This window comes from Pagrus major, chromosome 4 (assembly GCF_040436345.1).
Source record: "Pagrus major chromosome 4, Pma_NU_1.0".
Taxonomy (NCBI): Eukaryota; Metazoa; Chordata; class Actinopteri; order Spariformes; family Sparidae; genus Pagrus; species Pagrus major.
Genome location: NC_133218.1, coordinates 29,366,497 through 29,510,675, shown reverse-complemented (window position 1 = coordinate 29,510,675; position 144,179 = coordinate 29,366,497). Strand labels below are relative to the sequence as shown.

Below are 144,179 nucleotides of genomic sequence, written 5' to 3'. Positions count from 1 at the left end.
CTCTGTTTTGCAATTTTGCTGTTGCACTCTTCCTTATAAACTCACTGCTGCTCTTTCTTGCTGTCTTTCTCTCTGTGTGCTTGTCTTTGCTTTTCTTTCATCTGCACTGCCCTGTCTGCCCTCAGCAGCAAACCTCTGCTTATTAGAGAAAGAGAGAGAAACAGAGACTGATGGAGAGCAACGGCGAAAAGATAGAAAGAGGGAGAATGGAAAGAAATAGAAAGCAAATTTTGCTTGTCAGGGTTTCTGTGTGTGTGTGTGTGTGTGTGTGTGTGTGTGTGTGTGTGTGTGTGTGTGTGTGTGTGTGTGAGAGTGAGTTAGAGAGAGAGAGAGGGGGAGACAGAGGAAGAGAGAGAGATTTTTGCTTATCGGACAGGAAGTGGATCTCTTACAATAGCATTCTGACGTTTCCCTTCTCTAATGTGGAAAACTGTTAAGATTTCTATTCCAGATACCATGCACACACACACACACACACACACACACACACACACACACACACACACACACACACACACACACGTCACAGCGGTGCAGATAAGATGCAGCTGCTGTGTTGTAGACAGAATCACTGAGTCAGCCATATGTATTCACAGACTTAAGACAATCGCTAATTCACACTAACACAAAAGCGCACAAAGACACACAAACATACACAATTCTACATGAGGCTTACATACCTCACATACATATTTGCTATTCAGTTGGTACTCCAAATACATTTATACACACACAAAACACAGGAAGAGGGAATAAACAGACAGGTTTAGAGAAAGACATTTCGTTTGTATGGAGATGGTAGAAATGATGAGACCGTGAATGAAAGAGAAAAATTCTGGGTTGAAACAGGCAGGGTGGAGCTGAAGAATGAAAATGAATTGAGATAGGCACCGAGGGAAAGGAAATCAAAAACAGACACATGAGTAATATTGTATTAATAGGACTGTCTGTATGACGTCCATAGAGAAAGTAAGAAAGTTTTTCTACTTTATTTACAACAAAAATGATTGAACAGTGATTAAACTTGTTTATTTCAGCTAAACTTCAGCATGTAATCTATAGGCTGCCTTTCTATAAAAAAAAAATGTCTGCTATGCAGGAAGTGATGCATAATCTGCTTGATGCGTGATGTTTAATAAGTAGGAAAAATCAGTAGTAATGCATGTCATATACGGCAGACATGTCATATAAGCATAATTCTCAAATACATGTTACTTAGAAACATGAGATGCTTTGTTGTTGAATTTGTGAATAAAACACGGCACCATATGTGCTGCATTAATCCAAATTTGACTCTGAATCTAAACGTAAACAGATTAAACGGCAGTTTCTATTCTTTTTTTTTCTCAGTGGTGTAATCTTTAGCTTCCGCCTGACATTGGCAGCAAACATTGCAGAATAATAAGCTTGGTACTTGGATATTTCTTACCGAAATGCAACTTGGGAGTCATAGTCAACTTTTAATTTGTTTTTGTATTTATTCTTTACTTTTATTTACAGAGGCTTATACCTTCGAAGATATTCAAAGAACCAGACATTTTTATTCATCTGGACTTACTATTCTAACCAGAGGAGCTGTATGCCCATTAAAGCCTTGAAGTGCTTGAACTAAGTCAACTAACTTCCACTTCTCAAATCTATAGAATTGAGGTTCCATTCATTCACTGTGTCTCCACTACCTTACTTCAGTGAAAAGCTAATAACTAACTTTGTTTGATTTGTTCTTAGAGTATGTTATTATAATGCAGTTACATTTTTAAATGACAGCAAAGATTTTTACCTTTATGCATGATTCATCCATCTATAAAGTTGAATCCAAAGCAACACACATTGTTTTTTAGATGGTGTTATGGTTATTTTTTCAGCAAAACTAACTACAGTATTTTTTCTGTGTTTTGCTTTAACATTTGGTTACCTAATTACCTGCTGGTGTACAAGGCATAGTCTGTTGTGCTTACACAATAGGACTTTTTAATTTTTCAATGCAAGTTCATTTCAAATTCAATATTAATTTTTTTTCCCACCTTCACATGATCAAGACTAACAGCCGCATAATTAAATTAGAACTCAGGGACATGATTATGACTGCTGAGTGCTTTCATAGATGTGGAACAGCAGCCTTTTTTTCTTAAACTTTAAAATCATAAGCATTTGACTGAACTGCGTCTAAAAAGTCTAACAATTTCCAGAATAAATTGGCAAAAAGACTAGAATTTGCTTCTCGGAGGCTTCTGTATAATGGGAATAATAATAAAGAATATCAAATAAGGATTGACAGGGAGTGAGATATCCAGATGGTGCAACAGAAAGATAGAGCTATGATGCAAGAGTAAAGTTGTGTCAGAGAAAAGGAGGAAAGGTGAGACAGAAAGGCTGACAGCTTGACAGTAAGACAGGGAGGTAGACAGGGAGAATACCCAGGGAAGTGTTGCTCTGACTCACATTTTCCATCTCAGTAAACCGGAATGATCCCTCTCTAGTCCAGAGCTGTTAAAGTGTTTGCCTTGTGTGTTTGTGTGTGTCTTTGTGTGTGTGAGAGAGAGAGAAGCAGAGAAAGAGTAAAACAGGTTGAAATGAAGATGATTAACGGGGTTGGTCTGCGTGTGTGTCTGTGTGCGTGTCTGTCTGTCTGCCTGTGGCTGGCAGACCCATCCAGGCGTGAGTAAGAGATGGTTATTTGGTGTACAGGGCAGTTTCCACAAATGCTTGTTTTCTTGTCACCAAAAACACTTGAAATGTCTAATGGGGAAAGCAGACACTCTGCGATGTTGCACTGATTTTAATGGGAAAAGCGGATTTTGTGTATCCGTGTGTGTACTGAGGCTGATGCAGAGTTCATCTTCAGGGAGGATAAGATGTATAAGAACATTTAAAATTAATAATGCGTAAATTGAACTGAAAAGTACATGTATCGATTGGTCAATTGGCAGAAAGTCAATCTGCAACAATTTTGGTAATCTTTTAGTCATCATTTTTAACCAAACCAGCAGGATAGCTCTATGGCTGCATGCATCATTTTAACATCAATATCACGGTATTGTTTTGCTACAAAAATGGAGGACAATACAGAGCAGAGCCGTCCTGAGCAGATAGTAACGACACCAAATCATCTGAGAAGCAGCTTGTGGAAGAATTTTTCAAATTAATCTGAAGAAATTGTGTATCATTTCAAATTCGTCAAAACTTAATTTTTGGAAAAAGTGACAGACCTAATTCAAACATGTCCTGCTACAACTTTTTAAAGTTTTCTTGGACATGTTGCATGTGAGTGGCATTTGAATCAATAGCAGAAAAAAAAAGATGTCAGCTTTTTATCAGTCAGCAATCACAATGCAATTTCTTAAGAAAGTATCTCTAAATCTCCTTAGCTTTCCAAACATTTTTATACATTAATGTCATTCTTTAACAGCTTTTAGACGGAAACAGATTTTTTGTTGTTGACTGTAAAACAAACCCCCACAAATTATTGTTTTTTATAAATATTACTTTAAAATACAATAAACTTAAAGTAGTTTAAATTCTATATCCTTTTGAAATACTAATACAAGAGAGCTGAAACACTGAATCAGAGGTCTGAATCAACAAGAGGAATTTACCTCAAAGAGCCCAGAAAAGCTTGAATTCAGTGGTGTTTCCCTTTACCCATGATGAAAGAGAGATCAGATTTTTATATGTACCACAGTGGGGTCGACTATTGTCTGACTGATGAACAAACAGTTGGGCCATCCCCTAATCCCAGTAGGAGTTTACACACACACACACACACACACACACATACACACACACACAGCAAAATCCCACTGTGTGTGTGAACAAACAGAGGATGAAAGGCAAGACAGCAAGGGGAAGAGCACATATAAAGAGCTGCTGTTTTATTAATGAACCTGGAAACAGGCTTGGGATTCTCAGGATCTGTTTGTGTGTGTGTGTGTGTGTGTGTGTGTGTGTGTGTGTGTGTGTGTGTGTGTGTGTGTGTGTGTGTGTGTGTGTGTGTGCGTGTGAGTGTGTGTGCAGCCACACAGTAGCAGAAACCAGGGTGGGTGCCTGGACCGTACTGAGGCGCACACACACAGACACACACACACACACACACACACACACACACACGGTCTCTAATAAATTCACTCTAATTCATTCTCTCTTTTCTCTGGGGAAGAGCCAGCAGTTTGCCTGATCCAAGGAAGCTTCACGTTACCTTCACTAAATAATTGATGCTCTCTCTCTCTCTGAGTTGCACTCACTTGCTCTCTCTTTCTGCTCTCTGTGTATCTGTCTGTTTCCCCTTTTCTTTCCGTCTGGTTCATTTTTTCTGTCTGTCTTTTTTGTCCATCTCTATTTCTGTTTCTTCTGTCTGTCTTTCCTCCCCTCTCTCTCTCTCTCTCTCTCTCTCTCCTCTCTCTCTCTCTGTCTCTCAATCATTGTGTATTGTCTCTACATTTCCAAGCCGTGAAAATGTTGATAAATTTCAAAAGAATAGCCAGCATTTTGGGAGATGAATGTGTTATTAAAGAGTTTTTTCCCAAGCCAAGCCCTTTGGGTATATGTCTGTGAATGGCACTAGGTATTTGTGTGTTTGTGTCTAAGAGGGAGACTGAGAGGTTTTTAGGGTGAGAGATCTTCTCAGGTCCAAATGTCCCCCTCAAGAATTGAAACCACAGAAAAGTGGCTGCATGTAGATGCACAGTGTGCGTGAAAAAGATTTTGTGTATATGCGTGCTGCTGAATGCATCTGTATTTCTGTCTGTGTGTGTGGGAGTGTGTGTGCATGTGCAGGGCCCTTCTTCCCCCACTACCACAGGGATCTGACCCCACTAACCAGAGGTTAAGTGCTCCTTCTCTCTTTCTCTAACATTCATCTTGTCCTCTCTCTCTCTCTCATTCTGACATGCTATTCCCATTTCTATATTTCCTACCATTGCAATTCTCTGTCTTCCACTGGAATCCTGATGCTTACCACTCAGTGTATCCCTGTGAAATTGTGATTGCAGAAAACATTTTGATTTGGATTTATGAAATCACGACTGTTTGTTTGTTTGTCTCTAAAAAGCTTTATTTTTTGAAGGCATATTGATAGAGCTGAAATGTTGGTAGTAAAGTGTCATACCCTTTCATATATTGACTTCCTAAATCAAATTTGAGTGTATATAGATTTTAACTGTAAATATCTGAGCAGTAGCAATCTTCAAAATTATGCAAGTTGCCATTAGAAAGCGTATTGTCTCCAAGAGTCTGAAAACAATGACCTTTAGGACACAAACACACGTGCTTTTATCAAAGCTTCAAGCCCCTTCCCACTGCATTGCATGGATCACTACTCATTAAGAAAGAGGTCGGAGGGGTGCCATGTACTGTATGTGGTCAGCGCTTATGTTTGTGTTTGACCAACTTGCCCTGTGGGTATTCAAACATCTCCCTACAGGTTATTCATGATTGTATCAAAAGTCATGCAAGCATAGTTGATATATAGAAGAACTTGTAACATGATTTATTAAATTTAGATGTCATTTTCATTTTTATGCTTTCCTTTCTTTATTGTTTCTAGTAACGACAAAAAATGAATTAGACACTAAAGGGACTATAACTCTGAAATGGTCTCCCACTTTAAAATGCAGCATGCAAACAGTCTGGCATAGTACACAAGTATTGAAATATTAAATTGAAATACGAGAGCATGGCATTGTTCTTGTACAACAATATATTTCTTTTTTCTATCTATTGTCACAAAGAAACACATTTTCTGCTTCCAACTCCTCAACAAATCTACTGGATTTCACTGTACATAATATTTTGTGGAGTCAAATATGTGCTGTAGCAAGCACTAAAGTGAAATCTAAAGCAGCACTCTGTACTGTACCATCACTTCTGTTTGTGTGTGTGTGTGCGTGTGTGTGTGTGTGTGTGTGTGTGTGTCTGTGCATGTTTTTGTGCTGGTTGGTTCGTCGCTGAGAGACTGAGAGAGTCAAGAGTCCCTAATCCGTGCCATCAGAGACTTCTCAACACACACATATACGCACAAACACACACACTCATTCACGCACATTCTTATCAGCTTGCCCAGTGAACCATTATGGTGGGTGTGTGTGTGTGTGTGTGTGTGTGTGTGTGTGTGTGTGTGTGTGTGTGTGTGTGTGCTGATGAGGGGATACCAGTCCTCCCATGACAGAGGTAATCCTGTTCAGTGGCAGGTCTGGATATCCCAACTGGTGTGTGTGTGTGTGTGTGTTTGTGTTTGTGTGTATCCCATAGCAGCAGGTCATAAAGCCCAAATCTACTGTCTGCTCGTCTGCCTGCCACTCTGTCTGTTACTCTGTCTGTAAGCCAGCTTGTCTGCTCTACTGTCTGTGACCCATTGTGCCCACTTCTGTCCAACTGTACCACTGAGTCAACTGAAACAGAAACTTGAATCTAGAATAGGGATGAGTAGAGACCCATTAACTGATAATTAATAAATCAATAGTTCATAAATAAGAAGTGAGGGAAAAAAAGGCAAAATTATATGAAATATAAGAGCCACGTTTCATGTCATCCGGTGCTGAATTGACTTAATGAGCTCCTGCACAACGCGTCAGCCCCTGTTGAGGCTGTCTGACACATGCTGGATGGAGAGGCCCTAAGTGAAGAGCACACTAGTCCTGCATAACTTGACTTATATCTGCAATTTGTCTTGTCGCTGTACCATCTCTAGAGAAATGAGCATACTAGACTGCATCTCCCAGTCAGCACTGATGAAGTTACAGGTAGTTGTAAGGTTAACTTTTGTTTGTAAGAGCTGTCCAGCAGTCGCTTGTCAGTGCTAACATTAGCATGTCTGCCCTGGCTATTTTGACTTTTAGCTCATCCTCATTTCACATGTTTGCTCTAAGTAGCTTTCAATTTAACAACACTACTTGGGCTCGAGGTAACGTTACTGAACTAACTCTTTGAATCCAGTGTTTCCCACACATACAGTTTTCTTGCGCTGGCCACCCAAGTATATTTGGTGACCCCTTTAAGCGTTTTATACACTACTTTTTTTTTTTTTTTCAATCCATCCGGGAACAACGTCATCCGTGATCGATGGATCGTGAACAATCAGCTTGCTCTTCCCATCCCATCTACTGTCAATCACACATGCTCTTAAGATGTTCTTGTAAGTGCACCTGGTTGTTTCAGTGTCGTTCGATGCCCGTTGGATTCGATCAGCTACATAACAAGCTTCCTCCTCACGCGGTGCACCTGCTGTTGTGACAATGGAATCGTGGGTCACAAAATCCAAAACAAGAAGTGTGTTTTTTGATCGACTTTATGAAACTTACTGCTGACGAAGAAAGCAGATCACATTGCTGGTGGAGAGAAAACAGAAAGGAGAGAGAAACTGAAAAGCAAGGCAAGCCAGTGTGCATGCATTAAGATGGAAAATTAAAGCAACACTATGTAGGACTAATGTAGGCAAACTCTTAAAGCTATTTTGAAGAAAGTTGATTTTTGAGTCTTATACTCAGGTCATCAAATGCTGTTAATTTATGACCTCCCGTGTGTGTGGTTGGGTGCAGAGGGTAGAGGCTGATTGAACGCATTTTCATGTTATAAAAGCCTGTGTGCTTACTTGCATATTGAGATGGCACTGGGTACGAGCATGTTTAACAGTACTCTCTCTTGTGTTTTGGGAGCATTACAGTGTCTGTTTTCAGGACAACAGCGGGGGGCTAATGGAATAGCTTTGTTGGTTTAAAGGAATTACCAGCATCCTTCGCCAAAATCAACTCATAATCTGCTTTACTGGCACCACTAGGCTCACTGCCACACCAATGACAGTACCTACCATCACAACACACAAACACGCAGTGGTGATCAGCCAAACACCACTACAAGATGCTAACTCTCTTGTGACAACTGGATGAATGAAAAGAGAGAGGGAGAAAAAAAATAGAGAGAGGCAAAATACCAGTAAGACAATAAGAAAAGGAGAGAGGTATGAGGTGAAGAGACAGCAAGAGAGGATGGCAACAATGGAAGGGTGGGGGTGAGACATGGGGAGAGAGAGGGAGAGATGAGATGCTGCAGGGTTATCAGTGATTAACAGTTCCACCCTATAGTACGTTGGGTTGGACTTCAAAGAAAGAGCTGCTTTTTGTTTCCAGGCCTTGAGTGTAACCCTGGTAGGAATGAAGTGTTTATAAACACACACACACACACACACACACACACATGTTTCACAAAGTTTAAGAGTGAGAGACAGAGGGAAGCACGCAAGGGAAGATATGAGAGAGATTCAAACAAGGAGGAGGGTGAGGGTGAGAATCAGGAGAAAATGACAGAGGGTAAGATATGGAGGGAAAGGGAGAGGAAGATGTAAAACATGAGGGTGGAAATGAAATAGAGCAACGCCTTCATAAGAACAAATTTTCTTAGAACTGTGTTTTATTGATGTGTTAATAACAAATGTTAGTGCTCGACATCATCCAACCATCTTTTACAGATTTTAGCTTGTTGTTCATTTAGCTAGTGATTTCGTCTTTCGTCTGGATGTTGAAAACTCGGATGTTGCAAAACATCATACATATTGGAAGACAATTTTAACTTCTTCTCCACAATGTAAAGTTTAATTATGGTTTATGGCTCCTGATCAGATGAGTACTCGACATTCACTATTGTTGGATCTTTTAAAAAATCACGACGCCCAAGTTTTGTTTGGTTACGATAACTGTTCTAGGACTCCCTCTATGTTGTTTTAGTTGTTCTGTCAAGCAAAGAATTTCTCTGAGCTGTTCAAGGGGCAGAGACTGTGTTAATCAAAACTGTCTGCCAAAATAGTGGAGACAGTTGTGCATGTAGTGCAAGAAGGGTGTGTGTGCCAACATGGGTATTATGTATTCTCTGTCAGTAGAGACATATTGATGGACACTGTACATCATCTTTGACATGTCCTACTAATTAGATAAGAGACTCATGTGTACTATGTATACTGCTGTATCAGCTGTACCAGATGTTGCAGAAATTGTATCTCCTTGATCAGCCATTTGAGATCTATATAATTTTGATTACAGTATTGTATTTTTTTTTTACATAGTCTGACCTCATCCTATAGATATGATATATATTCTACAAGTAAAATCTCAATCTTCAAATACACAAACTCTGCACTGACAGAAGGCCTTTTTGAACGGTCTTCAAAGTTATTGTTGAACCCAGCAAGACACATTTTATTTATTTTTCTAAGTCAATCATTGTACACATTTTAAACATACTTTTTGGGATGTTATATGCAAAAAGAAAGATAGGACGCACTTTCTATCCAGTCACTCTACAACCATAGAATAAAATGTAGATCATCAGTGGAGCCTTGGAAAAAACACGACGCCATCACCATGACGTTGAAAAAAATTGGACTTTATTTATCTTTGTTAGAATCCAGTCTTTCACAAGTTGCAACAAGTGGATGGATTTTGCTTATTGTTAAAATGCCCCGCACCTATAAACATAATCATGAAAGTGAACACATTCTCTCAGCTCAACCACTCACATACACAAACACACATTGTCTCATAACGGCCTCCCTATATACACACATACACACACAGGAGGAAAATGCTCCATCAAAGTACAAAAGTGGAGCGAGAGAGGGAGATAGAGAGAGAGAAAGGGAGAGGTCTGAGATCTGAGAGGAGAGGAGACGAGAACAATGGCTTTAAGTCTTGACAAACACTTAGCCGAGGCCTTCAGACTAACACTTTGGAGCAGACATGTCTGCCTGCATACCAATAGCAAACACTGTCACTCCCCATCTAACTCAGAGGCTTTTGATGTTCTATTCACAGAGATAGAGAGAAGGGAGGTGAAGGAGGGGATGGAGGTAGAGTGAGTGCAGTGAAGGGGATAGGGGAGAACATGAAGAAATGAAAAAAGGAAAGAAAAAAGGAGAGAATGAAGAAATGAAGTTGGCTGAATGAGAGAATGAAGAAAGACCTTTAATTTCTTCTGCAAACTGTAGCATTTCTGTCTGACCTTTTTTTCTCTCCTTTTCCCTTTCTAACAATATCTGGATCACAGCACCAAGAATAAGTGACACAGAGAAGGAAGAAGAAGAGGAGGTGGAAAAAGGAAGAGGAGGAAGAGGACACAGAATGGATCCCGGTCCATAACATCACGGTACATGATTTGCAATCTTGAGGTTACTCCTGTCTGTCTGTTTCCCTCTCTCACTTGAAATACTGATGCTGCAGCAGACATAGGAGGTGATGGTATATATTTAACTTGAGGAGTAGTAGAGCGTTTTCCAGTGACAGGTGTCCTAAGGCCAGGCACAGACTACAGGAGTTTTAAATTCTAATTCTACATTTAGATGTGCCTCATTAAATGGAAACAGTGTATTTTTAATCGAGTTTGAAGTTTTCAAACAACAGCAGTAACATACAAACTATCATACGTGCAAACATGTACAAATATATGTATACCATTACCAACCACATCTCTTATCTGCCGAAGTGCACAGGCACTGGCAGGCACAAACAGACACACATACACACACACGCAACCTCCTCTGCAAGTTGATAAGTGTGTTAGGAGGCAGAAAGAAATTATTAATTATCAGGCTAATGGGCACCAGGCTGAGTTCTGCTTCATTAAGCTCTAACTGTTTGTGTGTGAATGTTTGTGTTTGTGTGTTTGTGTATCAGAGGGCGGAGGAGACCTCTGAGTAATACACAAAGATAGGTGCACATAAATTCGCGTACACCCATACGCAGGGGGGTTTGTTTGCCAACTCAACCACACATATTCACTCATGCAAACATACACATGCATGAAAACACTTGAATTTTTTACAGACATAAAGACAGAAATATGAATAGAATATTTGATATCATATATAAAACTTTTTTAAAATAACAAATGGACATTCATTTCTCATGGTCAAATGAGCCTTTTTCAATATTCAGAGAAGGCCTCAAAGTTAAATCTTTAAATTTTGGGAAAGGCTTTGCTCAGTCCCCCTCAGTATCAGCAACCACCCATTGAACACGCAGTACATCAGTGAAGTGTACCGCTTCATGTGTCTATGTACTGTAAGTACGTGAGTTTTGTGTAGTTGTAGTAGTACTGTGTTTTCTCTTGCCCAGTGTTGAATTGTAATGCAGTCTGCTTCCACTCTATCCCTTGCAGGGTTGTGCTGCCTACAGTATGATAAGTAAAACCAGCGTTGACGTTAATCTGTCTCACTCCCACTAGGAAAGACAGATAAGGGGGAGAGAGAGGCAAAGGGAGAGGCAGAGTGAGGGTGAGACAATGGAGGGAGTAAAGCGAAAAAGTTACATTGTTGTAATTATTTGGATTGAGATGTAGCCCTAACATAATTTTTACTTACAATATGGGAAAAACAAATACATCCTTTTACACATTTTAAGAATATTTTTTGGCATTTTGGCTTTGTTGGACAGTTCACAGTTAAGTTAGGAGGAGGGGAACTCCCCAGTCGGATTCAAATCATGGTAAATGCAATTACATGGCATACTTCTTAGACCTTTGGGCCAGAGTGCCTGTTTTGTACATTTGTACAACATTTGAAAGCATTCCATGCAACATACAAGCATATCAACGTAGCTTCTAACATTTGGAGTGTACAATACAGTAAGCAGTCACCCTGTGGCAGTGTGTGTTGAAAATAAGAGCTAAAACAGTATTCAGTAAAGTCTCGAGGTTAACTATCTACTATCAATGTACAGGTGATTGCCTAAATAAAGGAAGTGAGATTACATTTTTGTATAAACAGGTATTCAATATTTAAATTAGAATAGAATATAAAGAATAAAACAACCAATAAAAAAGAACAAATTATCTAAAATTAGCACTAAAAGTTATTTTGCCTGTAGTAATTAAATATGACAGAATACTGTTTTCCATGGTTTGACATGCCAGTTGACAATTATTAAAAAATATATATATTTTCAATGTACCTTCTGATGCTGGGGGTCTCTCTATCAAAACATAACAAAAGACGTTTGTTTGGATTCTGCTCTGATCTGGAGCCGTTTACAGACGGGAAGAGAGCTCAGAGATTACTTTCAAACTTTTGGGATTAAAAGGTAGATTTACCTTAACTACTGTTTATCAACCTGACTGCAGCAGTGATCCAGAGGTGACCTCCATTGCTGGGAGTTTACATACCGTAATGATAATTGCTGACAGAAGCCGGAGGGGAGATGTCTTTACTTCATGAACGTTATAGAGATGTGAGGGAAAAAGAAGAGAGAGAACTGGAGTCTCTGGTGAGTGCTGAATTCACTAAAAGTTGACCTGAATTTAACACACAGACACACACACCCTTGGTGTGTGCTGTTGTTCACTAAAGTTAGCTTCCAGCTAATATACAGTAAAGTAACTTGCTTGCTGTCGCTTTTTAGACATTTTAGTGCAGAATTTCTACATATTATGTATTTAATGTCCTTCCTGCTGCCATAGATTTCCTGAATATTTCTTGAAACGTTTTCGTTTTAGAGTTGAGCTTGATTTTAAAAGCCTGAGTCAAACTGCCTGTAGCAACAGTGTGCGTGACAGCCTACGGCAGTTTGTGATTTTTTTTGTTTGTGTGGACGTGTGTGTCCCTAAAAATAGCACTGATGGTAACATAAGCAGGGGCCCGGGCTCAGTGGTTTTTCCCATTGATTAGCTAGCGGGCTAATGCACAATCATCCCCACCACTCTTGCAAACACACACAAACTACTGCACTGTACTAATGAGAGTTGGTTAAGACCCCCTAGGAACAGCCCACTGCCACTTTACTCCTGAGAGAGACAAGGGGTGTGAAAAACAGTTAAAAAGGAGAGTCAGATAAAGAGAGCATGAGAGAAAAACAAGGAGATAGAAAGATGGAAGGGACAGAGGATGAAAATATAACTAACAGTGGACACGGTCCTTAAATTTTTGTGTGATTGTTGATGTGTGTGTGTGTGTGTGTGTGTGTGTGTGTGTGTGTGTGTGTGTGTGTGTGTGTGTGTGTGTGTGTGTGTGTGCGTGTGTGTGTGTGTGTGTGTGTAGGGATGTGGTTAATATGCCCCTGAGGGGTGTCCTCTTGCTGTCGATGTGTGTATCCCTGTGTCTGGGTGTATGTGCGTGCTAGAATTACCCAGAATGCTTTAGCGATTGACTGGCTGGCTAATGGCGGTCTCTGTTTACCTCTGATGGTCATTGACTAGGCCTTTGCATCAATACCTGTTTTTACAGCTATTCTAGAGCTGTGAGGGTGTGTGTGTGTGTGTGTGTGTGTGTGTGTGTGTGTGTGTGTGTGTGCATGTGTGTTTGTGTGTGTGTGGTTGTGAAAGAAATACTTATGAAAGAAATTACCTCTACTTGGGAACTTAACTTTGCTTTTTCAAATTGCTTATCCTTGATGTATCATGTCAGTTTCAGTTTTTAGAATGTCATCTTTCGACGTTCAGACAGCAATCTGATTTTACTGTGATATTTATATTACTTTGATAAACTGTTTCGAGAGCCATCATTGTGACTTTGTTATTGCATAATTGCAAATTTTAGGTATAAAACAAGGTTTTTGGGTCAGCAGAAGTGATAAGCGTTGCTGATTAACTATTGCAAAGTGAACAGACAATGTCACCGATCAGTCACTCAATTTCTATTTTCCAAATATTTCTATTGATTTTCAGGCATTTTAAGCTGTGACCTAATCATTTCTGACCTAATTCAGACAGATCCTAACACATCTTAACTCATTATCAATGCAGTGACTAAATGACGGTATAAACGTTTGCGTCACTTATTAAAAGTGCAGCGCCTGCTCAGTGATGCACCACTACACGTTTGATAGGCCCAAAACTGCAAACTATAAATGTATAATAAAAGATGAATCTGTAATGTATTAATTTAAATGCTGTGGATAATCCTAAATAAGTGTTTTATGACCTATTAGATTCACTTAGAGGGCATTGTTGGAAAATTGTGTTTGAAGTTGAAATTATGCCAACTTCAAACACAGCTTTGTACAACTTTTCTCTCTTCCAGCCTCTAAACTCTCATCTTCTCCCTCTATGCCTTGCCTTTTTACATTCCTCCACAACTCATTTCAGTTTATTCCTCTCTCCTAATCAACACGGCTCCTCTCCTCTCCTCTCCTCTCCTCTCTTCTCCTCTCTCGTTCTCCTCCTACCATTCTCCCCTCAGCTTGGAAAGGATTTGGTCTCACAGACACTCAGCACGACTATCACCACTCCACCCAGGAGACCACTCATCTCTCCCTTCAACTCTCCCCCCTTGCCTCCATCCTCCTCCCCCCCTCTATCCATCCATCTACCCATCTATCCATCCATCGATTGCCACTATTCCTGGACTCCTGTTATCCCACTCCTGGTCCAGCTCGGGTTTCCCTTCCCTTCCCACCACTCAGCTGTGTGTGTGTGTGTGTGTGTGTGTGTGTGTGTGTGTGTGTGTGTGTGTGTGTGTATGTGCTAACCTCTGTATTTCTCTCTGTCTTTTTGAGTGTCGCATATAATTAATTATCCAATCAGCTCCAGCATGATAATCACATGAAATAAAGATTCATTTTGTTTCACTATTAATGTGAGAACAAGGCATTAATTTCCCAAAATCAATACATGATCACTTAAAATACTTGATTGCAGCACTTGAAACACACACACACACACACACACACACACACACACACACACACACACACACAGATGTACTTTCCACTAAATGTGACTCAATTCCATGCTCATTAGTAGAAACAGTGCTCTTGCTGCCTACTCACCTCTAAATGGCCTAAGTGGCCCAAGTATTGATAATCTATAAGAAATGGTCAATTCTATGAGAAAAGCTGACTTAATCAATAGCCAAATTACTCTGGTAAGAGGTAAGCTCTTTGCTCATTCATTCATCCATCCATTCAGTAACTTAATCATTCATTTCATTAATATAGAGTTTTCAATATACTTTTCAAAATATGTTTTGCAGCATTTTGATACCTTTTATTAGAAAGACATATTAGAGATGATGGAGAAGGGGGAAGAGAGGGGTGGGGGACACAACATGCAACAGTGGTCCCCAGCTGGAATCAAACAAGGGCTTTTGGTGCCAATGATAAGTTTTTTACCCTAGACCACAACTGAAAATTTTAAATGACTTAATATTTTTTAAATCCACATAAAAAGTAGAAAAGTAGGAAGCAACAGCAAAGATTGATACTACCAGTAAACGGTAATGCTGATTATTGTAAGAACAGACAGTTACAAACTCATATAGAGGGAAAGGGTATGTAGTCTATTTGCATGTCCATCCATAGGTACTGTCTCTTCTGCCTCTCTTGCTCTCTTTCTCTTCATATTGGGCTATAAATGAGGAGTTGCCTCCAAATGTTAGAAATCACTGATACATTCTGAATAGAGGTGCATAAATCAGTACACACATTACACTATGTAGTCTGTTTAACTGGCTCTCTTCTCCTCAGTCTAGTCAGAGGAGTGAACAGCAAGCTGTGTGGCATAGGAGAGGTGGATTGTGCTTCTGTGTGTGTGGACACTAACTGTCATTGCAAGGTTTGATGTCGCTGGGTCTAATTGTCTTTCATGTGAACACAAGAGAGGGGTGTTTGGCAAGCACTGGGTAGAGAGAATGAGAGAGAGAGGGGACACAGAGGGAGAAGAGGGTTGATGGGACAGTACAGTGAGGGTGAGGGGAAAAGAGGACGCATTGAAGGGAAAACAGGGAAAAGAATGAGTTGTCAGGTCTTTGTTACCATTTTTAAAATTAGCAGGCAACATGCTGTCAGGGACATTTAGTTTTCTTCCAAATTCACCTCATTCCTCTCTTCTGCCTGTCATCACTCCCTGTCGGGGAAGTGGATTTGATTAGTGTTCAGGGCTTTTTTAAATAATTTTTATCATGGACTAACAGTACACTTTAGGTCTAACCTTAACTTTCACCCTAACCTGTACTTGTTCATTGATAAAGAACCTGAAATAAAACACTTCCCTTAAAAGAAGGGAGGACTAGCCACAATGCCTTTTGATATGCCATAGACAAAGCAGTTCCAGCTCCAATACACTGCTTACCTGGCTCTTTAACACTTGCCGCAACTTATGTCGGTAAGGGGAATTTGTTTAAAAAGCCTGGTAAGTAATGCAGGGCTGAGAATTAAGAGAGAAGCTGCCGCAGGTGATTAATGCGCACAGAATGTGTGTAGCATTTTTTTGACCATGGCGAAAGAGAAAGAGAGACACAAGGAGTAAGAAAAAAGCAATTCCCCTGAGCGTCCCTTTATGTGTGTCTGCATGTGTGTTTTGTGTGCAAACTACCTCACTGTAGCTATTTAAGTAGTTGGCAGCTGTATAGAACACAGATCAAATAGCTGCCTTTTAATACAAAAAACATGCAGGCTCATCACAGACTAAAATTTGATTGCAGATATTTGTTGTTTTGATAAAAATAAGAATGAGAAATTCTGACTGCTTCAGTGCTGTTAGTGGTAGAGGAACAATGCCCTCTTGTTTTATGCCATAAAGCAGTGAACTTGTGTGTAATTCAACCCAGTGGTATGTAAAGCGAAATGCTCTGTAAAATGATTATGTTAATGATTAATTAATGCACATTTAAAGACTGTCTTCTCAATTGCTTATCATAAAGAGGGAATACTGAAGGTGAGTGTGATTTATCTTAAGCCCTTTGTTTCACCACATTATGGGATGAAATGTCATAATTGACATTTCATCCCATAATGTGGTAAATATATAGGACAAACACAAAGCCACCAAGATATAAAAACTAACAAAAAAGCATTAATGTTGTGAATATTCTGTGTCATTGGACCAAGTCCTCTGTGCCTGTATTAGTGTCCATGTCTTTGCTCGAGCAGTAGATTGAATGCACTTCCACATACCTCTATGGAAATGAAGTGACACACACACACACATGCACACGGTGGGACAATCAGGTCATTCCAAGGTAAAAGGACTTAGATATAGTGAAATATTCATACTTTAGATGTATCGTGTGTGTGTGTGTGTGTGTGTGTGTGTGTGTGTGTGTGTGTGTGTGTGTGTGTGTGTGTGCGCGCATAGGTGTGATTGTGTGTGTCAAGCTCATGACTGCTACAAGCAGTTCGCTTTAATTGAGGTCCTGACGCCTCAAGCAAAATGCTTAGGAGAAAGATAAAACCTGCACAGTGGTGGGTAAACACACACACACATACGTATACACACACACACACACACACACACACACACACACACACACACATGCACACATACACACACACAATTTAACACAATACTGTTGACCTTAAAAACTAACTAAATAAAAGTTGGTTATCAGACAGTACAGATACAGTATGATGCCAGTCTCCTGCTGATCATTGCCAATGAATCGAAACATTAGTGTTATTAATTGCATTTCACATGTCTTACCAGGGTGGGGATCATGTAAATTAAGAGTTTTAGGGGTTGCATGTTGTAAAAACCTGTTATAAACTAACTTCCACTTACTCAAAATGCAGCAAAGAAACAGTTACATTTGTATTGACATTGACATCTCAGTTTAAGTAGAAGTAGTTTTTCGTAGTTTGATTAGTATTAGTTTTTCCCCTCAACCATAAAGTATTTTTAAATATGAAAATACATTTAAAATGTATCAACAGGGAGTTAATCAGGTTCTTAATCTTACATTGAACTACAGTAACAGCTCACTATGGTTTTAGGCTTTACATAATCATAATCATTAGGCTAAATGTGCAGTGCACACAGGAATTGCACTTGGTGTTACAGGATAGGAAGTTAAAAGTGTTAAAGAAAGTTACATACAAGAATAATCTACAGTTAGGAATGATTCAAAAAATGCTATGTTATGCTACATACTGTTTGACATCGTGTATATTCAAGTAAAAAATTATAAAATTGCTGCATAAAGCTTAATCCAGCATGGACTGTTTTGCTTTGGAACAGAGAAATTTCACAAGTGTGAAAGTGTAACAAGACATTCCAGCTCTGAAGTTATTCTCAAGTCAAACCCAGTGAATGACCAATTAAATTTGGCATAGCAGTATATTACACCTACTTGACATTTCTGTTGAATTCCTGCTGTAACTGAGACAGTTTAACTGTATTATGTAATGTGACTTGATTAACTGAATCAACAACAGGCCACCATAACTTAAGTCTCAGGAACCAGTCAGGTGCTGCCAGAAAAGTTGCATTTGGCTGTCTGCAAATCCTAACAGAGGTCAAACATTTTATAAAAGACACTGAGTGTGCTATCAGCTGTAATGCATATATCTGTACCTCATTGGTTTAATGTTAATCCTACCTGTTTGTGTGCGTATGTGTGCGCTTGACATACAGTAGATAAGCCCACCGGACTAAAAGCACAAGCCTGGTGGTATTTTCTCTGTATCAGAATTATAGATATTGAATGTTTGACTAAAGATATTATAACACACATTTGTACTTCACACACATGCCCCTATGCCCGTGCTCGCTCTCTGTCTCTCACATACACAGCTCTCTGTGGATAATGGCTGCTAAAAGCCCTGGGAAAAAAACATCTATTCTTCTCTTCAGAGATCAAAATATTGGCCTTCATTAAATGGTTTATTGAAGATAGCTTTCTGCTTATTTAACACTTTGACTGGTTTCACTGATAACAACTGCGTGAGGAAGGGAGAAAGTTGAGGCAAGTCAGTGTGTATGTCTTTGTGTTTGCTTGTTTGCCTTTTACAATAAGCATATGTCTGTGGTCATATGTGCAATACGTATATGTGTGTGTTTGTATCTGTTTTCTGGATATGTGGTGTATGCACTTGTGTGTGTCTAATTAGTTTGTACTATTGCAACCACAAAGTAGATATACTGTAGATAGTGTATCTGTAATTTACAGTGTTTGTGGTTTCCTGTGTTCTCTGCCCTTTAGCAGGTCTGATAACAGGTTCTTACTACAGTCAGGTGTCTGAACCTTATCAAGATTTCTCTCTTGTTCACTTGCTCTCTCTCTGTCTCTCTCAAAAGCTAATGGATTACACAACAACATCTATGAAGGCATGCGCACAAGAAAGTGAGTGTAGTTGCAGTATGCAGATTGAAGCTGAAAATAATTCTTAGCACTTTGCAAACCCAGTATTGTATAAAAAATGTATACTAAATTTACCATACTGTCTTACCGTATCCTGTAAGGCTAAACAATATGCAAAAGAATAAGGAATTATATTGCGATCATTGCAGTATGAGTCACAATTTTAGAAGGGATGGTAACTTTTGCATTTCATGTTCATTTGAAAAAAAATGTAAAAAAGATAATGTAATCTTTGCTTGGGTCTGAGGCAAATGCACTTGTATCTTACATGTGGAGAATATGATTTGTAGGCTGGGACATCTCTGTAGTACCAAAATACTTCATTTATATCATCATGTTGTGACAGATTTTACCTTTCTCAAAAGTTTGCAGCTCCTGCGATTTATATATAGAGCTTTGCAATATTGTGATGTCGATAATAGTTCGATGAATTGTTCTGCCCTAATATCCTGCGTACATCCTTAGACTTAGGAGGCCAAAAGTACAGCACTTACAAGTACTGTACTTTGCTTTTCTTCTTCTTAAACACCTAATCCTTCCTCCAGCCCCTTCTTTCCTTTATTGCTCTTTTTGTTACTTTCTTTCATTCCACCTCTTTTCCTTACAGTATATCATCTCACCCTCTGCCCCCTCTTTTTCTTTCTCTTCATTACCCAACTTGTCCCAGGTCTTATGTAACCAATTTCCCTCTTTACCGCTAACATTCCTATACACATACTTCTTCCACTTGCAGTTGGATTCGCAGCAGTAATGTGTGAGGCCAATTAAGAGGCATTGTACCGTTCTGGTCTTAGCAGCAAAACGAGAGCACCAAGGATGGAGAGAGAGAGAGAGAGAGAGGTGTTCCCCTCCCTCCCTACTTTCCACCCACCTTCTAATCCCTTAAAAGCACTTACGAGATTGGCGCTGCCCGCCTGCCTCTGCCTGCTTGTCTACCCGTTGGTCGCCACAGCAGCTGATTGGAGGAATCGGGGCTCCTAATTGGATCATGAGGGTGTGATGCAGGCGACAGCAGCCACATTATGGGAAGCTGACTTTGTGCAGCGTAACCCTGCCAGGATGACCCCTTCCATGTGTATGCAGGTGTGTGTGTGTTTGTGTGTATGCATGTGTGTGTGTGTGTGTGTGTGTGTGTGGGTTCAGGCTGACCTCAATGTGACTAAGAGCCTCCGCTCATCAAGGCAGGCTGGCTGAGGCTGCAGGAGCGGATAGATTGATGAAGAGAGGATAGGAAAGTAGAAGAGAGGAAAAAGAGGAGAAAATTGAGTAAAAATAAAAGGAAAAGAGAAAGCAGAAGAGAGAAGGGGTGGAGAGGATGGAGGTATTAGCACAGCATTAAGGGCACTGCGCTTGAGTTTTCCTTTTTTACAAATTTTTCCTTCCATTGTGACAGTAGGGGGTAAGGTAGGATTGATGACATGATGCAGTGAATTAATCCCCCTGAACTTTGTGCCTGTGCTCCGTGTGAGTGTGTGTGTTGGTGTCTTTCACTTTGGTGCAAAGTGACTGTGTTGTCCGTTACGGTGTAAATTGATAGCGTCACTGCTCTTTGCCGCATTACGGGGAGCGTGGAGCTGTACATTCAGTTTCCTAACTGCATTCTATATCACACCATCATGCACACCTGATCCCACAGACCTGAATGATACACCGGCAAGAACTATCTCCAGGCATTTTAACTTGAAACCTTGCCGGTAACACACACACACACACACATGCACTCTTCCTGTGGATGTTTAATAAATGTAATTCTATTAAAAAGTACGGTTAACATAAATAATGTTACTGTTACTTTACTGAGTCGTTTTGTGTTTTGATGTCTGCTTTTTAGGTTTGATATCTGTTTTTTTCCTTGTAAAGCCAACCATACTGTACTTTAAATGCCGCTTAAATCTCTTCACCCTTACCATTCTCCATAAACTTTTTACAGCTACAGCTTGGCCAGTTTAAAACGTTGGTCCCATTGAACCCCATGTTTTGTTTTGGTTTTTTTTTTGTTGTTGACTTAGTCATGACTAGGGATGACAGACAGAAAAGTTTATTCCTCAACGTTTTACATATAAAGATAACTGTAACATTTACAAGTTATTAATTACATAATTAGATAATGTCATTATTCTTGTCAGCTTTTTTCTTCAAAACTTTACATGAGACAAATTGAGAGTAGATTTTGTGTAGTTTTTTTGCTCTCTAATGTGAAGGTTAATGGCAATGAGTAGAACCGTAGTCAGAAATAGATTTCAGTTGACAAAATCCTTTCCTTCTATTTTGTATTTTTTTGTAAAAATGTTCCTCCTTTCTCTCTTCTGTCCGTCTGGTAGCTGTGACTTCAAAAATCTGCTCATTTTAGTGCGACAGGGGACATCCCAGTGAATATTTGTGTGCGTTTGTCAGTGTGTGTGGCCATGTATGGATGTGGGTGTGCAAGTGAGTGTGGATTTGTGAGTGTGTCTGACCATGTTGGGAGTATGTGCATATGTGTGCAATCATTTGTGTACGTGTTGGTTTCGAATAGATCGTGCGGGTGTATGTAAGACCGTGTGTATGTGTGTGTGTGTGTGCGCGTGGTGTGTCAGTGAAGTGTGGCAGTACAGCAGGGGCGTCTGATCCCTCCACCTTTTAAGAACATCAGAGGGTGTGAAAAGCACTGATTGCCCTAACCGCTCTCATTGGGACTCAAACCCCCGGCTTAGTTGTGCTTGAGCGAGTTTGGAGAGACAAGAGAGGGAGAGAGAGAGGTGTGTGTGTGTCTGTGTGTGTGAGGGAGAGGGGAACAGGGGAGAGACGGGGGAGACAGGAGAGAGAGGGTGGGAGTGAGTTTGGAGGAGTGATAGAGAAGGAGAGAGGAAATCAGGGTTAGCAAGGGAAAGAGTGAGTAAACAAGCAGATTCGGAGAGGGACATGGTCAGAGAACGAGGCATCGGAGGAGAGGGAGAAGGCTGAAAGAAGATGGGGCAGTAGGAAAGAGAGGAGAGAAATGGTGAGGGAGCATGCAAGTTAGGGAAGTCATGAGTAGGAACTTTTTGACAGACAGAAGTTATGATTGGCTTGTTCATTACCTCTTCTTAAAATCTAACACATCAAGCTGCTTATTAAGATCACCGACATTTAAACTTACTTCATGAATCCATCATGTGATGAGCTTTAAACTGAAAGCAAACCCCTTCTAACAATATTCTGTTTTCATGATGGGAAAAGTGCAGGTATTAAATAAGCGGAGTCAGACAAGACAGCTGCACAATAATTCTGCCTTACAGTTAAATGTGTAGAGGAGCAAACCTTACAAATCTCATTTTGATGACCAAGGTCAAGTCTCGGGTTGGAAAGCCTGGTAAAGTGTCTTCAGGGAAGGCAGTGATTCCCTGCTGGCTTCTGGATTGTTATATTGTGCTTGAACCTTTGCTCTGTTGCTCCTGTTATATCACTTTACTCAGGCTGAATATATGAGTTAAGAGCCACATTTTATGATCAACCTGCTTTAAATAAATAAATTAATGTAATCTTTTTAATGTAAAATCTACAGTGAGTATTCAATGTGAACCAAAGTGAAAAATGATTTTTTTTCTCCACCAGCCAAAAGGCTAGATAATCTTCAAATTTTACCAAAAATAGATTCGAATTTTACAATTTTTGGGCTGGTGAGTGAAGCAAATCTACCAGCCACCTGCATATTTTACCAGCATTTGGCTGGTGGCTAGTGTTTTTTTTTTTGTTTTTTTTGTTTTTTTTACAAGGTCTTGTTTAGCAACTGTGTGACAAAGATCCTTGTTCTCCTGTAGATATTTAGTAGACATGTGGATGAAAGAGACCTTTTATAGTCGCATCTCCTGCAGGTCATGTACACGTTTCAGTTCTCTCTGTCTGTTCTCCTCCATATTAAAGAAGCAACTCTGAAGTTAAGATTTCCTCTGTGTGTATTACACACTAGTGTATGAAAGAGTGCACATACTTGTGTGTGTGTGTGTGTGTGTTGGTGTGCTCAATGTCATCTAGGGGTTAAACGCAGTGTTGACTCTGTAGAGCAGAGTGAAGCACGAGACCCGCCAACTGATATCCACTGACATTCAACACATTAAGTCCTACACACTATCTACACATGGTAAAAGTGCTGTTTATTCTCCGCTGCCAGCTGCATAAAGATACAAGCAACAAGCCTTCACCCTAACTGGAATGTATTTTTCAGTGACCTTCACAAGAAAAGCATGCAGTGAAGGGAACATAGGAAGTAAATATGATACAAAATATAGTAAATGCAGAGGGAATTTATTTTTTTCATTTACACAACAGCCTGTTTCCATTTATTATGGTGATGAGGATTCATGATTATATATTTGTTAACCAATAACATGGCATTTGCTGTTCAATTTGTTGTTCTTATTTAGGATGACCTTAACAATAACTTTGATTTCAGTGAAATAAGGGACAGGGGAGTGCCCAGACAAAACAGGAAGAAGTAGGTAGGGATAAACAGCTGGCGAATTGGGTAGGACTTTAATTTTTATTTCATAATTTGAGGTATGTATGTTTATGAATGCCCATTGCTTTGCCAAACAGAAAGGACAAATAAAAACTTGTAAACACGAGTTGCAAACAGAAAAGGAAGGAACAATAGAGAGAAGAAACACACACACGTTAAGACGAAACCATGTACTTACACAAAGCTCACACACACTAAAACAGACACAGGCCCAGTAGATTTATATGGGGCAATGGGGTCTTGGGGTCAGATATCCAGGGGTAACCAGAGGCCTGACCCCCTGGTTTGTTTGGGAGTTCTAGAGCACACAGAAAACATGTGCACGCACACACACACCCACACACACACACACACACACACAGTGACACACAATTTTACAGACACATATAAGCTGGATAGGAACTCATAACTGTACATGATGTTAGATTTAGGGGATGTCTTGATAAATGAATAAATGTCTGAGATTGGTGATGCAAACCTTTAAAAAAAATCATCAACAATGTTTGGGGTTGGATGGCCTCAAGAAAAATACTAAAATACACAAACACAAATACACACACGCACACACACACACACACACAGATACATCAGGGTGGGGGTCAGGTGTGGGGTTAGGCTGTGAGGGTCTCTAATAGGTTCCCCTGACACATGAGGTGTCAACACTGGAGACAGAGATGTCATCACGCACACACATTGGCACACACACATGAACACACTGAAAAACACAAAACCACACAGCCACACATATCATGTCCCAGTGTCCAGCTCTAATTTAATGCAATATAAAGACACAAAATTGGCACGATCACACAAAAACTGAAATTAAAAAAGGACAGTGCGTGCTCAGACACATGCACACCTTCACCACAATACACACATACACATATAAACAAAAGTCTAATGAGAGTCACCTGCTTTTGTTCAAGTGTTTATATTCTTTAGTTTCTCATATTTTTTCACAGCCCCCCTGGCTGTTTCATCCTCTAAATAATAACAGGACAGCTAATCTCTTACAAACTGCACAGCATGTTTTGTTGTCTGTGTTTGTGCCAGCTTCTCTGTGTGTTCATATGTGATTGATATATATATATATTGTGTGTGTGTGTGTGTCTGTGCATGTGTGTGTATCAGCATTTTTGAATAAGCATGTCCTCAGTGTGTATATGAGTGTGTAAGAGAAAGTGTATGAGAACATATGAATGGATATGTCCAATGTTTATATGTTTTTGCACGTGTGTGTATGTGTGCGCACATGTGCATGTGTCGTTATGGATTGCCACGTTGTGGACTTGACAGGATCATAATTACGAGCAGTGATGAAATCTACCAAGTGTTTTCTCCCTGCATGGCTGCCTGTGTGTGTGTGTGTGTGTGTGTGTGTGTGTGTGTGTGTGTGTGTGTGTGTGTGTGTGTGTGTGTGTAATATTTGTCATCTGTGGCAGCACGCTCCCTGTTAGCACACAGTAACCATGATCGCACCTCCATCTTCCACTAATAGGACCACGACAGACGGACAGAGAGCAAAGGAAGACAGATAGATAGATAGATAGATAGATAGATAGATAGATAGATAGACAGACAGACAGACAGACAGACAGACAGACTCTGCAGGTACATGCAAAAAACATGAAGAAATATTCCCCTCTTTCTAATATAAAAGGTCCCCTTAGGAATTCCCCACAGAGAAGCTCCTTCTCCGTAGTTGGTGTTCCTCTGATAATGTATTGCAGTGAGTGAGTGAGATGTCTTAAGTGTGTGTCAGACACGCACCCCTTCACCACATAAAGGCTTTTTCCATCCCTTCATTGGTTTGTAAACCAACCCTACCTGCCACTGTAGTCAAATCAGAGAGAGAGAGAGAGAGAGAGAGAGAAGAAGAAGAAGAAGAAGAAGATGGGAAGAAAGGGAGGAGGGTCTGGAGGGGTTAGGAGGGGGTGTGGGTGGTGAGGGGCAGGGGGAGAAGAAGATGGAGGAAAGATGAGAGGAGTCAACAGAGAGGGGGTGAGTGAGAGAAGGAGAGAGAGAGAGACGGGAGGCGCTCAATTTGCCATCACGGGTGCAACGGGGCAGAAAGTATCCAAGAAAGAGGATGAGTGTGCGTGTATGTGTGAGTGTGAGTGAGAGAGACGGTGAGTGAATGTTTATGCATTTGTGTGTGTGTGTGTGTGTGTGTGTGTGTGTGTGTGTGTGTGTGCGCGAGTGTGCGTGTGTGTCTAACAAGGGAGAAAAGACAACTCATTTGAATGTCAGATACAGGGAAGCGTGGCGTGCAGGGAGGGAGGGATGAGGCGAGGAGGGATGAGAAGAATGAATATGGATTACTGGGATGAAGATTCTATTATTTTCTGCCCGTTTCTCTGATCTCTTTGTCGCAATGCTATAGCCCTCTGTGTGTGTCAGTGTGTGTGTGTGTGTGTGTGTGTTAAAGTATGATAGAGAAAGTATGGGTCCGTGACAGAGAGAACGTATTGCTTGTGTGATGTCTGTATGTGTTTGTAACTCTGTGTGCATGTGTGTGTGAAAGTGTTTGACAACATGTGCACAGCCAAAATTCATTTGACAAGAATGAAGATGAGAGCGCGCGCGTGCGTGTGTGTGTGTGTGTGTTTTCTTGAGAGAATACTAAGGTTTGGATGGATAATAGACTGGAACCCATGAAGTGTTAGCTTTTTCTAGTTTAGTGATATCATACCATAAGCATTTGCCTATTAACATATATACACATTATGTACTTACCCATAGTTACAAATGTCTGTCTGTATACACTTACCCCCCACACACACTTGGCAGCACTTAACACAGCCAACTATTGATTTTCTAATTATAAAGGGATGTGATGTCAAAATGTAGCATTAGGAAAGTTCTGTAAATCAGCAATAAATGACCAAAAAATTCTCATTCTCATTCTTAAGCTTGAGTTGTTTTGGTGTTTGAAATGAACATACATAGTGTGCAATGGCAAAGTACTGACTTAATACACCAGTTGGATGTATTCACCAAGTTAGATGTGAAAATATAGAGTAGAGAAGACCAGGTTGAGCAGAGATACAGAGTCATTGTTCGGTGTCAGACAGCTGCTGTTCGCCAAGAAATCATTGGAGGAGAGAGGCAGGGCAGAGCTGCTCTGATCCAGAGCTGTTCAAAGGCTGGGGAAAAGTTTAGAATTAATTTTTTTAAACCTCAGTATGAAAAAAGTGGATTGGAGTGACTTTTGTCCATGCTGCCGGTCTCTTCTATTGCTTACTTGTGTGTGCTACCATGTTAATTTACCAAACGGGACTGTCAGTGGCCATCTTAAACTAGCAAAATAAAATGACAAAAATTGGCCAACAAAACAAACAGCATTGGACTGGAATAGCCGATATATTCAACCAATCACCCAACCCTAGCTGACATAAATATACGATCATCTGAACAGTATTCTATTTAAAGCAACATTATGTAACTTTTTTACCTCAAAATAGCTTTAGAATAATTTAGATGGTACAGTGTCTTGTAATAGGGTGAGTGTGAAGTGTCAAAGCCACTCTGCCCCCCCAACACTTGTTTCACACTTCAGTGAGAGGGTGGGATCACAGCATAATCGCACAAAATACCCATTTCTACACAATATTGCTTTAATGAACACTTTTTTTGTCATATGTCCAGTATTTACATGAAACAGAGAGAGACTTTAATAGAATTCACAAATGCTTTAATACAGTAGTTAGACCCCTAAAATCAGTTTCTACTGGGAAGCAGGTGAAAAAAGAAAGTATTGATCTTCATCTTTTGGTCACTGTTTCCCTCTCTTCCTTTTTATGTTTCATAAAACATCCTCCCTCCTCACCGTCTTTCCTCTGATGCATATTGCTCCTCCTCCCCCACTCTCCACACATTATCAATCTCTTTCTCTTTCTTTCTGTCTCTTGCTCACTCTTTCTCTCTCTCTTTCTTTCTATGGTTGAGTGGTGAGCAGACAGAGAGAAAGAGAGAGAGAGAAAAAGAGTGAGAGAGAGAGAGAGATGTGAGTCTCGGCCAATTTGTCCTGACACATAGAAATGCTCAGGTGGGAGAGAGATGTCAAACAACTGAGAGAGAGGGAGCGAGAGACAGGTTTGTTGGAAGGGGGAAAGAGAGGATGAAAGAAAGAAAGAAAAACAGAAAGAGGGAGGACAAGAAGTCAGAGACATGTAGAGAAAAGAACTTATACATAAATTGCAACACTGTGTGAATTGTGAAGCCCAATTCCAGAAACCTCAAAAAAGGAGACCAATTTGGAGACAAGGGACAGTCAGGGGATAGCTATACAAATTTATGAAACGTTAAAATTCAACAAAATAAAAGCAGAGTGAAAAGAGAATGAAGAGGGATGAGAGACTGAGGGAAGGTGGAGAGAAAGAAAGTGATTGTATATGTGACAGGAGAGAGAGGGAGAGGCAGCGATGGCTCCCGGGGCGTCCCCCTGTGATAGTGGCATGTTCCCCTCGTGTCGCAACAAGAGAGAGAGTGGGATCGACAGAGAGAGAGATGTCTAATCTTAGAGGGTAAGGGAGCGTGGACTCCCCAGGGCTTGTCGTGCTCAGCACCTTGTTAACCAGACATCTCTCTTTCCATCTCTATTTCCATCTCTCTTTCCACCTTGCTCATTCTCTCTCTCTCTCTCTCTCTCTCTCTCTCTCTCTCTCTCTCTCTCTCTCTCTCCCTCGTCTCTTTTTGGTTCTCTCTCCCTCTTTTTGTTAGAAAGGCAGGAAGAATCAGGCCTTATCTATCTATCTATCTATCTATCTATCTATCTATCTATCTATCTATCTGGGTCTATTTCTAAAGAGATGTGAGCAGTTAGTGTTGTTTCATTTGCTTGACAGTGTGTGTGTGTGTGTGTGTGCGCGCGCGCGTGCGTGTGCATGCGTGTGTGTGTGGGCCCGCGCACGTGTGTTTTCCTGTTGTCAGTGCATTGTCAGGTTAAGGAAACTCCTGTCTCTGGTTAATGGAACATCAGCCAAGGTTAACACAGACTGGCAGCTAAGTCCGAGCACACACACACACACGCACACAGGCACACACACACACACACATACACACAGTAGCAGGGTAGTTGCCATTCTCAAAATCTCTGGAGCACGTCTTGTTGTCAAGTGTCAACAGCAACCACAATAACAATAGTTCAGGTAAATACAGGAGGGCGCATTGTTGCATTTGCTAGTACGGCAAGCCCCATGGATGACATAGTCCATGCATACAATGACTGATTTATTTTGCAATGTTATAGTTGCAATGAATTTAACATTGCCAAGGCAGGATAACGAGGTGCATACCTACATTTTTTTACACTTAACAATATAAACTGTTGTGTGAGTTCAGGTGTATGGGTCACTGTTTAACTGGAGCTGTCTAACTTAAACACTGTCTGATCTGAGTTTAGAAAAACTAATTTAAGAAAATTTGGGGAAATAACACAAATCCTATGTAAGAACTAGAACGTTTGTTTCTGTGATACATCGACAGCTTCTTTTCAGAGTATTTCAGTCCCATTTCTTCAACATGTTTTACATCTGTTCTCATCTATTGATTATAGGGTTGGTGGTGCAAACACAAGCTCCTCCTGTTCACATATTGAAGCACCCTTTAGCTAGACACTGGACCTTAGTTGCTCCCGATGGTCAGGCCAGTGCCTTGTATGGTAGCTCACTTTGGTTGCAGCTCATTTACTATGTACTATATGCCATGGATCTGTATCTGAATTCATTGTTTGGGTCCTCAGAAGTACACATCCCTAGAAGGTGGGTGCTTCAGAGGACCTGATGGGTCTGTTGTAGGTTGTGTCTCCTCAGACAGTCTAGATTAACAAGGACCAAATCAAATTCTGAATTGAAGTATAATGTTCCAAGACATTTGTCTCTTAAATATCTTTTTTTATGTATAAGCCACCACATAGGAATAATGCATTCTTTAAAAGTTTGATAAATGACGTCCAATGAGTTCCACTAATGAACAATTTGTGACGACAGAGTTCCAGGCTGAGGCATCTGTGTGGGACTACAGGATATTATGCTGCTTAGTGCTGAGCTTTGAGGTTTCAGGATGCTGTAAAACAATGTGAGAAGCACTTTCTACTCGTTCAGACACTGCCGTAATGAGAAAATACTCTTAATCCAGCTCACACATACACACACACCGACACGCGCAGAGGCGTATTTCTGCTGCCGAGTGGTTTCTTGGTGAAAGCATATTGCGAGAGAAGCAGTTTAAGGAGTGGCAATTATAGTTTTGGACAACGTCATTGATTTAAACTCCTGATTAGAGGAAAGGTGACAGAGGTGGTACACACAATGGTGAGTGTAGGGGTGGGGTGAAGATGAGAGAATGGCACACACACAAACACATGCATCTACACACACACACACACACACACACACACAGCCTTACTCTCTCCGTCAGTCATGGGAATGCCTTAGAATGGCAGAGGGTCCCCCCCTCATTCCTGCTTTCATGTTTCTCTCTCTCTCTCTCTCTCTTTTTCTCGACACACCTGACTGAAATATTGATGTCTCCCAAGCGCTGCTGTTCATGCCTAAGTGGTTGTTTTTGTTTCAAAGAACGAGTGACTGTTTCACGCACACACACACATACACACACACACACACACACACACACACACACACACACACACACACACACACACATTATAGGCATAGAAAGAGGCAAGAGAGGAGGCACTTTGCTTTCTTTATTGCATTATGCTTATGTACAGGTTTTTAAATATGGTACAAAATTGGCCTTCTCTTATAAGTCTAGTTAGTTTCAAATGCTATGTTTGTATATGAAAACAAAGTTCAGTATGCACCCTTTGTTTACAAAAAAACATGCTATTTCAAAAGCGTATGTCTTATTATTGAATGTAACAGGATTATTGTTATTAGGTTAATGATTCTCAAAAGGAGATAGAGGGTAATTTCTTAATTTGAAATCCAGATAGAAAAAGTTATAGTTTGGAGAGTTAACTTGAGGATGTTATTCAATTTTTTTGTCATTTCAGCATAGTTTAACTTCTCACAGCTATTTCTCCAAACCACACAGCAAAATAGGTCATTTGACTTTGCCACGGAAACATTTTTTTTGATTTCCCAATTGGCTGGACAACATAGTTTGTCAGTGCTTTCCAAAGTCATTGCAAAATTCTGTTACAAAACTTACTGATATGACTGAGAAGTGGTCACAGGTATCAAAGTTGGACACTTTCTGTACCCAAACATCCACGCTGACCCCTGTAAGAAAGTTTTATTCAAGGCACTTTATTTCTCACTTTTGGACACTTTCTCCCGGATGTTATAGCAATAGGTGACCAAATGATGCATCGTTACCTTGAGTGAGTTGTGAATTGTCGAAAACTAAAACTTATATCTGTATGAACAAACAACCAACACTGTTTTTCTCTGATGAGGATGTTGCTGTTATTGGTTGGCTAGATTGTTTCCATAGGGAGCAGCTTTCCAAAATATTAACATGCATGCTTATTTTGTACCAGAATGTTAACATGGTAAGTTCTATTATTCTTGAATTTTACTTCAGTCCCAGTGGCATTTGTCTCTCTGCACGGCAGGAAAATACATGCATGTGTATATACACACACTCACTCGGAAATGCTGTTCTGTGCTGCCTCTGTGTTACCGTTTAGCATATCCTATTAATATTAGATGAGAATCATTTGTATCTGAGCGCACCATTGACCTTAGTCTGCAGAGCATGTAGACTACATGTGTATGCATGTGTCTGCACACAAGTTCCGTAAGCCCCGGCTCACAGAACTTGTAATAGTGGATGTTACTGTATAAGCAGAAAAGTCCCTTTGATTTTATTACTCCAAATTAAATAAACAGAGGAATTTAACAACATCAGTTCGTACAAACTTTGATCATAAAATCAGTTTTTATAAAGCACGGCATACACCTGTATTAATGGAGCAGTCTAGTAGCAATCTAATGACACCATAAATTAGAGTTACGGTACATAACAACAAAAACAAAAACTTTATTTTGGCTCAAACACTATTAAAGTAAATTACTCAAAGTGGCAATGACAAGTGACAATTTTTTGCCCCCCAGGGTTTCCAAGTGGTATTATTGTTGGTGCAGCTGTTGCAAAGAAGACTGGATTTTTTTCTATTTTCCTCAGAGTCTTTTAGTCTATAATAGAAATGGATCGGCAATTAAGCTTCCTTTTACCGGGTGACCACATGCCCAGTGGCAGACAAAATTGTATAGTGATAGCATGGTTTATAGGGAACCAGTGTAAACACAGATGGTTTCATTATTCTATATCCATTACATTTGTACAATCAACATTACTTCATACTGATACGTTGAAGTAGAACATTTGCCAGTTTAAGTTGTTAAAAACAAAAAAAGATCATACTGTGTGCCTGTATTTGGTTTGGTGGTCAAATGTAAAAAAAAAAACAAAACAAAACAAAAAAACCATTCAGCACATCTCTAATCATCAGCCTGTACAGGCAACCATACATTTGCTGGTGTGGGGCCTCTTAGACGTGTTTAAGCTGGTTTCTTGTGTGGTGGCAAAAAAAAAAAAAAAAAAAGGATTTTAAGCAATTTGTACAATTTATTGTTCCACACACGAGATAAAAATGTCAGCTAAACGCTTGGTAGTAAATGGAATTACCAGGTAACACCAGAATATACACTTTGTGTCTGATACCACTTTCATTGAGAGCCTGATGAAGCCTGTGATATCTGCTGTGTTACGAGATTCATTTAGGCTGTAGTGTGTTAACTGCTTACTGCGTGTGTGTGTGTGTGTGTGTGTGTGTGTGTGTGTGTGTGTGTGTGTGTGTGTGTGTGTGTGTGTGTTCAGCCAATGCTGGGGTCTACAAGCTGATGTCAGATTGTAATTGAGTAACTCTAGTTCGAATGCATCTCCATTAGCGCTCCCTATCAGTGTGAGCTCACTCTGAGCCTGCACAAGAGATACACAGCCTATAATCCACCCAGTGTTGCTGCTTCTCAAGGATTGGCAGGGTGACTCACAAAACCATACTGTAATTCAACTGTGAGACTTTTGCTGCAATGTTGGTGTGCAATATGGGTTTGTCTTTTGTTCCAATGATACAATAATTAGTTCATGGCCTGTAAAATGACAAATTAATAAATGCTGCCTGGCCAATTTGCTCCAGGTTGCTAAACAATGGGAATAATACATATTAATTAAATAACAAAAATGACATACAATAATTATCACCCTACATACACATCAATCCATCCATCCATATTTGTCAAATAATTGGGGCCAGGGTCTTGGTGGCAGCAGGCGAGGTTGATTGTACTCATGAAAAAAATTGCTGTGATATGAAAACATGGCAACATCAGCAAAACAACCCAACCTTTTTTTGTAAACTTCCATCATCCACAGTCTTCCTGTGTAATGAGAAATTATTCCTTTTTCATAAGAGGTGGGTGATCTAGCCAAAAAACTAACTCTGTATCTCTGGATATATTTAATCACAATTATCAATCTTAATTGTATTCTTTTTATCTTAAAAAGTTCCTGTAGACTGTAGTCAGACTTGAAATAGCATATGAATTTCTCAATTCCTGCCATTAAAACATATAATATTGCATTAAAGATAGTACTTGTTGGCTCATGCTCCTCATCCGCCATTCTGCTAGCTACATTTCACCTTGAATTGTTTACAATAGGCAATCCAAGGAAGCACCACTTGAAATAATTTCGTCCAATCAGCATAGCCATCTACAGCCCCATTCCCAAAAAGTTGGGACGCATTCAAATTCAATCAGCACATATTTACAAAAATTAAAAACTTAATGTACTGTTATCCATTAGGTACATGTCGAAAAGGATCAGCAAATGATCACATTCTGTTATATTTATGTTTTACACAGCATCCCAACTTTTTTGTATTCAGGTCTTAGTTGGCTACATCACTCCATTGGTTTGTTAATGTAGTGCAGATCTGCTGATCAATTAGGTAATGTCAAGTTTTGAAACAGAAGTTAGAGGACATTACATGTTATGATCTCTATGATTCACCTGAAAATTAGATTGTCAAGGCCTTCAAAATCGCTAACAATCTACAACCATGAGAATGCCCACCCCTGTTATTTATTAAGGGAATGGTTACTAAAGTTTTACTTCAAAGTAATGTGGTCTACATAATGTGCCTAAGGTGAAGACTTGTTTACAACCTCGATCATCATCTCATCACGTGTTTTTTGCCCTGTAGCACTGTTTTGAGTGCTATCACAACCGATGGCTCTGGCCATTATTTTAATTAGTTATGATTGATTGCAAAAAACATAGTTTTCCTTTATTGATTGGCACCTGTGATCATTTGAATATTTCCATCTAATTCCCAAAATGTGATTAAAGGACCTAATAATCATCTTACATTAGTAGTACCTGAACTTTAAAACAGAAACCCCAGAATGACAGAGGTATATTCAAAGATGAAAGTGGGACTAATATGTTAAGTCCTTTAGTGAAGCTATGATCCATAAGAGTAGGTCTCTATTTAAAGATATTGTATGTGTTTTGCTGCGTGTGTGTGTGTGTGTGTGTGTGTGCGTGCGTGTGTGCGTATGCATGTGTCTGTGTGTGTGCTTTCAGTGTGTCCTCTATGCCCCTGCATTGTTCCCCCCATTGTTTCTCTTCACAAAAAGTCATGGCCTGACAAGGTGCTGCACGCTGTAAAAATTATGCCTTGTTTATACGTATTTATTTCCCCTTGACAGTTTAATTATTTCTGGCCCCATTGGAGGAAACCACATAAAAAACTCCCCGTGTTCATACAGATTCTAATTAGGAATGCTGGGAAATTAAAACAGAGTTGTTTCGAAATGCTGTCATTTTTCCAGGGCCTCGTCTTGGAATTATGTCTCAATCAGCACAAGCGGAAATAATTACTTGTATACCTTCTAACTGCCAACATTTACCAAATGGCAAAGCAATTTACAGCCATCATGGCCCGGGAAGCAATCATTGGGCCAACTATAAATTCACAGGTCGACGGTTTGGAGAGCAACATTGGAAGGAAGGGTTATTGTGGAGAATTAGAGAGAGAGATAAAGGGTAGAGGTCTTTCTTTCTACCTGTTTTTTCTTTCCCTTTCTCCTTTCTTCCACTTTAACCCTCTCTTCCCTTCCTCCTTTCAATCATTCTCACTTTTTTATCTCCCTTTCTTCCTCCAGATGTTTTCACTCACGTCTGAGTCTTTTGGCTTATTTTACAGTGAAAACATACGACCAAGACATGCTCACACATACACACACTTCTCAAATGGATTCAGTGCGACGATTAAGTGATTATTTCCACACACACCATTAAACACACTCATTGCAGGCACAGACATAGACAAAGGCCCAGATAAAAACATACATGAGCACAGACACTTAAACACCCGCTCACATTGGCTTTAAAGTAATTACTCACACACGTCATTAGACACAGACACAGATGAAGTGGAGTGTGTTTATGTTCTGTGTATCTTGCAGTGTAGATTATTGTAGTTCCCTTTTACTCTTTGGATGCAATAACATCATCCATCTCTTATAACAAATTCACTTATTTTATCAGCTTGAAGTTAAAATAAAGCAACTGCGGTTCACAATGGTTCAGCCGAATTTGTAAAATTGTCCCCGGAGATAAGGACTACTGTTATACCTCAAAAAGTGTTGAGAAAACATGGCAATTCATCGGAATGTTAATTTTGTTCCAGTTAGGTAAAACAATCCTTCCAAAATCTTTGTCATGTCAAATTCTTCCTGAACAATATCCACAACAATAACTGTTTCTTCACTTGTGTGCTACTGAAGTGATTTAAACGATTGATTTCACATTTGTGTTTTTATAAGCCTACTTATTTATAATTATGTGTTAAGCTGGCCTATACATACAAACATTTGGTTTTGTTCTTTTCTAATCTACGTCTTATTTACGCTGCCTCTTCTGACCATATTTTTACACTTCACCATGCTGACTTCAGTCCAACAGGTCACAACTTGACCTGACAACTTTTTTTGGCTCTGTGTTTCGGTTATCAATTAAGGATCAAAAGACTGAAATAGGAAGAAAGACATTTTTACTGTTCACCTTCTGTAGGTTTCTGTTATGAGGGGATTTGCCAGTTGGTGAAGATTTGGAGTTTTATGTTAATTGAGCGTTTAACCGAATTTGTTATCATGTTCTTCTTACATCAAGGAAAATATGTGTCCATGTGCTTGTTTGTGATTTTAATAGTTTTGAGGTGTACTTTAGAGTGAGACTGAGGTTTGTCTTTGTGCCTTAATGATTGGATAACTAGGCTTTTGTTGCTGTGGGTTCTCTCACAGAGAAATTCAAATACAAATCTGAAATTTTATAACAGTAACTGTCACCATTTTATTATCGGTCAACTGTGATTATGATTAGTACGCAGACAGCAGGTTTAGACACAACACAAAAATAACCCTTCACTTTGAAATACAACCCAGTTTATCTCTTTAGCTAATGTCTCATTTTAGTCTACTAGCATGGAAACATGGCTTCTTTTACACTTTAGCTGTACATTTGGTGCACTGCTAATTTCAGTTTGCAGACCTGGTAGTTTATTAGCTTGTCAGCAGTAGCACACTGAACAGATTAAAAACTTAGCTGATAGTTTCAAGATTAGTCAGTTTCATCGGAAACACTTTCACTACTACTATATTCCACCTGCTCAAATGCTTGGAGGCTAAATATATATTTCTGATGTATCACCATTGACCTTTGGTTTTCTCCTTACATAAAATAAAATAGCAATGCATTTAGAAATTACTTCACTATTTGAGAAGTGTTTACATGATAGCAATTTTAATATCAAGACCATTGACAACTGGGCAAACCCCATCTGCTGAGGAAGATGTTTGAACAGCTACCAATGGACCATGTGTGGAGATCATTTTTGTAATCCCTAAATTGTTTGTTAAAGAATTGATTTAAGTTTTTTAAAGTGGGACATTTCAAAATCAAACTTTTTCTCTGGTGGACAAACTCGGTCACCTCAAGTATAGTATTTCTGTACTATGTATTTACATATGCTTTATTTTATTTTTTGTCTATTTAACTTTGACCTACTGACTGTTAAATTCATATTTGTAACCTACACATGCAAACACAACTGATACAGATCAAATATCTATGCTCACCAATTTGAAACTGGTAATTGATGTTGAGGTTAGACTTCACATTTTGTTGTCCTTGAAAATCAAATTTTGTCTGTAGGCTTACCTCTCCTCTCAACCCTGTACTCCCCCCTCTTCCCCCTTTGCTGTTTTATCCCTTTTCCCCCTTCATCTCCTCAGTACGCACACTCTCTCTTACCGTCTTTATTAGTAGTGGAATTATTCACTTGGCTTGCACCTCAGTTTGAATAAATTGAGTGTTGAACTATTGGAGAGAGGGGCTTTTTTGGCAGGCATACATTTGTGTCTGAGTATGCGTGTGTGTTATGTGTGTTGCGTTAACAAAGAGACAGCATTGAGAGACGACTAATCCCAGTGGAATAGCCCACTCATGTTCTGTTTGAGAGCGGCGTAATTAAAGGAGCGCACCTCTCCGAAGTCACCTATTTCAATACAAAACACTGCTTTACACAGACACACAGGAAGAGAGACGGATACAAACACACGCACACACACACACACACACACACACACACACAGTGCTTTCGTACCCAGGCAAAACTCACTCTGTATATAATTACATCCTGGTTCTAATTTATCCCTGGGAATATATCAAAACCTGAGGATGAGAGGGAGGGAGGGAAGGAGAAAAAAAAGTAGGTGGTGGTAGCTGTGAGGTTCATAGGGTCAAGAGAATGTAAGAAAATAGTGCTCTGGTGATAAAATTATTAAAAATATGTTTGCGTTTATTGTTAAATACCCAAACATACTATCCATTGTCGTTCTCTCTATAAATCTGTCTGTTGGCCCCCTTCACAACATCTTTATCAATTCAGCCAGTTTTCCACTAGTGTCCAACAACTTCCTGAATTGCAATCTTCAATTTTTTTACCAAAGAAATAACAAATATGCTCAAAAACGGGTGGATTGATGCACACAAGGGTCGGGCGATGCCCAACGAATTGGCATATGACATTGTCCCCAGTGAGACTCTCCCGGCACCACCAACATACATACCCGTACTGGCTTTTAAAAGTCTTTGTCCTGCCCCACAGGTCTGTAACTTCTGCCAACAACTCTTGCCTTACGGCAACTCTGAGGGGACAGACTACTTCTTTGTGCTTTATAGTGGGGGGCCTTTTAAATCCCGATGTTACGATGGTACAGGGCTCAGACGATAATGACTGTCAGGCGATGGACGATGTCGTCGTCTATTGGCCCAACCCTACTACATCTTGTAGACAGTAGAGCTGCAAGGATTAATCACATTAATCACTTAGTCTATGCAAAAACATTGATGTCCAATAATTTAATAATCAAATAATCATATCAGTCATCTCTTCAGCAAAAATGTCATACATTTGCTGGTTCCAGCGTCTTAAATGTAAGAATTTGATACTTTGCTTGATGCTCATTTATGACAGTAAATGAAGAGTCTCTGTGTTTTGGACTGTGGGTTGATCAAAAGAGGCAATTCAAAGACATCACTTTAGGCTCTGGGAAATTGTGATGAGAATTTTTCACAATTCTTTTCACATTTTATAGAATAAATGATTCATTGTGAAAACAATTGCCAGATTAATGGATAATTAAAATAATCATTAGTTGAAGCCCTGCCTCATGTGTCTTTGATGTCTTGGGTGTAGAGCAGAAGTGGGAGTGGAAGTCTCATCCATATGTGTTTCTGTGTGCAGACACAGTATGTGGCCGCAGCACTGAACATGAACATAGACTGAATGGAAATGATGTGCACACACACAGACACACTAACACACATCTTCAGTGTTGACATCTATCATGTCTGCCCTGTCTGTCCACGTTTGATGAGGTTACACCCCAGTCCAGCCCAAAGCCTTCCCCTTTTCCCTGTCCCTGCTTGATGAGGTCACTCCTTTCACTCTTTGATGAGGTGCGGTCCAGCCAACCTTCAATCTGACCACAGACAGGATGGTGACCGTAAGTGACCTAGTGTGTATGATAGAGAGAGGGTGTGTGTATTTCTGTCTGAAAAAAAAATCTGTCCTTTTTGTAATCAATTGAACTTGATGCAGGTTGAACTAAATCTCATTTTTAACTAAAATACTATAGAATATATGCTCGCCTGTAAACATATTTTTTGTAAGAAGGAAGCTTGAGGTGCATATATGTATCGATGCCAATGTGAAGGTCCAAATGCATTTACATGTAACAGTCAAATAGTGAAAGCATGTGAAAGTTTAGTCGAGGTTAATGATCTCTTTTTATAAATGCTAAGGTCACCTTCTCCATGTGACTCTCTTTCTCACCTCCTTTTTGTCACCTTATTATACACACATCTCTCTCCCCCCTCTCTCTCTCTTTCTCTCTCTCTCCCCCTTCCTCTCCCTCTCTCTCTCTGTATAGTATCTGTCTGTATCTCTCTCTGTCACACACACCTCTGTCTTCCTAGCTGTGAATCCTGCCTGACCTTTGAATGGAATAGCAGGGCTGTCACATGTCTCTCTGTTCTAAAGAAATCACAACATACATCCCCTAAGATTATAAGCATGTGTATCTGAGTGCACATGTGTTTGTGTGTGTGTGTGTGTGTGTGTGTGTGTGTGTGTGTGTGTGTGTGTGTGTGGCCATTTGTGGGGTTAAGTAATGTTTAAATGTATTTATCATCTTTGTTTGACTCTCTAAAAATGCATAAAAATGCCACACAAATCTGTTACACTGCAGCGTATGCAGTATGTCTTAGAATGAGACTTAATTGTTGATGTGTGATTGAGTAAGTTTCTGTGTGTTATGCACGTGTGTGTAACTTCCACGCACATTCCTCCAAAGGTTACAGAGTTTTGGTGACAGGCTCAAGAAAGCCCCCTAAACCCAGCAGCTTTTCGCAGCAGCTGGTGTTCTCTCCTTGGCCTTGATCACCATCACTGCCCCTTCTCTCCCTGGAGATGCCTGGATGGGACACACACACACACACACACACTACCCCCCCCCCCCCCCCCACCCCACCCACCCACCCCACTCATACACATGTAAGTGTAGTGTAGTCACCAAAGCCATGACATCTCAAAAGGTAATCTTTATTGATTTATCCACCATTCATGCATTTAACCAGCATGTGATCTATGTAGGTGTGTTGGTGTGAGCCTTGTTTGTTATTTGACCAAAGTGAATGTTTCCATCTGTGCACCTGCTCATTTACCGTCTATGCATCTGTTCTGCAAAGCAATACAACAGCCCCATGCCTTTGTGCATGTGTCACTGTCACTGTGAATCTCAATTCAGATGCAATATAGCTACTTATTGTGTGAGCATATGCATATTTCACATATGCAGTAGTACTCCCAAAGACCTGCAAACACACTTCAAGGTCAAGGTCTTTCAAGGTCGAGACATTTTTAGTTGGTACTTCCTTGGTCATTTCTGAAATGGCAATTTAGTGTTGTTTCTGTTGTGTTTTTATGTTTATTCACTTTCTGCTGCTGTAACAACCAGATTTTCCTCACAAGATCAATTAAGTTTCACCTTTAACAAAATTTGAAAAAATATATCAACAAAAAAAACATAGCACTCACTCACTCACTCACTCACTCACTCACTGAAATTAACTGCTGCTAAAGTGTGGTCTTTATCTAACAACACCTTGCGACTGACAGTTTGGTGACAGAGATGTCTTTTCAAGTCTCACTTTTTCCTTCTTTCCTTCAAGACTCTTGATATGTCTTGCTCGCTCTCTTACACACACACAAACACTGTCTAATTCTCCCTCTCTCTCTTTTTAGCTTTTTTCTCTTTCTGGGTTGTTCAGTGGGTTGCTGGTTGGAGGGCTGGGCAGGGGGTCTGTGGTCAAATTGGCCATTTCCACATTGTGTTCTGCTGTACCTGCTGACAGAGCTATCAGATAACTAAGCTTCATCCCTCCCGTCCCTGCTGGCAATGTAACTGTGTGTGTGTGTGTGTGTGTGTGTGTGTGTGTGTGTGTGTGTGTGTGTGTGTGTGTGTGCGCGCTTGTGTGCATGTGTGTTTAGTGTCCCACCGTGGGTGTGTGTGTGACAGAGAGACAGAGAGGATTTGTGGTTCTTCCATGTAATTGGATGTTATATATGAATTTTTATTATTCGTATGATTTTTTAATTTACGATGATTAAATCTTGCATGCTATATGGATAAACACACACTCATGCACACACACAACTAGTAAGTCTCCGTGCTGCAGTTGGCAGTAAACTGACCAGAGCCCATAGCTCCCTCTGTTGGCTAGTAGAGAACTACAATCTCTCATGCTCTCTGTCTCTCTCCTCTTCTGCTGCCGGCAGCTCTCCTTCCCTTTCCAGGAGTAAAGTTCAGTTTGTTGTGTGTGTTTTGTTTAAAAAACAAAAAAGGCACTTTCACTTTTGTTCCATTTTTGATTTCTAGTTCAGATTATAACAGGTTTGTGCCATTAGTTGTGGTAATTAAATGAATTAGCACTAAATGGCAAATAATACAAAACAAGTGCTTAATTGTCAACACAAAAGTCATATGTTTGCTTATCAGTAGAGGAGCTTTGTTTGCCTCAGGATAGTGATGTGTGTATGACTGCCACGCATGTGTCGATGGGTGGCCTGAGGTCAGCTGCTTAAGTGACCGCCTCTTGAATTTGTTAAAGACTGTTTTGTCCAGCACAGACACTCACACACATATATTCACACACACACACACTGCCCTGAATGAACTTGCTGCGGCCTATCGAGTGGTGTGATTGATATCAGTGAGAGTTGCAATGGATAATTCTCCACAGATGTCAACAGGCCACCACAGGGTCAAAACACACACACGCACACTCACATACGCACACACACACGCACATCACAGACAAAAGACAAGTGCAATAGCAATCACATAGTAACTGAATAAAAACTGTGGCGATGATGCAAACAAGCCCATTCACACACACACACACATACACACATGATTATTAATTATGATTGTATTCTGCATTTTGACTGGGTTGGATGTTATAAATATTATTTACTATGTATTTTATTCACAGTGTTGTAGAAATCATGGGAATGCAAGGGGGCCAACATACACATGAACAGACAGGTATTTCCCCGACAGCCTGTGATTAAGAGGTTTGCGTGGCAGCAGGGTTTGTCCAGCGAGAGAGAGAAGTGGCCTAAAGGGGTCACTGTCAACATACACACTGACTGAGAACCAATCAATAGTTAGGGGGGTGGGGTGAGTGGGGATGGGGGTCAGGGAGGGAGAAGAGAAGCGAGGCCGAAGGCATTAAGGTCGTTTTAGGGTCCAACTAAAATCACGGAAATTCTGTGACAATATCAATAGATTTCAAATAGAATATACAGAAGCTTCAGGAACATATGTGTAACATACGTGTGTTGCAAAATTTTAGCAAACACACTGTTTATGATTCTGTGTGTGTGTGTGCTAAAGACAGTCTCACCATAACAATTTTACCTTATTTACATAATAGACAAACACTTTTTAAAGCATCACTCACTGCACATATGCGGAGGGAAACCTGATTCTTAGATTTCATTCTTATGCTTTTTATATCAAACACAGTGATGTTTGTACTAAAACTAACCATCAGTGTCCACAAACTGCATAAATGCATAAATTACAGAATGTGGAACTGTGCTGAGAAAAGTGTCATTGAATATTTTCTAAAGTAAACTGCAACAAAGAAATGTGCCTCCATGAACACGACCAGTTCATCACAAACGGACTGTTTCATTCATCTTTGCGTGAGTCAAATCTCTGGTTTTTCAAATGTTTCTGTTTGTAGTGCTGCTCAGAGATGTGTGCATTTATATTCACATTTCTTCTGCAGCTCCAGACTTTTTCTCCTCTCATTGTTTCACTTAGACATTCTGATTGCAGTTGTTTGTGCAAAATGAATTTCCCACAAACCGATTTCTTATATTAGTATTTATTTATTAATCTTTCAACGCAGATAAAGAGAGGATATATGTTTATGTTTACGTTTGTACCTATTTGTGTGTGAATGTGTGTGTGTGTGTGTTTCAGAGGCAGAGGTTTTGGTAAAGGATTTGTTTGCCCAGTAGTGACGGCAGCATTGATTCACACTCATCTTTGTCGATGCTTATAAGCCCCTGGATACATCATAACTCTATGTGTGTGTGTGTGTGTGTGTGTGTGTGTGTGTGTGTGTGTGTGAGAGAGAGAGAGTGTGTGTGTGTGTTGCTTGTGTACATGGACCTCATACATCTGTTTATACATGCATTTAAAAACATGGACCTCTGTGGCAATGGCAAATGTACGCATGTGCAAGCAGCATGTGTCAGTGAATGTTTGAAAATCAGACAAAAACCTGATTCTGCCTGAAGCTAAAGCAAGTTTCAGTCATATCCTCACATCCTTATCCACAGTGTAAGGTATGTGTAGCTTTTAGTAGAGCCTTTTCAGTTTCCATGTAGCTCCACACAGATGCTTTATCAGCATACAACTCCAGTCTTCACATCGTCACTTTGTCCTGTGTGCTGAGAGAAAAAGTGTTTCAGTACAGTAAAAAATAGATGTTCTGCTGTCAACCAACAAAGCTGAGGTGTTAGACTCACTGTTTAAACTCTGTGTTTGTGAATGTGTGTGTAAGAGAGAGGTTGTAGTTAGTGATGCCACACACACACACACACACACACAAACACACATGTACATCAAAGCAGAGATTGGTTTCAGGAAATGTTTTATTATCTGTTCTCTTCCAAAGCTGCTAATCACAAGCACTCTCTTTCATCTTTGCATCCCCCCTTTCCACCCCTCTGATTTCTTTCTCTCTATCTCCTTCTCTCCTCCACACTCCTCTCTTACCCCCACCATCCTGTGTGCAGGGGTATGCGAATCTTGGAAAAGTCAGAATGACAACAGGAAAATGTTGGAAAGAAAGAAGGGATGAATGAATGAAAGAAAGAAAGAAAGAGAGAGAGAGAGAGAGTGCATCTTTGTGGCGGAGCAGATCTGAGGCTCCCTGTAGGATTCCCACTTCCCTTTTTAGAGAAAAGAGCCTTCCCTCTCTCCTCATGTTCCCTTTTCTCAGTTTCCTCCTCTCACTGAGACTGAGGAGCGGTGAGCTAATTCTCCAGGAGAATCCCTCTCGCACAGATTCCAAGTTGTTAGATACACTGGAAATACCGGGAATATACAGCCTGCTGGTGCCGAGATGGCAGGGAGCTCAACAAAACAGCAAGCAGCAGGGGAAACCTTGTCCCAATCATTCCCAAATCATTCCACAACAAAGGACAAGGCCTTGGAATTGCCATAATCCTGTATTTTACTGCTGAGCTATGATGGGCTCTGCTGTACTGTGTGTGGGTGTGTGGGTGGGTGTTTGCAGTGTGACACATTATTTAGGCTTAGGGTTTAGGGTCAAGCTTACACTTTTTCCTTTGATCTTGCAATTCTCTGGATTTGATGAGGTCAATTTAGTGTTTTGCAGCTGAGCTGACACAAATCCGTGATTTCGACATGAAATGCGTCAAAACATGGTGTAACTCAGATGTTTTTCACTTTTATTCTAAAAGTGTTTTTAACAAACAAAGAAACAACAAGAACAAAGAAAGACAATGTGTTTTTACATTTTGTCTTTTCTTAACATTGTTGGTTTTTTTTGCTGGAAATGAGAAAAACAGAGAGCAGTGGAGAGAGACTTTTGAGAATGACTTGGTCTGAGAGACAGGAACAGAAAGATTGACTGATAAAGAGACAAAGAATAAAAGAAAGGAGTAGAGCAGGATGTCTTGCTTTAAATCTTTCCCTCACCTGTCTTTTTCTCCTCTCCGCTCCCTCCTTTCCTTCCTCCCTCCCTCTCTCTTCCCCTCTATCGCTCTTTGTCTGATCCCTCCCTCTCCACCTGCTTTTCTCCCTCTCTCTCTCGCTATCCCCTCCTTGTCTCCACCCCTTACTCCGCCCCTGCCCGCAGCCATTGGTCAAGTATCCACCAATCACAGCAGAACCGGGGCCTGAGGGACTGCATATGCAAAATGCTGCTTAATATTCATGAGCTGCTATCGGGGCTTTAAGTCGTTGATTAGGACAGCGGCACAGCTTTCCGTCCCAACTGCCTGGCCGGCTGGCTGTGTGTGTACCTATAGCCCCCTCTCCCTGGCTCTCACATCTACACACAGCGCGCACACACACACGCTCCCTCACATCCACACACGCGCAGAGCCGATCAGTGCAGGCAGCGCAGAGCCTGGTAATTGTATTGCTCCCTCCAAGCGGAAGGAAGGACCGAGAGAGAGGAAGACCGGAGAAAGAAGAGGAGGAGAGAGAGGAGAGATATAAAAACTTTGATTTTTTTGAATTTTCCTGTTTTCTTTTTTTTTCTCTGGAGGAGGTTGACATGACAATGACCCGGTATCGCCGATGGATTCGGTAGGACACCCGTTATCTGAGTGTTTTTTAATGCACTCTGAACAAGAGTAGGTAAATTTTTCCTTTAAATCTTATCCTTTTATTCATCATTCAACTTGTCATTGTCATTCACTGTGTATGGGTATGTGTGTGTAAGTGTTTGTGTAAGTGTTTGTGTGTGTATGTGCTGGTATGCAGCAGAGGTGGCCGGCACCATGTCAAGGTTGTTTCTGCTGTCAGGTAGCACGCGTTCACTGTTTGTGTGTGTGAGTGTGTGTGTGTGTGTGTGGCTGCAGTACCCGGACAGCAGCTCTTACTCAGTGGGTAGAGGAGCGGAATTTCTGTCCCTTCACCTGGGAGCGAGACATCCACACAAACACACTTGCACACACTGCCACAGACACACACACAAAACACACCTGCACACACACACATAGACACACTCGTTAATGACATAGAAACACAGTTTCTCCTTCACTTTCTCAGTTTTTCAGACATTCTTTTACTTTAAGTCAAATTGTTCTCGGGACAAAACAGCAACTCATGTCGACATGTGTGTATGTCTTTGCATGTGTTTATGCCTGTGCACGTATGTTTTCTGTGCGTGTTCGTCCAGGCAGGGAATCAGCAAGGTAACAGGGCATTGAGGTTACAGGAATAACGTGGGGAGACGGGAGGAGAAGGGCCCATAAGAGAGGAGGGAGGAGGAAAGGGGGAGAGCTGCGCTCTTAAATGCCAGAGGAGGTAGAATTTCAGACGGGCAACTCAGCGTGTGGCCCCGCACAGGAATTAGAGACAGTTACACACACACGCACACCCACACACACACATCAGCGAGTGCCGCCGAGCTGTTCCTTTCGCCAACGCATTGCTCTTTTAGGTGTTGAAGACACTGTTCAAAATGCAGATTAACTGATTGCCGGAACGGACAGCAGTGTGTGTTCGTGTGTGTGTGTGTGTTTTTTGTGCGCATACAATACAAGGTGTGTTATATGAAAATGCACATTAGGATAGATGAACTCATAGATTAAAGTGTGGTAAATATACCAGGACACACACAAGTTTTCCTTTTTCAGACATTACAAAGTAAAACCTGGATTTATCTGAAGTGATGAGTGTAATTCTGTGACTAGACTGTACGTAGGTATAAATCCAACAATGGCTCTGATACTGTCAGATTTGCTTTGCCATTGATTAATTCTAGGATTTTATTGTAAATCTGTAAAGAAATAAAAATACATGTGCATATTAATTTTGTTCTAAATAACCATGGCTTTAAAGTAAATAGATAAAAATGAGTTATAGTGGATCACAGCCTCAGTTAAAGTGTCTTTACGGTAGAAAGTCGGAGGTAGAGAACTGAAAGGGGAAAGTCAAAGCTGAAGCCCATGCAGGATGAAACAATGATGTGTTTCCCAAACATGACATTATTGACATTTTTGAAGAAAACTGGCATTTTTTGTGTGCTTTGAAGCTGCCTCACCTTTAAATTAGTATATATCAGTGTGTGTGTGTGTGTGTGTGTGTCTGTGTACGTGCATGCGTGTTTTGCAGACACCCTCTCATCTACACAGTATGTGGAATAGGGAGCAACATTTTAAGTCGCAGCTGGTGAAATAATAACAATTCCTTTATCACTGAACTTGTCTTTCATCATTTTTAGAAACACATTTTTGATAGTTTGTTTCAGTTATTATTCAATGTGCAACAAATAACAAATATTTTCAAATGCTTGAGGGATTCCTTTTTCCACCTTATGCTCATTGAACCATAATGATTTTAAAGTAAACACACGCTTTTGGTGACTTTGAGGGTTTGAAGACTTTAGAACAACCTTTCATATTGAGCATGCTGATTGCCTTTTGTAGATCAAATCACTGAATGTCCAGAGCAAAGTCTGCACTTAGTACATTTGTGATTGTAAGGACTCAACCCTGTACTGTACACTGTATCTGAACAGAGTCTGTGCGTTTTCAACTGCAAAACAGTGTGGTGTATTTTAAGGACCAACCACTAGACTCTGGTTTTTCATGGTGAAGCAGAAAAGAAAAGTGATCACTTCTGGCCAGGTTTTTGTCCAAAATGGGTGAAGAAGTGTACAGCGTTAGAGCTGTGATTAGAAATCAAGCACAAATATACTGACCGTTAGACTTATCAGTAGAATGTTCTGCTTTATCTGCGTGTGTTTCTGCGAGTGCAAGTAAACTGCGTCCGCACTCACATATTTTAGAAAACCCTCTGGTCTTGTATCTGTCCGTCTGTCCGTTCCGATCATCCATCCATCCAGTCATCCATCCATCTATCCACCGTTCTCTTGTCTCTGCTCCGGCTTCGTCTCCTTTGCTCTCAGGCGCTGCTTTCCTAGACTAATTAAAATATTAGGGATAATGATGATCATACCGATAATAATAATAATAACAACAAGTACCGCTTAAGCTGTTAACATAATTGCATTCCCCTCATGCCACCATATACATACCATTTGCATATCATTAAGATATATTTCCTACAGTTACTTTAGTGAATTTGGTGGGTTTTGTCAGTGGGTGTGAAGGAGACGGGTGGTGAGAATTGCACAGCGGCCGTTCAATCAAACGTTTGCAGTGTTAGAGACGAAGAGAAACACAAGTCAGCATAAATGATTGTCTGAATTATCTTAAATTGTGATTTTTGTCTAGATTCAAATTATTTTTTTTGTATGGAAATGTTAAGCAAATAAATTGTTTGTGATTGTGAGTGAAAATCAAAATTTCTGTTAAATCCAATGAAGTCTGAATGAGAAACAGCTTGGTGCACGTTTGAAATTCCACTCCATCAAAGAGTGTCTTTTGTGAACATTTTAAATCTGTCACACTAAATTCATACATGCCAGAAAAATCTAAACAAAATAATTTACTTAAGGTGATAATTATTAGCTATTTGAACAGATTTAATGATTAATCCGGTGCACATGATGTCGCTCAATTTTCCGCCTGCAAGTCCCAGAGTGTTGAATCTTATTTTGCAAAAGCAGCAATGAAGGCAGTTTTAACAGACAAATTCCAGTGTTTCACTTCATTTTTGGAGCAATATCTTGACCTTAAAGATTTCATAATGACAGATTTTTTCAGATTGTCCTTGTGACATAGTGTAATTTAGATAGAATGATTCTTGAATCTTAAAGGGAGAATGTTCTGCTCAAAACTATTTTTTAAGTAAAACCTTAATAATACAGCTTTGTCATAATTTTGTAGTCGTTTTTCAGTCGTGATGATAATGTGCCTCTGCTGTTGTTTAAAACTGTGGTGAAGAAAAGATCAACATCTATAGGATTATTGAGCATGAAAAGAAAAACTTTCTTTTCTTCCCATCTAAATTTAAGAACATTTATCTTATTATTCCCTTCCTTTTTCTTTCGTCAGTCTCTTGTGCTCTCTTTTTCTCAGGCCATGAGAGAGAGAGAGAGAGAGAGAGAGAGAGGGAGGGAGAGAGAGAGAGGGAGAGGTAAAGCAGACTGGAGGGAGGGACGGGGGGGCCATAGAGAGATTGCGTAAATTAAAATCCTTTTAATCTCCTTATAAAATCATTTACTTAATTCATCTGTCAAAGCATGTCAATATGTGCCGCACTGATTTGTTGGCTGTGCGTGTGTGTGTGTGTCTCAGCGTATGTGTGTGTGTGTGTGTGTGTGTGTGTGTGTGTGTGTGTGTGTGTGTTTGTGTGTGTGTGTGTGTGTGTGCATTTGCATCTGTTTGTTGTCATGCATGGGTTTGTGTCTGCCAGCCCCTATTTTGAGTGTGTGTGTGTGCGTGTGTGACCTATTGGTGGCCTGTATGAGGAGGTGTTGTTCTCTTTCTGTGTGTGTTTGCCTGTCCGTCTGTCCCTACGGCATTCGTTGTCTGTCAGTTTTTTCATTGTCTAAGCCTGCACACACAGAAACACACACACACACTCACGCATACACGGCGGCCTCTCTCTCATGTGAAGGGTCCGAGCATTCCAGTGGTAATTTAGTCCCGTAAAGAGAGAGAGATGCAATGAGAGAAACAGACAGAGCGAGAGGTGGGAAGGAAGTGGGGGGGGGGGGGTTGCTTTTGTCTGACACCAGCACTTAGGGGTCCGCTGGACACACGTGTACGCATGAACGCACACATGCACGCACACACACGCCCTCACACACATTTCTTTTGTGCATTTGCAGCTAAAAAGTAACCAAGTTGTGTCAAAAATGCAATTACACATTCGTACACGTACATATGCACACACAAAAAACAGATTTGTGTGTCTTTGATGTGAATTTCTCTGATTTATGCTCAATCCATCAGTGCAGTGTGTGTGTTTATGTGTGTTTATGTGTGTGTGTGTCATGGGTCAGTGCCGGCCTTTATGTGTTGAAAGAGCAGTAAGAGAGACTGTACCAGCTGTGACACACACACACTCACTGCAATTAGCCATTACACCACACTGGCGGTGAAGCTAAACGCATGTGTGTGTGCATGCGTGTGTGTGTGTGAGAGAGAGAGTGTGATTGAATGCCAAAGCGCTGATTGAAAGAAGAGAGAGAGTGATATATAGCGAGAGACAACGCCGCTCATCTCTTCTCATCTCTTTTCCTTCCCCCTCTTCACGCCGCTCATCCGCTCATTCCTCATGTTCTGCCATCCATACATCAAAATGTGCATTCATTTATTATTACTATTATCACAATCTATCAAATCATTTGTGCTTTGACTGAGAATTACTCTTCTCACTGCCACGTCCAGACTTTCCTGTCTCATTCAAGCCTACTTTTATGACGTTTCCACTTTATGGAGCAGTGTAGGTTAGAGGGATGCGGAGGAAGGGGAGTCTTCTTTGCTTCTGGGCAGATTAGAGCTTTCAGATTAGAACGGGCCTTTTCACGAATCTGCGTGTTTGATTTGAAGGAATATTGACTTTTCTTAATTAATGTCTCCTTTATGATTGTTTTTGTCACTGCTGTGGCTTTATTATTTTTAGAGACGGATTCACTAAAATGTGATTTCAGCTGTTCACTGGGTAACCTATTGAGCCGCGCTTTAGAACAGGAGACCGGTGTACGTATATGTGTGTGTGTGTGTGTGTGTTTTGCGTGCGCACCCATCGTGTCGTGCTCAGGGCTTCTGATGCTGCCCCTCACTCCTAATGGGAGGAGACAGCGGAGACTGGACCACAATAGAACAGATTTAGATGGAGAGGTGCCGTGTGTGTGAGTGTGTACGCAGGAGCGTGTGTGCATGAGTTAAAGAGGATCGAGAGAATGATGCAGGTTCAAACGTCTTGTCTGTCTTTTGCACTTTTTCTGTTGTGCTGTTTCTCTCAGTGTCCGTGGGGAGAGCCCTATAGATTGGCTGGTTGGACAGTTCTCCCCCTCTACAAGCCCAGGCCTTGTACAGTATGATTAAATTGTCATTGTACAAAAGACAAAAGGGAAACGATACAGTAGAAAGGGACGTGAATATATACTGAGAGAGAGAGAAAGAAATGAATGACCATGCCGCCTTCCGACTGACAGTGAAATATTCCTCCTCTCATCCTCCCATCATGCTTCATGTGTGTGCCTGATGGGGAGAGAATGACAGGCCAGCCCACCACCCCACCTCTCTCTTTAGTTTTTCTTTTTTTTTTTGCACTCGCTTTTTCTTCTTCCGTCTCTCGTCTTAGCATCTCCTTTGCTTTAATTGACCAACTTTATCAAATGCAAATGACGAATAAACTTCATTATCACACATATGTATCCAACACTACTTATGCATCCTTGCTAAATTTACTCTATATTCATATATGCGGGCGCTTAACAAAAGCAGATCTTTTCTGAATCGTAGAATTATGATTCAGATACACTTGATTTCTTGTGACAAAAGAGAAATTTTAAAAGGATTTATATCCAAAGCTGCTTATTGTCCCCAAACTTTTAACAGATTTTTTTACACAAGTTCTCCTCCGTAATTCAGCAAATATTCAACATGAACGCGCGGTGCAGTATATATTTTATTGAAACATGTAGCGACTGAAAAACATAATTTCTTTCGTTAATGTCATATTGATGATTTTGCTCTTTTTTTCTTTCTCACTCTGTCTCAAGTTGTCACTGATGTTATACAGCAGATAAACAAGCGAAACTTACTCTCTTAATGCAAGTACATTTGTATTTGATATGTGCTTCTGTGTAAAACGAATGTTTTAAAATGTATTTATAGGTTTATTTAATCAGTCACATTCCATAGTGTTTTTGAGGAAAAGGAAAGGTTTATAAAATATTTGCTGAAGATACAGACCAGCCAATTTTCTTTCAATTCAGCTTTGAGACAGAACTGTGCACATTTGTGAGGACATGTTAGTCACATGTTCACGCACATCGTTGTGATCATGTGCAACACTGTCCGTGTGTGACCATTAAAGAAAAAAAGATTCTGTGGTTATTTTTGTGTGTTTTGATTGCGTGTTATAACTAACTGTTTGTGCAGGAGCGGGCTTACATTAGATGTACTTTGTAAAAAAAACAGCCGCACAGTTCATTTTCATATGCTTGAAGTTAAATGAAAAATATATGGCCTTAGAAAATATAAACATAAACAAATTAAATAACACATCTGACGAGATGAAAGCGATCTAGCACTTTTTATATTTAGAAGTGCGGAAATGCCCACAGCTTCTATCACTGTTTTCAAAGCTTTTCAGGTTTCTGTGGCGTTGTTTGAAGTTGACAGCAGCTTTTCCATATTCACAAACAATTATTTTTCATTTTATTTCTATTTCGTATTTGTGTGATTTTAGAAATAGTGCAGTATTAACAAATGATTGATACTTTTGGAAGTTGCAACTTTACACAGAAATGACCAGGTAAAAGGTCAAATATATATATACATGCAAATGTATATATTGCATAAATTAAACATCATAAACACTTCCTGCCCTTAGGAGCTGCGTTCCTCTACGCAGCTGATCGGCACTTTTCTTGACCTCCGCAGATAATTCATTTCCCCTTTATCCCCTTTTTCCTTCACCATTCACCCCCCCCCACCTCACACACACACACACACACACACACACACACACACTCACACACACACACTCCTCCTCTCCCTCCCCACACACTGCTCCCTCGTGGAGCTGTCACCTTTCTGCACCCGCTCAGTCCCTATTAAGGCCGACAGCCCATCTGCCGCCTGCCCCGCTAACAGCTCCCGTCGCTAACGCTAACACGCACACACATCCACATCCACTCAGACACACAAAGGGCTGCGTCGAACCCCACCTGCCCTGATGCACGTACAGAGGAGCGGAGAGAATCATAGTCACACACGTTTGTACATAAACATATTTATGCACTCAGTATTTGTGATTATCTCATGATCATTTTATGGTTTTCCTGACACGCACAGACACACACACACAAATGTTTACATGTCGTTGTCAGACTCATGCAGAGCTTTGATTTACATTTTTAACAATTAAATGACAGTTATCTGGAGTAACAAACAGTGTATATACTGTCTAAAGACCTTTTTCCATCTTTTAGCCTGGTGTTGAAAAAATCAAGAGCCTCAGTTTTATTGTTAAGATGCAAGAAAGTGAACAACATTTATCAGTGTTTGTACGTGTATATCTCACCTGTGATTGTTTTTGAAACTACGTTTAGGCATGTTTGTGGATATTTATTGCATATGTGAGTGGAAGACATCACACTGCCCTGACTACAGGGGTAATTAGGTAGGGCAGTTGCAGCCCTGTGTGTGTATGTGTGTGTTTGCGTGTATGTGTGTGTGTGTGTGTTGTGGCATTTGCTCCCTTCAGGGATAGGTGCGTTTTGCATTAGCAAGAATGGCAACTGTCTCATCAATCACTGCATCACCATGTCACACACACACAGAGACACACACATGCATAGACACACACATACTGTGTCATGGTCATTCTGTTCACAGATGGGCCAGCAACACATGAGCGAGTCACTGAGCATCAGAAAGACACCCACGATCTCCCTACTTTTACACACACAAAAACACATCCACAATGTGAACGTGTGTGTGTGGTGGTGCCGCTTACATGTACTGACAGGAGTGTGAAATAGGTTCGTTAGAAACACACAGGTTAATACTCTTCCCCTTTATTCTCTCCTTTTACTGTGTACGCTTATATAAATATTTATGACCTGAGCTATTTTTTTTGTTTATATGTCCGTACTTCTAAGGGTTCGGATGTTTAATATGACAGGTTCCTTTAAATAATCTATTCAGATAGAGAAAAAATAATTTGTTAAGTGTTAATGTCCGCTTTATTCATATTAAGTATGCTACCAATACCATGTGTGTATAAAACCTGATTTAAATGATTTTCTGCTGATTTTAAGATGCCTTTTAGCTTAAATTTAATCTTCTGGAAAAGATATAGACAGGGAAGAATATCCGATTACCTTACCATAAAGTATAATGTAATAAAACAAAATCTCTCTTTGTAATCCTTAACAGTTTGAGTCGCGAGGTTAATGCAAGTGACAGACTTCGACAGATTTTTGCGAAATTGTCATTCAGCTAAAATATTCTTAACGTGATTTATCTCAGAATTCAGGGTATCTTTCAAGAATTGTGTCTCATGGTTGATAGTTGTGGAGATGTTAAGCTAAATAAGTAGGTTACTTAGCCCTTCAAGTGTCAGCTCAATCTCTTCGTCTTTATTCCTCTCTACAAACGTACTTTATTTGTTACATTGTCCTGTAGAAGGATAAACAGTTTATTTAACGTGACTAGAAATGCAGAGATTTGAACCAACAGCATCACATGTACATGGTACGGCATGTACCTTAGTTCGGTGTGACACCAGGACTCTCTCCAATAAAAAAAAAGCAGTATTAAGTGTTGCCTGTCTATATAGCATTGTGACACCGCAACCAAAGCCAATAAGTGTTTGAAGCAGCAGCAGCAGCAGCGAGATATCGATTCCTCCTATTCACCAGAGTGGAACTAAAACCTACATATTACACAGCCTGGCCCTCCACCTCTCACTGAGCCAACGCAGCTCTGTGGATGGAGGCAGGGATGGCTGTCAGACGAGTGATTGGTCTGTCTACCTGTCTGTCTGCGCGGCCCTCACCTAAACAGGAACCCACAGCGGGACAACATCGCTCATACACGCAGACACGAATGTCTGTGTGGTGTGTGTTTGTGTGGTAAACATGTGTCTATCAGTTTGGGACACATGGCAACATCCTGCTCTGTTTACTGATACACTTCATCTGAGACAACACACACACAGGAATGTGGAAGTACGGGAAAAATCTAACAGAACCATAACAACATACTGAAAAAAAGTAAGATTATTTTATTCCATAGCTATTTAGCCTCATTGCATGGCTTAAAGAGCTCCTAGATGGTTTGGTTTGACATGTTGGATGAGAAAAGATTACTTAGTATCTTTGAAAACCAACATCAAAGAATGACATAACATTTGTCTACCCGCTCCGCCAAGTTTTAACATTGAATATAAATAATTGTTTTCCCCTTTATAGACCTGTTTTAGACTAAGCAAGCATAAGTATTTTAACTCTCTGTCATTATGCAACAAACATACAAATGCTCAAAATACAAAGCACTGGAATGCCTCAAGTGCTGCCAGCAGGCATCTCTTGTGTATTTTACATTAATTTAGAAGGATCACTTTATTACCAGTGTTTTGACATTTGTTCCCCAGTCTGACTTGGTTTCTGTATTTTCAAGATTTTGTCCTCCTTCTCTTCCCAGCAGCCCTGCTGCATTCTCCCCTGGTAGTTGTGTTTAAATGTAGGCCACCCAGCCAGTTTTGTTACGGACCCTGCCTTCTCTCGTGCTCTTTGACGTCAGCTCGAAGAGACAACCCTTTTTTCTATCACCCCGTGTTATTTAATTAATTTATTTTTTGCTATGGGTGATTTTGATTCTGTAGCCCGCTGTGACCTTATCACCTCAGCAACAGCTCCTCCCCTGACGCCAGCGCTGGTTTTGATTGACGGATAGCGGCCCCTCCTCCGGTGCTTTTACTTTTATATTCCCCTCAGTCTGAAAGCCTTCTCCGAGGCTAAAACTGGTAAAAGTCCTCTGACGTTAAACACAGCCGGGGTGTGCTTCAATTAGCAGCCTGACGCCTGCACCAGTGCATGTGCGCACAGACAAACGTATTCGACAGAATTGTGTTAAGACAGGACAAAAGTCTTGTGTACCGGTTAAAAGTCACAACCCGTCCTCTGTGCATCTGTCTGTCCAGCTGACAGCTGTCTGTCTGTCTGCTTGTCGGTGCTCTCAGCATGGCGGCCTGTGCGTCATTCTGTCTCTATGTCTCAAGACCTGACTGTGTTTTTTTCTGACTGTCTCTAGCCACCCTGTGCAGTAGTTGTATACTTAATTGTCTGCATATAGTGTAGCTGTTTGCCACAAGTGTATGTTTGATAAATGTGTGTTTTGTGCATCAACAACATTTGTGACATGACTTTCATCCAATTCATTGCCTCACACTACATTTATTGTTGAAACATTTGTTTTTCTGGAATATTTTGATTCCTTTTTTCTTCATTTTAATATCCCATTTATGTCCTCACTTGTAAAAAAAAAACACATTTAAAAAAAAAGGTTAAATTTGTTTATTTAAAATGTTTTGAATTTTGGCCTTTAATACTGTTCTTTAGAGATGTTAATGTTTTTATTTGCTATGTAATGCTGTAATTTTTATTCTTCAGTTGAAATAGAAAATAAGATTTTTAATATTTCCTGACACTCTTTGTCAAGACCTTTTAGGTTATTTGCACTATTTTAATGTCCCTGAACAATTGATGTCTACACTTGAAAGTCAATGTCTCAGCAGCTTTTTTTCTACCTTGCTGTATTTTCAACCCTCCTTCTCTCTCTATGCCCCTGCCTACAGAATGAACTTATCGAAGGGGCCATTGGTGAACAGCAGCAGTGAAGATAACTCCAAGTCAAGCTACAGTAAATGCGGCGCTGGCGCCTGGAGGATGCACCAGAGCTACGATCCACTAGAGGCCAACCACATGAGAGACGCACATGCCCTCTACAACCCCAGGTAAGATGAAATGACGAAAAGACCAAAGACACAGAGAGAAACGTAAAAGAAAAGGAATCTATGAGTCTGTTTGGTTCAGTTTTACACTGGAGCCACACTTGACCTCTATAAAGTTCAGATGAAAGAAAAAGAAAAGGCAAGCACTTTGAGACATCAAAAGCCAGTGTTTTAGTGGTCAATCTGTGTGTGTGTGTGTGTGTGAGAGAGAGAGAGAGAGAAATAGCACTGAGAGGGGGCAACTTAGCTCTATGATTTATCACAGAATGAGGGTTGTATATTGGTGCTTTTCTTAACTTTCACAGATTTATTTCCTAATTCAGTTTTGTTTTTTTGTTTTTTTTTACATGTTCCATGGCAGCCGGCTATATGTTCAAACTGAAGCATATTTGACATTTTCTGCATACACAATGTGATCATAGATTACATTCAGTGTCACCTATTGGAAAAGGCAAAATTACAACAAGCAATAAACAGATTTACCTCTTTCAAAGTAAAGCCATGATCAATTTTTCTCAATGTTAAAAATCTCTTCTTATTGGTTCCCAGAGTGACCGGTGTGACAGACAGTCAGGCACAGGCATAGATAGGGGGATTGTCTATGCAGAGGCCCGGTCTAAAGTTTAAGTTCGATGTCTATTTGGTTCACATTTCAAGAAATAAAAACAATGAAATGAAGCTGAAAAGAAATAAACATGACAAAGTAGAATTAACTAAGTCAGGAGAAAGGACTGTATTTTCTGCATCTTATTAATAGTTTTTGTATGCATGTGTGTGTTTTCTACTAATTGTTCCTAGTATGTTTTACCCACTGTCCAAAGACAAATATGATATTTTTAAAATAACAATACTTGGATAGCCCTTGTGGCCACTGCTACATACTTTTTACCTGTAGTATCTTTGTTTTGTTACATTTTTACAGTCTCAGAAGGAAGCAGGATTTAACTTCTGGCTCAAGGACTCTTCAGTAGTGCAAATGCGTCGCAGCACAGCGTCTTTATATCATATCATTTGGTTGAAGGACAGTCACTTTTACCATAACAGTAATCCCCCATGCCATCTGCATGTGCAATAAAACATGAAAAGCTTCAACCAAAGTGAAATTTTTACTTTAAAGTTCTCCAGTGGAAACCAGTTCCAGGTGTGTGTTGATTCAGGCAGGTGAAACCGAACGCTGCCATGGTCCATTTTTAGAACATAAACTGTAAATATGTGACTTGTTTCATGTTAAAACACAGCAAACATGTGACGCATAAAACACACACTTTCTCTCTCTTCGTATTCTTCTTCCCTCTCTGCCACTTGTCCTCTTCGTCTTTTAATCATTCTAAGTTTCTCTCGGTAAGAGATAGAGCCACATGCCCAGATTGCGAGACTGTAATTGTAAGTATGTGTTTTATATACAATTAGCATAACACAGGCGTTAAGGAATATTATATGCAAATGACTATGTGACAAGTGTGCTTTCTGCTCTATGTTTAAGTTTTATTATATATTTTCTCACCTGAGCTTGTTGTGACCAAGCACTGAGAGATTTGAACTGACATTATTACAAAAGTGCTCAGATAAAACATAACTTATTGTTCTACGTATACTGATATGAATGAACTGACCTGGCTACCTAAATTAACATAGTTATCATGTATTCTGTTGTTATTGTTTTATTGCAGCCTATTAGAACACTATCGATTAGCGCATTGTTAGGCTTTTGCAAAGCCCTTCAATTTTAAGTGTGTGTGTGTGTGTGCCTGTGTGTGTGTATGCCTGTGTGCACTGTAGACTGGGAAGTCTTAGTCCAATAGGATTTCAGGGTTAGTCTGGGTCAAGCCAATTAGAGGTCTGGCAAGCTATTCTCACGCAGACCCATAGCCAATCACCAACAAGAGTGTTACTAGCACAATGTTAGTGTGTGTGCGTGTGTGTGTGTGTGTGCTGGCAGACAGTGAAGTCTGGTGATGAGAGGTGTAAAGGTTTGCCAGGGGCTAGGGAGTCACGCCATGGCTTGAGGTCACACATTACATCCACACACACAGATAGACACACAGAATTGGGGAACATTATTTCCGCTGCATTGGTTCAAGTTTTGGACCAGGTTTAAACAATTGATACTGTAATTACGAATTCAACTGGCAAAACTATGCCAAGCCTCAGATGTGACACAGCAATATTCCCAGTTGGCAGACGATAATAACAATACAAATATCTGCTGAAGTTTACCACTTAGTAATTTATCTTGAGACAACTATTGAAATACAATGAAACAGCAAAATGGACTTCAGCCATTATTAATGTATTTATTTACACCTGGGCTTGTCCTGCTGTGACATGTCAAAATGTCTTCAATGTAGAAAAATGGAATAAAAGAAAAAATTGTGGACTAAATTGTAAAGAGGACGTCACCTCACCTCAACTCACCCTTTCACACAAATATGAATACATACGTGCACTTTTTTTCTCATACACACAGTGGAAGGAGTGTATTTTACACACATGCCGTATAAAACCTCATGGCCACTCTCTCCAGGATATCTGACCTCCAACTGTGATGGGATTTAGTCACATGATTAACATACACACTCTCACGCCTGCACACACATACACCTGATGCAACTTTGACTTTTGATTGTTATTGAACAGTATTTATATACTATATGTGTGGCCCAAATTTGAAAACAGTTTAAGATGCATTAAACATTTATTTGTTCTAATATTTTAATTTTCTGTTGTTATGACTGACAGTTATATTCGCTTTAAAAATCAGTCAGAAACCTAAATTGTTTTTTATGAAAATAAAAAGAAAAAAGTTAATGTGCTGCCTTTTCTTCACTCATGAAAACTTATTTGAGTTCTGAAGAAATTCCTGGTTTGCTTTTAGAGATCTGCAGTTTTCATTGGACAGCAACAATATTATTCCTATTTTTATTTAGGCCATCAAACCATGGGAATGTGATTAATGTCAGGCAGCCAGCGTGCGCCTGAACACACACGCATACACACACATCGCTGTAAACTGAGCCCAATGTAATCATAATGATAAAGCAGATTGCCTTAACACACAGATGGGCCTCCCAACAGCTCTGTGTGTGTATATATGTGTGTGTGTGTGTGTGTGTGTGTGTGTGTGTGTGTGTAAGTGTGGACAACGCTGATTGGATTGCAGATTTATAGAAGAGGATTACTGCTGGAGCAGAGAGAGGGAGAGAGAAAGAGGGTTTCAGACACTCACCTCTCATTAACTTCCACCCCCTTCACCTCAGCTTGCCTTATTCTCAGTCATGGATAAACACACACACATACACGCACAGTTAAGATGCTGCGTCGATGCAGCCCCGAATTTTTTCCACACAATGTCAAATTGATGCTTATATATTCATTTTACCATTAAAATGCTGAAGCCGTGTTTAAATCCTTGTAATTTGCAGTTATTGTTTAAAGATGATGAGTTTTTCAGAAAGCAAAGTTTAAAACCCTGTGAAAGCAAAACCAGTTCTGCACAGATGAGCAGCAGTGGACTTCATGTCTTTGGATTATACTGTAATACAGTCAAATTTTTAGAAATCTACAATATCACACAATGACAAGATCAGATCAATGTGTTCTAGCATTGTCGTAAGTTTATGCAGTGGTGCTAGTTTTTTGTTTTTAATGGAGAAAGTGAATGGGAATGATTAAAGAGAGGAAAAATAGGAGAAAGATGCTAATGAAATGTCCAAATACACAGATTTGAATTGAGACAGTTCGACATCGACACTGTAGATGAATGAAAGACAATCAAAGACATAAAACAGACAGAAAGAAGCAGGCAGGCCAGAAAGAGACAGAAAGAGAGGCAGAGACAGTGGGCACTCCAGCAAACCTGATTATGACTGGATGTGAATTAGATTCCCTAACAGATGGTCCAGGAGCGAGGCTGTAAGGTGCATCAGCCAGCAGTGAGCGGAGGGAGAGGGGGAGGAAGGAGGACAGGGGGAAAGAGAGGGAAGATCAGGCAGGGAGGCAGAGGGGACGAGTGTCAACAGCAGCTGGTGACAATACAGATCAATTCAGTTCAAAATGTGCAACTGTAAAACGTATTCATGTAGGGTCGGGTTGTGCTTTCAAATGATCCTTTACTTGTTTGGTTAATGTGGGAGGAAATGTTGAGTTTCAAGTTATATTCCATGACATTCCCTTTCCTCTTTTGACCCACAGTAAATCAGTACATCATACAGTAAAATAAATGAATTGGCTGTTCGCTACCCATCATTACATTTGTATATGTGTCTCACTATGATTAAATATGTTTTTCCCGTTCCTCTTAATATGTTATTCATTGAACATTGAATTAAAAGTGAGCAGTGAACTCAGGATTTTGGGACAGATTTTCTCCATTTTTACAGATGCTGTGCATTATTGTACATACTCTAGCTCTGCGTCTCTCTCTCTCCCTGTGATGGATAGGTGTAAATCATCACAATCCTGTAGTGACAGCCCAATTTCCCCAAATCTGATCTGCTTAAAGAATGCCTCTCCTCTCCTCTCCTCTCCTCTCCTCTCCTCTCCTCTCCTCTCCTCTCCTCTCCTCTCCTCTCCTCTCCTCTCCTCTCCTCTTCTTTTATCTTTTTCTCCTTTATTCTTTATTCCACTTTTCTCCCTTCATTCTCTCACCCCTTAAGTTTCACACACACTCTCTTCCTCTCTCCTCTCTTTTACGGCGTTGCACTCTCTTTTCCCATTCCCTCCTTGTCTGTTTCCCTCTTCCTCCCCTCCCCTCCCCTCCCTCTGCTTCCCTCCCGTGTCACATTTGAAAGCCCTGTCATATTTACTAGAGTGGAAATCCTCTTTCACCATCTGCTTAATAAAATGTGTTTTTAATCCGATGGGGGATATTTTGTTTTTTTAAACACTTTTTTTTTATTATACTTCTGCGCAATTTCATTTGATACGGCGCCTTGCCCAGGTCTCTATCTGTCTGAGCATGAGAGAGGGAGAGCTGTATGTCTCGCTGTACGGGAATAGTCGATTGTGTATGTGTGCGTGTATGAATGCATGTGTGTCTGCCACAATGGCAAGTGTCGGTAAGTGTTTGGAAGGGCTGTTGCACCCCTAATGCTCAGCGATAACACTGCTAATCCACACACACACACACACACACACACACACACACAGAAAAGGGAGACGAACACTCACCTTGATCAATGACCTTTCTTTTATAAAGGAAACAGCCTACAATGTATATCCCTTATACCCCTGCTCAACCATTACCTGCCAATATCACGTGAGTTAGCAGAATGAATGTGTTCATCAGATTTATGGTGCGTATCGTGTCGACTAATAAAATATTTATCTATATATTGTTCATTAATTCTTAATTTCAGATTTAGCACATGCGTTGTCTTTTATAAAAGGTTTACCTAAAAAGAGAAAGCATTCAGTAATTTCATTGATTTCCATTCCTCAGCCTTTCCAGTAAAAGGCTGGAGGTCACTACAAGTACATGCTATGCAATTTAGTGTACAATTTAGCCTGCCAATTCCCAAAATAGAGCTGAACTAGACATCTAATTTGCAGCAGTTTATGTATTTGATTATTCAGCAAACAAATACTTGAACCTAGTTGACGTATTAACTGTTAATTGTACTCCTGATGTGCAGGGAGCTGGATGTTTCATAGGTTTGAAGCACTGTTCTTACAGTAGACAACCACCCTCACAACTACAATGACACACAGCAGATAAAGGAGACAGAAAGAGGGGCAAAGAGAGAGAGACAAAGAGAGAGGTAAGGAGGGAGAGAGAGAAAGAGAGAGAGAGACATGGTGACAAAGATAGTGCCTGGCAGCAACACACTTATCAGCCACCGCTCCGCGAGAAAATGACCTAAATCATCAAGATTCCCATCTGACACACACACATACACACACGCAGGTTTAGCGCTACACTGCCTTCACGTTTTTGCCCTGAACAAGCTCAACCTCTTCATATCTTTTCACTTAAATAACTACATCAACGCAGTCAGACTCTCAAATCTAATTCATCCTTCATACAGACCAAGGAAGAAAGGAATTCCCTTTAAAATTCCCTTTAAAATTTGTAATATAAACACCTTTCACGAGAAGAGATCAGACTGGAAAAAGAAAAGAGACAACAGCACTGTGTGATGATTGAAGAGATACATTGATATCACCAGACTCAACATGATATTCCTGAATAGTTTGCAGTCTGCAGTTTGGAGAGCACATAATTCTTAATCAATCGTGTTTGGCTGAGCCTGCCCTGTGTGTGCAGTCTCCCACTGTTTATCCATTCACATCTACAGAGTGTGTGTGTGTGTGTAAACTTTATAAACCCCAGGATGCATCATAACAGCTTTAGCCCCACTAGTGTGCCCCTGTAAGTCTTACCCAATTCATTTCACACCTGCGTATGTGTTTGTGGATACTTGTGCACAGCAAAGGTGTGTGTAGGTCTGTGTTTGTTATATTAAAATACCTAGAAGGAGTCACACACAGTCACAGACACATACACTCAGGAATATAGACACACACACTCACACAATTCCTCTCCTCTGCCGGTCTTTACAGCCCGACAGCCCATTGGGCAGAATGTGTTTTAGCCATTATCACATTGATTGTATGTAATCAGGGGTTTATTCTGCAGCCAATGAAGTGAATTACAGGTTTCCTGCCCGACTAACACTGTAACAATTGATCTGCTCCCTGGTGTGTGTACGTGTGTGTGTGTGTGTGTGTGTGTGGCGTGTAAGGTGGTGTGTGTGACAGGGTGTGGATGCACGAGAACGACAGAGAAGGAATGATAGTGTGTTTGTGTGTGGGAAGTAGAAACAACTAGAGAGACAGAGAGAGAGAGATTGAGACCCAAAGAGAGGGCGAGAGAGAGCTCAGTAGGAGGGAGAGTGGTTTAGATTGACTGTCGCGGCGTGAGTTTTTATTTCTTATTTTATTCATTTCTCTCTCTGAAAACAACTATAATCATCGACACACTGCGAGTCTATGGAGCCAAGCTCAAACACTCACGCCAGCACACACTAACACTACACAGATTGTTTTCTCTGTCCCTAAAACTATGCACACAACCTGAACAACAACACAAATTGAATTACTGCTTACCTAAATTACACACATTTGTATGCATTTTCATGTTTGTTTGTGTGTGTGTGTGTGTGTGTGTGTGTGTGTGTGTGTGTGTGTGTGTGTGTGTGTGTGTGTGTGTGTGTGTGTGTGATTTTTCAGCTACCAGAAAATAAAGACAAATGTCTTCTCTCAATAACTAAGGAATGCCAAGTTATGCATCTTGAAAATATAAATAACTATCATCGTATCAGTGTCATTGGTAATGATAGATTTTTAACCAACAAATTATTGATTACAAGCAAAAAGTCAACAACAAAAATTCCCCATACAATAGAACAATGGTTAGAAATTATAAGAGACTCATACTAAGAAAAATGTGACCTATCTGTCCTCAATCTTTTTGTCAGTAAATGGATGAAATGGATGTTTTATGACGCAGTGGATAATGCTTATGGACTAACTGATATGTAGCTTCAAAGATACTGTATTTGCGTATGTCCTTCGATAAATAACACTCATAACCATGACTGATTTAGCTTTTTTACTATGTTATTTTGTCAGTTTTTGTTCTCTTTTTCTTTATATCTGGTTGTACAAGGTCAATTTAACATACACAATACCTTGTTCAAGTCCACACTAAATAAATATACAGTTTAAGAAAGAAAAGAAAAGAAAATGTCTTCTCACTTTAATTCCTCAATCACAGCAGCGGTAACATTTTCATTTTGATCTAATTTGTGCAGCTAACAAGTCAAGTATACGTGTGTTTATTGTACGTGTGTGTGCACACTCACCAGTGCATGTATCGGACTAACAAGCTGACAAGCAGTTCAACAACCCTCCACAGATAGGAGAGTGCTGAAAAGGGAGTAAAATAGAGAGCGAAATAGAGCAAAGAAATAAAAATAAACAGAGGAGTGTGAGGGCTGAAAAAGCAATTCAGTCTATTGATGAAATCATTCTATTCATTTGACTATGGAAATGTAAATGCATTTTTTGCTACAATTCCCCTCCTTACTCCATTCTTTAATTCAATGTATTTTCTTTTCTGTATTCCACCCTTCCTTCACTTTCCCAAAGCATTGCTGGTATCATCTAGATAGAATTGTGTGGGGTTTTCTCTCTCTCTCACCCCCCTTTTTTTTCTTTTTGCTTATTGGACTGTGTGTTCTTATCAGCATCGAGAGCACAATGCTTGGTGTGATGGAAAGGTATTAGCCAACCCGTGGTAGCTACATTGTCAGCACTTCTTCCTTCTCTGTCTCTATTGCTACCACTTGTCTTTCCTCTCTCGTCTTATCCTTCTCTACTCATTTTTATTGCCTTTTTCTATGGGAATATGTTTTTTATAAAATATCGTCAGGGCAGTGGGATGCTTCATTCCTTTACAGGAACTGAAGTTTGTCAAAGTATGGTCGTGGGTTGTTTTTTTTTCAGTGTAACATATATTTTGTTAGAATCAATTTAAGCTCTAAATGTTTAGGTCCTCGCTGCACATTTTAATGTATTTTACTTCTCTTCACATAATAATTATATACTTTCAGGCAGGTTATGTACAAACTGAACGAACTGTTATCTAAACCTCTGATTTGGTAGTGGTAGGTGAATGTTAAAATAACACCCAGACTGTCCTTTTTAAACCTCCACTCAACTCTCAGCAACTAACAGTGCTCCTCTCCTCTCCTCTCCTCTCCTCTCCCTGGTCAGGACAAAAACAGTTTGGAGTTGTTTGAGGATCAGTTTTTGTTTATGGCCACCATCTAGCGAGGCATTCGCACAAAGATTGTATGTAATAAAAGAGTGCGAGTGCACACAGAAACACAGACTAAAGGAGCACACAGCGAACAGCACAGAGACGCACAGTGAGGCAGAGAGTAGTTGCTCTAATACGATGATTGTATGTTTGTCCCCGCCAGTTGTCAGGGCGCCGCATCAGCCCACCGCTCTAATGACAGCTTGTCATACTAAAGTGGCCCACCTTCCTTCAAAACACACAGAAGAAAAGATTCTTCTTCTTCTTCCTTTCGGTTTTTCTTCCTTTCTTTCTTAGACTTCATTCTATTCTTTCTGTTGCTTTCCCTCCACGTATCCACGTATTTATCTCTCTTTCATGAGTCAGTGTGCCTTCAAAAAGTGTGGAAGATAAAAAAGAAATAGGGACAAAGGAAAGGGAGAAAATGACAGGGATCGAGGTGGAAATGGAGACAAGGGAAGGTGGTAATCTTTTTGGTGTGTGTGTGTGTGTGTGTGTGTGTGTGTGTGTGTGTGTGTGTGTGTGTGTGTGTGTGTGTGTGTGTGTGTGTGTTCTTTGCCTCAGTGATGAACAGGTAAATAGGCCTGCTGAATATTTGATGTCTGCAGGAACTAAGCAGCCACTTTTACCCCTTTGGACATATGTAGTTGATGTCATGAACGCTGTATGTGTGGTCAGTTTTATCATGGACACTAATCCTAATATATAAACATGAAACATGAATTAACTGGTATATATTTCAAAGAGCTGAAAAAACTTTGTGTAACTCCATTAAAATGACATTTGGGATGAAAGTGCCCATCAGTTAGTTGACGTTGTTCTTGTTGGTCATATGAGACTAAAATTAACCTTTAATCTGTCTATTTTGGTAATGAAATAAGTGTGAAATTACACAGAACATCTAACAGTTCAACAAAAGAAATAATCACTTTTCCTCATGATGTCTAGAAAAATAATGGAAAAACCTACATTTTGTTCACATAATGTGAGGTTTTCCGGGACTTTGCGAAAGAAGAAGCTTCGTACTTATTTCACAATTTATTTCAACAAAGCAAAAATCCCTTTTGTGTTACAGTATGGTGCTTTTCCACTGACGCACAAAAATGTACACAATATAGAGAAAATGAAATTCAAAACCCTTTTTCTGTAACAAATTTAACAAAACAACTCATACTCCAATCTGATTACTGCTCTTCTTTATGCTTTATTGTAATCATCTCATAACAATCTGCTCACATCTCATGACCCTTGTGAAAATACTGAAAGAAAAAAGAAAATGCCTTTTTGTATAAATCTCCTTAAACACCTAAAAACATAAAGAATTGATAAAAAAAAAAAATGAGACCAAGCCCCTTCCCTCTCTCTCCCCACACTCATCTGAAGAGCAGACAGGCACAATAAGACTGCTCTTTCAGCACTGAGCCGTCGTTACATAGCGCCATAATTATACTGATAACATACATACATAAATGCATTCAACCTCTCGCTCTGCACAGCGCACTGGCTGTGATTTCTTAATCTTCTTTCCTCTTCTCCTCTCCTCTGCACGCATGTCTTCTTTTTTTATTCTTTTTATTCCTCCCCCTGCCATTATTTTTCATTTATAAGCAGGGTGAGCGAGAGAGAGAACATAGAAAAGATGTAAGAGTGGGAGAAAAAGAGATGATAGAGGTAAAGAGAGAAAGACGGAGCAAAGAGGAGGGATGGAAAGGGAGAAGGAAAGAGAGATAAATGAGAATTTGAGAGAGAGAAGGGGAAAAAAGCGCCTGAGATCTTTTGGCACTTAAACTCTTTCACTTAATGGTACTCAGAGGGATTGACGGTCGAAGGGAGGGGGCACAAAAGAGCATAAAGAGTGAAAAAGGAGAGATTAAATCATCACCATCACATCATCTACTTAAATGGGTCTACTCTCTTTTTCTGTCTCCACTGTGTTTTCTCTCCCACTGCTAGAACATTGGCAACCCTGTGCGATCTTTCATCATACCATCACTGTTTCCCACATTTATATTTATTTCTTCTTGCTTATTCAAGCACCTTATTTGTGTGTCTGTCTCTCTGTCTGTATCTCTGCACTGACTCTATCCCTTTTTACCTGCTTTACTGCTTTAGGACTGCAGCTAACAATTTTTTTTTTTTAATTGTTTAGTCTGTAATATGTAGAAAAAAATGTGAAAAATGCTCATCATAGTTTCCCAGAGCGCAAAGTGATGTCGTCAAACTACTTTGTTTGTCCAACCAAAACCGGAAAACCCAAATACTCATCCGTCACCATAAGTGACAAAGAAAAACAGCAAATCTTCACATTTAAGAAGCTGGAACCAGCAAATGTTCGTTATTTTTGCTTGAAAATTGATTTAGACAATTAAGCCATTATCAAAATAGTTGGCAACTAATTTTCTTCAATCAATCAATCCACTAATCATTGCAGCTATATCCCCTTTCTTGAATTGTGTCTAAACATTTCTCGCTGTCCTCTTCATTGCATTTGAAGGCCTACCTTAACGTCAGATAAATGGATTTACAGATACTGGTGAATACCACAAAGCCACGATTAATAGGGTCACTGAATTAGAAGGACCTGCAGGGAGAGAAGGAAAAAATTGGTGGTGGGACTAAAATATATGATGAAAAGGGGGAGGAGAAAGGGCAAAGTATTACAGTACATTATAAATGTCATGTCACTTTATGAAAGGAAAAATGGACTTAAAATAAGCACTGAATTTCTGTTGAAGGGGTTGGCTTTGTCTAATCTTGCTGCTCATCAAGCTACACATTAAAACCAAACAATTCAGACAGATTTCTCTTTCTGTCCGTCAGTCTGCCTACCTGTTTTCCTGTCTACATAGATTCCCTCCACCTTTCCCTCTCCCAACCGGCCCTCCATTCTCTGTCAGGCGCTGTCTGTGTTTTATGGGTCCCTGTAGAACAGGGATCTTTTACAGGCCGACTGGACTTTAGAAGCCCCTCGTTTAGCAGCATCCTGCCTTAATTAAAAACCCCTTTTGTGCTTTCTGCCTTTAACAATGAAACGAGAGGGAAGGGAGGGGGGGCAGGGTTAGAGGAATAGAGAGTGGTAATGCAAACAGGAAGAGAAAGAGAGTGGAAAGAGATAGAGTAAGAGAGTGAGAGAGAGAGATGGCAGTGAAAAGGAAGTGATAGGGAGACAGGCAGATAGATAGTAAGGTAGACAAAGGGAGGGATAGAGAGATATGGACAGAGAGAAGATAGCTGTTAATTACAACTGCCATTAACAAGACACCAGTCAGTCTCCTCAGGGAGAGGAAGGAGAAGAAGCAGAAGAGGATAGAGGGAGAAAGGGATAGAGGAAGGGAGAGGCGGTAGAGAAGAGCTGAGGAGAGGAATACTGTAGTACTTAGGCACTGATTAGTAGTTTGTTTTGTTTTTTTAACACAGTTTTGTGTTGCTTGGCTTCCCCTAGCTTCTTCAACTATCTGTCAGTATGTGCTTGAAGAAGACCACGTATGAATCTGTGTTTGTATGTGTGTATGTGAGCATCATGTATGTGTGCGGCTGTCTTTGGGATGATTGAACAGCAGAGAGGCTGCTTACTGATTACCTTCATGTAGAACAAGCTGCTATTGACTGGAGAGTGACGGATGACCGTCGGCCCTCAAGCATGTGTATGTGTTTGTGTGACTGTGTGCAGCTATAGATGCTCCTCTGCTACTCTCTTTTAAACGTTTCCCCTAATGAACCACAATCTGCTTATTTACTTTTTTTAAGGTACTACTTACTACCTTTTATTACTTTGTCCCTTGTTTCTCTCTCTATCATTTCTCTCAAGAAAAGAATAACAAATGTGATGGATGGATTGTGTGTGTGTACATGTGTTTGTGTCAGGCTCAGTGAAAAACCATAAATCCATCATAGAAAGTGACAGTGAGGAAATACAACAACGTCAGAACAAATGATTTCTATAATTGGACTTGAACATTGCCTCAATTGTTTGCTTTTTCTTTTTCTTGAGCTCTGACTTTCATCTCTTTTCTTTAACCATATCCAATATTTATCTACACATGACATTTTCTTGTAATACTTTTTTCCTCTTCTTCTTCTTCTTCTATATGTTCCTGTCTTACTCCTGCAGGCTTCTCTGCAGAATGTCCAGTAAGGAGCGTCACCTTGAGTCCAACTGTCCGTCCTCTTATATAAAGACTGAGCCGTCTAGTCCTGCCTCCCTGACTGACAGCCTAAACCATCACTCCCCTGGTGGCTCCAGTGACGCCTCAGGCTCCTATTCGTCTACGATGAACGGTCACCCCAACGGCTTAGACTCCCCGAGCCTTTATGGCTCCAACACAGGGCCCCTGGGGCCTGCAGGTGGCCCTGTATCAAAGCGTTACGAGGACTGTTCGTCAACTATTGGGGAAGATTCACAGATCAAGTGCGAGTACATGTTGAATTCGATGCCCAAGAGGCTGTGTCTGGTGTGCGGGGACATTGCGTCAGGGTACCACTATGGAGTGGCATCCTGTGAGGCCTGCAAGGCCTTCTTCAAACGCACCATTCAAGGTTGGCTCCCATTTTTAATTTCTGTCTATAATTATCTCTCCTTGTATGTCTATCTACATTTTTGTCCTTATGTCTGTCTTGTGCTGTATGTGGTCTGCCGTCACAGGTTTGCTTCACAACCTAACCCTAACCCAGGCACAACCTTCCAGAGAAATATTGTACACATTGCACCTAAAATATAAACTGTTTCGTTTTGTTTTGTTTTTTCTTTTCGTTTTTCATTTTAAATTAAATGCAGACACACATAGCGTGCACTCGGTCACACATGCACATACACCTGAGCCATTATACTAGATCCAGGACATATGATAAAAGCCCCAGGCCAGATGTGAACCCAGATTTTTATATGGTGCATGTATCCTCCTCTGTCTGCTAAGTGAGCCACCAGGACACCCACCGCAGTCTATTTTTTCCTCTGTCCTTCACCATTTCTCTTCCTGTCATGCATACACATACACACACTCACATATAAGCATCCAATCAGGTCCTTGCATACACACCAATTCCGAGACACGCCCCCCTTTCACCCTCAACCTTGACCTCTTCTTCATCAACAGCAAAGAGTAATTTCCAGGTGGTGTTTGCTTTCCCAGATCTAGCTGCTTATGCTTCACAGGAAGAGTGTTTGCTATAAGCCTGTTGTCTAGGAGATAATGTAGTGTCAGAGGGAGGTCGGAGGTTATGTCTGGGGGTCAGGAGTTCAGGTTAGGGGGTAGAGGAGAGAAGGGATATAAGTAATCCACATGATGAGAAGAGTTCCAGGAATTAGGCTCAGTAATCCTTTGCTCGTCTCTTGTTACAGCTAGAAGTAGTCCAGGAAGTGCACAGGTATTTAGGCTGTCCTCTACAGTTTTGTGGGCATTCAATTCATATTCAACGTCTCAGCTTGATCACCATTATGTCCTTCATATAAACAGAGCAAAGGTCAGTCAGTCTTACCGACGGCCAATTGGCCATAAGCAACCCATTAAGTCTGTCATTTGTTCATCAATATACCCTATTCAATGATAACACAAGCATCCTAGTTTCACATAACTTACTTAACAAATATGGCACTTGTTCAAAATCTACAACTTTATTGATAAATTCTTTGGAATTTAGGATGGTTTTAATGTTTCTTTCCAAAGCAAGCAAACCTGAAGCAGATGGGTACTAAACTGTTTGACTCTAAAGCTGGTGATATTATGTACTTTTATGAGTGCAAACAATTCGTCTGACAGGACCAAAACTAACAATGTATAAATCGGTCTCTCAATACTTTTTGACTCCATGTCAGTGGCTCTCAGCCCCAAGTCTATTTATTCCTACTGAAGACATCAATCTTTAAAAACAAGTCAAGAATATAGATACTTTGATTTATGCTTTTATGATACAGTGTATATTATTAATGATTACAGACACTTTTTTGATGCATTAGCAGGATGTTATATGTACTGTAGGGTTGACTCAATGTAAACTACAGTGCCCATGTTAAACATACAAAGGGAATGTGTCAACTAGTTCACTGCAATGTTCTTAATAGTTTTTTGAGGAACAGTGTAGCTCTGTGGCAGTGACATTGGCTTGGCTTTCATAGGATTTGTTGACAATACGAAAAATATGTAATAGCACCTCACCCTTTAACCATAGGTCTTCGAAGCACTTTTAGGTATGGGAAATAAGGGGAAGGTCACTGAATCTGGTATTAGGGCCACAGGGGTGTTTGGACCTAGTCAGACAGTCAGGTAGCAACTGATAAACCTTTGAAGACTTTGTGTTTGAGTAATAATCTTAAATGATTTCTTCAAGTTAAAAGTAACTAATAACTATTAGGCCCCATCAGTCAGCAGGACAGCCCTCTTGTCAGTCAGTATGCCACTGCAAAAACCAGTCAGCCAGCCAGCCTTCATCGATCCTTTGAGTCAGTCAGTCAGTCAGTCATATCAGACAGGATTCATCTATCTGCCTTTCCATCCATCCACCTATCTGTCGCTGCTTTCTTTTGCCTCCGATAAGCAGCTTTCCCAGTAAAGCCCCAGAGAGAGATAGAGAGAAGGGGGGGCAGGGAGATGTGGGGGGGGGTCGAAGTCTTACATCCACTACTGTAGATGGTCACCACTACCTAGAGATGACCTGTATGTGTTTATTATGGGATGAGATCAGGACACAGTGCAATCCTGACAAAGAGATTGGAGCGCACACATGCAGAGATAAAGGCAGAAACACACACAAACACAAACTCATAGAAGCACATTCACACGTGGACACCAACACACATGAATAGACAGTCACACACATGGCTTTGTAATCACTCTGTATATAGGTTTAACTTAATTCATGTCTTATAGTTGACAAACTCCACAAGTCTCATTTCATTTTGGGGGCTTGTCAAAGGTTACATAGGTGAGGATACAGTAGCAGATTAAATAAAAAACATATAGATATGATGCCATGTTGACAATAGAGCCTCTTCAGAGTGTGACCTTGAATAGATTTAAAGCAATTCTTTGTCCACCTCCACCTTTCACTCCCTCATATTCACTCTATTTGTAATCCTCGCTTCTCCTGTAGTTGACATGTTGCAGATCAGGAAGGCTGAAGTTCGAGGTTACAGGTCAGGGCAAAACTAGTTACCAGATTGTCACGAAAAGGTTGACGTGCAATAGGACAGAAGGCCATATTGGAACTGGAGCCACCAGAAGGATAACAAATCATAGCCATTGTTTTGCATTCCTGTTCAAAATAACAGAATTTCCTGGATTTTTAGTAAGAAATTTGCTAATAGTCTAAAAAAAAACTTATAGTACCAATTTCCCAAGCTTGAATGGTCACAACTTGAATATAACAAGAAAATCTGTCAATGTCTGGCCATTTTATGAACAAATTTCATCAATGTCTATGCTACAGTACTACTGTTAATGTTTGTTTGGATGCAGACTGAGCGGTCTTGGATCCACTGGAACAAATGGGTCATGACATTATCTTTGGCTACCATTCGAGCCAAACCCATCCACAGATATTGTGGATGTGTGCATTACCCTGTGTGTCTGTGTGTGGGCTTGTGTTCAGCCATGTAAATGAGTGCAGGTTTGTGTGTATGTCTGTGCACGCGTGTGTTGGTGTGTGTATCTTGGCTGGAAAGCAGGGCCAGCCTCAGATGGGCAGCGGCAGACATATTGGTATGTTTCAACCCATTAGCCAATAAAACCGCAGGTAATCACCAAAAAAACACCTCCAGCTGGACAGGGAGGAGAGCATGGGGTGGGAGAGCGGAGGAGAGGAGGGGAGAAAAGAGGAGAGGAAAAAAGTAGAGGAGGTGTGTATACCAGTTTGAATAAAAAAAGAGCTGAAACAAGGAATGAGAGAAAGAGGGGGAAAAGGGGGTGGGTGAATTGGGCACATGGATGTAGGAAGGAATTAGTGGTGTGTGTGCATGTGTGTGTGCATGTGTGTGTCGCAGCATGGAGGAAGTGGCTCTGGCAGCTGCTGTTTCTGTGGCGTCAGTCCAGCGACACCTGACAACCTGCATCTATCACTCCCTTATTGAGAGAGAGGGATAAAGGGGAGTGAGGAGGAGGGCAAAGTGTGGGAGAGGGAGGGATAAGGCGATGAAATGGGAAGAGGAAGACAGCAAGAGGGACGAAGAAAGGTGGATGAGAGCATGGTAGGGCAAAGGAATGAGTGCAGTGAAAATGGTAGGTGGGGCAAAAGAAAAAACAGCTAAACAAGTTTAAATATGTGCATGTTTTGATGGAGAATGGTATGTGGTGTCTTGGTGAATCACTGAGCTAAGATATGCCATGTTAACTGCAGGGTGTTGGATTCGAATCCGGCCCAGAAACCTTGTCTCTGTCACCTCCCCACCTATATATATTTTTTGTTGCTCTCTAGTTAAAACCATCCATTAAAAAGACAAACAAAATAAATGCGATTGAGAGGTTTAATATCATGAGAGGCAAAAACAAAGACAGCTCAAAGAGTATGGCAGACCAAAAACACACACCATCATTCGTATTACACAGTCTGTACAATGGTGGTCAATTGTCATGCAGCAGGTGGACATACACACACATCTCAAAGGAGATTGCAGGGGATTTGAGCCCCTCATATATCCCCTGCACTCACACCAACACACACGTACAAACTTGCACGTTATACATAGGTGCCTCCAAGAACATCTCTGCTCTAAGCCCACCCCAGTGCACAATAAGACACATAAAGACAGAAATAAAGACACATCCACACACACATGCACAGAGAGCTGTGGCATTCTGATATAAACCCTTCTTTTCTAATTCCTACCCTATAGCCCCTCTCTGAGGTCTGAGCATACAAAGAGTCTACAGTCACATGACACATAGGTTACATGGTCCCATGTCAAACCTTTATATGGGCCTGTGGTGTAAGCCAATAGTATCTACCCTTTTATACAAATATACTAGTATTAATGTCCACTGCGCTTCCAGCTGAGGTAATAATCACTGCTGAGTTGAGGAACTGTAAATTCAACACTTTCTTTTGTGGGTGTCACTTCAGTCAACAAATAAGATTATTATATTATTATAATTACTGCCCATTGCTGCACTCAGCATGTAACACATTTAGCCTTAGTGCTACCAGCCCCATAACTGGCTCTTTACGGCAGTTATCCATTTAGCAGAACTTGCCTGTTTAACACTGAACAAGACCTTTTACTGACCACCCATTAACCCACGCAGATTCAGTGTCATTAGCACATTTAGCCTCACTGCTAGGTAAGTGTCTCTCTTAATTGCTGAGCTAATCTGCTCCTCCTGTATCATCAGCATGTAAAGGTTGGGTGTAAGCTAACTAGTCCCATTAGTCGTGTCCATTAGACTGTAAGGGTTCCCCCAGCATTTAGCACATTTAGCCTTTACTTTGACTAAGAAGGCCGATTAATGAGCATCTTGTTACCCATTAAGAAGTGTTGGTGCATTTAGCCCTTTCCCAAGCTAACTAGCCCCCTTAATCAGTCCAGTAATGAGAAAACATCCTCTCAACAGCAGCAGTCAATAGTAATCACTGTTTACTCTGTTTCAGTGGGAGATGCATTGGCTTGCTGGGGTACTGTAGCTGTCAGGTGGGCAAGGGAGGAAGGGAACAAAGGGTTTTCTGGAAATCTCAACACAGTTCATATTATAGATATATAAACCTTTCTGACGAAATAAGCCCATTTGAGCATTTCTGTGACAGTCCAAGCTATCCTAACAAATCCAAAAAATTCACAAAATGAGAAAACAAAACAACAGAATAAATAGACAAGACAAGATAGATGGTTAGAAAACGGTCTCATTTAGACATATATTCAAATACAGACTTGAAAAATTGCAAAGACAAAGGAAATACAATATTAAAAGAAGAACATGGAGAGGAACAAAAATAGATATTACTAATGACTTCCACAAAAAATAGAAAATAAACTTTTATTCAAGGTAAAAGTGGTACCTACGTACAACACACTTAGGTGTTGTTTGTTGCTGCTGGCAAAGGTTGTGAACTTAATAGACTTACATTGGCTAATAATCTCAGCTTCGGCTCTACCCTGAGCGAACTGCAGCCAGTCACGCAATCTCAGCTTGCTGTGGCCATGACATATGCACATTTATATCCTTGTAAAACACACTCATACATACACAAATACACTACTTTCTTTGCTATTTTTTAAACAAAGTGATCACTTTATGAGATTGCAGCACTCTGTTTTGAGTATCTCCACTATGCCAACAAAGGGCCATCTTAAGTCAAAGGTCAAGACTGAGATTGTGAAGTCAATTGGTTTATTTTATTGTGAACACGTGTCTGTGCTAGAGAGTATCTGTCTTAATGCATCCATGTAAAATAAAAGTCTCCTTTCTATCTTCCTCCAACATGTCTACATTTTGCAGGCAACATTGAGTACAGCTGTCCAGCCACCAACGAGTGTGAGATCACCAAGAGGAGACGCAAGTCGTGCCAGGCCTGCCGCTTCATGAAGTGTCTGACTGTGGGCATGCTGAGGGAGGGTAAGGGAAAAGGTCTCTTCCTTATCTTTCTCTGTTAACTGTGCTACATGTAGCATTTTAAAGCAAGTGATCCACCAGATTGATCCACCTTGATATACTGTTTTAGAGAACAAAACATTAAAAAATGACTGTAGCTTGGTGTCATTGGTTTATGGTAAATATACCAAGATACACCAAAGTATGACAATGATTTATTAATGTTGAACAATGCTACATGTAACACTTATTAAATATTGTCAATTCTCCTTTTATATGCAGTACCGGTGCATTGTGATCTATTTCTACTTGCATCATGTCCCTCTTGTTGCAGTCTCACTTCCATGTCCATCTTACCACTTCTTTTCTACTCCTCTCCCCTCCTCTTTTTATGTCCCTTCTTAGTCTGAAGTCTTATCTCACTGTCTCACTATCTCTTAACATTGATGTATGGTGTATTTTTGCTGTTCACTTCCACAATACAAGAGGTACAATGGTTAACAAAGTTACATACAATTGTTTCTGAGTGCCTGTGCACACATAAAGACCAACATCAATACACTGGCTTCATCCTTGTTTCAGTAAATGAGATAAACATAGATATTACGGGGTAATTGCAACAGTCACACTCAGCAGTTGTTCAGTGGCGGAAAAAGGTTTAAAAAAACCGAGATATTATCTGCCCTCACACCACTTTGATTAAATACACTCACTCTCTCATTTTCACACTCCCTTGTTGCCTCTGCCTCTTCCTCTTCCTCTTTCTCTCCCTCTTGTCTGCCCACCTCTGACCTGTCTACTCCCACTGCACTCCCAACGATGAAAGGAAGGAGAGGAGTGGCAAGGGATGAAGAGGAGGGCTGATAGAGAAGGTGGGGGACATAGTGAGAGGGGGAAGGTGGCAGAAAGCTAAGGGGAAGGAGGGAGGGAGGAAGGGAGGGAGAAGAGATTGATTTATAGGAGCAGAGGAGAGGGACCAGGGGAGGATGAGAGGCAGGGGGAGGATGGTTGAATGAAGCAGAAAGTGTGTGAGAGAGAGAAAGGAGAAGAGAGGAGGGTCAAGGTTGTAATTGATGGGAGACCTGGCCTACGCCCCCTTCCTTACAGTGGTCAGGGAGCGTGCCTCTGCCGACGCCTGCCAGCCCTCCCTCCCTCCATCCATTCCTGTCTTCATCTCTCCCTCCAATTCTCCCACTCAGTATTATTGTGCTGCTTCTGTTGCTTCTCTTATGCCTTTCATCCATCCATTCTCTCCTTCACCGTCTGTTCTCTCCATCCAGTTGGCACCATGACACTCAAACAGTTTGAGGTGAACAGTAGTAGTAAAAAGCAAAAACATTTACATTTTATTAATCTGATTTTGATTTTATTTTTAAATACAACAAAACAGCATGAAATGACAAATTTGTAATTAAAGAAAATTAAACTTAGAGTGCATAAAAATATAACTTTGCAGACAAACACAATGACAGGGCTTTATAAAAAAATATTGACTAAAATTACAGTTAAACTCTCTAATTATTAACCTTATACTAGTTGTACTATACTAACAGAAGCCAGGAATTTACATCAGCAGAATTTTTACTAAGCTGGAGCTTACACACACACTCACAGAAAATTCATAAATATCACTGCCTCCACCAGCTCCAGTTTTACTTCACTGTAAAAGCATGCTCATCTCTCTCTCTCTCTCGTCTGTCTCTCTCTCTTTTTTACACACACACACACTCCCAACAAGCTGCTGTCGTAGCTTTTGTTCTCCCAGTTGATCTGACATAGGCAGAACCTATGTCTCATCTCCTGTTTTGTCTCGCGTATGTGTGTGTGTGGCCACAAGAACACACACACATGTGTAAGTGCATGTATTATTGGCAGCTCCAGCCGTCTCACAGTTCACACAGCTCAGACTGCATCCTCCGTCTGGACACAGAAATAACATCGCCCCTGTCGATAAACTCCAAACAAAACTGTCATTTGCAAAAGAATATTTTTTAGTAATCGTTTTCTTTTAAAGTCCTACTTTAAAATACATTTTTACCAGATTTTAACTCACTTAATTTGGTTTTTCCACTCAGCCAATAACAGACCAGAACTATACCTGCCTTTTGGTGCTGCCGCGTCTCTGCTCCATGCACATACATCATGCACACACACAAACATGCACACACTCCTAGGACTACATATATATACATCAACATGACAGACCAGAGCCACCCCATTTGTTGTGCAGGGTGTGAATTTAATACAAGGGGTCCTGCTCTACATATGAATAAGGGTCATTTGGAAAATTGATACATCCATTTTCTTATATTTTTCTCATTTTCACTCTTTTTGAACTACATGTAAGACATTTGAAAAAGAAAAACTAACAAACAGGAGCTAAATCTATCCCTTCACCAAATATAACCTTAAACATACCCTTAATTTATAATTCCAAAATAAAAACTCCCCAACACAATCGGGAATTTTTTTAACCAATTAGTTACCTTATGAAATATTTATGTTTCATTTTCCAAACCTTATGGAAAATGAACCTTAGGATTATTTTCTTTTGTTTAGAATGCCATTTTTCTACTACCTGATTAAACATTTTATCACTCTCAACCAACAATCCTTTGCCCACAACAACATTTAAGAACATTGTCTGCTGTGTTTCATGCCGCCCTTCTGGGTGGAAGCATCGTTGCAGCAGAATTGCATAGATGATAACGGTAAGTGGCTAGATCAGTTAGCATCAGAGCTAACTCTGGTTGTCAGGGGCTAGCTCACGGGAGAAAGGTGAAGATAAAGTGGTAAGGGTGGAGTGGGAGTGGGGTGGAGGTGCTCTGTGTGTGTTTGTGTATCTCTGTGAGTGTGAGTGTGTGTGTGAGTGTAGATGCTATAGTTTACCCCTTAGGGCAAGATCTGCCTCAAATTAGCTTTGTCGCCCTGGGAGACAGACAGGGTGAGATGAAGAGCAAGTGAGGCAGCAAGGAAGAGTGTGTGTGTGTGTGAGAGAGAGAGAGAGGGAGAGAGAGAGAGAGAGAGAGAGAGAGAGAGAGAGAGAGAGAGAGAGAGAGAGAGAGAGAGAGAGGAGGACAAGAGGCCAGAGGGTCAGTAAACCAACTCAGAGTGGAGCCTTTTCTTTGCATGTTCTCTTTAACACACACCTGATAATGTAAATACACACACACAGCCCTGTCTTTGTGGAATATTGAATGTTTCTCACCCAGAGAGAAAAAGAGGAAAGGAGTAAACGAGCAGGGGGTAAACTGAAGGAATGAATGAACATGGGGCACCCACCCACCAATATGTAGCAGCTAATTTCTGGAGCGAGGCAATTAAACGGCCTGACTATATTATGAGAACTTTCCCTCTGGCAATGGCTGTCTGTCCATTTTTAATGAGGTCATAATGATGCGTCAGCTGAAGACCGAAAGGTCAAAGGGGCGGGGCTTGAATCTGCATAGAGAGAGGGGAGTGAAAGAACAGGGGTATTGTTGCAAGTAAAAGATTTTATGGAAAATAAAGAAACAAGCGAAGGTTTAGAGCATTTTCTAACAAGTGCTAACCAGAGAAAGTACATTTTAATTCAATTGTATTTATGTGTGGCAATGCAAGACAGATGTAATGCATTCAAATTCAGCACTAATGCGTAGAATTGTCATGAACAGAATACAAAACACAGATCAGACATTTGAACATGAAAGGCTTGGCAGAGGCACACAGCCCAGGAGCCAGCAATATTCAGTATGCATGTATATTGTACATATGGTCTTATTGACAGATTTGCTCCCTTACAACATGACAGCTTTGATGATGGCACGTCTGATGAATCATGGTTAAACAGACAGAATGTGTTGAATCCACAAACCAAAGCCTCCATCTCTGTATTGCTGTTAACGGCCAGCTGGATTCAGATGGTAGACTACTAGAGAGACGAGTCCATGGACTGCAAATATAAACCTTGGCACTCTGCCCCATACATGCACACATACACACACACAAACACACACACACTAACAGCTCGTGCCAACTTTGGCCGTGCTCCCGCGGCCTCTAAGACCTAATGAGTGAGATCGGGTGGAAGGCCCCAGTCTGTGTGAGCGTTGATGCTCATGTGTGTGTTTGGTGTGCATATACAGCTGGTAGTGTGCGTCACAACTCTCTTCATAGCTCAACAATCCTGACTGCTGCTATCCAATCTCATTGCTGCACACACATGCAGTCACGCAAAACCCACAAAGACAATTTGTCTTTCATAAAGGAAACATTTCATGAAAGATGTCAGTGATTAAAAAGAGAGATGATGAAATGACCAGGAAAACATCGTTTTTGGGACAAAAGAGGGGATAACAAGAAGAAAGGAGGAAAAAATGAAAGTAGAGGAGGGGAGAGGGACAAGAGGAGAGGACAAGGAAACAGAGGAGGGGAGCGCCAGACAACTGGTGGCGTCTGGTGTTCCCCCCCATGGGAAACTTGTAGCTAAATCTGGCCCTGTAGCGTCTGTCCTGAGCGACTGTGTGTGAGTGTTTGTGTGTGTGAGTGGCATCTGGTTGCATCTCAGCTAAAAAGGAGTGATAATGGGAATACTGTGAGAGATCTGCCTAAGTGGTCCACTCTTTTTCTTGAGAGGACACAAGATGTGGTAGGAAGACTGTTTGAGAATAATAGTGCTGCAACTGACAATGATTTTCATTGTCAATTCATCTGTTTATTATTTTCTTGATTAATCAATTAGTTGTTTGGTCTATAACATGTTAAAAATGTCAATCAGTGTTTCCCAAAGCTCAAGATTACATCCTCAAATGTCTTGTTTTGTCCACATACCAAAGATATTCAGTTCACTGTCATATAGGAGTAAAAATACCAAAATAATTTCACATTTAAGAAGCTGGAATCAGAGAATTTTGACTTACATATGTGTAGTATAAACATAAAGTAATAAGAATATAAAGTGAAGCCTCGAGTGTAAAATAACCTCATCTCAGAAATGTTTTATGTATCGTCGTTGTATAAATGTGTCAGTGTATTTCATAAAAATAAAACAAAAAGGGCCATTAATGTGGAAAAGGCAACATTTATATAGGGACCTCACACGGTCTCACACACGCCCACATTCACACAAATACACACACATATTCACACACCAGTGACAGCCACCTGCCCGCTGCCTCAGGCAGTGCTGTTCTGATCTGTTCTGGTCTAAACAAACGTCACTGCATGACACTACACACACTTTCACTTCTCTTCACCTCCCCTCCACCCCTCTCTCATGCTCTCTTTATTTTTCTTCCCTTCTTTAAGCTCTGTTGTGTGTTTTTTTTAACAAAATAATCAGTATTCTGATATTCAGGTAGCTATATGCACATATATTTCTTTATCTTGTTATTTCTAATTCTTCCTCACATGCAGACACACACACACTAGATTTAAATGGGCCTGTAGTCTCACCCAATCTACTCGCCCATCAGTTCTTAAACCCACATAGGAAAACCTTTTATGTTATTACATCAACACTGTGGTTTAACACACATACTCACAAATACACACACACAGGAACATAAAGTGATAACCTGGTCTGACGTGGAAGAGAGACTTCAACCCTGTTACAACTTCAATTACCATAAAACTCCCTCTCTCGTCTCCTCTCCCTCTTGGTGTTTCCTCGTCTCTGCCTCTTTAAATGCTCTCTTCCTCTTGTGCTCTTTTGTCATCCCTCTTTCTCTTTGCTGTGATCAACTGAAATCAATCATTTTATTTGTCTACCTACTCCTCTCGCCACTCTATCCTTCACTCCCATTCTCGCCCTCTTTCATTCTCTCACTCTCTTATCATATCATTGACCATCTGAAATCAATCCATTTTCTGTCTTTTCTCTCTTTTCTTTTCCCTCTTTTCCTCTCTCTTCTGCCCTTTTCTTCCCATGCTTGCCGCTTCTCTCTTCAAAAGCACTTAGGTGTCAAAGGCATTTCACTCGCAATCCCTCAACTGTTCAAACACACACACATACGCTGACACAGAGTGACGCCAGTGCGGTGTAAAATCTATGCTGATGTGATCAGTGCAGATCGCGCTATTGACAGGCAGCAATATTCCCACGATAGGAATGATTCACCTTCATCACTGTCACTGTGTGTGTACGTGTGTGTGCACTATATGACAAAATTGGTGAACAGGTAAAAAATAAAAGGTATTATTAGTTACATGGTATCAAATACAGTTCACACACACTCTGCTCTGTGTTAGTGAAGCAGTGGACTGAGTAGAGGTGTACTGTTGGTTGACATAATAATTAAAGCATATAATTAAGGCGTGTAACCTCTGTGGACTTCTCTCTGTTCTTTTCTTTCACGGATCTTTCATTTTCTCTCATTATTCTACTCCTATCTCATTTCCTTTTTTTTAGCCCTCACTTCATCCCTCCTTTTCTCTCTCATTTAATTTTTTCCTCATTCTCCTTCCTTCTTTTGTTTACTAGCCCATCCATTACTTACCCCGCCCCTTCTCTTCATATTTCACAACCTATGCTCTGCTCCTCTCGCCTCTGATCTTTTTTTCTCCACTTTCTTTTTTCATAATCTTCCATTCATGCTTTTTTTTATCATTTTTGATCAAAATGTTATTTCTTTCATCCCGACTTTTATTCCATTTCTTACCCATTCCCCGTTCAATTATTCTGTTCTGGGCACCATTTTTAATTTTTCCGATCCTTACATTTCCTCTCCCCTGACCCTCTTCCTCTCCTCTCCCCTCTTCATTCCTTCCCACCTCTCCTCTCTCGCCCATTCTTTATGATTTGAAGGCTCATTTGTTAAGAGGAGGTAGAGCACTCTCACTCTCCCCCCTAGCCTCCTCCTGTCTCTTTTTTGTGGGCTTTGGAAATATAATTTTCAATTTTTAATTTGATTCATTTAGATTTGATCATTAATCAGTGCTGAGAGAGAGTTAATTTGGTGGAAAATAGATGAGGTAGTTAGAGAGGGCTCTTTATAAAGTGAGCTCAGCACAGTGCTGGGTCTTTTAGGTATAAGAAAAAGAGAAAGAGAAAAATTGAGAGTCTGCATGTGAGAGTTTGTGTGTGATAGGAATAGTGTGCATGCAATAGAAAGTAATGTGAGAGAAACTGAGTCCAGATTGACTATGTTCATTTGTGTGTGAATTTAGAGTAATTAAAAATATAGCTGAGCAGGCTGTCAGCATCTACCAATCTCAATGTTGTACTTTGTAAAGACACAATGCTGCCCTAACCAGGTAGACAGTAGCTGTAGATGCTTGCACTGCATCATGTAACTGCTCCCATTGGTAACATTCTGTTTTGATGCCATGCTGCCTTCTTAAATGAGCGGCCAGGTTGTCGAGGCAGCCCGAATATTTGATGGTGCCATGCATGTCTTGCATATTACAGTGACTTAAAGTAGGTATGTGATTGGGTGACTTAGAAGGAGGTGTATCATAAATAGATGATGGACAAGTGAAACCACAGTATGACATCAGATTCAAAGAAGTTTGCTTTTTGACATCAGCATCGACTTTTCATTAATGTCTCATTGAATTGAATTGAACTTGAGAGACATTTAGTCTTTACTCGTCCTCCCCATCCATGCATCCACCTTTTCCCTTCTTTCTGCCATCCTCTACCTTTTTTTTTTTTTTTTTTTATCTCTGATACTTTCTGCTTTTTTCTCCCTCTCCCTTTCCTCTTCTGACCAGCCACTGACCCAGGTAGTGACTGAGCAAGCTGCTTGTCGGGGCTTACCCAAACACAACATGGGGGTGTGGGTTAGAGAAACATAGACATTGTGTGAATGTGTGTGTGTGTGTGTGTGAAAGAAAGCACAGAGTAGGTGTGTGAGTGGTTTTGTACCCCCTGGTGTTAAGAGTTTCTTGACCGTTTGCTGACACTGCCTCCCCCCCACTGTACCTGGACTGTCAGCCCTTCTGTCTACCTATTCCTGTCTACAGTACACACACACACACACACACACACACACACAGATGCATGTCATGTTCAGTTCACTGGCTTGGCTGCTGTCTGGGCTAGTTAGAGGTTTCCAAATGACTACATTTCCATAGAAAAAATGAGTACACTCACATGCTTTGAATAAAAGTGGCCACCAACATGTGTACACACAAATACAACAGGGGAACACATGCACTTACAAATGCCGACCAATGCACAAACATGCTCCCTGACATTTTTTTTTTCTTTTCTGCCAATACAAAGTCTCCAAGTTAAATCTCTAAGGTGTGTTGTCTTGGTTATGGTCAGCACATTTTTCAAAGGATTTAAATCTCTGTGTGTTAGCAAATCTCTCTCTCTTCTGCTCTCTCACTGCTATTCTCTCTCTGTCTATACATTTCAATCAAATCTAGACTGTTTTAAATGCAGTGTGCATCTCAGAAAACCTTTCAAATCAGTGGCACTGTTGGAGTTTAAAGCACTATATAGGCATTGCATTAATATTGTTTTTGGTTTAATTTTATATAAGAACATAATATTTCGAACAGGTTTGAATTGTTGTCAGTAACTGACCTCATTGTCAACAGCATTTCAAAAGTAAGACTTTGTTTTGCAGACTGTTAAAACCAACATCATTGAGATTGCTCTGCAGTTGTCTCACACTTGTTCAGTGACTTCTTGGCCAACCAGAAAATGTGCATCCTTAGTTAAATATTTCCAATCCCAGTAGCTTTAAATCTTCAATAACAACTTTAGTATCTATCTTAGATCACTCACTCACTTGTGTTAAATGGCATTTTTTCCCTACACCATCTGTTTGCAGATGTTGTTCTTGATTTCTGTTGAGTGTTAGTGGCTTTCACTGGTTGTGTGAACGTCCCATTTCTCTTAGACTTTTTACAATGAAACTACTGTTGCTCCTGCCAGAAATATTGAATTAATTCTAATTGCTAGGTGCTTTATTGCTAAGATAGATAACCCTGATTACAATAAATGAGCAATTCAAACAGCTGTAATTTACATGTTATGGTTAACATATGGTAGACCTGAACACCAGTTGACAAAGAGTAGCATTAAATATTATTTCATTTATTGTACAAGAAAATTACTCAAAGATATTAAAGAAGTAATAGAGACACAGCTTGGATCTCTGTCTGCAGCAATTCTGCAAAACCATTTTGCATCCCTTCCACAATCAAAAACTAGTGTTAGTTTGAAACATTTGATCTCCCTTTCAGATTCCTCCTCTCCTTTCCTCTCCTCTCCTCCTCCAGGGCACATGACACCTCTGTCTTCCTTATCCATCTTTAAGTGGTAACCACGGTAACATCCAATCCCCGGAGAGATAGGCCTAATTAAATTAGGACTCCTTTGTGTCAATTAATTAACGAGACAGAGAGAGAGAGAGACAGAGATTGGGCAAGAGACAGGAAAAGAGTGAATCAGAAAGCCAGAGAGACAACATGAGAGAGAGAAAGAGAGAGAGAGAGGCCTTTTACTCAAATGGTGTCTCTATAAATTAATCTTGTTGTAGAATAAAAGAGGCAAGCCAGTTTAGCAAGCTTGACAATAGCATAAAAGTGCCTGTATGCATAACAGACACACTAACATGCACGTACTGCAGAAACAGCACAGTTATCACCACTTCACACCCAGACCTCCACTCTTTTTCACCCCCTCCCTCCCTTCTTTTCTCTCTCTTGCTATATTTCTTGCATACTAGCAGATTTGTTACTTTTCTTGTCTTCTTGTTAAGTAGCCAAAAAAGTCTGTCGTTGTTTTTATCATGAAGCCAGTGTCGTGCACAGTGTATTGATACACTTCCTCTGTCATTTCCTACAGGTGTTCGTCTGGATAGGGTTCGTGGTGGGAGACAGAAGTATAAACGCCGGATAGATGCAGACAACAGTCCATACCTGAACCCACAGTTGGCTCTGCCCCCCAAGAAGCCATGTAAGAACAGACACGCACACAGTCATAAACTCTGACTGGTAACAGTACATGTAACATCCTTGTTCTCTCTGAGGTTGAGCAATGATTGAAGGGCATTTTATGGACAGCTAAAATATACAGAAAAAAATTTAAATCTAGCATATTGTCTCACTAAGTTTAGGCAATGTTCATGTAAAAGGCAGGAGACCAGTACAAGGAACTGCCACTCCATTAGTTTCTATCCTAATGGAGACAGTTGGACAGTAAAACACTGTAACACACAGACAGTCACACAAACACACACACACACACACACAGATGCATAAATAGACACAGGGTAGTGAGAAGCCCATCTGTTTGAGGCCAAGTTTATCTCCCTGTCTCTACTGCTACCAGTTTGGGGTCATAACATTTTATATGTGTAATATTTCACTATAAAGGTTTTCATTTAGCTCCGGCTGGATTGGCTGCGTTTTTTAAAGAACAAAACCAACGCCAAAGCCTGATGATTGAAAAATTAACAAGGGAGGGAGTGAGTGAGAGTGACAGAGAGACAGGTGGAGACAGAGAGAGAGACTGAACCTAACTGAGAGGGTTTCTCAGAGAGAGAGCGAGAGAAAGGAGGGGAGGGAGGGAGAGAGAGGAAGGGAGGGGGCCAGCCAAAACCCTAATCCGGATTAAATCCAATCTGGCAACCACATCAAACTAGAGTTAGCTCTTTAGCTAACCGTCTGCTCGCACACACAACACACACACACATGCAGTGCAGATTGAGCAGTGTTTAGCAGCTTGGTCCCCAAAGCCCATTTTGCTTAAAGCTGGAGCATATTCTGCTTTAGGCCAATATGCTGAATGGCTGCACGGCAGCTTACCAGGACTTCTGCACTACTAATCATTGAAATGATGGGATAATATGACTGTGTGTACAGTGTGTCTGTTTATACACTATAATGCATGTGTTTGCATACACACAGCATGTATGTGTACTCCAGGTAACTGAATATCTTCACTGATGGGCTGTAGACCAATTTTCCCTAAACTGGTAAAGTTTATTGTAGTCTTCAGTCCTGTTATTATTCAGGCTATATTCCATAGTTTTATGATTTATGGTTGTATTTTTTCAATAATTTATGTATGAATAAAAATCTCTGTCTGACCTAAAAACAAACCTTCATTCGAAAAACAAAAAAATATTGTGTTGATATAGACTTCCTAGGTCTCTCTTGTTCTTTTCCTCTCACACACAGTCAATACACACAAAAAAATCTTTCTGTCCCTCTGTCTCTCTCTCAGATACACGCACACAGCCTATCTATCTGTAGCCCAATCCCTAGCCTCAGCGTCCCCATTGATTGTGTGAGAACAGAACAATAGCCCAGGGTTTGGAAATGGGCTTCCATTGATTCTAATTAGGGAAACATTAAATAAGATTTACCCACAGATACTGCAGTGTGACTGGGATTGGTTTGGCTCAAACGACCCCGGAGCTGGAGCGAGAGGGAAGAGGATAGGAAGAATATATATATATATATATATATATATATATATAAGTGTGTGTTTGTATGTGTGTGTAACAGAATTGGGGGCGGAGAGTGTTAAATCAATACACAACTCATCCCCCCCAACTCTGTTTCACTCCCTCTTGCTGTTTATCTCTATCTAGCTGTCGCTCTCTCGACTCTTCCTGTCTGTCTTTTACAATCTGTCCACGGCTCTATTTCTACCTGTCTGTCTTCTCACATTTTTTTTTTCTTTGCTTATTTCTCTCTCTCTCCCTCTTTCACTCAATCCCTCGCTCCTCTCTTGCTCCTCTATCCTCTGTTATTATTCCCATGCTTGATTAGTCAGTGGATTAATTTGGAAGCAGGGTATCAGTCTGTTACTAATGGGCCATAGAGATCTCATCACCACATGTCACCATTACCAGCTGAGCTGTTTGGCTTTCAGTATTATCTTTCCCCTTCTGTATGTATCAGCGAAGCTTCTTAAAGGCTGTGATGCAAAAGACATCGTTTCGGGCAGCCCTGAATCACACACAGCAATCGCCTTTAATCGCACGTTGAAGCATCTCCTGAACTGGAAACGTTTCAAAAAATGTTTGATCTCTTGTCAAGTGCTTTTTCATCTTTAGTCCTGCCAAATTAGTTGAATCAAATCAATTATCCTGCTTGATTGTTGAAAAATTCCACAGGACATGTAGGAATCACAATGTAGTCAAGCACCCTCTTATTTAATTTTGTTCCACCACCTATTGTCATATGAAACAAACTGACTATTTTATCCTACTGTATGTTATATACTGTATAAAGTAATATGACACTGTAAAAACTCACTTTTCCGATAATGTCAAATTCGGCTTTTACACTTGCATACATTACTTTTCATGTTTTTTTGTTTTTTTTTTAAGAAATAGTGTTGTTTGAATTTTAAAGGTTTAATTACATTTTAAGATTATAGGAGTATACTGAAATGTATTGTGTGTTGATATGATAAAACATTTCTTTGGTCATGTCAGCTGCTTCTTTGCTACTTGGGGAAATAACTTTTAGACATATGTGTTATCTATCAAGCCATGTTATGAGGGACTTTGCATATGACCTTTCACATTGTTGCACCGGATTGGTGTGGAACAGCTTGTAGCCTAATACAGCAAAAATTCACCATCTCTCTGTCTCTGTGTCTTTCTCCTTGTCTGGTGGTCATGTCAGTTGCCTTTGGCTGCCTTGCAGATAACAAAATCGTCTCTCACCTGCTGGTGGCCGAGCCAGAGAAGATTTATGCCATGCCTGACCCAACAGTACCAGACAGCGACATCAAGGCCCTGACTACGCTGTGTGACCTGGCGGACAGAGAGCTGGTTGTGAACATCGGCTGGGCCAAACATATCCCAGGTAGGAAAAATATAAAACTGCTGAACTCTGACTTTCACGCTGAACCTAAGATGACTCCATGTTGTGACTCTCACACACACACATATGTACATCCATACATTTTTTTTTTTTTTCAATTCCAGGGTATAGGAGATTTCATACACATACACACACACGTGTGTACAGGACAGACACACATACACACATGCTGTGTGAATTGGCAGAGAGGGTACATGGTCAGAATCAGCTGCTCCAGATGCAGTTCAAGCAGACTTACATACATACAAGTATACCAGGTGCTTAAGTCTGACCTTTCACCCTAATCACCCTAATCCGTGCACTCAGACAATTTGAACTTTTGACTTCTCCAACTGACCAACCAAATGCCCTCATTGGTTCTCTCACCTTCCCACACAAACATACACACAGAAATTATTACGTAAACTATGAACCAAACAGTCCAATCCCTTCACCTTGGACCTGCAGTGCGCCTGCAGTCACTGTACCATATATATGATAAAGTCCTTTGAAACCACAGCTTTACTCTACTGGTGAACAGTGTGTATGGGCATTAACAGTCACAGCCACAAATATAACAAAAAAGAATTTAAAAAAAAGAATAATATGAATTAAAAGCTCTACCTAACCAGGTTCTGTTAGACTTTTTTAGATTTTTTTTCCGTCTCTGGTTTGGTTTGTTTTGGAGGGTTTTGTATACAGTTGAACATGATGTCTGTTTTAGCCTCTAGCGCATCAGTGTCCCTATACAGGTTTATCAGTAAAACGGAGGAATCTAGTCTAATCTGCTTAAACTAACTCGTTTAATCTGTTCAGAATTGGTTTTGGACAACAAGATAAGAAAATTAAAATAATGGCAGACACAGAAATGGGCCGAAAATGAATAAATAAGAAAAAAAACAAAGTGAGGAGGGAGTAAGATTGATAATGAGGAATGAATGCTAAAATGAACATGAAGATGAGGATCGAGACGTAGGAGAGGAAGAGATGAAAGCTATAATCTGGTTTAGTGAGGGAGCCTACTGTGACAGCAGCGAGGAGGGAAGAGCAGTGTCTCAGATTAACACAGATTAGCACAAAGATTAGTCCCATTGTCGACTGGAAATATGGTTATAGAATAGAATAGAATAGAATAGAATAGAATTACCCCCTGCTGCCACTGCTCAAACAGTATAGGCGGTTGTAAGAGTATGGGGGGAAACACCAGATTAGAAGCATAAATACCATTCAGTCACGCTGCATAAATCTATAACAATAAAGTAAATGCCGTTGGATAACAGGGTTTCCAAATGATATATATTATATCTTATCAATACATGTGGAAACAACAGAGAGAAAAACAGAGATGAGGGGAGAGGAGGAGAGATGGGAATATACATTGCTTCTTGTTAGTGTATTGATCTATGTGCTGCTATATGGACAGTAAGCAGACATATATATTGATCCATATACCAAGTATAGCTCTTTTAATATTTATTTTTTCTCTTTGAAAACAACATATAGCCTCAATCCAATACTATCTCCTTTCCTCTAATCTCCCCGTCCCACGTTTTACTCTTTTAATCCATTTATCTCTCTCTGCTACTCTCTCTGTCTCTCTCTCCATACCTCTGGGATGCACCCATACTGTATATAACATACATACACAAAAATAACTCACAGGCATACACAAACATACACACTAACATACACACGATGTATATTTAATGTTTTGTTTTGCACTGGGCCTGCCGTTTTCTCTGCTCACTACTTTTACAAGTGAATGGACTGAGTTAGCCAGGTTATGTCCTGAGCTGAGTATGTGTGTGTGTGTGTGTGTGTGTGTGTGTGTGTGTGTGTGCGTGTGTGCGTGCGAGTGTGTGTGCAGCTTTTTGTGTGAAGGGAGCGAAGCGCAACGATTGCTTGGTGGAGGAGAGAAGATGGCGTGATTAGATGAACGAGAAAGGCAATCCACTGCTCACAGAGAGAGATAGAACTCTTCATCTTCCAAGTGTGTGTGTGCGTGTTTGGTGTGTGTGGCGTGGACACTTTATGAAATCCTCATTGTTTACAACACTGAACACTGATCTAATACTCGCTCTCTCTCTCACACACACACACACACACACTCACACACATACATGTACACACAGAAAGTGATCTACTGTTCACTCAGGGTGCAAAGGATTGTCAAAAAGAAATACGCCTTCTCAACATTCTTTATCAGACTCTTACGCAAACATACACACATGCACAGACACACACACATAAAGGCAAACAAAACAGTTTGAGTCCACAATGACTTAAGTCCTGATTAGAATAGAAAAGAATAGATCTGTTAACCTTTTTGGAGCCTTCTTGTTCCAAATCTTGTCAAGTGTGTGTGTGTGTGTGTGTGTGTGTGTGTGTGTGTGTGTGTGTGTGAGAGAGACTGTGCAGGGTGTACATGTTAACACACACACATGCACACGTCTTTGCTCGCCATGGTACAGTAATTTTTTTAATCAAATTGATGGAGAGAGACAGAGAAACAAAGAGGAAAAAAGACAGAGGTAGAGAGAAGAGAGGTGAAGCCAATTTATGCTTCATGATATGGCTACGCAGCGCTGCATACACACACACACACTCACACACACATACGCACATACACGCACGCACAGGCTGCTAACAGTGGTAACAACGTGTCAAGGCGAGCGCCAGGCAGCTAATTTGAAGTCATTAGATGTCTGCCGTACTGGCAACAATTTGTTACGCTCACACACGCGCAAACACACACACACAAACACATCACATACACACACTGAGTTAAGAGCCGTCTGCGGATAGCGAGGAGGCTAAATTGTAAACTAATTTAAACATCACTCAGTGTTAGAGAGGCTGCCTGCAAGACAGGCCCCCGGATAACAAGGCTAGGGTACGGGTGTGTGTGTCTGTGCCTGTGTGTGTGTGTTTCTCTGTGTGTGTTGCTAGTTGTGTTTGACACACAGACTTGCCCAACCTTAGAGACTTGTGACAACACACACCCGTATCTCTTTGATTGGTTCTTTTATTCTAAAGCTCCATGTGTATGTGTGTGTGCACGCTCATTTCCATACTGATATGGCCTATATGCAAACATTTGATATGTCATTAGGAGAGCAAAATGAGGTTTCAGTCACTGTGTGTGTCTCTAGTTTCCCACAAGGAATGGGACACTATCACGCACGTGCAACTCACACATTCACGTGTGTGTCAAACAGAGATCAAATGCACACACACACATAAAAATAAACAAATATTAGAAGTCTTTTGCTGATTCAAACTGTGGCCATCGCGTAGGCGAGTGGCCCCAGACATACACACAAGTTTGCACACTAAGAGTTTAAATTATACAAGCAGAATACTGTCACACTCAAATTGTGAGTATGTGGAAATATCGTAGGAGTTGTTATTCAAAGGCCATGAAAGGCTTTGGCGTCCAATAATATGGATTAGTGAAGAGAAGATCTCATTTTAATAGCTCTCAAAGAGACAACTCGAGTGGCATATTAGACTGCATGTCATCGTCAAGTGTGTGCGTGTGTGTGTTGAAGGAGGAACGAGGAGCAGTCAGGTAAGAGGAGGAGAACAGCAAATATTTAAACAGAAGCGAATGAGAGAGTGAATTAAAAGAAAGAAAGGCCATTCAAAATGAGCCATTTATCTGTCTGTAGAATTAGTCTTTTCATCCTCTTTTCTGTTCTCTCACTCCCTCATCCTCTCTCTGTCTCTCTCTCTCTCTCTCTCTCTCTCGTACTCTTACTCTCTCTCTCTCTCTATAATAACTAAATGACTACTAGGCAGTCATGCCAGCAGCTCTTATCTAGACTTGCGGACACAAAAGGGAAAGACAGACAGGCGAGCACTTGACTTGACGAAAGAGCAAGGAACGAACAAATGAATGAATCAACGAACGAGAGCCAGAACCTATAACACAGTCTATTTTACCAGAACCAGGGGCCTTGCCATTAGTGGTTTTTTACAACCCCCTCCCCCATTCTTTCTTTATTCAAGAGAGAAATTGCTCTCGGGCCGCCCCCCACTGCCCTTCCACTATTCTCTTGCTTCCCTATCTCCTCTTACTTGCTCTTTCTTTTCTTACAGTCTTTCTCCCTCTCTTCTTTCGTTCCCCTTTCAATTTTGACACTCAGGATAAGCAGTCTATGTGTCTGCAGTATGATTGAGCTGTAAAAATAGGGGAAGGGAGGTGGAGGGGGGTTGCTGTCGGTCTATTCATTTAATCGGCCTTTATGGAGATATGGGAGAAGAGGTTTGGGTGGTGGTGGTGGTGGTGATGGGACAGTAAAAAAAGGACAGAAATCCTATCTTTCTGTCTCATTCAGTCATTTATTGGTCTGTGTCTTTATAATTTCTTTATTCCTCTTACTCCTTGTTTGGATTTAGGGATGAGGATGGGTGTTGAAATACCCCATGGTGTTGCTGAAACATGATTGAGGTCTTGGTCTGGATGATTGGTAGCCTCTGTGTCATGTCAATGAAGGTGAATGTTAGCACAATTCCATAAACTCTGACACATGCTGCCACCAAGACGATGTTGCTTCTCCTCTGCCTTTGTCATGGGATGAAGATGGTAAACATGCTGAAAAAGTGTTTCTACAGTTTTATTCTGGCCTTGCTTTGAACAGCCATCTTCCTCAATTAACTTTAAAGGTCTTTCAAGATGGCCAATTCTCCAAGAGACTCACTGCCTAAGAGTAATCATTGTCTTAAAATTAAAGTCATTATGATGTAGGAAACCTTTATTTTACAATGACTTTGGTTCAGAGAGTATAATAAGACATGCTCAGAGTTCCTCACTAGCCAGCAGGAAACCACAACTAATACAACTGGAAACTTCACTATTATTAAATGTTACCTGTGGTATTCCTCAAGGCTCAATCATCGGTCCCATTCTCTTTTTTTTTTCCTGGATGTTATGGTATAAGTACAGTACATATTGGCACTCAAAAAATCAGAGCTCATTTCACACCCTTTCGCAGTTAGCACCATGAGCTCGCCTTTTTTCATTCTGCACCCAAAAGTAATGCTGTATTTGTAGACTGTATTTCCAAAAATAAAGAAATAAATGTTGTGTTCTTAACAATTTTTTTTTTTTTAACTTTACTATTTTATAGTTATGTTCTACTGTTTTATTTAACATTGACAGTTTTGTTCAAATTATCTCTAATATTATATACAAAAGAAAAACAGCACTCCAATCAAACTGTTTATTCTTGCCACACGTACGTTTCGGGCAAGACGCCCTTCTTCAGCGTGTATTCTGGCAAATTCTCTACTATTATATCCCTTACTCTATGTGTGATGAAACATGTGCGTGGGGAATAGGATGAAGGAGAATGGAAAACTGAAGAGTTTTAAAATCAAACATACAAGGTGGAATGAAGGGAAGGAAAGTGTAAGAGGGAGGAGAATAAAAAGCAGGGAGGTCACATACATTACTGCAGTATAAAGTAGATACTCCCAAAGAGCCTTTAACACAATGCTATTCTGACCCGATGGCTAAATATCCCCCACCTCTTCAACCTCTCTTGTGACCTCTCTTTTTCTCGCTCTCTACTTCTGGCTCTTTCTGGCTCTCCCTCCTTTTCTCCCTCTCTCTGACCTGACCTCCCACCCTCTCTCTCCATGGTATCCTTAACCTCTTCATTATCAAGTCAACCTCATCTCTCAACCCCTTTTTCCCACCCACGCCTCCCACCTCTCCTCTTTTCTCATCACACCAGCCAGCCATCGTTTTTTTCATAGGTTCTGTCTGTTGACATGTCTCTACAGATAAGGCATTAGATCATGAAACAGTATGATCGATTGATCATCGATTCGATCATTGAAATATGTCTTCATTGGGACATTACAGCAAACTCAGTAAAGCACCTAATAAGCAAAGCCCTCCCAAATCTTTACCTCTGCTGTTGTTCTGCTGTGCGCTTTCTCTTTAGGTCACGTTATAAATGGTTTTCACTTAGAGATTTAGTCAGCCAGTCGAGCAGACTGCCAGACAGTCAGTCAGTTAGTTAGCCAATCAGTCAGTCAAGTAACTACACAGCCAGTCAATCAGCCAGAAAGACACCCAGTCAGTCAGCAAATATTGATTAATAGAAGTGTCTTGCTCCTTTTAGCAAATCAAATGTTGAGTCTCAGCAGCCAAGGGGAACCTCTGCACGCATGCGCGCACACACACACACTCATGCACACATATACACATGGATACACACATCCTTGACTTTGAAAGTGGAGCTCTCTAAATTAACACTGACACACATTATAATACTTCACAACGAGCTCAAAGAGATGCAGAACAGCAGTGTGTGCGTGTGTGTGCGTGCGTGTGTGTGTCTGATAGAGGAATGTAAAAGTGTAAAAGCCCAGACTGGTGGTGATGTCACTCTATGGCTCTCCTCATTAAGTCTGGTGCTGTCATCAATCAGCAAAGAGCTTGTTGGGCTTTGGGTCAGAGAGTGGTAAATCAAAGGAGAAACATCTCTCCGCCACCACTCACACAAACACACACATTTTTTTTTCATTTCCAATTGTTAAATCAATGATCTTTATTGGCATGAAACTTCTGAAACAGTACTTCCACTTCATCTTTCAGTCCGTCTCTCCCTCTCAGTGCCATTACCATCTGCAGTAAAACGCATGGTCGAGGTAGACTTGTACACATAAACTCATGAAAAAATACACGGAAATACACATGGACACGAATACAAACACACCAGCAGATTTGCCCCCATTCTGTCGGGTAAGGCTAGCTCACCTTGACAGTCGCAGCATGCTTGGTGCCATCTTAATACACAACACCCAAACATGCAGTGCATTCACCAAGGCACACATTCAGTGCAGTGTATGGGCATGAAAGCATTTAATGTGAATGATTTTTATTTAAAAAATCTTTATAAGCATAATATGCAAAGGTGAACAAGTTTAATTTCATGGCAAAAGATTTAAAGAATTTCCAGGGATATTTGCATCCATTTTCTAAAAAACAATCACATAAAAGTGTGAATTAAAATTGCTGCAGGTTGACTAAATGTAGTTATGTAGCCAGAAGCATATACTGTAGGGCAAGAAGGAAGTAATTAAAGTGAACATTTATGTTTAAGCAACATATTTTGTTCCCATGCTAAAAAATTATAAAACACACAAGGTAGCTTTTGTAAGATAAGAAAGCACTCAGTCTTATTTTGTTCCATTTCTGTTTCCATACCTTTTCCATATTCTAATAAGACTCAACTCATAAAATATGACTTTATTAGGATCTGATTTAGATTTAGAATTAGAATTTGATTTAGTTCATTGCTTTGGTCAATTTTTTCTTTTGTGCTCTCCAAGTACATATTTTTCATGCGTGTGTTTCCAGTGGTTGTTATCTCTGGGCTCTGTTGGGCGTGTTTGATTTCCATTTCTGCTCTTCCCTGAGCTACATAACACATTTAGAGGCTGATTTCTTAGTTTCAATATATGTGTTTGCTTCTGTTTGAGTGAGTGTGTGTGTGTGTGTGTGTGTGTGTGTGTGTGTGTGTGTGTGTGTGTGTGTGCATTTGTCTGTTTCATTGTCCACATTCATGCATAAGAGACATCTTATTTTCCAGCGCACCACCACCACCATGGTTTCCTCTTGCAGCCCATACAAACAAACATACCCCTGTTTGCAGATGAAAACAAATATTGATGAAATCAAATTAGGAGAAGAATATTTGATATCTGAGCTTAATGTTTGGATTAAGTTGGGCTGTCTCTATTGGATTAAGCCTGTGGGCATTGGAAGCATGTCATCAATATGAGAAAACAGAGGAGGGAAAACATTTCTTTTTTCTGTGCATTGCTTTTCTTCTCTCTTATCTACTTTACTTCTTGTGTTCACTCTCTGTCCCTGTGTTTGTGTCAGTCTAGTGCTTTGGGTTTTAATAAGGTGAGACAAATCTATTGGTTTTAATTAGCGATAAAATTAATCTGTTTTTATCTAGGAAACAAGGAGGAATGTTATTAGGATACAAATCAACAAAGTGTTTTCTAAATTTAACCTAGAATTTAGCCCTCAAACACTGCAATATGAGTTTATTTTACAAAAAAGAACCCACATGTTGTTAAACAAAACTAAGAGTGATTCTGTGGATAAGTGCACAGGCATGAGTATAGTATAATATGCTGATGTAGTCACTACAGGTCTCCTATGGGATTGGGTCTTTTGAATATCTGCGGTAAGATTTAGAAAAGAGAGACATAAAGCTATAATATCCATTTCTTTGTGTGTGTTGTGATGCTGGTTTTGTGAAAGAAGTCATCACGCACAAATGCACCTACATATTCAGTCTCTAAGGGCACGTTCAGTCTGTGTTGACTCTCCTGTCTGTCCGATCTCCTGTGTTTGTTTTGTCATCAGCATGTTGACAGTGTTTCCATGACGATGTGCCTGCGATGACACTCAAACACACACGGCTTTAGGTGCCTGCTTTGAAAACACACGTTGTTTAACACACACACGCACACACTCAACACAAATATTCACACACACACACACACTGGTATTACCTCTATCAGGTCACACCTTGGTGGTGACACTCACCTTATGCCTTGAGAGTGGAGCAACCTGACACATCATACGGACACACACAACTTGCTTCACACATCTTGCTTGCTGTTGCTGTCACCCTATATCAGAATAAAAAAAATGTAAAAACAGAAGAGGCAGCAGCCTATGGAAGCGGAGTGGCATGCATAAATAAAATATGATCACGTCAAATTACTTTTACGAATTTCAACGCTGAAACGTGAATGAAATACTTAAAGAATTACACTAATTTAAAAGTGCTGTCTGATGGAAATGTGTTTTTTGTTTCTGACCATCCTCGCATTACAACCTCTCATTAAACTTAATTTTAATAATTTTGATTCTAATTGCTAAAAAAAAAGTAATGAAAGTTGTTCTGTAGATGGATGTAAAAGTGAGAAAAAACACAAATATTGAAGTAGTGAGATTTGTACTCAGCAGCCCATTGCTGTTTTTCTTATTAGTTTGATTACATTAGCAAATCAAATTCATTTGTCTATCAGCCTTTGAGACACAGCCTGCAATCTGAGTACACTGACTAATCTGCATCAAATAATGTCTGTCACACACACACACACAAAACACACACACAAGAGAGAGGCCGCATACATAAGCATGCATACACAAACACATACATCGTAAGTACATGTGATCACACAGAAATACATTTCTAAATACACATACACCCACTTCTAAAGCAGCTCTAATACACAGTGAATGTGCACGAATGCACACACACGCAGACGTGCACAGTTTTATAATACGTGACATCAGATGAGCAGTAACAAATAAATCAGTGCACCATCTGAGCCCATCATCATCTAAGTCATCACTAGCAAACAGTCAGCTTTTACCACTTTCAATTTGCTTTTGTGTGTGTGTGTGTGTGTGTGTGTGTGTGTGTGTGTGTGTGTGTGTGCGCGTCTGAGACAGAGAGAGAGAGATGATGTGATGTGATATGATATGATATGCTGGCGGGGCATAAAGATAGATGATCATAATTACGCACAGGCCAAACTCCATTTCAAATCATCATCATCCTATTCTATCTGTTGGAGCACACATGTACACACACACACACACACACACACACACAGACCAAAAGCAATATAAAGAGTTCACACACACATACAGGGATTCACAGACATCCACACCCACATATCACACACCTATGCATGCAGCAAATCTAGTGGAAGGAGGGACAGGCTTGTCATGGTATCACATTATTTCTGTCGGTTCATGCAAAGTTCACAGACAGGCATGAAATAGTTATTCTCTCTCTCTCTCCACATATTCTCTGTATCTATGTTTCCTCACTGTTTCTGTCTGTATCGTCCTTTTTCTTCCCTTTATCTTTTTCTTTTCTCTTTTTTCTTGTTAACTCTGCCCAGTCTCTGTTTCCTCCCTACCATTGTTTCTTCATTTCTTCAGCTCTCCCTTTCATTGTTCCTCACCTCCTTCTCCTCTCTTCTCTCTCTTCCCGCCTCATACTTCTCCTGTGTTTTTTGTTTATTCCTCACTCCTGCTTTGTTTATCTCTCCCTCTTTCACGTGTCTCTCCTGCCTGATGCTCCTCCTGCCATCCTGTTTCCTCTTCCACCTCCCCCCTTTTTTCTAGCTCCCTCTATTTCTCTGTCTTTCTCTCTCTCTTCCTCTCCCATCCTCCATCCATCGTTCTTAAATAACAGTCCAGAGGATTCATCCTTTCCATCAGGGAATAAGCAGGTGGGAAAATAGGATTGGAGCGTGCCTGTCGCCAGCTGGGGACGACTTATGGTCTGTGCGCACAACACACACATAGAGGCAAATTTTATATATATATTGTAGAGGAAAAAACCCACAAAGACAGACACATCTCAGCACATACAGAGGAAAACGCCTGCTGATAAGCAACAGTTGGGGACTGCCCTTTACCTGTATGTGGTCCAACAGTGTTGAAAGGGAATATAAAATAACTATTTGTTTAATTGTTAAATTAATTGCAACAATCCATTAGCTTGTTGTTCTTTTTGTCTAATTTAAGGTACCTAAATCTCATATACACCTCAAAATGCTGGCAATACATTAATCACGCTGGAGCGCCTCGGTAGCCAAGTGGTTACAACACATGCATCAAAACTGCAATTTTGCCAGTTTGATTCCAGCTGGCGGCTGTTTGTTGCATTTCATGCCTCTCTCTACCCAAATTTCTTGTCTGCCTTCTCCACTATCACTGTCCAATAAAGGCAAAAATGCCAAAAAATTAATCAATTAATTAACCTCTTAGTGCGTACGAGGCAAATTTCAGAGGTAGCATAATAATATATTACTTGGGGTTTTGGTGCACACACACACAGCCTGTCTTGTGGTTGGAGTGTACATTGCTATAGTAGCTACCTACGGCTAAAGTTTGTAAAGAGGGTACACTGGATGAATAATTATCAACTACAAGAGTGCTAGGCATACATTTTCTTTGTGTTCAGTCTGAACACACTTTTAGGGATACTGTTCCTCCAGCACAGAAACTCTAACAAGATGCCATATGATCAGAACTATAACCACCACTCCTCAAGGCAATCAGCCTTTCTTAAAGCAGACATTTTGACAGAATATATTACTGCAGTGTTAGGCCATGCGTCATGCCACACTCTTCATATCCATTTGAAGATATTTCCCTGCTTTTGAGACTGCCTGAGCACTTTTTCAATAATGCACGTTGTATAGCGTGCATGCGTTCATACACAACACTCCATCCTCATACCACTGTGTCACTTCCCACCTGGTATGTGGCAGAGGACCGTGTCTGTGGTCTCAGCGCCTCACTCTGTACACACACACACACACACACACACACAGCAGTAATAATGTGTGTGTTTTTTTGTCTATTTAATCTTGATGGGATGTTTCATCTGCAGGCTGCTATCACAGCTGGCTGCCTTATTGTCTGGGTCAGACTGATGGGTATGTGTGCCACTGTGAGCGTGCGTGTGTGTGTGTGCGTGTGTGTTGGCCTCTGTGTGTGTCCTCACCCATATGCATTTTCAGTTTGTGTTCCAATATTAATCTGTGTGCACATTATATAGCTACAACTGTTTGTTTGCCTGTACGAGAGCAGACACGTTTCACATATATCTAAACACTGCATACCTATATGAACAACATGTACATTATGCGAGTGTGTGTGTTGTGCATGTGTGTGTGCTGTCCATCAAGCCACACACACAGCCGTACCAAACCATTGGCTTGGTTGCTGATGATGACATATGAGTTCCTGGCCTTGGTAATGGCTGTTAAATCTCATAATTACACGCTTCTTTATTGCAATGCATAATGACCCCGCAGCACTATTGGACAATTAATTAAGATTTTCAGCCCAGGCTTTTTCAGGCCCAGATGAGGAGGTGGAATGAGGTCTAATGTTCTTGTCTTCGAGCTAGGACATTAAGGCATGATGCTGTAGGAGAGAAGGCTGTCTCCCTGTGTGCATTCGTTTTCATCTCTGTCTTTCCTTCAGTCTGTGTATGTGTATGTGTGTCTCTCTCTCCTCATTGCTCCATTGTTGAGCCCTTCCTCTCAATGCTTGTCCTGGATGATGATATTGGAGACCATATCTCTAATCTGTGAATGGTAAATTAATCCCTGTGGAGTTACTGCGGTCCTCTCTCTATGGGAAGCTACGGGGGATTAGGAAGATAGAATCAACACGGCCTCATAATCTCATATACAGACACCGGGCCTGGACAGGGACCATTGGGTTTTGTTTTAAAAGCCACAATCAGCAAGTTTGTATTCAAACAGTAATGGTACTATAGCAAAAATGTTACCTCTTTTGAACTTTAGTATTCTTATTTGTCATTTTTATACATTGGTACCCATTTGACAACGAATAATTTTATGTAATCATCTTTGAAAACAGAAAGTGTCTCCTGCCCAGTGGTTTAAACAGCAGCTCAGCCAATTTGCTGATGCTTGGACTATGGATTTTGTCTTTTCAGGAGAAGATGTTATGGCAGGATATTGTTCTGAAAAGTTAATCCACCAAGAGATCAATAGACTGTCACAACCCAGTTAATTGAACAAGCTGGGAAAATGAATTAATTACAGTCTAGATAGATAGATAGATAGATAGATACATAGATACATAGATCAAACTATGCTGATAACATTTTTAAGTGTTGCCAACTAACAAAGCTAAAACTGTGGCTACATACTTGGCAATAACGTATGACTGGATAACGCTGATGGCTTGTGAGGGAGTCACTCTTTGTCTGTCTCATGGAGTCTCTACAGACATGGGGTGACTTTCCCTGGGGTTTGAATTTTGATGTAACGTCCAATCAGTGTCTTAGTGTGTTTCCTAACGACGCTTTCGGGTTAGCGACAAAAGAACGTCATCAAAATAAAACTTAAAACTATAAGTCAGACATACAAAGATTCACATTATGTCCTTTTTATTCTTTAACTCACATTTTTACATTTTTCAGCTCAATGTCTTCTGGTCTGTCAGCTATCTGTCTGTGAGACAGAAAGAGAGACAGAGTTGGTTCATAAGCTTCTCAGTTTTGTGCACACATGGTTAATTCCCCTGACAGATATGTGCACACATGCTCACACACGCACACTCACACACACACACTGTGGTCATTCCTGCCTGCATCAGCATTGTATCAAAGGAGGAACAGACAGGATGCAGAGTTAGAGGAAGAGAGGAAGGGGTTGGATTGAGCAAGAGAAAATGAAAAAATGAAAAAAAGGAAGATATAGAAAAAATTATGTTGGAAAACAGAAATTGTGTAAACAATTCCACAGTGTTTTTTTCACCAAGACAGTGTCGTACAGAGCAGAGTATTGTCACTTGAGTAGTAATCTCGACTATGTAGTCATGAAGATGTGGCCCCAAAGGAGCTCACTGTGGCACATGCCCACACACACACATTCACCCACACGCTCCTTGACACGGCCCTAGTGGAGCTAGAAGTGGGTAATTAAAATGTAAATATTGATATTTTATTATTTGAAATGCCTCCACTGCAATGCTCTTAATGTCACTCCATCTGTCGTCTCCACAGAGACGTGGGGTTGCCCTCTACGACCGGCTGCCCCCACCCAAGCAACCCCCACCAGGGCTACAGCTATTACACTCGACAACCATCTCCTTGTTGCCGCGTCTCCATTTTGAGTCTAATTAAGTGTTAAATATTAGCACCCGCAACCACAGAGGCAGCACGCGCCACACATGTGCACACAGAGAATACAGCACACAACCCTTCTCTCCACCTCTGCCTCTCTCCCTGACTCTTTCTTTCACACACACACATAGACACACGCACAATGCACTCATCTCCACTACAGCAATGGGAAGATTTTAAGTGTTAATCTTGCAGTGCTGCTGATGGTGTCTAATGTATGCAATTAACAGTCAGCCAGGGCTGAGGGTTTGGTAATTAGCTGGCTGTTCACACTGATTAGAGGCTACTGCAACCCTATGACTGCTCTACTCTCCCCGAGGCCGCCCGGAGAAAAAGGGGGAATGTGGGGGAAGGAGAGGGGGAGGGTGTAAGGGGAGAGAAAAGATATTTTAGCCAACAATATGAGAGGGGATGAAGGTGAAGGTGATGATGCGTGTTTGTGTGCAGTACTGCTCTCAAATGCAGACGCTGTACAGTCAACCAGGCAGTTATTTTAACAATAAACTAAGATTAACCAGCACCTAACCCTTATCTTAGTCTGTTCTCAACAAGACTGTTTTAGATTTAAAATTAAACAAACAATAAGTATTGGTCCAGTCCGATACATCGATATTTTCCAACTGATTTCAACCGACAATTACAGCCACCTAATAACAGAGAACATCAAGTCAAATCATTGTACCAACTCTTATTGTGATGGCCCTCTGGCAGATACATGCATAGAGAAGAGACTGGGAAACATAAGGAAACTACTTTTTCAACAGTTCACGTTACATGCGCATTAAAGCCTAAAGTAAAGCCTTTATCGGCTGATACAGATGATGCAGCAATATTATTGTGCATCCCTACAAAAAATTTGTGTCTGGTTTTTAAAACATTCAGTTGAAGTTACATTAAGAGGGTTAGGGTTCTTAGTTCTTTTTGTTGTTTCTTTTCTATTACAGCAAAGTAGTGTGACTTGACTTTTCTTTGCAAACTTGGGTGGGTAATACAAACAACAGGATATTGAGTGATGGAAACACCTCCACAGTCTTCAGAGGCTTACTGGTCAAATCATGAGAATTTGCCCCCAGTTTATTTGGTTTAAAATACAGCAATGGTTACTCGGGATGTCAGGTAACATTACCACGTATTCAGTGGCCTCACACTCTTCAATCTTTATACACCCACTGCAGTTATAAGTGACTGCAGACAAATACACATGTATGTATTTGTCCGTAAATGGGTGTGTGTCCTGTGTGTTAGTGTGTCTTTAAGCCCCTCTAAATTAGCTGGTTCTCTGGGTAGATTTGTTTCCATTTCGTTGCGCATCTCTGTGTAATTGGGTCAGCTGGTGGATGTGTGTGCGTGTGTGTGCATGTGTGTGTGACAGCATTTGCCAACGTGCTTGTCGTGTGCGTATCTCTTGTGTGTGTGTGTTGTTTCAGCTTGGCCAAAGCCATCACAGGGGGTCCGTGTTCATTTGGGCCGGCGTCTGGCCGTATGGTACAAAACAGTTTGAGATGTGCATACACACACACACACACACACACACACACTCAAAAAGCATCACAAGGGAGCACTTGCGTTGCACAGCATGCAACAATGTGCACACTAACACAAATTTAAACACAAACACGTACAGAAAGTGGTTGGAGAGAGCACTGGAGCTGCCTAACACAGTGTGCATACAGAACAAAACACACACACACACACACATGCAGGGCAGCGATGTGCTGGTAACTGTTGGAAACTTCACGTGTCCTAATGCAATCTCTATCTCAGTGGGCCAGTAGACTTAAATCTGTCCCCTGCAGAACACAATACGTGTACATGCTGCACATGGACAATCCACTGTTCTCCTCGCACCTACAATAAACAACAAGATGATCATAAAGCAGTTTACATCACAGTTATCAGTACCTCTTTTAAAACACCTAACAAAGAGATTTGGTAGACTACATCAAAATGGATGGCGTCTATTAATGAAAGATAAGATAAGATAAAATTTAGCCTTTCCTTCATCTATCAACAATGATAGATTGCTGTTTCATCTACAAGTCTGTCAGTTTTTAAAGAAATTGATCTACTTCTCTTTTTCTGACAATTTTAATATGGTGTCTATTAGATGTCTACTACACTGTTACACTGTTGTAACCTTGTTGGTTACCACATCATCTGAAACATTAGCACACCATGAGCAATTGACTTGATTTGCCACACTTAAACTACACGTCCAGCTCCCATAACTGTGCTAAGTGTGAATTCAGTTTTGCTGTATTGTGTTACATTTCTGTGACAATGTGTGAACCTCATTCTTACAGCTTCAAGACCGATAACTCTTGATAAGTGTGTGAACCTTTGCTGTTAAATTGTTGAGACAGACTAAAGTTTCCTGTTAAATGTGTCCTGTGGCCATTATCAAATAGGACAGAGCACAGTGTCAACTGTAACCAAGCAAGCAGGTGCTCCAAGAGTGCAAGACCTGCTACAAGTGTGCAAATGGACCATCCACCATATGTATTCTGTAATATTTGTAAGATGTTTTAATTCAGCTTTACACAAACAGTAAAAGAAAATACATTATAAATATTTTTGATTAAAAGCAAAGATTAAAATTCATGTTTAAATAAATTTAACTGGTGTACAATGAGATAGATACAATGCCAGACAGACTGCCCAAATACTATTTGCCCTTTTTGTCCAAGCTCCAGCCTCACACTGGGGGTTTAGTTGGTCATTGGCTCATTCAGATCAAATGTTGTCCAGCAACACTGAGTTGACCTGCTTCTCTGCTGGCATCACCCTCGCCATGTTCACACACATTCACCAGGAGACACACTCTCAGTTGTGATCAAAACAAAATTATATTGAGCCAATACAACAACAAAAAAATGGTGTTGTTAATGAGAACACCTTTTTGAAATCATTTGTGTGTTTCCAAAAATAGCTTTTAGCTTCAGATACATAACAAGAACCACCGTAGATACCAGGAAATAAAAGACATTGAGGATTTAACATGTTTATATTGAGAAATACATGTTTATATTTTCTTTTTCTTTTTTTGTGATCAATTTTTTTATTTTTTATTTTATTTTATTTCATTACATTTCCATTTATCCAGACCCATTACCCGCACCCTTATCCCAGGGGTAACATTGATTATGGATGGCTACATGAAAAAAAAAAAAGAGAAATGCATGTTTATATTTTCTATGGAGTAAAAGACATGACATGGCCATGTTGAAATCACGATTGTGGCATTGGTAAAACCGAGACATTTAATTTGCAGCACAAAGGTGAGCCCTCACAATGTGACTCCCTAAATCAAATCATTTTAAATTATTAAATTCAGTGAGGCATAACATACGTATCATGTAATTATTACAGATATGATTTACTTCCACTTCATCAATCCTTTTTCTTAAAACAAATTTTCAAGGTTTTCTAAAATAGGATCCCCATATACAGTGTGTCAATAGTCCTGTTTACCACTACAGTGACAGATATAACTGGTTGTGTGTTAATAACTGGGACCAAATCAGTATTTTCACAGCTTTCACATGAATACAAACATAAACAGTAACCTTTTTTGATGCATCAGTTATTGCAGATGTACAGGCACTTTCATACAAATGCACACAGACTCACAGTACACACACAAATAGCTCCACAAATACCACAAAGTGTACACACACAAGCGCACAGGTACTCATAAGCATCTCACTGGTTCCCATTTGCCCTGTAACCACAAGAAAACAAATATAGGCCTCCTGGATATGTGTGTTCGTGTGTGTCTGTGTAGCAACTGGGGCATGAGAGAGGGCTATCCTATGTGTGTGTGTGTATGTCTGTGCCAGACTGTTGTGCGGTCTCGGGTGTAAACGTGCAGTCAGGACTCATTTGGCAGACAAACAGGCCGCAGGGTGGCTGGGGAATCGACGTGTGTTTGTGTGTGTGTTTGTGTTTCTGTGTGTGTGTGTCTGATAGAGCAAAGGGAAGAGAAAAAAGAAAGAGAGCATGAGAGCAAGCAGCAGAGGTTAAGTCTGCATGAGTGCACTGCAGCCTCTTTCTGTCAGACCAATGTATGGCACATGCACACACACACATACCTATACACACTCGCTCGCTCTCTGTACCTTCATAGAAACAATAGAGTGTCCTAATATTTAAGCAGACACACCCAAAATAAAACATGAAAACAAATACATAATTTGGGTCATTACTTTGACCTGATGCATCCCTTGGCTCACCCCACTCCTTATGATCACACGCAAACAAAATTAAAATCCGACCTCTTCACCTAAAAAATAAGGTTATATACATATATTAGTAGATAGTGTAGATGTTGCCCTAATTATTTTCACCGGCAAAGGATCCGGTCCAGGAAGAGCTACATTTTTATGTGGAGAGATGATGAGTGGGCACACAAAATACAAAACTTTGACACAAGATTAGAGTTCAGGTTTGTGTCCTGATTTAACTTCTGTTTTTTATCTAAACATAAATGTTAATCATTAATACTGCTTCAGTTTCCATGGGCGGATATTGTAGGGGGAGAAAAAGGACAACATTGAACTTTTATTTTTTATATGAACATTTTGCTTCTCCGTAGATTTGTTTATTACACTGTTTTCTCCTTACCTAATCAGACGATTAAAATCCACAGCATCATATTCATTTAAGTTGTCTTTGCTGTACCTGGGGAGACATACAGTCACATCATAGAAAAAGGACCACACAGAAGAGGAGAGGCAGCAGAGCCTCTCTCTTAATGCAACTGGCCAGTGTTTGGTTTATTCATTCTGGGCTCCTGTAGAAGCATGGTGGTGCAACATGGCGTACTCTTTCTAAGAGGACCTGCTTCCCCTGTAGATTTTAAAGGCTCAGTCTAAAGTAACCAAAACATGATACTTATTTCCAGGTGATTATACACTAATGAAAACATAAGTCTGAATTTTATATTCCATTTCTACCATTGCTGATGTTTGTGTTAATATATTTAAGCAAAGCTTTGAACTTTCTTTTCATGATACATTACTGTACAGTCAGGTCAGCCCACCATCACCACAGGCTGTACAACATCTACACACACACAAACGCACTCATATTCCCACACATAGTGCGAGATGGCTTATCAACAATGGGCAGAAAGGAAATGTAATTAGAGCCAAATAAGGAACCTTCTTTTGTCAAGTGAAATCACAGGTATGAAAGAAAGGTCTCCACCCCTCCCACCTCCACCACCATCTCCCTTCCAACGCCTCTCCCCCCTTCTACTTTCTTCCCTCCTCCATCCCACTCTTTCTCGTGCTCTCTCTCTCTCCATCAATACCTCTCTCTCTCCATCATCAGCACTAAATTCCCATTGATGTTTCTTTTCTTCTGCTGTATCGATCGCTTCATGAGAAGGAGGGGAGGAAGGGAGGAAGGGAAGAAGGGAGAGATGGCGTTATCTGTTAATTAATTTGTCCTGAAGCTGGCCGCCTATTAATCAGACAGATAAGAGGCATTGGATGGCTGAACAGCGCAGACAGGCTGGTGAGGAGGGAAGGGGAGGGGGTCGGGGAGGCATACACATACACAAACACACAGAAATACACACAGATGGAGACGCACATGCAGAGGCTCGTGGAAACATATGTATGGGAATGTATGCAGACAAACATGCTGATGAAACAACACATGTCAGCACACTCTCAGTGCAGTTACGTGTAGTTGTGTCGTAGTTCAGATGCACCATATAAGTATACACATGAAGCACACAAAATGCTTTCACACACCACACTCACCTACACAGACACACCCTGCACACACGCAAACCACATCCTGATAAAAATCATTGATGTACCTCAATAAGAAAAGCTGCACTTTCAGCTCAATAAATTAATCACACAGGTTTTAATTATTGGTGTTACGTGTGTGTGTGTGTGTGTGTGTGTGTGTGTGTGTGTGTGTGTGTGTGTGTGTGTTTGTGAACATGTGTGCATGTAATTAGGAGGGAGATGGTTGTTGATGAGAGATACGTGCAAACCCCAATCAAACATACAGCTCGTCATGCAAACGTGGATGATGATGTTGACACTTTTTTACCTTGTGTGTATTTGTGGCCACTTCTTGAGCCATGCGTGCCCCCAGATCAAATTCCACTAAAGGGGTGTGTGTGAATTGATTGAACCCTCCACACTGCTCCCCATGCCAGAGCGCTGAAAACACACACACATGCAGGAACAAGTTAAACACACAACCAGTGACACCATTAAATGATATTAACCCCTCACTTATGTATTCTTCTCTTCACTTGACCCCGGGGTTTGAACGGATTCAATAAGTGTGTGTGTTAATTTTAGCAATGCCTGTGCCTATTTCCCCTGCCCACAATGAGTGGTGAAGTCCTGAAGACCCCCTAAAGACATGTGAGATGTGAGATGTGTATGTGTGTGTGTGTGTGTGTGTGTGTGTGTGTGCATGAAGACCCCCTTAAGAAATTCACCTCTAATCCCTTCTGATGATTTCATTAAGTAGAAGAAGACACTGCCAGTTGGCAACGATACTGCTCCCTTCACTGTGGTGTATGTGTGTGTATGTGTGTGTGCAACAGTGTCTATCTACTGTATATATACAGTGTGTGTGAGTGTGTGTTTGTGTGTGTGTGTGTGTGTGTGTGTGTGTGTGGTGGAGCTGTTGTACAGTTGTAGATAGGATGAATTAGAGCACATTACAAACAACAATAGCCTGCAACCTGGACATAATGAGACGCCTGCCATTACCCATCAACACACTGTGAGATAAGAGCCCCAAACGCACAGGCATACACACACAAACACACACAAACTGTCACACACCTACCATCTCAAGAGGAGGCACACTGCAGCAGATGTTGTTGAAGAAATATCTTCCTTCTCATCTGCCTGCTTCTCCTGGCAGGATGCTCCTCTCAAACACACACAAACACACACACACACTGGAGGGCTGCGGTGAGGTCTGACAGGTGTGCTCACATGGGCCACTGTCTTTGCCTATGCCTATGAAAGCTTGCACACACACAAAGACACACATAGGCAGGTGTGAATGGACAGGTGTGTGAGGAGAGGACAGCTGTGAGGAAAGGTGTGAGTGGGCAGGTGTTCCATTAAAGAGATAGACAGGCAGAAAGAGGAAGACAGAGAGAGAGAGAGAGACAACAAGCCAGTGTCTGCTGCACTTAAGTGAGGATGTCTTCAAAATACAGTAAAAAAAAAATAAAAAATGGAAGCGAAAAAATATTACAAACGAAATGAAAGTAGAAAAAAGTATACACTGACACCAAAACAGACCAAACAATCAGAAGGCAGCAAGCAAAACTGAGAAACAGAGAGAGATTCAAACATGCAGGATATCCAGACTGAGAAGTATCAAGATGGATGGGGAAACAAAGTGAAGCCAGAATCAGGCACACAGATGGTCAGTCGTAGACAGACACTGACAGATAAAAAAAGCCATGGATTGCGATTGGAGAGACGGACAGATATAGACGTAGGCAAATAGAAGGACATGGATTGACACCGGAGAAAGCAGGAGTTTTGAGGCCATGGCGGCAATTAGTGTGTGTGTTTGAGCGGTGCAGCAGCGATGGCCAGCATTGATCCATGGAGGTTGTGTCAGGGGGAGATAAGGCCTGCCTTTCCCCAGAGAACAGCCCTGGGCACAGGGGAGAGAGGAAGAGGAGGATGAGGAAGAAGAGGAGGAGGAGGACTCTGGTCAACTGGATGGATGGAGGGTGGGCAGGGAGGGAAGGGAGGAGTGCTGATCTTGACCCTCTCACTTCAAAACAAGCTTCATTCTCTCCTTTTGATTCTCTTTGTTCCTCCTTAGTTCCACTTTTAAATGCTGATTTACTAAAAACGATAAAAGCACTTCACAAAAACAGGCCAGCCCATATTTTTCCTTATTTCTCCAAATTCAAAATATCTCATGAGATCTTCTGTTTTTTCTTTCTGCACAGCAGCGGACTGTTTCTGGGTGAACATTTTAATTTACCAGTCCTCTCTTTTCCCTTCCTTCTCCGTGTCACTCTTCCCCAGGTTTCTCTACGCTGTCCTTGGCAGACCAGATGAGTCTACTGCAGAGTGCATGGATGGAGATCCTGATCCTACGTGTTGTGTACCGCTCGCTGTCATTTGAAGACAAGGTTAGTGTCTTTACCTTCATGTCTGTTTCTTTCTCTCATGAAATGTATAGATCCACGTTAATCTGCAACCTCTGTGTGTTTTTCTTCAGTTGGTGTACGCTGAGGACTACATCATGGACGAGGACCAGTCAAAGCTAGCTGGACTCCTGGACCTGAACAACGCCATCCTTCAGCTGGTCAAGAAATACAAAACTATGAAACTAGAGAAGGAGGAATTTGTCACTCTCAAGGCCATCGCTTTGGCTAACTCAGGTTTGAAATCCTTCACTCTCAGCTAATGTTTGTCTGTGTTTTTGTGAGCACACGTCTGGTGGAAAAAGGGTTAATCCCAGGAATCTCCAGTCTCATGGGACCCATTTAAACTGAACCATCAAAGGACTCATTTCAATACTCTGCATCCAAACACACACACACACACACACACACACACACATACACACACACACACACATGCAACTGCGACATACGACGCATACTTCCACTCTCAGACATTTTTTCAAACCTCCAACTTTCAGTGTTGAAGCCACACACAGTTGTCTCATCATACTTTTAATAGTCACACACACCTACAGTCATTTTACACATGCATATACACACAAAGGCACCGTACAAGCATACACACAACCTGAAGCCCACCTCCCACCCCCCAAAACAAAGTGGCAATCCCTTTTACAATTAGCATAGTCGTCTCTTCAGATGCCTGTTAAATAAGGTGAAATCATTAGAACCCAAAGTCTGTCGATAAAGCCCCCTCTCTGATGTGTCCAGCTGCATCGACAGCTGACTGACACAGGCGCGCATGAACACATTCCCTCTCTCACACACACACGCACGCCTTCTTCCTCCCATGACCCGTCTTTTGAACTTTGTCTTGGAAGCAGGCCAGCTCTTCAGTACTCTTTAATTACAAGGGGGGAGCTGTCAATACAATGTGTTTAAATGGGAGAATGCAACGGGAGAGCTTTGAATAGGGAGGGAGGGGCCTTTTGTTCTGACTCTGCTGCCGTCAACACGCACACACCGACACGTTCACACTCTTTTTCTCAAACTTCATCTCTCTGATACGTACGTAAACACATATAATAATATATATAAGATATAAGATGACTGTGTACTTAAATATGAGCCATTGGAAGATGTTTGCTTACACACATACTGACATACTGTCATGCACATACAGAAAATATTGACATGTTTTCCTGTGAGGCTATATATGACAATCAATCTCTGGACTCTGGCTGTTTATGTGTGTGTGTGTGTGTGTGTGTGTGTGAGTGTGTGTGTGTGTGTGTGTGTGTGTGTGTGTGTGTGTCTGTGTGTGTGTGTGTGTGTGTGTGTGTGTGTGTGTGTGTGTGTGTGTGTGTGTGCATGTCTGTTGCACTATAAATGTGGCAGACTGAAAGTTGAGAAAGCTGGCTGCTTCTGCTGTTATGATGAACTAATTGCAAACAGGTGTGACATAGTCCTTGTTGCCTCTAAGGACTGGTTGATATGTCTGGCAGAGAGAGGAAGAGCCATTTAAACTTTGGTGCATCAGATTTCAAAACCATAAATGAACAATAATGTCCAAAGTCATAAGAAAACTAAAAGGTTCATGTACACAGATGTGTAAGGTGCACACGTACAATCTATTGCAATTCTAAATAACATGTTCAACTACTATTGTTACTGTGCTTCTGGGCAGTCACACAGTGTAGACTAGACAGCCAAACATGTCACCGATGCGAACCTTTTTTACAGTTCACATGGGAAGACAATATGATGTTAATTTTTAACAAATTCTCCGCAATGCCCGCTACAAAATATGAACTGACAGAATGGCAGGATTCAGAGAAACCATTAAAACTCAAGTGGTCTCTCAAATTGCTCCTTTTAATGACTGCCACAGTCTCAGATGTGAGTCATACTGATTTTGAACTCCCCATGGGAAGAATGAACATGTAAGATTCCATTCTTGCTCAAAAGCCCTGTTTTCGCTCTCGATTTTCTCCAGCTCCTGCTGTCTCTCCTCTCGTCTCACGCCTATGTGCGTATCAGCTTGAGTTGAATAACGATGCTTTACGCAATACACAGATTTGATTAAGTAGCATCATTTCGGTCATTTATATTTCACGCACTTAGTCTGTGAGATTCCTGGGCTAGAAATGTTGCACCAGGTAAAATACAAAAGCACAGTCAAAATGTAATAATTCGAGGGGCACTGGTAGCTCAGTTGGTAGAGCGTCCGCTCCATGTACAGATGCTTTGGTGATGGAGAGGGATGGCAGGTTAACAAGGGGGATGCATTTTGGTCATTTTGCTAACAAGGGGGATGGAGTTCCCCCTCAGATTGCCCTCTGATGATTGCAATTTGCAATACGGTTTTCACAAGGGATCAGAGAGGAGAGGGAACATCTATGATTTTTAACACAGCAAATGTTAGTAGAGCAGTGGAATATTAAATTATCCATTTTGCTCACTACAGTAAATCTCAGCCTTTCTTACCCTCGGGTGTGTATAAACTACGTGTTATGAACTTCTTTTTAAAAATTTGAAATTATTGGGTTTTTTTTTTTATAATATTGAGTAACATGTCAGGAATGTCACATTGTATATAAGTAAAATATGCAGATAAATTCAGAGAGTAATTATCCATCAAAGGTTTAGCTCACTATTGAGAAAATTCACATTTGAAATAGTCTTTAGTCTTTTAACTGATGAAATCCAAACAGCTGATGTCCAAATAAGAACTTTGTATCATTGCCCAGACTCTCTAACTGCTCTTCAAGACAACAGAATGCTAGCATTAGCATTTTGAAGGGCACTGACACTAATTAATTCACAGGATGCTAATCGTCTGCATTAATGAAGCCAAGCCTTAAGAAATGTTAGCAAACGTGCCCCACATGTAAAGACGGCTAAACTAGCCATGGGAAACAGCAGGCACGTGTGTGTGTGTGTGTGTGTGTGTGTGTGTGTGTGTGTGTGTGTGTGTGTGTGTGTGTGTGTGTGTGTGTCTGTGTGTCTGTGTGTCTGTGTCTGTGTGTGTGTCTGCGCATTCATTTACGTACGTGTGTGTGAGTGTGTGCATTGTGAGTTCCATGTTAACACATGTGTTTTAACAGCCTTTTGTGCTCGTGCTCATTAACGTCTGCTGTTTTACTTGAGAGTGTACTGCGGGTCACAGCACAGGCAGCGGCCATGTCTAGCAGCTTAAATACTAAACACACGATATTAATCAAAAACAATGTGAAACTCATTAAACTTCATTTTAACTTCTGGTTAATTGCAGGCTGTACTCCAGCTAACCACGTATGAGAAATCCAAGAATAAGAAAAAGAGCAGAAGGAGATAATTTGTTAATTTATGACTGACAGTATTACTCAATGTGTACATTCAGTTTATGTTTGTTATGTTCACATTTTATATTGTGTCTTCATTTGAGAAGAGGCGCTCCATCGGTGGAAGCTAAATATTTGGCCAAAAATTAAAGAAAAATTGTACTGTCCGAACTAGAGACATGCAAAACAGTTGTGTAGATTATAATGTGATGTATGTTAATGGAAATAATGATCCAACATTGTTTCCTCCCCTGCCTCAGAATATTGTGGAGCACCCACTTGTATTTAAACTGGGAAAAAGTAACGGAAATTGAGAGCCGACAGAAGCTGAGTTTTCTATTGATCCCTATAGAATCCAACCCTCTGACTGGTCTGGCCCTGCATACTGATACATGCATTACACTCTATAGATCCAACAATGTGTATTTGATTTTGTTTGTGTATGTGAAAGTGTGCACCTCTACGTGTGTATGTGTGGCTGTGGTCACACATTTTGTCTGTGGGGTGTCATTTTTATGTTTCATTGACCATGTTTAAGTTCATACTTTCTTTGCCAAGGTTTGTCAGTGTGAACACGTGCTTGTGTTCATCTTCAGTGTGGATGGTGTGAGAATGTGTTTGTACATATATACATATAAAATGTTTTAATTGAATTCACCAATTACATTTAACAAAAATTCAAATGCTCAGAAATGTATATAAATTATTCTTTTCTTTGTCAGTTATATTCTTGACAAATTAATTTGATGATTGGTCTATAAAATGTCAGGAAACACATAGAGTATTTTTTAGAGCTCCATGCAGTTCATATAGAGTAAATACATCAGCTTTTGCCTTCACACTTCGTGTGCACATGGGAGCGTGTGTCCAAACATGAAATACCTTAACATTTTTTATGTGTACACATCCACTCATAGGTCTCATCTGGTTTGTGTGTGTCTTTAGTGTGTGTGTTGGGGTGTGGTGGCCTATCAATAGTTGCCTTGTGATTATTATTTAACATGCATGTAGTCATTGATCGCAGACATTGATCGGAGGTTGGGAGCTAAAGGCCAGCTCACATTAAGACTTTGCCTCCCTAAGGGGCAATATGGAGCATTATCATTCTCAGCCTTTTACTGCCACATATGCTGAAACACACCTTACATGCCAGCTCAAAGAGAGATTACAGGTGTGTGTGGACAAATACTTATGCGCACACACACACACACACTAGCATAGACTCTCAGGTGTTTCTGTGTCTCTCCATCATTCTACGAGTCCATCTCTTTTTTCTCCACCCACCCGTCTCTTTGTCTGTCCATTCATCACACCCACAGATCCACACTTTAAAGACAGAGACAGGAGCAGCTCCTGCATTTAAAGCCTCACTCCTGGATTTAGTTTCCACTAGAAATAGCAGGTTTTAAATCTACATAAAGAGCAATGTTAAAACGTATACAGGCAGTTTAAGTGTGTGCTAGTGTTTAACTCATTATTATACCTCTGAAGTTTACAAAATTTAGCAAAATTCTCTTTGCTATGCAATATAAAACACAGACGTTTCTCATTGGTTTAATAGCAAATGTAAATGTAGAGAAGCATTTCACTCTTCCTAATATTTTTAAAAATCTGTAAGGAAATTCCTCCCTGAGTTGTTGCTTGCAGGAGCATCCCTGCGTTGAGCCTGTTTGGATTTTGGATTGAATCTTTAGCACCTCTCCCCTTTGCAGCACTGAGCAATAACACAGCAGATAGAGGGGCACAGGGACTGACAATGACACACACTGTTGTAAACATTTTCTGAGAGAGATGTGGGAGCTTTCTACACTGCAGAACCTGCCTGCCTTCATGTCTGGAACCCACTTTTTTCCCTCTATTGAAATGTACCATATAAAATTTTAGATGAGGCAGATAACTTATATAATCTTTATGTCCAGTGTAGTGGACCGAACACAGGAATACAAGAAGAAACAATGTCTGTGGATGCTACAAATACCTGATCAAATATATTTTTGCTCACATTTAAATTTCAGTCATGTATATTTCCTCCTTCCTCCTGCAGACTCCATGCACATTGAAGATGTGGATGCAGTGCAGAAGCTCCAGGATGTGCTCCATGAGGCCCTGCAGGACTACGAGGCCTCCCAGCACCAGGAGGATCCCCGCCGGGCGGGCAAGCTGCTCATGACCCTCCCCCTGCTCCGCCAGACCTCCACCAAGGCCGTGCAACACTTCTACAGCATCAAGCAGGACGGCAAAGTCCCAATGCACAAACTCTTCCTGGAGCTGCTGGAAGCCAAGGTCTGAGGACGGGAGAATGGACGGAAGGACAGCCAGACGCCAGTCTGACCCACCTGAGCTTCAACTCAAACTCTCACTTTGAATGACCTCTTGCTCTTTTACACGCACACACTCTGACACACACGCACACACACAGAAATATGTCCAAGAAGTATGTCTGCTGACACATCACCCTATGAAGAAACAAATAACCTAAACCTCTTACCTGAACCCCTGAACCTGCACCGTCCATGACAAAGGGCGCTCACTTGACCTTTCGTTTTGGGGGAGATGCTGACAGACTGACATGACCCCCCTTTTACCGAGGGAAGATGATAATTCCTTTTAAAACTATTAACAATCACTTACCAGTTACCACGGTGACTCCGAACATTGAAGACGACAAAACTCTTATGCATTTAATAACGATTAAGATGTTATTAAAGACGAACGCTTAAACAAGGACACATTTAAAAGAAACTCTTCATTTTAGTCCTGAGAGACTGAAAGACTTCACTCGTGTCTCCTTTTCCCTCCCTATTTCCCCCAACAGAGTTTTTTAAGTGTTCAAGAAGACGAGTGGGGAAAAAAAAGAACACTAAAGAAGTATTAATGACGTTTGTTGTCAAATTACATGTACAATGAAATTTGGAAGGATGGACAGAAAAGAAAAGAAGCGGAGATTTGCCCTGCCAAAGAATGGAGCTCATCCATTCAGAGGACGCCAGCAAACTTAACTTTCACAACCCGAAACTGTTTCTGCTCTGATCTACCAGTGGCTTTTAATGCTGGGCCTCAGAGTGCTGCTGGTTTTCTGCTCCACCAGTTCTTTAAATGTTTCTGGATATGATGAAAACCAGCAGGGCTCAGAGTTTGAAGGACCAGGATTGGAAACCACTTAATGGTTCTCCCTAAATTCAGCTCCTGGTTCCCATGACTCCCCTACTTCAACTACAACTTTACTATTTGTTGTATCTGTTGAGGACCAGTGCCCCTGGCCTCCCAAACCATCAGTATTATCAGTGTTTGCACACTCGGCATGACTGAAAATGCTTCAGATATACAAACAACATGAGGTGTGATTGATTGACAGAGTTTATAAGTAAGAAAAAATTGTTACTAACAAATAATGAAATAAGACCTGTCAAGAATGGATTCCTGCTTGTCCAGCTGGTAGATGAAGACTCAGTCCACATTCTCTGTGATGTCAAACTCCCCTCTTGTGATTGTGATGTCTGTTTGAAACATTTTCAGCTGCACAGTGGCCCAGGTTTGTAGCTCTCCACACAAACACAAGTCCATAGAGATTTCAGTCCGTCTATGTGCCATTAAGAATAGTCCAGCCCATGCTCATTACCCAAACTCCAAAAAACTGCAAAGTATCACGTCAGTACTCCCCTCCTCGCTCCGTTGCATTCACAACCTCCAGCTCATCTCTTGCGTCAGTACAGAGATCATTTTGTGATCCATTGAGGGAGTGATGAGGGAGTTTCAGTCACTCAATACAAACCAGAGGGAAAGGTGTGCTGACAAATCTGACTGAAGAACAACTATTGTTGCTTTCAAACTCCTTATTTTTTCTTTATTTCTATCTTAAAAATAATCTTAGCGTTGTACCAGTATTAGGGTTGTAAATAACTGTCATCCTGTATATGACATATAACATGGCTTTGTTTTTGTTATTAATATTGTCTTCTTAAAACTGAATCAATCAATATGTCTTTCCTTTTTTCTATCAGCTTGACCACTTTCAGCAATTATCATATATATATAAATATAACAAGTAATAATGTATTAACAAAATCAGCGTTTTCTTAGAAAACTCTGAGCAATAGTGGTTTTTAAAGGAGGGGTTTGTGCATATGGACTAAGTCTGCAATATTAACATAACGTGCCAGTCTTAAATTCGGGAGAGAGGAAGGGAGAGTTTGTTGCTTCTCTCTGTGTAACTTGCCATAAGCTATTAGATAACATTCAATATTTCCTCTGTTCGAGGCAGTGAGGCAAGAACAAGTATGGAACATGAGATGTTAATGCTGCCGTTACATGAAAGCTGTGTGAAGAATAGTTATTATGAGAGTTGAAGAAGTAACGCAAGCAGCTAAAAGATCCAACATCCAGTTTGAAATGACCACACGGTTCTAATGTTTGCACCTTTCTTGTGGCCAGTCGCTTTAAATCTAATTCAAACAAGACAGTTCTTTGTTTAAAATCAGCTGTTCAGTAATACAGTTTTTGTCCTTGAGGTATTTTTCTTTGGCCACTTATGGCAAAGTGTGGGGACCATCAGAATAACCTGACTAAATCTGGATCTGTGCTGAGGGAGATGGTACTTAACGCAAAAACAAATTTAAACACTCGACAGTTTCACGTTAGCTCACAGCTCCAGTTCTCATTGTTCATAGATGCTTGGTGTTGTAATGGTGGAAACCAACAATCCTGACTAAAACGATTTAAATAATTAATAATTAATAAATCAGACAATGAAAACAATATTGACACCTGTATAAGATGTCTCATCAAAAATGAAAATCGGAATTAATTACCTTAACTGATTAAACCTGTAACCACACAGATTTTAAGTGGTATTTTTTGTGATATCCAGGCTTTTTTTCATTAAAAATGACTTTTTTAGCGGCAAGAAATGGAAAGCTGAGCTAACAGGAAGCTGTCTGACATCTTCCAGTCAAGTGACTTCATTGTTATGGACTGCATACTGCACAGCTGACTGATTACAGCTTTAACAGGCGAAGAGAGTCGAGAGCTTTGTTTTATATCATTAAGTTATTTGTAAAGCTGAATAAGAATGCCAAAACGTGTAATCCAGATGACGGTGTAATCTAATATAAAATGGCAACTCACAGTGGAGGAGTGCAGCAGTTTTAAGTGTAGTTGATCTCTAACATCACACGCTCTCTATCAAACATCAGTATTATTAGTAAGGGGTATTTTCTCAGCCTTCTTAAACATTGTATATTGTAAATTATACAGATTATAATTGTAACATAAGACATTTTATTGGAAACAAAATCGAGAAAAAAAAAAAAAGAAAAAAATGTAGTTCAGCCTCGATGTGTGTTTCATGTTCGCTGTTTTTTCTATCAAGAAAAAACCTGTTTCTTTAATTTTATCTGTTTTTTGTTTTGAAGTCCTCTTTCTGTTCGGTTCCTTTCCTCCTCTGTTGAGTCCTCTGAGGCGTTGCTGTGTACTTTTTTCTTGTGGTGATTCCCGTTCTTGTGCCGTGTGCTTCTTCTTTAGACAACACAGAGTAGAGTAGAGGCCATGTTGTCTGTCTTGTCGGATCAGTCCGCTGGGGGTCTGGGTACCGGATTCTCTCCCAATGAACCGAACCGGATATAAGGCTCTTCTTCTAGTAACTTAAACTAGACCACCAGGATCAAATTACAGTATTCATCTTTACCAAACTATACATTAATAATTAAATATTTAGTATCTAAATGAAGAAACACCATACAAGTATTTAAAAAGGGATCATTTGTGTAACTTTCCTGTAGAATAAACACTATACTGTATATCTTTAGGTTTTAAATAACGATGAAATGAAAAGGACATTTGAGTAATTCAGAACTGTAGGTGACTCTTTTTTGATAAACTCGCTGTACATAACTGCCTTCCATACGGCTCGGCTCAGTCATCATTATCTTTACTGTTTCAGCAGTCAAAAAGAGAAAATAAGAAGATGAAAAACTTTTTTATTTCCCCCCGTTGTTGTGTCCTGATTTCAGCTCATTTCCAGGAGAATATCTTGTTTTACAAGCGATCGGACAAGTGAAGGTTAGGACTAAACATTTTTTGGGAAATGTTACAGAAAAAGCTTTTATAATTTGCACTTGCTGTTTCTCTTCACCGTGCACTCATTGCATTGTGGGACACGTTTCTGCTTCGGCCCCAGTTCTTATACTCATTGTACCTCTTTATACACATAAATAGCATAAATAAAGATTCTAGGACTCATCAGAGGTCTTAAACATCGACATATAATGTTTTTAGAGAGGAAATATACATACCAGTTATTTCACAGGTGCATATATAAGATATTTGTAAGTGAAATCCCCAACGACAGAGTTGAATTTCCTGTTTTGATTGTAACTTCAAACACAGTCTCATTGTCAGGACGATGGTAATCCTTATCATCATCTGCTGTACATTAATCTAAAAACAACTTATGGAAGAAAGGTGCTCTTTTTATTACGACTGTTTCTCTTCTGTTACTGTTTTTATTTATTTGTCAGTTGTCAAACCAATCCTGTGTACTTCTGATCAGTTCGACACCATGAAAGATGTTACACGTCTCCCTGAGGTGATGAAGGCTGTGCTGGATTTGGCTTCAAGACAAACTAAGTTTAATTTCTGCTGGCAGCAAGCACTGATTTTGTAGAAGTTCCAAATTTACAGAAATATCAAATGATCTGTGTTGATTAAGTAATTAATTGAAGATGATGGTCATGACTAAAAAAGAACAAATCCACCAGCTGAAATCTGGAGGGAGATCGTGTGACTCTTTCAGAGGTTTTGAGAAAACTTGCTGCTCATAGCCAAGATCTGGTTAGGATGTATGAGACAAAAGGGATTTCCCTTGAACAGATTTTAGTTAAAAAGCAATATTTTAATGACTGTACAATGACGAGACAAGAGTTGCACTTGTTTGTGTTGGGTTGTACATCCACATGCTGTTGTAGCTATTAAGATTATCTTGCAGTTAGTGTTAAAACCATATAAATGACAACAAACCAAACTGGTATTTTCTATGTGGAGCGTTGGAAGAAGGACTGTCTGGGTTTTTTGCAGAGCCACTGATAGAAAGAGTTTGACCTGGTTGCACTTTGGGCACCATGTTACCGCCCTCATCTGGAACTTAGATCCATTAGCTGCGAATACTCGTATGTAACAATAGTTTAGCGGGAAAACAGAAGGTTATTTAGGCAGGATTGACCATCTACCATGGCTGCCCCCTGAAATCTGCTAAGGCCAAACTGTGTCTATCTACAGCTCTACAGTGTTTAGTCATTTAGTTGTATTTAATCCCCAAATGTAACTGCCACTCGTGCTGCAGCTAAACCTGCAGCCTGAATTTGCAAATGTGAAGAAAATATTGAAGGGAGAGAGAGACGACACATTTGGATACAAAGGATATTTAAAGACAAAAGGACCCTTGGGTGGTGGAAGAGTTGTGTACGAGAGAAGACCCTGTAGTGTTATTAAGAACATGTCTGTAGATTTTAGATGTGCTTCACATCAGTAAATGAAAAAAAAAAAAAAGAAACAATAACCTGTATATTTTTGTGACGTGTATCATACAAGTGTGCTCCAACAATAATGTCCATTTGTGTAAATGTATTTATTTCACATTGTATATATTGTTCAATGCAAAAAGAGAGACCTATGATTCTGTAACTTAAACTACTATGGGTTGAAACATTACATGTGTTACTCCAGACTATGCCTTTCAGGATTATTACAGTAGAGCAATATCAATTAAAACCAGGCTTCCAGTTTTGACACCTGTCTTTGTCTCTGATTTATTTTTCAACTCACATTTTGTTGTTTTCTGATACGAGTTTGTTTTCTTTAAGAGACTGATACAAAACAGTGATTTATAAGAAAGTTCACAGAGCACGCATGCTAGTTTTGAAACCGTGCAGGATTATGTTTACACTGTGTTCAGACAAAAAGCACAGGTTGATCCCACGAAACAGTTGAACCTGACTTTACTTTTTCTGGCCAGTCATAAACGTAAGCAGACTCTACTTGATGATGGTTGCAGCCGTGGATAACTTTCCAGAGTTGTAAAATCCTGTTTCATCTGACATCTGGTGAGCCTTCAGACTCATGGATCTGTCATTCAACCCTCCACTGATGCAGTCCTTTACGTTATTTTAATTCAGGGCCAGTGAAGTGTTACTCAACCAGTCAACCAAGAAATGTTGGCAGTGTACTTGTCTGCAAGCCTTTACATTACTTGATGTTGCAATTTTTCATTTTTTATGTTGTGACAACGCTGTGCTCATTATCTGGTTAGGTTTAGGCACAAAAACCGCATGGTATAGTTTAGAAAAAGATCATGTTTTGACTTCTGTTGCCACAAACACGGCTGGAAATTGTCTCGACATCTCATTAAAAATATCCAGTGGTTTCACGCAGGCAATATATGGCTGGTGACAAAAAGGCAACTAAAGAGAGTCCAAGAAAAAAACTAAAAATGCAAACACAAAAAACAAACCAGAAAGTGACGGGGAACAAAAGCCTGGACGTGTGAACGCAGAGGAGCGACACCAGGAGGAAAACAGGACCAGGGAACAGACGAGACAAGCTGACAAAGAGAGAGGGAAAGACACAGACTTAAATACACAAGGGAGGGAAGATTAAGGAGAGGCGAGTGAAAGTAACGGGGCAATCAAAAAAGGTGGAAGAACCACAAAGACAGGAAGTGGAAAGTAAAAGAAGACACATGGAGGATAAATTTACCAAAATAAAACAGGAAACAACCAAAAACCACGACACACAACGGTAGCACAACCTCTCAAAATTGAGTGAGAATTCACTTTGTTCAAACAACTAGAGGACAAAAACACCGAGCATGATTGATGGCGGCCGGGACAGTCCACACAAGGTCAGGAACACAGGAGGGAAACTAAACAGTAGGGACAGCAACCGTCCCACAGCGTTGAGCAAAAAAAACTAACAGGCTTTCCCCCCACTGAAACTTTACTGACTACATTCTAGTTAGTTAGAGTTTGTCTGGAAATAAACACAGAAATCTTCGCACAACAGAGACGGCCGAGAAATGCACAATATATAACCAAATTTTTGTTCAAGTGCTTTATAATGCCTTCTAGCGACTTGCTGAATGGTGAGGGAGCATGCTTCTCAAGTATTTGCTGAATGCTAATCTATCACTGGTCTGGACATTCAAACATGGACTTAGAGGTGAACTCCAGGCTGAGAGCGAGCGGGGGAAGAATCAGTGGAGAGGGTGAGGGCGAGGGGAAGAGAGGGGGAGGATGGAAGAGGAAGTGGTAACAGCTTGCTCCGGTGGGTGGCTAACTACTGTCCATTCTGAATGGCCAGATCGCCTGCTCTTGCCAAGGGCACTAAACACACACACACACACACACACACACACACACACACACACACACACACAGACGAAAAGACGAGATCCTACAGAAGCATTAGCAATCATGCTTTTCTTTATCTGATTCTTTGATTGTTGTGTTTTAAACAATTAGCCTCCGATCTTCTGCATTATTTTGACTTCCGTTTTGTTTTGTTTTTCTCTCAGACATCCGTCTTTGTTTATGTCAGCCCCACCCCTTCGTGCTTCTTTTACTCTATTCCCTCTTGCTTTCACATGCTTCCTTATTTCTTCCTCTCTCTCTCTCTCTCTCTCTCCCCTAATAGCCAGCAGCAGTAAATGGGATGCAGAGGCCAGATATTTAATGTAGCAGAGAGCTGTGAAGCGTTTTAAGAAGCCTTTTTCTAACAGGGGGAGCCCTGACCCGCAGGCAAATATTTTTCAACCGGATGACATAAGAAGATATTAGCTGAAAGAGAGCGAGATATTTATTCCTTCTCTTCTCTTTCTACGATTTCTCCCTCTCTCTCTCTCTCTCTCTCTCTTTTCTATTTGGGCTGCTGCCTGGTCACCCGGCCCTCTGCACATACGTTTTTATTTTACTCGCTTGGCTTTTGGAGTTCATTTATTTTATTTTATCTTTGATTCATTATTATGATACGATAAAAGCTACTTGAGCATTTCAGCTGCCGAGGGGCTCTTATCGTTAACCTTGTGGAACGCATGTAAGAGTGGGCTCCGCACGCCGCATCGCTAATGGCCAACTTAACTCCTCTCTTCTCCTCCTCCACCTTCTGGCTTCATCTACATCTCTCCTTCTATCTCCTGTCTTTGGTCCCCTTTATCTTGCTCCTCTGCTAGCTCCTCTTTTCTCTCATAATCTCCTCCTAAGATGTTTTTCTGCTCAGCATTAAAATCGGTTGTATTTATTTCGTATACGGGAAAACAAACCTGTGCACAGCTCGATTCTACTCTACTCACTAATGAATGACACATCTTGTTGTGAGTGCTAAACTGAGAGGAGGATATTACCCTGATCTGTCACTGTTGATAATGATGAGCTGGGTTTTTCAGTGGTTTAAGACTCACCACAGGTTATTCATCCATAGCAGACATTATTTTGGGGGTCCCGCAGGGTTAATTTTTCGGCCCCATTTCATTCTCCATTTACATGCATAAAGTTTCACTGTTATACCAATGGCACACAGTTATAGCTTCCCATAACACCTAATGGCACCATTAGTCCAGACAGTCGTAGAAGCTGCCTCGCAGATATGAAGTATTTCAACAACTTAATGAATCCAAATCCAAAGGATCAGATCCTTCTCTAGTGAAATAACTCCATTACATTCATCTACTATAAAAAGGGTACACTTCCATTAGACATTCATTGATAGAAGAGGTATAAGATTTGATGTTCATTTGAGCTTTGATAAACAAATAGGCTAGTTAAAACAATATCCTGTACACACAAGAATATTTGGTTACCGAAACCAGGCTACAACCTTAAATATTTTCATGCATGGGCTCCTGAAGTAAGTGGGGGGAAATCAGTTCACATGACAAGGAACCTTAACTTTGCTGAACTTTGGCTGGTAATAGCCAAGTCAAGTGCATTTTTCTTATACAGCCCAATATCACAAATCATAAATTTGCCTCAAAAGGATCCTCAGAAAATCGATTTTCGAAAAAATTCTCCCAAAAAGTGGAAGGAAACCTCCTGAAGAGCCACAGAGGGGTGGATAGGCAGGCAATAGATGTCACGAGTACAGCAGACCAACATATTAAAAATAGAGCATTGAAAATTAGAATAAGAAATTTCAGTAGAGCATATACTGTATACGAAGAAAATGGATCTGGAAGGACCTGTTACTATTTTGCAAGGACACCATCACTGCATCCTGGGCTGAATAAGATAGTTATTACTTTAAAGAAATACAAACAAGCCAGACTATGATTTTTCACCCAATACCAGAATAACAATTGGTTCAACCAGACCTTTCCTCCAGCGCTGGCACAGCACTTAAACAAAGTGTGTGACTACACTTCAATCCCATTTCCAAGTTTTACTCCGACCCCTTGTTTTCGAGTGTCCTTCAAGCGGTAGTGGTTGAAATCTCCCAGACACAATACACTGACTCAATATACAGACTCCAATACACCATCAGTAGTCATCAATGGCGTTTATGTAAACTGACTCGACAGGACATTTCCAATATGCCGTCTACAGTTGTATTGATTCCTCTTGCATTACTGTGGCAATCCTGGTGATACCACAGTGCACCATGGCAATATGTCAAAATGCGAGACTGTCAACAATGTAATATTTGCTAGCTACATAGTTAGCTACTTGTTTTATGTTTGTTATAAACAAAAGGGCCATAATACATTGAAACAACAGAGAGTTCTCATGACCTTCAGTTTGAAGTTAGCTTGAAGTCTACATTTGGAGGGCCACGCAGCCCGAACACTTCACCCGATCCCTCCATCCAAACAACAGTCGGGACAACCAAACCCACTGGCCAGAATAAATGTAAGTTTAGTACGTTTCTCAAAAAAAAAAACACAGATAAGTTCAAACTAAAAGTACAGATGGAAATATCCCGAGCTGTCTTTAAAAATATCCATTGCAGTGACTCAGACTGCGTTCAGCTGTTCAGCAAGCCTTCTTAGCTGTGACAAGATCGCCCTCCACCTCATGATGTGAAAATCAGCTAATAAGCATATGTGAACATGATGTGCCTCATTTGCTACAAATGTCAACCGTAGATGTGTCTTTGGTTTGCAGCAACGTTAAGTGCTAACATTATATCCTGGCGACACCCTACCCGTCAGTGTGAACAGGCAAAACTAAGTTGTAGGGGCAAGGGGTGTATTCAGATTGGACCTCTGTCACAGCTGAGGGGGAGAAGCCTTTAGCTGTAACTAAAGCACTGACAATTATCTCACATATGAAGAACACAAAAGTAATTATAGTGGCCTGTTGTCAGTGGGTAATACAGTACAATGCAATACCTACTAAAAAGGCATTGCAGCTCCTCTCCAGTCCTGAGGGAAGATCTGGCAATTGTATTCCTGAAATCTGTTATTTTTAAAAAAAACGTGGAACATATAAGTAACACAGTCACACAAACAGGCTGCTTCACTCAGACCTCACACCAGAGTCTTATTTCATTTCTGAGCGGTTGTTATTGGGTTTGAGAGAAAGTCTGGATGTGATTTTCTCCGTCTAATACGGTGCCAAACAGGGTCAGTCTCCAAGGGTGACCATATCTGTTTTAGGCGCTGTGACCTGTAAAGTGCTAATGTGTGGCAGCTTCACACTGATGGTGTTTCAAAGGCCTGTTTTGGGGCTATTTAACCCCCCTGTGTGTGCATGTGTGTGTGTATATATACAATACATATATATTTATGTGTGTGTAGGTGGTTGTGTGTTCATTTTGGCATGTGTGATTTATAATTTTACAATTTTGTGGGGACCACATGTGGTCGTATGTGAGCTCTATTTGTATGTGTCTACATTTCTATGTGCCTCTGTCTGTGTGTGTGTGTGTGTGTGTGTGTGTGTGTGTGTGTGTGTGTGTTATCCCCATATCCCCTTGTATCAGTGGTAGGGTTCCCTTGGGTTTCACAGGCCTAGTGACATGGACTCACGGTGGTAATGGCCTTTCACAGCATCTAGCTCCCCTGACACACACACACACACACACACACACACACACACACACACACACACATACACACACACACAGATAAGGACAGTAACACAGTGCAAGATGACAAACTAGTGCACAAATGTGGGCAGAAGTGGAGAAAAACACACAAGAAATATATCAAATACTGTATGTTGACATGCAGGATATAACATTTATAAATAAAACACAGTAACTGTCCTGAGTCCAAATTCCTTTAATGACTTTCATTATAAATCACTCTCTGGTCTTTGTCTATTTTTGTTTGCTTTGTTTCTATTAAAGATATAATATGTGAGACTTCTGCATTAAAAAGTCTAAAAAAAAACGACTGGACCCTTGTGATCTATTTTGTTGAGTTGTGTTCTTATTTATATGATGATATAGGTATATCATACCTGGATGACTGAGAACCTTCGTCAGCAAGATGATGGATAGTGATAGGGATAGTGAATATCTGGAGGCTGGAGACATTGGGCCATATTTCAATGTAAAACAACATATTTGTTTACCCATTAGCTAACATTAGCATTCATTGTTTTTCACTTGCTGGTTTAGGAAGCTGTGAAATTATGACAATTTGTCAAATTCCCTACATTTACAGGACTTACGATCTGAAACACAGCAGTACCACATTTGAGCTTCCCACCCTGACGGTGATGTGTGAATACAATCTATTACCTTGTCCATAAACATTCCTGCCTGAGTCAAGTAGATAGTTTTTCATCGGCAATAGTTGTTGCTCAACAATGAAGACGACAAAACTTGATCCCACATTGCACATGTCATTCGCTTTGTTATGATTGGGAGACCTTAAGTGGCAGAAACTACATACTGCGCATCTAAGGCAGAAAATAGTATCCCCAAAAGAGGAAGAAAAAAACGTGACTTGAGAGCTGTAGCAACAAGACATAAAAGAGCAATTTTCCTTTCAACGCGTCACTTTCCTCGTTCCCTCCTTGTCTCTGCTTTACATTTCTTTCTTCTCTCCTTGTCCCGTGCTCTCCATTGACCCTCTCTCCATCAAATCACATATGGCCTACTTAGCTTACATGCTAACTAGCAGACCACTCAGTGTGTAATTTACAACCTCTCGTTTGTGAAGCCTTCGATGATTTACTACCTCTCTCCCTCGTTCATTCTCCGATCCTTCCTTCATTCTTTTTTGTCATTCTTTTTTTCTGTCTTATTCACTGTAATATAAATCATCCGTGTTCACTTGCCTCACTTCCATCTCTCGCCTCTTTCCATTTCAACAACATCCTCTCTTGTCATCCCGCTCTCCATCCTTTCCTCGCTCTTTTCCCATTCTGTTCCCCCATCCCTCTATCTCACAGGGTGCAAAGTGGCTTAGGTGGCCGCGCGCTTTTGAGCTGCATGTGCGAGCTATAAGAGGGTCAGCTGTCTATTTGCACTTTTAACGTCTTAACTCTATACGATGGGCCATTTATTCTCCCTCTCTCCTCTGGCTTTCCCTCTCTCTCTCCCCCTTCCCTTCCTCTTTCTGTGTCTATTGCTCTCTATCTCTCTCTTAGGACAGTAAATGTTTTAACTCTCCATTCTATGGGCCATTCATTAAGTTAGTGTACTTTAATAAATAGTCTGATGTGTCACTGGCCAGTGAATTAGTGGCACTTAAAATCACCCACTAGTGGCCAATAGATAGCTGGAAGGTTTGATATGCAGCGGACACTTTTCCTCAGAAAACCAATTAGAGCTCACCAGAGCCGACATGTACGTTAATAACACACCAGACAGTATTTAAATCACAAACAATTTCACTAAATCACCTCTGTTTACAGTGTGTGAAGACACAAGAGAAAGTCCTGAGATTAAGCTCAGAAAACTATTACTTTATTTTAAAATACTGAATTCATTTTTATTTAAACAATTCTATTTCTAAAAGAATAAAATAGATTAGTACTGGAATAACAATTATTAAAACAATTTAACAATTTATTTAAATGTTGTGTTTTAGTATCCCTGGATTTCCTCACGGTTAACATCAACAAATAAAGTTTATCTAAAAATTGAAAGGCTGATATTTTTCATTATTGCTTCGGTTTTGAGGAAAAACAGACTAATGTTTGCCTCAAATGTATCAGTAAAAACAGTTTGCAGTTCTGCAGTGCTCAATTAATGTCCAGTGCCAATTTTTTTCTTACCACGAAACCTTTAACCAGAGCAGACAGTGAAACACTGCGTTTTATATGTAAGAACTGAACCATTTACACTCCAAACAAATAGGGGGCAGCATATCACTGGAGTAACTGCTGCTACCTGTAGCTGCTGTTAGCTAGTTAGGAAATGGGAACCAGACCCAGAGCCGACAAGCAGGTAACAGAACCAGGCTCAGCAGCTCACTTTAGCAGACATCTCTGCAACACAACACATTGACGTCTGAGACATAACAAAACTGTTATTTCTTCACATTCTGTTGATAGTTTTAGTTACTTTTTGAATGTTTTGAGCTAAAAAAAATTATAAAATTTAACTTACATATTGCACCTTTAACCAACTGTGTTAGTCGCCGGAAGTTAACCAAACCTTAATTTTTGCCATGTTGGAAAAAAACAGCATTAAATGTTAAAAATGTTTAGGCGACAGTGTTCAAAGTCAGAGGTTTAAGGAAACACAGGAACAAATGTTAAAGTATTCGGATGTTGACTGATTTAAAATCATGTCATTCTCAAAACAAACCCACGTTTCCAAAGCATAAAATGTTCTATGTTTAGTGATGACTGTCACCAAAAACTGAAAGAAACCTACTGTATTTAATTTCAGAAGTGGCAGCACGACTTAAAGTAGTAAGTCCCAAGATTCAGCTTGTAGGTGACCGCATGATTGCTGAAGGGTTTGGGGTTGGACAGCAAAGCCAGTGGTTTAGCTGTAAGTTTATTTTCAAACTTGTTTTGCAGACTCCGTTTCTCTTCATTCTGCCATCTTATAATCAGAAAACAATCAATGCAGCAGGAAGTTTTACTGCCAGCAAAACTTTTAATACTATACAGCCACTGCTGTGCCAGTGTAGCCATTTATTCTGTGACTCTTTTTTTTTATATAGAAAATAAATAAACAAATTCTGTGCATTTAGTAGGTTGATTCCCATGGGTGAACCTAAGTGATAATAGTTGCTGAAGTGCCCCAAGCTAATAATATAGCCTTGACAGGGGAAAGGTGATTGGCATAGACAAAGTGTGTGTGTGTGTGTGTGTGTGTGTGTGTGTGTGTGTGTGTGTGTGTGTGTGTGTGTGTGTGTGTGAGACTGGATGATTATGTGTATGTGCATTGTCAAGAGAGGCAGGAGGTTAATTCAATCCTATAGAAACGCAGCATGGAGGGGATTGGACAGCACAGCCCTGAGGGTGTCAATGGCCTCAACCCCAATAGGGGGCAGAAAGCGTGCACACACACACACACACACACACACATACACACACAATATGGACCCTGTGACTCAAGGGTATAAAATCTGAAAAGCCTAGGAAAAGCCAAATTGTTTTTATATCTAGTTTCTGGTGCATTTCATTTAGAGCAGAGGAGGATAAATGATGAACATGGATTAAAATATATATATACCAGTATATCTATTTATAGAAAATGCTGCATAAAACAAGGACAAGAAAGAAGAGGACGTTTAGAGAAGAGTGGTGATGGAGGACGGTAAGAGGGATTGAGGGCATTGGGAGGGGAGACGGGAATAGAGTGAATGAAGGAAAGAATGAGTGGTGCCTGTGGAGAGTTGGATGTGTGGGAGAGGTGTATGAGTGGAGGACAGAAGTGACCAAAATAGAGTATAGACAGCGGGATGACGCAAGTGGCAGAGGAGAAAGGGAAGAGATAGCCCAAATAAACCTCACACCAGCACAGAAAAATATATTTTAAGTCAGACCAGCAGAGTTGCCAGCTAAGCATTTTGCTGTGGTGTTTATGGTATTTGATATATAGTGTATTTGATGCAAGAAAATGTATATTTATTTGAAAGCTGGACTATTATTTTGCCAATTCCCCCTTCGTCCACTCTCTTGTGGAAAAACATTTTTGACTTGAGGGAAGTTACTCAGCTGGAAATGTTTTGATTCCAGCACCTAGCAGCCATTGTGATGCTGCATCCTGCTACTGCCAAGCTAGCTTCAGGGAGAGCTACCGATTCCAGCGCTCCTGGTGACGGCTTATGCTACCAAACATGCCAAGTCGTAAAAAATGTTTGAAGAAAAGAAAGAGGCTAAAAGAGCTGCCTCAAAAAAATGAAAAGAGTTGTGCAAATGTGGTGATGAAGAGAGGAGGGAGGGGATTGCTAACTTCAAAACAGACAAGAAGTTAGCTAAAATAACGACAACGGCTTACAGCAGCTTCTGGGGCCCGCCCAAACCTGTAAACATAACTCTGATCAACACATCAGACTAAGATGAAGTTTCACTATTTTCTTATTTATTTCATAAACAGAACAATTGTATGTCAACGGTGGCCTAAGGCAATGCAGAGCACACAGTAATCCATCCACACACATGTAACTATTTGTCATCGTGCATATTTTTGAACACATGAAAAAACATGCAGCTACTTTGCCCCGTCATTGACGCAATATAAGACGTTGCAATGTTGTTGCCCAGTCAAATACTGTCTCTCCTCCAAGGCAGGAGAGTGGTGCAGGGTGAGGTCTGCAGATGGGAAACAGACTTGACATAACATGTAATTTAACTCCCTTGTAAGATTGAAAATCACAAACGTATTTATTGTAAATTACCTGCATTACATTTACGGCCCAGAGGCGGTGGGGATCACTGTCTCTGGAAATTACATTAAACATGTCATTATCCAATCTTATGTTGTATAATGGCAATTAAATTAATCTTGAATCTTGAATCTTATCTGATTGAGCATCTACCTTTTCTACCCTCTCTACAGGATGGCCAACTAAAACCATAGACTCTGTATGACTGATGGAATCTGCACAGGATTTAACCACAATGTGTACCAATAAAACATCACCTCATCTACTATTTTTGTGTAGCAATACAATTTTAAAAATCAAAAAACATGTGGATGTGCATGTGCCAGTAGTTATCCTTGAGGTTTCCGAGACCTCAAGCGTAGACCACATATTTATTATCGCGTTGTGGTGAGAAACACTAAATGTAAACGGAGCTCTTGTTTATAACATTTACATACCACAATGCACCTTTAACCTACACGCTCACGTGCATGTGTACACATGCTAATGTATGTGCACACAGACATGTGCGCACAAACACTGAAAAGAAATCTGAAATCAATGGCAGCCAAATGATGAGCTTGCACTCACCACTACACTATTATTCAGGAGTTCAAATTGTTCTTGAATGCATCAGGCCTAAAATAGGACTTATTCATAAATAAGTAGTGTGTTTGTGTGCGCGTGCATGCGTGTGTGTGTGTGTAACATTTCCATATGGACAACCTAATATTGTATTTTGCTAAAAAACACACAGCCAGACCATCAATTTATTCCACTTTTCCTAATCAGCAGCGAGGCCAAGGATGTCTCCATACATATTCATGCTGCTCTGGAGACTCGGAGAGACGCTACATTTACAGCCTACATTTACCATATTACCCTTAATGTTATTAGACCAGCAAACACAATTTAGCCAAATATAAGTCATACATAAGTAATTTAGAAAATGAGACAATATTAATTGTGCGATCGTCATCCGGTTTTAATCCCGTTTGTGTGATAGCACTTCAATCTCTGGAATTGAATGCGCCTGGCTGAATAAATTAGTACAATCAATGTATGACTAGATTCTCTGTCATGTGGACACACTCTGTGCAAATCTATGCAAATGTCTTATGAGGAGAGGATAAGAGAAACTCTTCTTGGCTGACAAAGCTCTTGACGATCATAGCCTATCTGACACAGTGGTGTGATGTCATTCGCAGCCTCTTGAGGAAAAGAAAGGAGAACAAGGAGGAGAATATGATGAGGGATGCTAAAAGAGAAGGCCTTGGACTCTTTTCTGGGTAAATGGACACGCTTTGTATGTGAATGTTGGCTTGTGTAGAGATGTACATGAGATTTATTTAACAGAGAACGTTATTTCCTTTTTATTAAATATCCAAATATCAAGTTCATAGGTTTCTCCCTCCGCTTTGCATTTTCTCCTTCCTTCCTTCTTCCAATTTCATTCTCCCCCTTCCACCTCCTTCGACTTCCTCTTCTCTCCTCCTCTCTTTTGCTCTCTCCTTTTTTTTTTTAGCCCTCCTCCACCCCTTTCCTCCCTACCTCTACCCTAGCCCCTAGCCACCTCCCCTCTCCTCCTCTCCCCTCCCTTTGCTCCTCTCTGCCTGGTATTGATTAGAAGGCGAACCTCTAATCTCCTTAAGGTCATTAGGAACACTTAATTAAAACCTAGTTAGAATGCCTTTGTTCAACCAAAGCAAATTGCAGCTGTTCAAACGCGATTAGTATGATAACGTAAAAACTTGTCGGCAGGGAAAAATATAAGAGCGGGTCTTTTTTTGGTCGAAATGTTTACACAATTTAAATGCAGAGCGCTTGAGCACACAGTGGAAGTCTAAACTCTGTATACTTGAGCTAGTGCTAATGCTGCGTGTGTGTGTGTTGAGGGGATTGTTTGTATTTTGCTGGTGGATGTTCAGCTTTGTGAAACTAGAGGATTTATGCAAGTAACTGGCTTATCTTACTCCAGAATAATATCATTTAGAACGTTTGTCTATAATGTGTTGTTGTATAGGCCCTAAAATAATATGAGAAGAGACAAAAAGACCAAATGTATCCATGTATGGTGACAGTTCTTCTTCAGCTGTTATAAACATACAGTATAAGGACTTATACACTTATAAATTACTTGTAAAAATATTTTTAATGTCTGAGTTATCGTTAACCATGTATCATAAGGCATTCAGAGCAGCTACAGAATACAGAGTTTGATCATTTCTGCACACAGGGCTTCATCACAGACACATACTGTAATTAGTAATTCATGGTTAATTGTTACCAAGGACCAATTAATGGCACACATAGCAGTGCATCCCTGGTGACATTAAATTGCTGACAGAGAAAGACACCTTGCTGGCTCCCTTTCCTTTTTAAAGCCTCCTTCTTTTCAGCTCTGTATCTACATTTGACATGGAGGTATCGAGTGAAGCACAGTTTATTCTGCTCTGCTCAGGTTCATCATTAAATACTGAGCTTGGAATGGCTGATTTCAGATCTGCTGCCACATTTACCTTTTGAAACTGTTATTTTATTGACAAATTTTCACAGAAGTGTGTCTAATTGTAATTGTAAATGTTTTATTGATCATGCTTTTGATGAATATACCTCCCCGTACTTGGCTTAAGATGCATTATACGCGTTGTATTGCTTCTGCTTTGTGGCTTTAACGGTATTCCTGTTTCTCAATTTCAAGAAAATGAAACAAAGAGTCAATTAAGTTAAAAAGAATTAGAGCCCGACCGATACTGGATTTTTTGGGGGCCGATACCGATATCAGGGACTTAAAAAAATCAGATAATTGTTATATCAGCTGATATTCTTAACTTCACAGAATAAACACATAAACAGCCATATTTTTTTTTGCCATGACCCCTCAAATGTGGTTATCAACCCTTTGGGACAAAACTACATTATTTCAAGCATCTTTTTCTGCATTTTGTTCTGTTAAAAAAAAAAAATCAGCACATATTGGGCAAAATATGTGCTGATATCTGTGGCAGGTATATCAGACAGGCTCTCAAAAGAATGGGTAAGACAGATAAAACAAAGACATACAGTATAGTCAAGGGATGGGCAATGTATCAATATTATATCATTATCGTGATGAGACTATATATCTTTTAAGATTTTGGATATCATTATATGGTGACATGGCAGAAGTGTTGGCTGCATTACAGTAATGTAATTTTTTCTGAACGTATTAGATTGTTCTACCTGTTCTAATACTAGGTGCTGTATTGAAGGCAACTGGACATGTTTCAGTTTCTTGAAGAAGTTTCACCTCTCATCCAAGAGGCTTCTTCACTTCTAACTAACTGGAGGGGAGTTGCAGGCTTTTAAACCCTGTGTGGGAGTGTCCTTACAGAGTCCTTAAGGACAGTGTGAGCTCAGGTGTGACTGGTGGCTGGGCTCACCTAGCCCTAGCAACCCTCATGAAGGCCGGTTGGGTCAATGACCCACAAGTGGCCCTAACAACTCTGAAACTCAGAGCTCACGCGTGTCCTTAACGACAGATTTTCACTCAAACAGAAAACACAGAAAGCCAACTGATGGTGTTGACTCCCTGAACCACTCATTGCAGTCAGCAGAGGCAGAACATCACAGGTGCACCAGATAGCTCCATCATTTTCTATCTAAATAAAACCACCTATACTTACATGTGGGAGTTGTGACATGATCAAGATGATTTATAATAAAAGTATTACTGCACTTTCTATCAAGTATAGAAACCCCATGAACACTAACAGGGCATCCACTTAAAGTCAGACCATCAGGATGCTCTGTGCTTCCTCCACACACACTCTGTCATCACGGTTGCATAGCGACGGCAGTAGCGTGGCTCTCTGCTCTGAGAGCCACTTGTCTGACACACAGACGCATCCCACGTAGCAGGAGGAGGGGGGGTAACGCGTTACTACCAGCCCCACAGGACGGGCTAATTAGGCAGTTTAAATCGCATATTATCGCCTTTGCTGTCGGGGACAATCTTTTAGTATTCAGCAACAGATACAACACGGAAATGTCGCACTTTCTGCTCCCACGCCGCCCCCGGGGCTCTCAAGTTCCCATTACTTGGCTCTCGCCAGTGTAACGTTGCGTCACCGTTACTTTGCGCGCGGTATCCTGCCGCCTCGAGCGCTGCCGGCCAGATGGCGTCTCGCGCGTGTAATCTCCTTAGCCCCGCGTGCCGCATGTCCTGAATGACAGAGAGGAAAGAGAGGGGGCTTTGTCAAGTTCAGTTGTGCTGTCATTCAGCTTTTCTTCCTCTTCTTCTTCTTCTTCTTCTTCAGACCAAAGTGTGGGACGACGGACAACAACTATCAAGTCATGTCTGGAGAGGACTACTTCTTCTCCCGGAGCGCTGTGTGCTGACAGACAGGTGTGTGGGGAAACATTGCAGGTAGCTTGTTTTTGCTCGACTCCGTGGCCGCCAGAGCAACAGGTTGTATGTGTGCTGACGATGGAGATAGAGCTCGCTAGGAGTCCACAGCGACAGGTAACAGAGAGGAGCGACAGCATGTCACAATATCTGCATAGATTTACAAATTTGTTCGCATATATACCCGTTTTTACAGACACCGTGAGCCTTTTTTTTCTTTCTTTCTGACGGACATTGCAGGCAAGAGAGAGAGCGAGGCTCCAAGTAATTCAACACTAGAGACGACTGCTCTGCTGGCCTCTTTTTTGTGTGTCAAAATGTGAAATTGAAGCTGATAAGTATTGTAATGAAGAGAGCTTTGGCCTAAGCCTCAATTTCCAACAAACTTATGTGAAAACCCGTTCAGTTGGATAAAAAACCTGGAGGCCAGATGCCAGCGGAAAAAAGGGCATGTTTAATTCAATGGAAAATGAAGAAAAGGGGGGAAAGCAATGTAGCAGTATCAGTTGAGCTGTGCCTCCATCAAGCTGTACATGATAGTGTAGGCTTTGGCTAGGGAATAGCCTGCATGGCATTTCACTCTCCTCAGATTTGTCTCATGTTGGATTTTCTGCTCCCTCTTCCCTTCTCTCCTTCTCTCTTTTCCCTCTCTAGATTGTGAAATCCTACCTATCATGTGAAGGCTTTGGTTGTGGTTTGTGTGTGGGTGTGGGTGTGGGTGTGTGTGTGTGCGCCGAGGGGACGGAGACAGTGTAACAGAGAGCTAAGCTTCAGGAGCCTCACCCCAGGGTCACTGGCCTGTAAAAAATGTCCCTGTAACCCTGGAACCATGAAACCATGACAGTCATCACTTATTCAAGCGCTGCTGGAAGGCATCCGAAAGAAATTCAGGTTCTTGAGCATCCAGCCGCTTCCGGGAATGCTCCAGAACCCCTGTCCGAGATTCCAGAACCTCGGACCATGCCGGACCCCTCGGAGAATCCAACTCCAGAATCGTGCGGGGTCAAAGGCCAGAGATGGATCGGACCGAGAGACGGAGAGACAAGGAAGCGACAAACATGGGTGAGAGGAGTCAGCAGAAAGAGGATGAACGGAGGAAAGAGAGAGGAGCGGTGTAACTTAAGGAATAAATGCGAAGAGGAAGTTGGAAAAGAGCTAAAAAGTGGGAGGGAATGTGTGGAAGGAAGGCGCAAGAGCAAGACGGATGTCTCTGGGATTCTGTCAGCTGCAAAGCAACAAGAGGAAAGGATGGGGAAAAGGAAGAGGCGGCCTGTTTTTCTTTGGCCATGTCACCTGAAAAACTTCACAGAAGGAGAGGGGAAGAGAGGGAAAAACACGACACGGCATCATATCTTCTCCTGGTTAATTCTCCTCCTCTTCAGTCTGTGTCTTACACCTGCTTCATCACAGGTAAGAGTGGCGTTTGATATTTTTATTGAAACTGTACTATATACGTGTGACAAAATGGGCTATGCTATAACCCATTGGCTCTTTCATTTTATGGCACTTTGAATATGGTTCTCCAGATTGCTCGAATGGCACTCTGTAGCTCATTACTGTATCTAAATGTCTCAGGTTGCTGCAGCCACAAAGTAAAAAAGCCTCAAGAGACCCAGATAAAATAGGATGATAATACTTGTTAAACCGTCTTCGTTCTCAGGGAAATTTCCCAAGAATGGAGAACATTGCTGCCTTCAAACCCGTGTCCACCTCTCCGCCTCGTTCCACCTGTGGGGCACCGGAGCGGAGCAGCTACTGTCAGTCTCCGTCCTCCCAGACTGAGCTCATGACATGTTATCAGGCCTTCTGTGTCCAGGAGTGTCCCTACAGGTCCTCCACACCTCCGTATGCCCCACTGCTACTGGCTGCACACAGGTACGTAGATTTTGGCACGTGGCAGATACTTGAAATTGACATGCAAAACTTTTTAAGGCCCCTTTGAGAAACAGATATTAACATATTTAAGTTTTATTTCACCAGGGGTTCCTGTGTAACAGAAGACAGTAATGACACTCGTCCTGGGACTCAGACAGAGACCGGAATAACTACCAGTTCAGAGGGGGGTTCTGGTGGATCCAGTAGTGTGCTGTTTCGTTCAGTCCAGGATGGATGTCTGGTCTCTCCGCCCTCACAGAAACTAGGAGCGTTGGGTTCCCTCACCCTGGCATTGTGGATAAAACCAAGCTCTTCTGGAGAGATGTGAGTTTCATCTTTGTCATTTCTAGGAAATTAGAATAATCTGTCAGTTGCATTCATTTAGAGCACATACAGTATTTGCATTTCAAAATATATGGATGGATGGATGGATGGATGGATGTTTGCTATTTCTCTCTGGAGAGTCCAGTAAACTCCATGCAGACAGAAGTAAATGTGCTTTATCTCTTGAAAATTTAATATTTGGTCCCATTTAATTTCCTGTGCAAATAAGCAAGGGACAGATGTGTCAGTGTACATGGCAGCCAGTTTTTTTTCTTTGTATCTGTGTGTATGACAGTTCATATAGTAACTTTCATAAGTTGAATAATCAGGTTTTGATAAAAGTAAATGGTCTGAGTCAGAGAAATGCAAATGAAATGAAATTTGTCAGGGATACATGGTATAGCTAGTTATAGATTCTGATCTCAGTGGAAAAGATGAGCCAAGACAAGTCTGACTTGAGCCAGATTACTTTACTGTACATTAGCCGTAAACTAGCGAGCAACGACACGCACTGAGGGTGTGTATGTGTGTTTCTGTGTGTTTGAATACAGGTCAACCTCTCACCGAACTCAGCACTCATCAAAGACTGTGGTTCTCTCCTTTCTTTCCCCCCTGTCCTCTCTGTTACTTTTAAATTCATTAAGGAAAAGTAAATTTTCCATCTAGCTCCCGTCGGCAGTCAACATGAACAAGAAAATTCCACTTTTTAATCCCAAAAGGTGAAAGTAATCTCCCTCCCGTCAGTAAACAGATCTGAATAAGAGCAGAATCTGATGTGACTCGTGGTGTTTATTATTCCAGGAGGTCTGGATTTGCACCCGACTCTCTTCTAGAGCTGGCTGGCTTTGATCAGCTGAGCAGCGCCCCTACTCAGCCCGACCGCCTCCACACAACCCTCGACAAACGTCTTTTATTTTGAAAGAGAGACCCCTAGCGTTAACGTTACATATTGTGTGTTTAAAGACTGTGTTTATTTCTTGTCCATCTGTCTAACATTCCCCATTTCCACCATCAAGGAACAGTTCAATTCTAGTTTGTGCTCCTACTCAAGACCAAATGAAAAATCTTTGGGGAGAAAAATGGGGAATAATCAACATCTGTGTGTCTTAAGTATGAGTTATCATTTAGTCCAAGATTGTCCTGTGTCACTGATGAAATATAACTGCCTGCTGGAAACACACTGTTGCCGTAATGTTTTGTCAAATGTCTGCTCTGGTATGAAATCTGATATGACATTCAAACATTGAAAAGAAAATGAAAGCCCTGTGATATTGATCTAATAACAAGGAGCGACTAGGTCAGGTCTGGTCAGGTCAGGTCAGTATCACTTTCAGGATATGTTGGCCAACAAATGGCTGTCATGTCCTACTTAGACATGTTGCGTGTGAGATGCAGGGACGAGAGTGTGCTGGTATGTTTCAGCCAGAGCTCCGATGGTGCAGAGTTACACATACTCAGATCAGCTTACAATCACACACATACACACACACGAGTCACATGCATACACAAAGACAGATCAGTTGGCTTTGCTTGGCAACTCTATCTTCTCCAGTATACAGCAACACTCAAAGAAGGTAGGCTGAACAACATGGGATGCCTTCTCATGAGACTAAAAATAGACTAAACATACTTGACGTCTTTGTTTGTGTTTAGCGTTTACGAATGAAGCGTGGCTCGTAAAAGAGTACTCTGCGATTTTCCATTGTACCCCCACAATATTTGTTGGACTCACTTTGGAAAAAAGGATCAAAATCGTAGATGCAGAAACAGATTACACCATGCATTCTTCTTCCTTGTCAAAAAATGGCATCTATATTACCTACAATTTAATGCCACGGCTGGTGGTTTGGTCATAAGTTTAGTGTCTAATACTAGTAGCGACTAATGTAGCCTCAAGCTGCTTACCCCAAGCAGAGATGAGGAGCAGGCTACTGGATGTCTGGTTAAACTGACGTCTTTGTAGTTTTACACCCCCAGATTTTTTTTTCCCATTTTCAAACGTGTAGTTTTCAGATGTAGTCCATGCTGACTCAAGTGACATCACTTAAGGCAATTTACCAGACTTTACACAGGAATTTCTAACTTCGATACAATACCTTGAAAAATATTGGGTTCACTACCACAAAGAAGAATTTTGATTTTAGATAACAAGGCTTGTGAACAGTGTGTTTACTTCTGACCACAGTCGGAGTCTTTCCTAATTATTTGTTACTCTGTTCTCTGAGATTCCTCAGGCCTGAAATCTCTAAATTACAAATGGCTCTTAGGCCAACTACAGGACAACACACTTGTCAGCAACAGTTTACCGGGCCAACTTGTTTAATACCTCAGTGATGTTGAAACGGGAGCTGCCACCAACCTCTCGAAATTCTTTATAGAAGTCGGCATGGTTTTCTTTCAGATGCTTTGTTAAATTTGTTGAGTTAGCAGCTCTTGTTCTTTTGATGCTTTTGCATTGATCTGTAGCATTCCTTAAATTTGGGCATGCTTGTATATTTTTTCCTCTCCTTGTTCATTTGCCTCAAATGCAACGTATTGCCAAACAGCTGCTGTTTCCTAAAACCAGTTGTGGAGGATCAGCACTTGCCAGCTTTATGCATTGTTGTTCACATATGCAGTCGTCCTCTTTATGACCTGTAAACAGACTTTGATGTGTAAAATTAATGTAGCTGTTGTCATAAATGATGATCGTTTAGACACATTAAATCACTTTAGTAGTAAAATTATGTGGTGGAAAATTATTAGAAAAAGAAATATATGATCAGAAATGTTGAAAGAAATGTGAAAACCCAGTGTTGTAGAAAATTATATGTACATTTTCCTTGTACCTTGTGTGTGGAAAAACAGGGGAAGGCTCAGTGAGAAAATAATTTCATGTTTGTGGATTCAACAAACATTTAGAATAAGCTGTTATGGTTGTGTTGGACTTTCGAGAGATAAAGTCTGTCAACATTCACATGTAGCACAACGTGCTGAAAAGATAAACCTAACTGATAGCCTTGCAGTGGTGACAGGTCTGAAGAAACACCAAGAGCAGCATTAGACAGGTTGGTTGTGTTTTGTTGTAAGTCACTGGATGTTCAGTCTGTCAGTGAAGTTTAACTCTGAGGAGGAGAATCAGACGAGATCAAATCACTCCTTTAAGTTTCGTGCTGTGATTTTGTTTGTGAAGTTGTCCGTCTGGAGATTCAGATGACAGACGGGGCTTGTTGTCTTGGTCTGCAGAACATGACACCTGTATGGCTGAATGCATCTGAATGGAAGTAATATCTCTCCCCTCTCTCTCCTTTCCCTCCCTGTCTCCCTCTCTCTCTCTCTCTTTCTGTTGCTGTCGTTGGCCATCAGTCTTTTGTTGTAGAGACGATCATGGCTGCCATCAAAGAAGCGAGATGAAAGGAGGTCTCTATCCTCACCTCTGTCCATCTCTCCTCACCCCTCTCTCTTTGTCTCTCCCTCTTTCTGTGATTTCACATCCCTCCCCTCATCTGAACAATGAACAGAGCCAGCCACCTGTTCTTACAAACCAGAGTTTTTACAGGAATAGGTTATTGAGTTATGTTTATGGTGTTGGAGGATTCTCTTTTCCGATTGACATTTATTTCAGGTTGTTACATACAATCGACTTTTCCTATGTGGACATTTCATAATTATGAAAGATACTGGAAAGCCTTATCTGTTGTTGTACTTTTTTAAATTTTAAATTTAAAAGTCATTCAACAACTAGTCTTTTCCCTAGCCATCTTCCCTAACAACATTTTAAATAGATTATGGTTGCAACATTTAGGCCAACAGGCTCTACTTTAAATGCTGAGGTGTGTGACAACGGTATATGCTGAATACTTGTACCTAGAAATTAACATTAAATAAAATAAAGAAATAATCGGTCAAGTGAGCATACTGTTTTCTGACAAAGATTTGCTGGTTCTATCTTGTTAAATGTGTGTATATGCTGTTTTTCTTCATCTTCTATGATATAAAATGGAATATCTTCGGATTTTGCTGAAAAAATTAGTACTTTAAGTGAGTTAACTTCGGCCCTGCGATGGGTATTTTCACTACTAAACCACGATAAATAAGTTGTGAGTAACTAATTTACTTACATATTGCTTTTAAAATCCTTAAACTATTTTTGTGTCTTGTCTCTCCCCACAGGCACACACACTTACACTAACATGCATGTGCAGACATACATACATATGGTCTTTGCCTCATGCATACATCTATCTGTGATTTATGGGGTATGCGGCTCTGGGTTCATAAAAGCCATGATTTCCCATAAAATGTCAGTGATGGTGGTTAATATGACACGTGGAGGGTGTGTGTCTGTGTCTGCACCCAGTGTAGCAGCTGAGAGTTAGCAGTCATGTAAAATATTGATATTCCATGTGTAAATGTCAGAATGAGAGACTGCGAGTCGTGGCACTCGACTCCGGGGGTCCACTCTGCCTTCTGTTTTCTGTGTTAAGTTGTAACAACTCATCACTGCCAAATATTCAAATGTTGTTGTGTATGTGTGTCTGTTTTTTTCCATCAGGATGCTGCTGGAGAAGAGTTCAAGGGAGCAGTTGTTTTTTTCTGTGACAGTGTCCGAGCAGGCAGTCACCCTGCGGTACGGTCATCCCAGCAGCCACGCTCCTCTGACCGTCATCTTCAGAACAGAGGGGAGGCTAACACTGGGCAGGTGGACACACCTTGTTTTGCAGGTAACAAATCTCAAGGGTTTGAGGGGCTCAATGGTGGCCTGTTAAATATGCCATAGGCGATCAATATGAGAGGAACATGACTATCAGCATGTATGTTTTTGTGCATCCATCGGTGCGATTGTGTGCATGAAATTCAATCATTCTACCTTAGAAGCACCATCAAGTTTGTGTTTAACTGTTGTTATTAGGGTTGTGAGAGCAGAAAGTCTTTACTGTCTCTTTCTGTATGTGTATTTCTTTCTTATTCTCTGTCCCTCTTTTTCTCTTCCTTTCTTTTAGCTAGTTGTTAATTATACTGGTAAACATCTGCTTGGGCACAGCTGTAAGGGCCAGGGGCACACACGTTACATCAGACACACATACACAGACAACCTTGTAAACACCTGCATGTCCTGCATGGAAAACATACTGCAAGCCCTGGAACTTATAGTTATTTTCTATGGTTAGCAGTGTGAAACAAAGATATTTACAGCTTTGCTTCCGTGAGGTTGTTTAACTTTGTTACTTGGACATATTTTGGTGGTTCTTTTCAGATTTTTGTGTGTTCACTGAAGGTCCTGCAAATAAAATTTGGTGCTGTCAGTATCAGAACATGACAGTGATGGTTAAATAATTGCTTATGAAAAATATGTAAGAAAAAAAAATTAAATGAAAATAACTTCATATTAACTGTTATCACAGGACCAGATGTGTGGAAGATTTAGTTAAAGTCTTAAAGTGGTGTGTGTACAACAACAACACATGTATTTATTTTCTTTCTTTGGTGTTCCTTTTTGATTTCTTAAGAAGCAGTTGACCAAAGTGGTACATCAACTAGAAATCTTAGGAGGCGGCAGAAGTTAGAATTAAAAGGCTGTCATGAACAAAAAGAGGCTTTCACGAGCTCTGATCATTTTAAAATGGCAGCTAGTGAAGTGAAGAGAGTCTTGAGGCCCAGAATGAATCTGTGTGTGTGTGTGTGTGTGTGTGTGTTTCTGGTCTGCTGAAGAGTATCACCTTACAGATTACTCCATTGGACAATCTTTCTCTTTCAGCATCTCTGAATAACACTTTGGCTGCAAAGGGAGAAAGCACAGTCACCATGACGAGTGTCTGTAACTTTGGTTATTTGTTTTTTTCATTTTAATCTGTACTGTAATCTGTTCTTGGGGCCCAATTTTCTTTTCAACCTGGCATGAATTACCTTATTACATGCCTCCCCGGCATTTATAGTTCTATGACACAGCATTGATAATGACATGATATAACCCTAGAGATGACGTTTATACCATGGACTCTCAAATAAAATCCATGTCTCAAATGATAAAAGATAATGAAACAAGGAAAAAACAAGACCCAGGTGATCTATGTGACCTACCTGACACGTTATTCATCTTTCTCTGTTAAGCCACAACTTTTTCAGTTTTCATCTGTTTGCATTTGGATTAAACATCAAGATAGAACTGGCTAATTACTAAGGCTTTGGCAGGTGTGCGTTTTTAGAGAGCCGCGCTATCAGTTTTCATGCTAGGCTAAGCTAATATATACCAATATTTATAAAGATGTTACTTAAAAGAGTGGCAATCCCTGCAAATAAATAACCTGTTCATGAACCCTTATTCCTGGTAATATAAAGAAATTTTCCTATTTTTATTACATTTTTAGGATTTTTTTTAAATTATGTTTGCAGTAATCTTTTTATAATCTGTTAAACTCGCCCCATTTAATTATATTCTGTAATAAAGGCAGCATTATTGTGGAAGAGACAATGGAG

General features: G+C 40.5%; 2 protein-coding genes across 7 annotated transcripts in view; both read left to right on the top strand.

Annotated features, from left to right (window-relative positions):
• Nucleotides 1–55,916: 55,916 nt before the first annotated feature.
• On the top strand, nt 55,917–115,662 carry esrrga (estrogen-related receptor gamma a). Of its 6 annotated transcripts, none has more exons than XM_073464630.1 (8): nt 55,917–56,074; nt 69,007–69,431; nt 75,317–75,433; nt 85,194–85,304; nt 87,992–88,174; nt 109,947–110,053; nt 110,143–110,305; nt 115,418–115,662. In XM_073464630.1, the coding sequence occupies exons 1-8, from the start codon at nt 55,917–55,919 to the stop codon at nt 115,660–115,662; spliced, it is 1,509 nt and encodes a 502-aa protein (XP_073320731.1). The 6 variants fall into 6 exon arrangements, with proteins under 6 accessions (XP_073320731.1, XP_073320730.1, XP_073320734.1 ...); XM_073464629.1 differs by having other exon boundaries at nt 75,317–75,445; XM_073464633.1 differs by lacking the exon at nt 55,917–56,074 and having other exon boundaries at nt 69,014–69,431; nt 75,317–75,445; nt 88,013–88,174.
• Nucleotides 115,663–136,361: 20,699 nt separating this feature from the next.
• The window catches only part of ush2a (Usher syndrome 2A (autosomal recessive, mild)), a 196,771-nt gene continuing 188,953 nt past the window's right edge, over nt 136,362–144,179 (top strand). Inside the window, exons 1-4 of the mRNA XM_073463862.1 lie at nt 136,362–136,934; nt 137,185–137,399; nt 137,505–137,723; nt 142,258–142,426. Coding sequence (XP_073319963.1) covers nt 136,362–136,934; nt 137,185–137,399; nt 137,505–137,723; nt 142,258–142,426 — 1,176 coding nt within the window. The remainder of the gene's footprint in view (nt 136,935–137,184; nt 137,400–137,504; nt 137,724–142,257; nt 142,427–144,179) is intronic.

Excerpts from the sequence above, each read along its gene's own strand:
- esrrga (XM_073464629.1), top strand. The coding sequence starts at position 55,917 with ATGAACTTATCGAAGGGGCCATTGGTGAACAGCAGCAGTGAAGATAAC. Across the intron at positions 75,446-85,193 it reads GAGGGAGGGTAAGGGAAAAG|GTGTTCGTCTGGATAGGGTT; the intron begins GTCTCTTCCTTA and ends CATTTCCTACAG. Across the intron at positions 110,054-110,142 it reads CGCTGTCATTTGAAGACAAG|TTGGTGTACGCTGAGGACTA; the intron begins GTTAGTGTCTTT and ends GTTTTTCTTCAG.